The sequence below is a fragment of the Cervus elaphus genome, chromosome 31 (genome assembly GCF_910594005.1).
Source record: "Cervus elaphus chromosome 31, mCerEla1.1, whole genome shotgun sequence".
Lineage (NCBI taxonomy): Eukaryota > Metazoa > Chordata > Mammalia > Artiodactyla > Cervidae > Cervus > Cervus elaphus.
Genome location: NC_057845.1, coordinates 2,686,948 through 2,831,001, shown reverse-complemented (window position 1 = coordinate 2,831,001; position 144,054 = coordinate 2,686,948). Strand labels below are relative to the sequence as shown.

At 42.8% G+C, this 144,054-nt stretch overlaps 1 long non-coding RNA gene and 1 pseudogene across 1 annotated transcript; both read left to right on the top strand.

The window, feature by feature from the left end:
* The first annotated feature begins 23,918 nt into the window (after positions 1-23,918).
* LOC122687347 lies at positions 23,919-45,752 on the top strand. The gene is made up of 4 exons (XR_006339127.1): positions 23,919-24,489; positions 35,213-35,287; positions 42,429-42,529; positions 45,717-45,752. It is a non-coding gene; the product is annotated as an uncharacterized LOC122687347 (long non-coding RNA).
* Positions 45,753-46,838: 1,086 nt separating this feature from the next.
* On the top strand, positions 46,839-82,390 carry LOC122687346 (annotated as a pseudogene).
* The last annotated feature ends 61,664 nt before the right edge of the window (positions 82,391-144,054 follow it).

Genomic DNA, 144,054 nt, shown 5'->3' with positions numbered 1-144,054 from the left:
TAGGAAAGGGTGGACATGCATCCGAGCTTACCCGGGCTCCGGCCGCAGGATGGCTGGTCTCCCCTGGCCACTGAGGCCTCCCGCCTGGAGCCCGAGGCACCTGGGTCTGTGATGGGCCAGCTTCCCTGGAAGGGGCCTGTGTCCTCTGACCCCAGCCCGGTCATCAGTCCCTGGCCACACTGGCCTCCTCTGGTTCCCAGGCCCGAGAGCGCTGGAGAAAGCCCCCAGGAACACCCTCCTTCCGTTCCACACGCGTTTGTCACAAATCCATGAATATGCCATCTTTGCCCACCCCCTCCAGTGAACTTCCTCCACTTCTGCAGCGAGTTCTACGTTAATCATCGCTAATTGCTAGCGGGAGTCGTTTATGTCAAGAGCCATTATTCCTGGGAATAAAGAGGAAGAAAAGATGTTGCCTTTCAGGAACCCTGGTGTTGGCTCCGGGGGAACAATGCCAGGCCCGGACGAGGGCCCCGGCCCGCCCGGCCCACTTCCAGCGGTTCCAAACCGCATGTGACAAACGTGGGCCTCTGGCCTTGATGCATATTCAGGGGAATGAACGCATCCATCATGTTCAGGCGGTCTTCTAAAGTTGTTGTGAGTTTCCTTGAAACCAAGGAGAGTTTTTTCTTTTTTTTCCCTTTTTGGCGACAACAGCTGGGAATAAGTTGACACTTTCTAAAAACTGCCACTTCTTGCTTGGGGAGGGAGCAGAGGAGAGAGACCCCTGCTCACCGACACCCAGGCCCAGCCCAGAGCTTGCCCGCCAGGACTGGTCTGTTTCGGGTTCACCACTGGGAGGTCAGGCTGGGCAGTGTACCTGCGAGGTGAGGGGCGGGCCGCAGCTGTGGGCTCCGGGACCCAGAGGAGGCCCTGAGGGCTTTCTGCACGTCTCACGTGCTGAACGTTGCTTCTGTGTTTTCATTTTTTGGGGGTCTGAATTCAGCTTATTAACTGGAATATTTGATCGGTATTTTCTTATAACCAGAGTACGGCGTCTGATGTCTGTTAATCCTGCCCGAGGCCACACCTGCGAATACCGGGGCATGAGAACAGGTGGGCACAGGCCGAACACGCGTGTGCCCGTGTGTGGGTGTGCAGATGTGGGCCCGTGTGTGTGCTCGTGTATGCGTGTGTGCACATGCATCCGTGCGTATGCTTTTGTCTGAGTGTGTCTGTGGTCATTGTACACAAACAACACAAAGGTCTTCAAAGTTCCTGAAGCCCCCCTCCTCCCTCTCCCCCCAACTCTCTAAGCTCTGTGATTTTAGGCCCATTTTATTGATGAGGACACTGAGGCTGTGAGGGCTTAAAGGGCTCTCCTGAGGCTCCTGAGCGGAGAACCAGCCCAGCTGGGACTGTGTCCACAAGGCCCCCTTGAAGGTACGGAAGTTGCTGCTTGGAGGGGCTGGGGCCTGGGGCCAGGACACTGCGTCCTGCGTCCTCCCCTCCCCCGTCTCCCCCTTTCCTCCTGGCTGGTCCCGGGCCCTCTCACCAGCCCCGCCTTGTCTGTCTTTCCCCCTCTGAGCCTGTGCCCCTGGGTGAGCAAGTCGGAGCCCACCGAGGCTCAAAGGCAAAGGGCAGCTGCTGTCCTCCTGGGCCCCATCTGCCGATGGCCCTGGGGGGTCAGTGAGTCATCTCTCACCCCCACGCCCCCCACTGGGCACCCGGCACCTCTGTCCTGTCCACCTCTCTGGCACAGGTGGTCTCCCCGTCACACTCGCTCACTTTGCACACCTCCTCCAGGAAGCCTCCACGGATCCTCCTGAAGTCTGGGCTGGGATCCCCGGGACTGCCCTCACTCTGAGCGATCTGCTCCGCCACGTGCTGTCTGCTCCTGGCAAGGCTGAGTGCTGTGTGTCCGCGTGCGTGGGGCCAAGGCAAATGCTCTGAGGTCTCCCGCATTGGACTGGAACCTCAGGCCCAGGTCGGCTCTGCCCTCAACGCTGACCCCTGCCCCGTCCCTGGGGGGATTGCAGGCAGGTTCCTCACTGCGGCTGATGCTGCCCATGGGTCCAGGCCTGCTCTGCTGATGTGTCGAGATCCTGAAGCGAGTGCTCAGCGCAGCCAGACGTGCTCCCTGGCGGCTTGGCGATGTCTGCTGTGGGTGAGCCCCCCTGACACCACCTGAAGGCTAAGTCCTGGGGGCAAGGTCGGGAGGGGCTCTCACGTCTGTAAGTGTGGCACGGGGCCTGGAGCCGGGAGCTCGCCTGGTGGCTGACAGAGGCTGGAGGGGCAGGCCGGGCAGGGCAGAGGGAGGAGGGAGCCGGCCGAGGAGGGGCCGCAGGGGCCCCAAGGGTGAGGAGGGCGGGCAGCTGGCCCTGCTCCTCCCCGCGCTGGTTTCACCTGGCTCCCCGCTCCTCCTCCAGCCGACGTGCTGGGACGTGGGCGGCCCTGAGTGGGCCCTGCAATGCTCGGCTCTCCTGGCAACGGTGCCCCGGCCCCAGCCATTCTGGAGCCAGAGAGCCAGCAGGTAGGATGAGAGCGCAAAACCTCCTGCCTGGGTGCCCAGCAGAGCCTGCCAGGCATGGCGCAGCTCCCAGACCCCGAGGGCCACTCAGGAGGCCCGACAGCCCTCTCAGTCTTGGGGTACCCAGTGTGGACAGTCAGCTCAGGAGCAAGTGGCCTCGGGCCCCAGGCGGTCGTGTCCCTTCTTAAATGCCTCGCAGCCTGACGATGACGGCCCAGCTTCTCCGCCTCCATCTTCCCCTCCCCCTGGTCCAGGCGCTGCTTGGGCGGTCAGCTCCTTCCTCACCTCCTGCCTCCCGCACGGAGCCCTGGCCTCAGAGAGACTCAGGCTCACACCCAGCTATGTCCCTTACTAGCTGCGCCGTCTGGACGAGGGTCTCCTGGCCGCCGAGCCTCTGTGAGACGAGGGTGGTGCAGCACCAAGAGAGGCAGGGAGTCTGAGATTGCTGACTGGGACCCCAGGGACGAGTTCCCTGGAGCTGGGTGGCAGAACCGGTCCTGCCTCCATCCCTGCTGGGAATCTCCAGGTCTCCAGGCATGTGGGGCCACCTCCGCAACGCTTTGGAGTCTCAGTGAAGGACCAGATGGTGTTTTGAGCATTTTAATAAGAGCTATTTGCAGTGTTGTCGCCATAAAAAAAATTCCTGCTTAATGAGCAAATGCATGTCGGTAGCGAGTTACAGGCTCTTGGATGTTTTAAATATTATGTACGTCGTGTTCGTGTTAACAAACCTGATTTTTAATTACACCTTCTCTGCTGCCTGGCTGGGGTGAGGGTAAGGGAAGGGAGAAAAAAAAATCAGGCAAAACAAGCATGGTTTGCCGTGAGAAGCGACAGCCAGACTCTGTGGATCCCCCCTTTGCAGACACGGCTGTGAAGGCTGACAGATGCCAGAGCTCGGCAGGGATTTGGTACTGGGCCGCCCTCGCTGACCTTCACTTCCAAGCCCTGACCTGGGCAGAGAATGAGCGCTGATCCCTGGCTGAACACTGAGCTGAATCCTGGCCACACACTGAACCCTGCTCCCCGACCACAGGCTTAGCCCTGATCCTAGCCACACATTGAACACCCACTGTGATCTCAGGCTGAGTCCACTTCCTGGGCACTAACTGAGCTTTGACCTTGATCGTGATCTGAGCCCTGATCCCAGACATGAGTGGAACGCAGAGCGTGTTCACAGACTGAGCCCTTAGACACCAACGACCTCACTCCCTTTGCTGGTGTCTCCAGTGGAAGGCTTAAGGCTTCAGGAAGTCCCCTCCTTCTCTTTCTCCCTCCCTCGATATGTCCTCAGCGCTGCCAGGCAGGGGGCCTTGTTCCCACCTCAAAGACCTCCTCCTCTTGGGTCTGTGAATCCCACACCTGAGCTCGTCACCTGCTCACCTCTGCCTTCTCCAAGCCTGCTCTCCTACCGGCCCTGCTGGTTAACGGGATGGGAATCCAGGGCGCACTGCTTGCTTCAGTCTGTCCTCATCGGTCCCTGAACCCCTGAAGAAGGGACAGTGGCTGTTGTCCATTTGTAGTTCTGGCTCTGGGCTCTGAGCCTGGAAGGCAGAAGACTTTTATCACAAGTTTTCTGAATGTATGAGCAAGCTGGTCCAGAGTCTCAAGGCTGGGTCCCTGCTCAGGTCAGCCAGGCCCATGAAGAACTAAACCAAGGAGCATTGGGGAGGCCAGCCAGGGGTCATACTGAGGGTCCTGTCCAGGCAGGCCAGAGTCTAATCTGGTGCAGGGTGGTGGGCTTGGGCCTTCCGTGGGCGTTCACTGAGACCTGCTGTGAGCCGATGGGTTCTGGGTCCTGGCGACGCACCGTGGACGAGAAGCTGACCCGCCTTCCAGTAGCCCAGGTCCCTGGGGGACACACGGGCAGATGCTCCTGGGTGGTGATGGGGGCTGCCAGGGTGAGGGGGCAGCTCCGACTCTTTGAAGACACAGTGATGCCACATTGCCGCCGAGCCTGAGGGCAGGAGAGGCGCTGGGGAAGCGGCCCTGGGGCATAGGGCCTCACGGGGCGAGTGTCCGAGGGAGCCCGGAGACCTGGCCCAGGCTGGTGAGCAGCGGAGCCCTGTGCCACCATCTCCGGGCTTCGAGTGTGCGGTGGGCTGGTAATTCACTCCGCGAGCCCAGCCTATGAGCCGGGAGCTGTTCCAGGAGGACAAACAGACAGTCTGCCTGCCCTTTTGGGGAACTTCCACCTTAGCGCCCCAGTTCTGAAAGTGGGGGTCGCTGGAACCCTGAGAGGGGTCCCCAAGATGCTGTCAGGGGAGCCACAGGGGAGCCACAAAGCCGCGTTCACAGTAGCACTCAGATGCTGTTGTTTGCCACTTCTGTGTTGGTGTTTGCACAGATGGTGTAAAAGCAGTGACAGGCAAAGAGGCTGATGCTCGGGCACGGATCGGAGCGGCAGCGCCAAGGCCTGCCACTGAGACGGGCGTCTCCGGGACCGCACACCTGAGCCCCGCCCCGCCGCGGGCAGGCAAAGCCAGCTTCCCCAAGGCTCGGGGCTCTCCTTCCAGTGCAAGCACCAGCTGTGCAAGCGCTCTGTGAGTGGTGGGAGGCACCACCGTGGTGGTCTCGGGAAGAGCCCCGGGCCTCTGTTTTGAGTTACAAGCTCGGCCAGCTGCCTTTCCCCAGGAGAACTCAGCCCTGATGGCCATCCCCAAGTGTGGCCTCAGCATCCCGGTGTCAGCCCCAGCTCTGTGACTCTCCGAGGGCCCTCCCGGGCCTGGGTCCTGGTGACCGCAGAGGACAGACCCACCGGGAATAGGAACAGCCCGGGGCAAGGCTGCGGCATCAGGGGCTGCGGACACAGACCCTACTCCACCCACGAAGCCCAGTGGCCCTGGGGGTCGTGACCTCCCGGGATGTGCCCTCTCATTGGGAACACGGGGTAGTTACATCCTCCGCGAGGTCTTCTCCCAAGTCCAAGTGTTTGTAAAGTGCCGGCATAGGTAGAAGTTCTAAAAATGGCCCAGTCATCACTGGGAAGAAGAATCTTCCAGCAAACGTTAGGAGATGGGCCCCAGTAGTCTATTTTCAAGAGGAGGAATCTGAGGCTCAGAGCAGGAGCTGACCTATCCAGGGGTGCCCAGGCTGGCCACCCCACTCCTTGGGGCCACATGGGCCTCTTCCCTGCCTGCTCTCTCAGACCCTCAGGGCCCTCCCAGGCCTGCACCCAACCCTGGTTTGTAGCTCAGGCCCTGCAGGGCCCACTTCTCAGAGTGGCTTCCCGTCCAGAGCTGGCTTCCTGGGCTCTGTGCTGGGCACTGCCCTCTCATCCCCACGTCCTGCTGACGGGGGGCCAGGTTGGGTGCACGGAGGGAAAGGGGCGCTGAATGAGCGGGGGTGAGGGGCGGCAGGGGCGAGGAGAGACAGCTTCCGGGTGGCTGAGAACCTCTGTCCCATGGATGGGTGTGTGTCTTCTCTGTGCCAGGCAGGAGTAGGGGGCCAGAGGAGCTGCAGGGAAACTGGGGAACCGGCAGGCCCCGGGGATCACAGTGGGGCTTAGGGGCTCTTGTGCTGCTGTTTGATTTCGGCCGGGGAGCCAGGCGTGCCAGTGCTCCTGGCAGTTCCTCACCCCTGCTCTCTGCACGCAGCGCAGCACCAGGCAAGCTGGACGCAAACATGAGAGCAGGGTGACGACCAAGGGGCCGCCTGCCGGCAGCTGCCCGAGTGGCCTGGGCCCAGGCAGGGTTTCAGTTAAGGCCGAGTGGGGGGCTGGAGGCTTGGACATGAGCCCAGGGGGCACAGAGAGTGCCCTTCCCTGCATGGCCGGGAAGCCTGGGAGTGCTGGGGTGGAAGCTGTGTGTCAGAGGCGGTCTCGGGAAGGTGCAGGAGTAGCCTTCCGTCAGGGAGCGTCCTGTGCAAAGGTCCTGGGGTGGGAATGATCTGGTGTGTTCTGGGAGAGGAGGCGTCTTAGGGCCGGATGAGGAGTGGGGGTTTGGGGGAGATCAAGGGAGGTCTTTGCCATGCTGGGGACCTAGGTTTTCCCATGAGCAGGATGGGGGCCCCCGTAACTTCGGGTGGATATTCTTAGAGGATTTTCTGGCTTCTCGTGGGCCACAGAGCAGGGCAAAGGGAGGCGTGGAGGCAAAGAGGCCCAGGCCTGCGACAGGACGCTCCTGAGAGGGAGTGACCGGGCCCCTGGAGGGCGTGGGGGAGGCAGATGCCCCAGCTGGGGTCCCTCAGGGCAGGTGCGGCACAGGCGTCGGACAGAGTCCCAGCCTCGAGCTGGGGGCCCGCCGGGTGCTTTTTCCATGGAGGCTGCAGCCCTCTCCCAGCAGCCCTGCTGGTGACTTGGCCCCGGTGGGACCCACTGGGATGGACAGACGGATGCGTCAGGATCCGTGGACAGGCAGACGGTTGAGAGTGGGCTCACTGGGAGGCGAGGGCAGGCCTCGGTGGTGGGGGGGGCATCGCAGGGGGCTCAGGGGGCAGCAGGGTGGAAGCGCACCCACAATCCTAGGGGAGCCCTGGATCCCAGGTTCCTCACATGCTGTCCCGTGAGAGGTCCCTCTCTCCCACTCCCAACCCCTGGGGAACCTGTGAGCCCCAGGCACCTCTGCCCTCATCAGGGGTCTGGGCCGCTCTCAGAGCTTGGTGAGCCCACCTGACCCCAGACTCGTTGGAAGGTGGGGGTCCTCCTCCTCGCCGCCCCAGGCCCCGCACGCCCAGGTTCTGCGTGGCTGTGGAGTGAGGCCGCCTGGCCGGGACATGGGCTCGAGGGCAGACTGCATGGCATGAATTCACTGGGTTCCCAGACTGGCCTTGTCCTTGACTTTTGAGGGACCTTGAACCCTCACTGCCTTCTCTGAGCGGCCACTTGCTAGTGAAGGGCCAGAGGATTCCCTCAGCCCCTCCAGCCTCTGTCTCCTGGGATTCCGAGACCCTCCCCCCTGGCAGTGATGGGCAGGGCTGGCTTGCCCCCGGGCATCAGAGCTGCTGGAACGTTCACTCTGGGAAAGAACACGCTGCACAGAAATAGCAGCCTGGTGCCGACGAACACATGCTGCTTCCCAGAGGGTGGCAGGGAGGGGCGAGGGCCCCGACAGGCTCAGGCTGGAGGTTTCGCCACTCCCCAGGAGGGCGTCTGCGTCGCCAGCACCGACTGGGCATGGCAGACGGGCTTATGAGGCACCTACTGTGTGCCAGTTACTGCTGTCTGTGGTCTGCGGCTTCCCGAGGGCCTGCGGGCAGGTGGTGCTGCTGTCCTTCTTCCGGGTGAGGAGACCGAAGGGAGAGCGGCCGAGTGACGGCGAGGTCACACAGGGGAAGGGCAGAGCCGAGCTGTCGGCCTGACCTCGAGGGAGGGGGCGCTGCTGTTGGTGCGGGTGGAACAGACTCCCCACCCATACACCCACCCACCCACTTCCTCATTCATCCACACATCCACCCACCTGCCCACCCTCCCTCCCACCCACTTCCTCATTCATCCACACATCCGCCCACCCACCCACACAGCCACCCACTTAACCCATCCATCCATTCACCCGTCCATCCTTCTCTCTTCCTTTCTCTTTCTTTTTTTTCAAGTCTTGTTGATTTACAGTGTTGTGTTAGTTTCTGGTGTACAGAAAAGTGGTTCAGGTACATATATATACACACACACACATATTCTTTTTCATATTCTTTTCCATTATGGTTTAGTACAGGATGTTAAATATAGTTCACTGTACTATACGGTAGGACATTGTTGTTTGTCTATTTTATATATAGTAATTTGTACCTGCCAATCCCCAATCCCTAATTTACCCCTCCCCCACTCCCTTTTCTCTTGGGTAATCATTGTTTCCTGTGTCTGTGAGTCTGTTTTGTAAACAAGTTCATTGTGTCATATTTTAGATTCCACATGTATGCGATATCATATGATATCTCTCTTTCTGACTTACTTCATTTACTATGATAATCTCTAGGTGCATCCATATTGTTGCATATGGCATCATTTTATTCTTTTCTAATGGCTGAGTAGTATTTCATTGCCTATATGTACCACGTCTTCTTTATCCACTCCTCTGTCCATCCATCCATCTTCCCATCCATCAGTCATTAGACTGAAGTGAAAGTGAAAGTTGCTCAGTTGTATCCGACTCTTTGCAACCCCATGGACTACATAGTTCATGGAATTCTCTAGGTTTGAATATTGGAGTGGGTAGACTTTCCCTTCTCCAGGGGATCTTCCCAACCCGGGGATGAAACCCAGGTCTCCCCCATTGCAGGCATATTCTTTACCAACTGAGTCATCAGGGAAGCCTCAAAATGTCCTCACTCACTTGTACCCTAGGCTGTAGCAGGGAGCCCTCTGGGCCTCAGTTCCCTCTATGGTACAGAGGGGGCCCACTTGAGGCCCCCAACTCTCAGGCTGAGAGTGAAAGTCACCTCCCCAGCTCTGCCCGCTGCCAGGGCCACTCAGCTCCCTAGTGTGCATGCAGACTCTCAATCCAAGCAGCCTGCTCCTCCCCTCCTCCGGTCGTCCCGAGTCTGCCTCCATCACTCCCCATTCGGGCTCCTCCTTGGTGCTCCCAGCCCCCTCCTGTGTGATGTGGGCCCTGATCGGATGGAACGCCATGTGAGGCCGAGGCCACAGGGCTCCGTGGTCAGGGATGTGACTATATCTCTGAGGTCCGAACAGGGCTGGACACCGCACCGGGCTGGGGGCGCTCCTGGAATCGTCACCCTGGGGTTCCGGAGTCCTTCCTCGTGTGAGTCCCGGCTTCCACCTGCTGCAGCTCCGGTCAGCTTCCTCTTGGGAGCCTCAGGGCGGCAGTCAGGAGGGTCAGGGGAGCGCAGGGAAGGGCTCCTGGCCCAGCTGAGGGGGCTGCACGCGCTCCTACAAAGCTTCTTCCCGTTGTTTCGGGCGGCTGAACTGTTGATGGAGAAGCTGGAAGCAGCCTGGCAGGGAGTGGAGAGGCGCCCCTTGGAAGAGAGGAAGGAGCCGCACGTGAGCACTGGGGTGGCTCAGCCGCCGTCTCCCCGGAGCAGGATGAGGAGGGACGGAGGCAGGATGCCTCTCTTGACTCTCTGTCACAGGAGGCTTGTGGTTGGACGGGGAGCTCAGAGAGGACCACCCGAACCGCCGCTCTCCCTGGGGAACCCCTGCCCCACTGGGTGAGATGGGCCATCCCCATTTGTGGGGTGAGGTGCCTTCGGGAGCCCCAGAAAGTCTCCCTCACTCAAACACCCCGAGACTGCCCTCCTAGGGCTTCCAAGTGACCTGAAAACAGCATTTCCCTTGGGAGGTCAGGAGCAGCGTGTCAGGGTGGAAGGGGTCTCGGAGCCACTGGGATCAAGCCCTGATGCCTAGGTCTCACCCTCTGTGCTCTCAACTGTGGAGAATGGGAGGGTCCCCAGGCCCCACCGGCTGACTCCAGGTGGGCCCGGAGCGGTGCCCTCTTTGTGAGCAGAGTCTGAGGGGGCCCCCCGCCCCATGCAGGTGCGGTCAGGCCAACACCCCCCGCATACCTTCTTCCTCGCCTTGTTCATCACCGACAGACGCCTTCCTGGAGGGGCAGGGCACCTGGGTGGGGTCCTCTCCACGTGACCCTCCCCATGGCGGGGTCTTGCCTAATCGCTTCACCGTCCCACCCAGTGGCAGCTCAGGCCTGGACCCGGGGACCCGTCTGCTGGAGGTGGGATGCCAGGGTGCTGACCCCCAAAGGAGCCAGCCCCACCCAGGACGCTTCTCACGCTTTGATCAGCCGACTCCATGCTGGCTGGGGAACTGAAGTGAAGCCCCCTTGAAAGGCGGATGGGTCCCTTGCCCTTTTGGAAGCCAACACGTTTGAAGGGACTTGGAATCTGATTGTTCGCCAATGGAGGCCAAGCTGCCGCACATGTAAATTTCCAATTAAAACAGAAATTAATCCTCTCCCCCAACTACCTGCTATCTCCAGCCGGATGAGCAAAAGTTTTATTCTGCTAATTAATGTTGTCACCCGTTAGCTTTATTTACATAAGCAGATATAATTCACATGGCTTTGTAGAAGCTGATGGAGAAACTTAAAAAAAATTTTTTTTAAGTTAAAAAAATTAATTACCTTGATCCTCCCTCTTGCATTCTAATCACAGACTTGCAGGGTTCCTCTTTGGTGCTCCCCGAAACCCCCGGGTTGGCGCCTTCTTTGATGAGTGGGAGCTTGTTCCAAACAGAGAGAGGAAAAAGTTGAAAATTGAGCAGCTTGGAGGGGAAGTACCAGTCTTCATATGAAAGGCCTGATGGATGTGATAATTATTTACGGTTTTTGGTGTTGGGTATTTTTGTTACCCAGTTAAATAGACTCCAAATACCACATTAAAATCTTGCAAAGATTCTGGCAGACTAATAAATCACAGCACCTGCTCGGCGTTTGGCATGGTTTGGGGGGAAGTTTGAGTCTGTTTGATGACTGCATCTTCAGTCGCCTCCCTGCAGGATCCACGTCTGAGGGTCCCCCGAGGGGAGGAGCAGCCAAGAGGCATGGGACAGGACGTCCCGGCCCCTGGGCTGGAGATTTCGTCCCTCCAGGGCTGTGTCGAGGACCCCGCTCAACTGTCGCTTTACCCTGAGGAAACGGAGACTCAGATGGTCCAACAGGCTGCCTGTTGACTGGAGACTGGCATAAAATATTATGCGTTGTCCTGGGTGGGAGCCGTGAAGTTGGTGTGACAGTCAGTCCTCAGACACTTGGAGAACTGTGCTCTGGATCAGTGGTCCCGGCCTTTTTGGCCCCAGGGACTGGCTTCGTGGAGGACAACATTTTCACGGCTGGGGTGGGGGGCGGGGTATGGTTAAGGTGGTAATGTGAGGGTGCGGAGCGATGGGGAGCAGCTGGTGAAGCTTTGCTTGCCTGCAGCTCACTTCCTGCCGTGTGGCCCGGTTCCGAACAGGCCACTGATGGATCGGTCTGCGGCCCTGGGGTTTGGGGACCCCTGCTCCATATGACCTGTGGGTGTGAACTTTTTAGTCTCGGCAGATGGAATCAAGACGAGGTCATAGCGGAGTGGGGTGACCACCGATTGATGGGCTGCGTCCTCTCAGAAGAGGGAGGGCTGGAGACAGACACCGAGGAGGGTCGGCGCCCCTTGGAGACACAGAGTCTGTGGGAAGAGGCAGAGACTCAAGCCAGGACCTCATGCCAAGGAGGCTGGAAGAAGGAACGGGCCCTCCCTACCCCAGGGCTTCAGAGGTCCACCTTCTAACACCAAGTTTCCAGATTTGTGTCTCCAGCCCGGGTGGGGATGAGTTTCTGTTACATGAACTCACCCAGACTGTCCTAGGAAAGCAACACAGCTCTGCAGAGTTCCCTGTCTGGAGCGGGAGACAGACAGACAGATCGTCAATACTCCGGGAAGCATCAGGAGTCTCCTGGGGTGGGCGGAGGAGTGCAGGCTGCCTGCTCCAGCCCGGGGGTCAAGGAAGGCTTCCTAGAGGAGGGGAGGCTGGGCTGAGGCTGGGTGCTAGCAGTCAGCTGGGGGCTCAGGCTGGCTGTCTCTGCACAGTGCCCCAGCCCCACACCTTTGCCTCTGCCACCCTGTGACCTGGCTGCACTTCCACTGATTCCCCCCTTGGACGTCCGAGTCCACCTGGGGACCCCGCCCGTGGCCCTGCCTGTGGCCCTGGCCGTGGTCCTGGGAGGCCCTCTAGGCACCCAGCCCTCCACTCCACCCTTCAGCGGCCTCCCACTCCAGCCACGGGGCTGGTGCTCCTGCTTCCTTCCCCCACCAGACCTGAAGCTCCTCGGGGCCTCACTCCACACCGTGTCCCTTGCCTGTCCCCTGCCTATCCCCCTCCCACAAGTGCCTGGAAAAGGTTGGAGACTCTCCGACGGGGCCCCTCTACCTGGGGGGTGCGGGAGCCCAGGGAACCCTTGGGTGCCAGCCTGGCTCTCCCCAAGTCTGAGCCCTGGGCTTTGTGGAATCCGCCTCCCCTCCAGGGCCTCACGTGCCTCAGGGCTGACGTGGCCATGGGGAGGCCTTGGGCAGTGCTGAGCAGCCGTGGGGCCTGGGTTGTGCGCCCGTCCCCTATCCCAGGTCAGTTCATTTCAGTCGCTCAGTCGTGTCTGACTGCGACCCCTTGGACTGCAGCACGCCAGGCCTCCCTGTCCGTCATCTACTGCCTGGGGGAGGAGGCCTGACCGTGACCATCCCCTCCCACCAGCCAGCCTGCATCTGGGATCAGACCTCACTCTGATCTGAGGCTGGGGCTTCTGAAGAGCTCCGGACAGGTGAGAAGGGACAGGGCTTCTTTCAGGGGACATGAAAATCAGCCTAACTTTGAAGAACCCCCCTCCCCACCACCCCCACCGGTGTGGAGAGCAGGTGCCAGAGTCTGAAAGAGCGTCCTGCCCCCAGAGAGATTTGGGTGTGTTTTTTTTCCCTCCTTGAATGAAGGAAAGAAATGATGCTGAGTGGAGACTAATTACCCAAATTGAGGCGGAAGTTAATCGTGAAAGGGGGAGGAAAGGAGATCAGCTAGGAAGTGCCCCTACCCCCAACCGCCGCTCTGCCTTCTCCTCCGGGTCGGGCCCCGGGATGCTGTCATCAAAGTGGTTCTGGCTCTGATGGCCTGGCCCCTCCCTGCCCCCAGTGAGGGCCCCAGGGGTTCTCATCCCCCACCTAGGGTCTGCCAAAAAACAAAATTCTACAAATTTTGCCTCCTAGCCTCACAAGGGTTTCCCAGGTGTCCCTAATGGTGAAGAACTCGACTGCCAAAGCAGGAGACCTCAGAGACATGGGCTTGATCCCTGGGTGGGGAAGATCCCCAGAAGGAGGGCATGGCAACCCACTCCAGTATTCTTGCTAGAGGATCCCATGGACAGAGGAGCCTGGTGAGCTACAGTCCATGGGGTCACAAAGAGTTGGACACAACTGAAGCGACTTAGCATGCTTAGCACTAGCATCATAAAATGGTAAAAATATCTTAAAGGGGCAGAGCCATAGAGTTCTTTTTCTTTCCTCTTTTAAAATTATACTATTTTATTTTTTGGACTAATTCAACCAGGAAAGACTGAATGACACCTGTGAGCAAGTGAAAGCAAATGCAGCTCACCCATCACTGTCTTCAAGAAGACCTTGTCGACACGCGGGGCGTCTGGAAATTCTCTTCTTTTTGGTGGAAGCTGTGGCAGGGATGTGGCTGTTTGCACGCTGACCCCATACCCCATGAGGGCCTTGGTACCTCCCTGAGGGGGCTGTTCTCAGGGGCAGACCCACTGAGTTGTCTGAGGAGCCTGGAGCCCATTTCTGAGCTTCGGGAAGTGGTTCTATATATGCCTGGGTGTGGAAGGGGCAGGTCAAATGTGAGGGGCCCACTGGGTCGCCACTTCAGAGTCACAGTGGGTCACGTAGACAGCCAGAGGGATCCCCCCTCCCCGCCCCCCGTGAGGAAAACCAGTTAACTCTGAAGAAAACTTTTAGCCCCAAAATAATTTATGGAGATATAGTTCACAATGATATATAGTTTATGGGCTTCCCTGGTGGCTGAGCTGGTAAAGAATCCATCTGCAATGTGGGAGACCCTGGTTCGATTCCTGGGTTGGGAAGATCCCCTGGAGAAGGGAAAAGCTACCCACTCCAGTATTCTGGCCTGGAGAATTCCATGGACTGTATAGTCCATGGGATTGCAAAGAGTTGGACACGACTGAGCGACTTTCACTTTCATAATTCACATATGATACAATCTGTCCACTTGCAATGTACAATTCATGGTTTTAAGTATATTCACAGGTGTGCTGTCATTTTTAGAACATTTTCATCACTTCACAAAGAAACCTCCACACCGCCACCCCTCAGTGCGCACCCCATTCCCTTCGCAGCCACGAGTCTGCCCTCGGCTCTGAGCATTTCCTGTTCTGGGCGTTTCCTACAAATGGAATCACACACGTGTGGTCTCCTGTGGACGCTCCTCTTACTGAACCTCTTGTTGTCAAGGCCCATCCATGTGGGAGCCGTGGACATCTGTGTACACGTGTTTGTGTGGATGTGTGCGTTCGTTTCTCTTGGGTACACACCTCAGAGCGGCACTGCTGGTCGCATGGTGACCCCACTTTACCTTTCAGAGGACTCACCAGGCTTTCCCAAAGCGGCTGCACCATTTTCCGCCCCCACCAGCTGTGTGAGGGTCCACTTTCACCTCCTGCCGAGCCCTTAGCATCTGTTGTTTGATTCTGGCCATCCTAAAGGGTGTCATGTGGCATCCCACTGCATATTTAACAATTAAGCCAAACTTTCACAAACCTGCTTGAGCCCTGGGCCCCACTCTGAGGAGCCAGGGTGTAGGACAGGGTGTAGCCCCCCTGTCGCCTCTCGGGACATGCTGGCCTGGCACAGGGATGCTGGGGGTGGGTGTGACCTTGCGAGTTGGCACCCAGGCCCTCGTGGGGCATTGCTTAGTGTCAAGTAAACCCTGATGCTTCTGGGGAAGGGCACACAGACCTTGGCATATACCCTGTTTCAGAAACAGGCAATAGCAAACAGCGTGTTCATTCCACCTACTTCCCTGGAGAAGGGAAGATCCTCGTGAGATGGGATCAGATGGGCCATTGGTCCCAAGTGGAGAGTTTCCCTGAAGGGCTTTCATATTACTGTATTATGGGGGTGGTTTGTGGATATTTCTTCTGCACATCAAACACTTCACAGCATACATTCACATGGAAATCGCTAGTTAAATGTAGCAGCTGGAGAGCTTCCCCGGTGGCTCATTGGTAAAGAATCCACCTGCCAAAGCAAGAGACAGGAGTTTGATCCCTGGCCCCAGAGGATATCACATGCCATGGGGCAACTAGGCCTGCGTGCCCCAGCTATTGAGCCTGTACCCTACAGCAGGGGAGCCGCAACTACTGAAGCCCGTGTGCCTGGAGGCTGTGCTCCACGACAAGAGAAGCCACCACAAGGAGAAGCCCATGCACCACAATGAAGAGTAGCCCTCTTAGCCACAATTATAGAATAGCCTGTGCAGCAATAAAGATCCAACACAGTCAGAAGTAAATAAAGGGGAAAAAAGTAGCAGCAATAATAATGTTTGGAGTTTTGTTTTCATCAGTGGTTTCGTTTTACAGGACACTTTTTTTTTTTGGTGCTGAAACCATAGATTCTAAGTTGCTCTGTCAAGGTAATCGCTAGAAAAATAAGCTATTCTTAGCATATAAACTTTAGGAAATTTCTCCTACTACTCTTCTCCATTTAATGTATTATATGTTCTTTTTCAAGACACAATCTGCCTGCAGTGCAGGAGATCCAGATTCGATTCCTGGGAGGGAAAGATCCCCTGGAGAAGGAAATGGGCACCCACTCCAGTATTCTTTCCTGAAGAATCCCATGGACAGAGGAGCCTGGCAGGCTACAGTCCATGGGGGTTGCAAGAGTTGGACACGACCGAGCAACTAACAACTATCATCATGTTGTTTTCAAACACATAAGTGGAGACATCACAAAATGAACATAACCTATGGCAAATTTGTTTCTGCACAAATCTGTGTCTTTTTCTAGCTACCAAAAAACTCAGAGACAAGCGGGGAAAGGAATTGTTTGAATGGCAGATAGTGCATAAGAGTTAGATTTGGTTACAGTATACATTTAGCATAATACATTATAAGGTGATGGCCTGGATGATCTTCAGAGGTTGATGAACTTCGGTGAATAAGTTAACTTTGAGGTTTTTTTGTTTTTGTTTTTTTTTTTTTCTGATTTAAGGAATGTTGCTCACCATACCTCTCCCTTCCTCCTCTGTATTTTTAGATTAATACACTTACTAGGGAAGCAAAATACAGCGGGATTACATACCTGCATCCAGTAAGGAGTCTGACTCTCCTGAGACCACCACGCGCTGATGGCTGTCTGGCTAGTCCCAGATGTCCCAGCCTTCAGAGACGAGGCATCTGACGGGAGAGTGAGGAACTCAGCTGACAGCCAGAACAGACCCTCCAGCTGCGTGGCCCTGCATGAACTGTGTCCAGCAGCTAGATCCATTCCAAAGGAGGCCCGAACTCTTCTGGGTCAGAGAAGGGTGGTCCCCACCATGCCCTGCCGGTGAGGACCCACAAAATTGTGAGCATTAGAAAATGACTGTTGTTTACATAGATTTTCATTGGTGTACAGTTGCTTTACAATCTCATGTTAGTTTCTATTGTACAGCAAAGTGAATCAGTTATATGCATACATATGTCCCCTCACCTTTGGGCTGCTGTCCCAGTTAGGCTCCACAGAGCACTGAGTGGGTTCCCTGTGCTACACAGTCAGTTCTCATTAGCTATCTATTTATACACAGTAGTGTATATATATCAACCCCAATCTCCCAACCCATCCCACCACCTCCCCTTCCCCCTTGGCGTCCCCATATCTGTTCTCTATGTCTGTGTCTCTATTTTTGCCTTGTAAATATAGTCATCTATACCATTAGAAAATGACGATTGCTTTTAAAAAATGCTCTAGAGGAACAGAAACTAGAAGGAGAGGCACACACACACACACACACACACACAAAAAAAAAAAAAAAAAATAGAGAAGGCTGAAAAGTAAAGAATAATTGTATCAGTTCTCAAACTGTGATTGCTGGTACACTTAGTCCAACTTTTTCATTTTTCCAACTTTTATCATTCATTTAGTCATTCAAGAAAAAACATATTGAGCCTGCTGCAAGCCAGGCAGTATACTTTGTGCTGGGGATCCCAAAAAGCTGAATAAAATAGCTCTGTCCTCAGGGGAATGGCTAGTTTAATGAGGATGTCAAGCTATTACCATGCAATGGGATACAAGGCTGCTTTAGAGAAGGAACTAATTGCCCTGAAGATGCAAAGGTTTCCTAGCTTTAATAGAGGAAAGAGCACTGCAGAGAAGGTTCTGCTTGAGATAAGCCTCAAAAGAATGAGTAGAGGTTTACCAGATGGCCAAGGTGGGACAGGGCAAATTCTATCACTACAAAGAACAGTGAATTCATTTTTGGGACAGTAGCTTCAGCTGTTCCTGTGGTCTCGATTTTTCCTTGTGTCTCCTGGGCAAAGCATTGATTGCATAACCAGAGAATTACTTTCAGATGAGTATTTGGTTTTTTCTGCATGATAAGTATGACTGGAAAAACATAGGTCATGGGGTGTACGGCCTTACTCAACCCGGGCTTGTCAAACAAGTGCCCTACATGAGCTAAACTTACTCAACACAGGGGACAAGGCCTTAGCCCTCCCCACCCCCTACACCCCCACCCCCAATGTAACCTGTGTTATTGGCTTGTTTGTTTTTTCTCCAAGTGTGCTGTCTATTCAAATCTGACTCTTCAGACAAGTTCCCTGGCCCCTACCTCCTTCCAGTTTGCTGTCTTAATCCCTTTTGATAGAAAAGTTCTAGAAGTCTTTCAGGGTGAATGCCATGCTATGAGAATAAAAATTGATTTGTCTCCAGAAAAGGGCAATAGATTCATATGAGAAACATTTCATGTCCTAAAAATCCATGAGCTTTGTTTCTAGGAGACAAACTTGGTGAAAAAGACATCTTCAGACTTTTCCCTACTGCCAAGTTTAATGAAACTCCTTTTTCTGCAGTGTTTCTAACATCAACTTTGTTTCAGGAGGCCGTTGTCAAAAAGGCTAGGAGAAACTGAGGGGGACATGGTGAACCACTGCAAGAAAATGGTTCTAACTTCAATAAGGCAACTTGGCCAAGGATTCCGTTTTAAGTGTATAAAATTAAATGGAAGTGCAGAGAATAAACGTCTTAAAACATCCCAAGATAACATACAAGGGAAACAAGTGGAAATAGTGAAATTTGGAAATGCTGGGGGAAAAGAGCGTTGGCATGATTAAGAACAAACAACTGAAAGCATCCACTGTGAGTGTTTTTAAAAATCTCTCTGCCTTGTTCTAAGTGGATTTGGCAGTGAATTATTTCCTGGGTAAGTATAGAGGGGAGGAGCTCTCTTATGAGACCAGTTAAGTACAGACCACATACTGTTACAGTCTTTGGAGCTAAGAGCAGCTGGCATCTGCTTTAGGAAACCAGCAGCCTGAACAAGGCACTTCCAGAAGAGAACGGCTCCTCTACCTTCGCTTGGAGGTGATCAGAGGAAGCACTGGTGGGCTGAGAAAGATTTGAGATTTCCTATCATACTTAGACAAATGGAACTAGAAGTAAATAAACCATTAAATGGCAGAGGAAAGTGATGGCCCCAAGAAGGCAAAAGGAAACCCCTTGACTCTTCTAGAACTGCAGACTTTTCCTAGAACTTGTCTGAGAAAATGCTTCAATATTTGGGACAGTGACTTGTCCAGTGAGCATTCATTGCCCTGATGGTATGGTAAACTAACGACTTTTTCATTTTTTTAGAGCATCATTTCAGCTAAATTTGCATTCTTATCTCAACAGACTCACTTGGCAGAAGGAAACCTAGATGGTGTGAGAAGAGAAAGAAGATGGGAGAACGGTTCAGAAGGAGTAGGGAAGGAAGAAAGCTGGAACAGACATGGGGTAGTTTATTACAATATGACTCCCAGTATTGTCTAATGCCCCCACTTACTCCAAAATCTGGATTATAATGTTCTGAAGTCGGGAATGAGAGAAGTCAAGTTGTTCTACATGAAATCAGGTATAATAGTAATTCTCAACTTTTTTGTTCACACATGCCACTGAGAATATGATGATAAGGGTAGACTCTACATTCAGAAAAAAAATGTACCTATTACACACAAAATCCTCTTTTATAAGACCAACAAGTTGTAATACTCAGGATAGAATCCAATTACTCACAACACACACATATAATATATAATCCTGTTTACTTGATCATTGTGGACTCTTTCTTGCATCTGACCTAGTTTCATTCTACAGTTTGTCTTTCTCCATTTTTTTGTGCTTTTAACTTAAGAGAAGATCATTATAGAACTCCTGGTATAACGTTTTCAAATATGCTTGCAAAAGGCTATGAAATTTTATCATGATCATTCTTGCTTTAAGTTGAAATTTCTCTAATCTTTCCTTACAGATATTTCCTTACAAAGCGTGCTTTCAATATCTAGTTTCAATGTCTAGTTCTCCCTTCTGCATTAGTTATTCAGCTATATAATTACATTTTCTGAGCCTCCCTTGCAGCTATGTATGCCCATGGGACTAAGCTTTAAGCCAATGATATGTAAGCACTGTGCTATGTGGATTTCTGAAAAAATCTCCCTTCTACTCCTCCACCCTACCGTCTAGAATGAAGACACAATAGCTGGAGATAAATAGACATCCTGGGCCATGAGCTTGAGGGGTGATGGATAAGACTGGTTTGTGGACTCCCTTATCAGAAGATAAATTTCATGAGAACAGGGACCTTGTTTTTCTTGGTCAAAGCAACCTAAACCTGAACCTAAAAAGTGTGGCTTATAGTAAGAGCTCGGGAGCGTGCATGCTATCTCTTCAGTTGTATCCCACTCTGTGGGACGATATGGACTGTAGCCTGCCAGGCTCCTCTGTCCATGGGATTCTCCAGGCAAGAAGACTGGAGCGGGTTGTCATGCCCTCCTCCAGGGGATCTTCCTGACCCAGGGATTGAACCTGCATCTCCTGCATTGGCAGGCAGGTTTTCACCTCTAGCGCCACCTGGGAAGCCCAAGAGTTCAGATGCTGTGCTTAATTGCTCAGTCATGCGTGACTCTGCCACTCCATGGACTATAGCTTGCCAGGCTCTTCTGTCCATGAGGATTCTCCAGGCAAGAATACTGGAATGGGTTCTTTGCCCCACCCCAGGGATCAAGCCTAGGTCTCCCACATTGCAGGCAGATTCTTTACCTTCGGAGTCATCAGGGTATTGAACAGCCATTAAATGAATAAGTTGAATTAATGAATGCGTTTACTCCAGATCCATGTAAAACACGGAATGTTCATACATCAGTTGGCATATGCAAATATCAGGTTCTATCACAGAATCAGACTCTAGCTTAATTCAAACGTCATTACTGCTCTGCTTCCCTTTTCTCTCCCAGATTTGCCACAGTCATAACAGGATAAGGTTTTTTCTCACTGCCCTCCAATGTTCTTCTAAAACAAAATATTTTCAAATCTATTAATACTTTCATAATGGTGCTTCTGAATAATTTTTCTGCTTAGCAAGTTTAAAATTCTTTAATTTTCAAGGTCATGCCTATCTATTTTTGTATGTGCCTGATGTTAAACGCAGGCAGTGTTTTGAAACTTAATCTTAGGCATTGTCCCAAGTCTATAAGAATCATCCAAAATGGTAGCTAATGACATTCCTAGGACTTCAGACAGTATTATTATTGTCATGGAATGTAGTCACTAGGTCCTAAGGATTTAACGAGAAGTTGTTCACTGAAACTGAACTTCCTTGAATCCTTTCCCATTCTACCATGGTTTCCCACATTTCAATATATTGCCTGTTTTTGTATCCAAACCTTACTTATATCTTTTAAACAATTAAATATTAATCATCTTTGCTTCCTTGATTTTTGAGGTGACCTTTCCATCCTGGTATCCTTTTAACAAAGGAGAGTACTCCCTCTGGGTTTTTTTCCTTTCCTTTTGGTCTTATGTGTGATGAAAGGGTTTGTAAAAGGTCACATTTTTGGCAATTACATGTAATTCCTTAATTTTTTAAAAAACTCTTCCCCCTTGAACGTTGTTGCTATTTCTTTTTACTATTTGGAGGAACAAATGTTCCCATCATTCACTTTTGTGACATACCTGTTTTATACCCTAGCTCCTTGGTTTTTTGCTCAAATTTATTTTCAACTTTTCTGATTTTGAGGGAAGCTATCATTTTCTTTTTATTAGGTATATCAAGCTTTTCTAGTGTTTAAACTTCTTTACACATTATCCTCACTTTCCTGGAGTAGCTTTCCAAACAGAAGCCTATTATAACAGAGAAAAATAGAGGTCATCAGATGAGCTCTTCTTAAACATCTTCTCTATCAGAAATGTCTCTATTCTGACAGACCCAGAACAGGCATCTGTCACCCAGGTCCTGTTTCCTTCCTTGCTTTTCTCTCAATCCAAAGCTAATCTATGTCTGCCCTGGAGGACATCCACTTCTGCCTTCTTGAGGACCTTGCTCTGTCAATTTTCCCATCTCCTCTAACCTCAAACTCGTTTTTTCTCCATCGGCTCATACCCTTTAACATATAAATATACTCACATTTTTTTTCCATCTTAAAAAATCATTAACTGCACATTTCCTTCTAATGACTGGCACACCTCTCTTCTCAGTCAAATGTTTGGGAAGAAAATCCTTGTCTCCACTTTATCACCTCCTATTTCTTTCTTTTACTCACTGCTTGCCTTCCAGTTTGCACCCATCCTCAGTTACCCATGTACCACGGTCAGTGGTATTTGTAACTTTCCTGCCCTCTGGACAACACTGGACTCTGTTTGGGGAATTACAAATTAGAGCTTCTACTGGCCAGGTACTGTGCTAGGTGCTCTGTTCCAGAAAAGAGCAGATGTGATTTCTACCCTCATGGAACTCAGCTGATCAGCCACTTCTGGTTAATACACAGGTCCCTTGATTTCCACTTCTCCCTTTGGCAGGTTTACTTGAACGCCATTTAAATTTCCCTATTTGTGAAGTTCCCTCTCTTCCTCCCTTCATCCCTTTCCTTATTATACATGTCTTCTCGAGGCAATTACCTCTACACCCATGGCTTCAACTACTTTGTACGTACTCCAATGACAATTTTAATATTGTTCTCATTTAACAGTTTTAGTTTACACAGGACATGTCATTTACTAAAACCATAGATTCCAATTTGCTCCATGAAAAATATCATAGTCTTAACTGTCAGCACAGCATTAGGGGATTTCCCCAACTACATTTTAAAATTGATTTAGTATGTGTTATTTTCAAAAACATAAGATGGGATATCACAAAATGGACTTGGCCTACAGAAGTTTACATCTAACTTTCAACTGGAGAGCTCTAATTCCATGCTCTCATTAACAGAGCCCCAGATGATCTTCCTCCTCAAACCTCTTCCTCTTTCTGCACTGTCTAGGGAAAAGTCACTGTGCTCTCCCTAGTTCCCTCAGTCAGAACCCTAGCAGCCATTTTTGCCTCTCTTTCCCCCTCTTGCTCCGTATCTAGTCACCAAATGACCTCAAATCCTTTCCCACCACACCAGTCTCTGCCACTTCCTTCAGTTTAAACTCTCACTCCGCTCTTAGATGAATAAAAAGTCTCTTCATTGCTCTTGTTTCTTTCATCAATCCTCCTTATTGTCCATAGTGTCCTCACTAGAAACCACCTGATTGTGACTCCTTAACGTCACAACATTCAAAGGCTTTCATGTTTCTGGGGGGAAAAAAAATCAAGCTCTTTACCCCAGAACCTACTTTGGGGTTAGACAGATCTAGGTTTGAATTTCAGGTTCAAGTACTTGGCAGCAGTGTGAGTGACATCAGACAACTGGACTTTCTAAGCCTTTGTTTTCTCATGTGCCTGACGGAGCTCATCGAGGGCAGGGCTATTGCAGGAACACAGTGCCTAGAAAGTAGGAGGGAATAACCAATGTTGAACGAAGGGAAAGAATTTTAAAATCCACTTCAAAACATTGTTCTCCCTTAGAGAAAATCCTGTGCCACTTCCAATCAAATTTGACTTCTACCTTTATTTTCTTATAATCACAATAAGGTGCCTTTGCGGATCCAAACAATCGGAGACCAAATCCTGGCCATACCCCTGAGCAATCATGTGACCTTGGGAACCTGTCTTTACCATCACCTTCATTAAATCAAAACCGCGGTACTTCACTTTGCGGCTCTTCAGTTTTGTATGAGAAAATCGTGCTTTATGCTTTATGTGACCGGTGAAAGTAGGGAAACCTGGAGACTCGTGCCGTGGAAGAGAGAAACAGCGAGAAAATCGAGTTGCTGAATCCCAGCGTTTCAGAGTTGGGAGGGAGGTGTTCGGTCCCTAATTTACCGAGGAGGAAGCGGAGGGGTGACGCGTCCTCGAGTCTCATTCAAGACACGGACACAGCTCTTTATTGAGGACCCGGGGGGTTGCTATGGTTACACTGAAGGCGGAAACTAACACTCTTTCGAAATCAATTTGAGAGGAGCATTTAGTTACAAAAACTGTCAACAATTCGGGTGTAACTAAGTTCCTTGAGGAATGCATCAAACGAGTCAGCTGTCAGACCCGGTGAAACCGAGTTGCTTAACGGAACTGACTCTTTACTAACAAGCCTTCTATAGGGTCCACTGACTCTCTAGCTTCGATTCACAAACTCCCGCAATGCTTCCCGAAGGACACGGAAAGCTCCGAGTGCCGCACGAGGAATGGAAACAGGAGTCCGGGGCGCGCCACTCGAGGGGCGGGGCAGTCGCGGGGTGGGGGCGGGGCATTGTGAGTCACGTGCCTGCTCTCTGAGGCGGGCGCGGGGAGGAAACTCTGTGTGTGATTGGTCCGTCGTAACCAGGTGACCGAAGGACGCGTTCCGGTTGGCAAGGGCCAGCCAGGTGAGCGGCTTTCAGTCGGGAGGCGGTGGCGGAAGGAGGAGGAGCTCCGAGCGTGCTCTCTCCCGGCAGTGGCTGAGCGTCTCAGCGCTTGTCGGGTCCCCACCCCTTTTAAATAAGCCGGGCTGGTCGCCGCCTTCACAGCCTAGTTGACTCCGGGGAGGCGGCGGCGGCGAGACAGCGGGGGTGCGGCCGGGCCCGGAGCCCTGCCCCGGGCCCGGCGGCGTGGCGGACAGGAGAGAGGCAGGCGAGGCCGCGTCTACCTGTGCGGCGCAGCCCCGGCATAGCCCGGGTCTGCCGGTGCCCGCCGCTCCATTGTTGGGGGAGGGGGCGGTCTCTGAGCTTGGCGGAGTCCGGGGCCGAGCGGAGGCGACGGCGGCGAGGAGCGGAGGCGCCCCATGGGGAACACGTTGAGTTGTTGAGTGTGCCTCAATGCCAACCGGCGCGTGGGGCCTGCGCCAGACTCCGAGTCTGAGGTCTCCGAGGCGGCGGCCGGAGACCCGGTGGCCGCAGCACCGGCGCCGGCTGCCGTGGAACCCACCGAGTTGGATTTCCGAGCGGGTGAAGGCCACCACCTGCAGCACATCACGACCGGGAGATGCCCGAAGGTAAGGAAGCGGCCGGCGCGCCTCGCCCCTCGCGGGGCCGGCCCCGTCTGCTCTCGGGCTTACCTCTGGCCTCCGCCGACCCCCAGGTCCCCCGGGAGGAAGCCGCCGCCTAGGGCTCCTTCCTGCCTGGAGTTGGCTCTCTCGGGGCTGGGCACCAAGGACGGAGGCTGGCCCTGCCTGGCGTCCCCACCCCTTATTCTTTCTCCGTCGCGTCCGGCCAGTCTTTCTGCCTCTTCTCTACCCGAACGCCCAATTCTTCCCCATTCCCTTTTCACAACCCGACCCAAGACCCTCAAGTCTGTGGCTCCTGTTCGTGATTCTATTTAACATCTCGTGGGACTTTGTAAAGACTTTCTGATGTATTCTCTCTTTTCTCAATGAAATCTTAAATCCTCCCAACTTCGGCGATATCCATCCCATCTTCCTATCCTTACCTATTCAGATGGTACCTAAGAGAAGGAACGAGGTAAGGATCTAGATACACTTCCACTCGTTAGGATAGTTGATACTGGGGACAATTAAGACAGATTTTAGGGTTTGTTATTTAAAATCAAAACTGCTATCGACAGAGTTAGTGTGGCGTTAAGTAATATTCTGTCTAGAGTTGTCCTGATTGAAGCGACCTTATTCTAACTATAATCTGAAAACGATAAGAAAGAAAAAGGTTAGAGGGGGTCTTAAAATAACTGAACGGTGTGAAACGTTACTGCAACGGCTGCAGGGAAGAGTTTTGTTGTTGTTGTTGTTGTTTTTACCCAAAGACGGTCCCACGGAGCTCTGATTAAGATTCCCACTTTGACACAAAAATGTCTTCAGCTCCCCAGCTTTAACCAACTTCACTTGCATGTTGCCTCTTCTAAGGGAGGATTGGGGGTGGTTCCTGAGACTGTTGGTCAAAAGTTTCAAAGGAGAAAAGAGAAATTCAGACTGTAATTTGTAATGCAAAGATTTGGCAGTTGAGATGGCAGATCCTGCAGGAAAGTTGTCTCCATGGCTACCTCTCCTTCCAACCCCCTCCTGCCCGTGGAATCCTGTTCAACTTTATAACGTTCAGGGAAAATTCTGAAGACGAAGTGGCTGGGGGTGGGGGTGGGTTGTCATGGAGAAGAGGAGAGAGAGGAGAGGAAACGTTTGATTTTTTTTTTCCTCTAGAATTTTGAAACTGGATGGCTCTAGGTTCTAAAAAAAAAGATTCTGGATAACACTGTGGCTCATTAATCAAGACTGTGTTCTTTAAAGTAGAAAACATTGTGCCGTGAAGATGTTAAAGCCCCACTGGCCCACTTGTTTCATTTAAATGCCAGAGAGTATTTCTTTATTTCTTTATTTCATAGAGGAAATGTCTTATAGCTCTTCTATTTAAATTTTATTTGGGTTTACTTAATTTCTTTCAAAGTTAGAATAGGTAAGCCTGTGAACTCACCCATATGATGGACATGGCTTTGTAAGTGGAAAGTACTCCCTTTTCAGAATAGTCAGATACTGTGAAAGAACAAATTATGTAAATTAATTGTAGCTTTAAAAACAAAGCTTGTGCATACCTGTGAAAACTGCTCAGCTTGTTGCTATAAGGTAAGCCTCTAAGTGATTTTAAAAAACAGTAGTAGGCTAGTGTAGGGAGACCAAAATTGGACTTCTGTATGATTCTTTTACGATTTACAACATATTTTCGGGTGTATTTCACCTGACCCTTCCATCTATAAATAAGGCCTGTGAATATTCTCCCTGTGATGCCAGTGAAGAAGCCAAGACTTAGAGCTCTGAAATAACTGTGTAACATAGCTACTGAACAGAAGAGACAGACTTGAGAATGGTAGATACACCAAATTCAGTTGTTGGGTGCTTAAAAAAAAGTTTGGAATGCACTTTTTATTTTATAATTTATCCATAAGATAGGCCTAACTCAACTTCAGTTTGGTTATTTCCATTTGAGTTTATTGTTCACAACTCAGAAGCAACACATACCTCTCCATTCTGTGTCTGTACATTTCTTACAATGGATAGGAATAAAAGAAGTCGTGAAATAGCCTCAATTTACCAGTCAGGTAAACATGTTGGTATATTTTAAAGAGTTTGTTCTGCTGACTCAAATTGAAGCCGAGAATGCCCTGGACAGAGGGACATTAGGAGAAACCGGTAAGGGGGCAGGTAAGGTACGAAGCATTTAGTGAGGGGGAGTGCTGAGTCGGGAACTAGAAAAAGAGGGTTCATGAGCACAGAATTTACCTTTTTATGTTTGACATGATTGTTAAAATTTTACTTAATTTTGTCTCTCTTTTTTGGCATTCATTAAAGTGATGAGAGAAACCTCAATTTCAGCATTTGCCTATTATTAAGTTTCCATAGATACGAGGTCAGAACACGAATGTAAAGTGCAAGCACATTGGAGGTTTGCTCTTAATGTTTTTATTTCAGACAATTTTGTATCAGTTTCCCTGGAAACTGAGAAATACCTGCATTGATATAAAACATTTTGGCTTTTCAAAACCAAACATAAATGATGCTGTGTGTTTTTCTTCAGAAACCTTTGAGAAGAACATGATTTCTTCAAGCTGTTTCAGTTAACTCCTAAGAACCTAGTATAAATATCAGATAGACTCAAAAGAATTTTGTTGCTATCTTGCCTTTAACAGTGTATCTAATGTAACTGATGTTAGTGTCAATAATAGAAAATAAGATGCTAAGGTCCTATTATCTGATTTTATTATTATGCATCAGCTTTTCAAACAGCCTTTATATTCTCCTCTTGGGAACTTTGCTCATTCTCTGGTGCAAGCTGCTCTCTCAAGTGATTCCTTCCTTCCATCCTCCAAGGAGTGGGTAGGGAAGGAATTGACAACGTAATGGGGGAAAACCTCTGAGCAACAGGTCTTTCCTCCTTTCAGTAGCTATTATAAACACTTTTTTTTTTTTTTACTTTTTTGATACCAGTAAACATTTGAGGTAAAAGATTTGCAAAATACTAAAAAGTCATTCACTCATACTCAGAATATCCAGAATTTTCATTAATATTTTGGTGTTGGTTCTTCCTGAACCTTTTGTATACGAATAAACAGAATGTTGTGTTTATTGTATGACATTGTTCTTTGTGTGCCACGTTGTGACTTTCTCTTGTAAAGTGAAGACGGGAAGCTCCTGGAGCCGCACTGACACCTGAAGCGTGCCCCAGGATGTATTTCCCCGCAGCTGCATGTAGCTGTGCAGTCTGCTTTTTACCACCTGTTTAATGGTTGGAGCATCATTCATTTACCCACCCTTTATGGTTGTCTTTTATAATCTCATCATATTGCTTTAATCTGGGCACAGACATAAAAAGTGATGTATCGTACTTCCCTGTAGAATTCTGGTCTTGTGGCTTTGTCTTACGACTTAATTAAATTCATAGGGTGAGTCATTTTGTAGTTAAGGTATTTAAACATTAAATGTTCTTTCCCCAAATTGAAGTTACCATTGATTTTTCACTGAACAGTAGATTTCCTCTCTTAGGTTTTTGTGGGTCTGGGTAACCTGTCGGTGTCTTTGAGTCTGAGTAACTAAACTACCACTCGAAGAGATCTGAAATTAATGCTGGTCTTGGGTGACAGACCCATCAAAGGACAGCATTAGAAGAAATCTTAGATGATGAAGGAAAATTGGGAGAAGCATAAATGATTTGGGGTACACTGAAATGGATGATTATCGGGCACGATTTAGGGGCAGGACAAACAGAGGTTATACTGACAAAACCCAAACCCTAACTCTGGTCTTTACTTCCTAGAGGTCCCTGGGGCCTGTTGACACAGGAATAATGTCAAGTAGCGAGACACTGAGAAGAAAGAAAATGATGGTCATGGACTGGGGAGGGGGCAGTGTTACTGGGGGTGGTCTCCTTAAGTGACAGCATCCTAGGAGTGAGGGGGAGCCGTGTGAGGTCCTCAGAAGTGAATACGCTCGGTGTAGGCAGAGGACAGAAAGAGGGTGGCTGCAGCTGAGTGAAAGAATGCCAGGAGGAATATCAGGGGGTTAAGGCCTTTGTGTCTAGTAGACCTTGACAAGAAAAAATACGGATTTTAGTCTAATTGTAATGGGAAACCATTGAAAGGTTATATGCAAGGGAATGGTGATAATTCTCAAAGAAGGGGAAGGAGGCGTGGGCAGAGGGGAGGGAGATCAGACGAGCTACTCGCTACTCTAACGTGGGCAGGGGCAGAATGAAGCAGGGAGACAAGCTAGGAGGCTGGTGTAGTCACTCAGCTGAGAGCCAACAGTGGTTTGAACAAAAAAGCAACATTACGAAGGGCCTAAAATAGGCTGACTTGAAGAAACTGAGTGAATCTAAAAGTAGGCTAACAACAATATGAATGGGATAAGTCACAGAAAAAGAAATGCAGATGGCTTTTAAGCGTATCCTCACACATAAGAGAAATGAAAATACAACTACTGTAGCTTGTGTTGGGAGAAAATTCAGAAACTCGGCACTGCATTCTTTGGTGATACTGAGGAAAGTTCCATTCATATATTGCTGGTAAAAATGGGAAATTGGTCAACCCTTGAAGGGGAAGTTGGCACAGTCTCACTTAATCCAGAGATCCTACTAAAGGAATTTATTCTGAAGGTATAGGCTGCATATGTTGCATTATCTTCAGTAGCAAAATACTGGAAATAATTCAGATGTCCAGTAAGGGACTGGTAAACTAGCACATCCAGACACTGAAGAATTAGGGAGCTGTGAAGGAGCTCTCTCCACTGTTAATGACTTCATCTGCAGGGGATGTTAACCTGAAAAAAAATGGGGAGAAAATATACACCAATCTCCATGACAGAAGCAGGAGAAATGATATGTATTTGCTTATTAAAGAAGAAAAAGGAAGAACACTAGGAGAAATGCTTGCCCTTGGGTACTCTTATCCTCTTTCCTTTAGTGGGTGGCCTGACTCAATGACATGAGTTTGCACAAACAGAATCGTGTAGAACTGGGAAGCCTGGCGTGCTGCAGTCCATGGAGTTGCAAAGTCAGACACAACTTAGTGACTGAACAACAACAAAGCACTATCTATTTAAGATGTTATTTGGCTGAGGGTGATAAGTGGACATCAGTTTTCCTATGAAATGCTAAATGTTCACTTTTGGCTTTTGAGTTAATTTGTGAAAGCTGTGATGTGTCATTTATTATGCTTTATATAGTCTATCCCCTCATGGATTGCAGCCTTGTCATGGTGAAGGGGCTTGTGTAACTCAGTGAAGCTATAGTGTATGGATTGCTCTTGAATTTCATTTGATTCTTATCATGTTCTGAGTTAGGCAGTGTAGGGATTCTTCTCTGAGGTATAGAATTGTCCAAGGTTTTACTTATTTTTAAAACCTTGATAGATCAGGACTGTAAATTCCATGTACATGACATATAGGGATAAAATTTATTGATGTCATTTTGTGCTCTGCTTTGAAATACTACCTTTTTTCTCGCCCCTTTTAGAAAAATTGTTTATTTTTAGGGTATTAAAGTAATAAAACTTGAAGAGTTAAAACAGTAACATTGTATGATGTGAAATGAAATCACCATAGCTTGCAACCCAGAAAGGTTCCTAAAAGTCCAAGAAGCCCGAGCTAAGTACTCTTTGGAAATACATAAAGCCAGGTATACTTACCTGTATATCATCTCTTGGTCATCATCATTACGGCGTTTGATTGAGGATTAAGGTAAGGCAGGACTGAGAACCAAGTTAGAGGCAAGTTGAGAAGCAGTTTGGAAGCCAGGTTGGTCAGAAACTGGGGAAGCAGGTCAGTTGAGGGGGTTGCAGGAGCATGCTGTATGCCCTCCGGTGAGACAGCCCAGGTCAGCATCTGCTGGCAAGAACCGCTTGGCTAGGGTGTAAAGTGTGGACTCAGATGAAATCACCGGCTGACTGTAAGACATGAAATGTATTATTAGCCATAAAAGTAATATACTGTACTACTCGGGGTGATAGGGCAGTTCAGTAAATGGAGTAAACCTTTAAGTAAACTGGAGCCCAGAAGTTGGCCCAGAAAATGCTGACAGTCCTGTTTAGTTGCAATATATGAAGTGAAGAAGAACTAAAGAGCCTCTTGATGAAGGTGAAAGTGAAAGAGGAGAGTGAAAAAGTTGGCTTAAAGCTCAACATTCAGAAAACTAAGATCATTGCATACAGTCCCATCACTTCATGGCAAATAGATGTGGAAACAGTGGCTGACTTTATTTTTCTGGGCTCCAAAATCACTGCGGATGGTGATTGCAGCCATGAAATTAAAAGACGCTTGCTCCTTAGAAGAAAAGTTAGGACCAACCTAGACAGCATACTAAAAAGCAGAGATATTACTTTGCCAACAAAGGTCCATCTAGTCAAGGCCATGGTTTTTCAGTGGTCATGTATGAATGTGAGAGTTGGACTATACAGAAAGCTGAGCACCAAAGAATTGATGCTTTTGAACTGTGGTGTTGGAGAAGGCTCCTGAGAGTCCCTTGAACTGCAAGGAGATCCAACCAGTCCATCCTAAAGGAGATGAGTCCTGGGTGTTCATTGGAAGGACTGATGTTGAAGGTGAAACTCCAATACTCTGGCCACCTGATGCAGAGAGCTGACTCATTTGAAAAGACCCTGATGCTGGGAAAGATTGAGGGCAGGCAGAGAAGGGGACGACAGAGGATGAGATGGTTGGATGGAATCACCGGCACAATGGACGTGGGTTTGGGTGGACTCTGGGAGTTGGTGATGGACAGGGAGGCCTGGCATGCTGCGATTCATGGGGTTGCAAAGAGTCGGACTCGACTGAACTGAACTGAACTGAAGTCAGTATGTTGGCATTAGTCTCCTCCTGTCAGGTGATTTCTTGGTCACTACCCTCTCTCTGATATTTTGACAGGGAAAAATCATTTATTGACAGTTTGACAGCATAATTTTAACACTTTTAGGCTTCAGTAATGCATCTTGTTTGTCCTCAGTTGCCTTTATTTTCATATTTTTAACATCTGCAATTGAGATGAATCTCACGATTGATAGAATGTTAGGTTGGAGGAAAAGTAATGTTTAGTGACCTGGTATTTTACAGGTTTCCTCCTGGGAGTGTTTTATATTAAGACCCGAACTTAAATTTTATTTTTTAGTCATCTTTTTTCCACATAAGTCTATCATGCTGTCAAATAAGTTGCAATTTAAATTGGTAATATAAAAGTGATGGGTCTTAAAATATAACTTTTATGATAACCCCTAATCATAAGCTCAAGAATATTTCTCCTGGGTTAAAACATTCTTAAAGATTGCTAGAGAAGTAATTTTAGGAAGAATTCACATACAAAATGCACAGTAATTTCTCAAAATACCTCTAACATTACCGTGTGTGCTTGTGGGAGAGGGGATGAGGGGAAGTGTGGGTGGTAATGCTTTGCCTCAAGAGTTGACAGTCTTACCTTTGTGACAGTGATGAGTACGATAGGTTTTTTTCATCGTCTCCTTAGACTCTTGGCAAAACAGTTAATGGAGTGTGCAGAAATATTGTGTGTATGTGTGAGTTTACTGTCTAATGGCTTACCTGTCAAGTCTATTATAAAATAGTGATGTAGTTTTCACTGGCAAAAAGTGCAAGCTGTATAGAAAATTGTTATATAGGCTGTAAACAGAAGATTAATATTTTCTGAAAACCTCATGCAAATTGACAGCAGTAAGGCCCTGGTATGTTTAGTATGTATGAATGATAGGCAGCTCACCAAAGTGGAAATGATGCTGATAATTATGGGAAAGTAGTAAAAACTGTGTAATCGAAACAAATACAGATTAGATCTACAGTGCTGTTCCTTATTTATATTAGTAGGACTTCCCCCCCAGCCTGTCAACTGTACAGAGCAGGGGTCGGAACTAAAACTGTCATGATTGGTTGTATTTACATTAATGTGGCCCCACCTTCTTCAGGAAGCAGTTTAGCATGTACCTTGAGCCATGAAAATGATCTAACCTTTTGGCTTGGACATCCCACTTTTGAAGATCTTTGCTAAGGAAATAAAACCATTATTTATTTAAAAAGCTGTATAACAATAGATGAAAAGTTTCCTCATCAAAGAATAGAACGTTGTAAGTACCTAAACCCCAGCAATAGGAGATTGGCTAAGTCCAGCACAGGAATAACGCTTGATGGGCTGTTGTGTATTCATTAAACAGTAAATATGCAACAGTCAGATGGGTTGTTAGTAACAAGAAGACATAAATTATACACTAATTAGAGCTTTTTCTAATGTATAAGGAAAACAACTAAAAGTAAGGGTTGTAAGTCTGTGGGTTAATTTTTAAATAGGGTCATTTTGGCTCATGCAAATTTTTGTTCATGACATTTGTTAAAGGAATGAGCAAGTGACTTTTACCTTTCCCCACCTTCATGGTGATCATCAGTACTGCTGGTTAACCAGGTCTCTTTCAGTTGCAAGTTTGAGAAAATGTCTCAGAATAGCTTAAATTAAAAAATATATATATTGACTTTTATATAACTGGAGTTGAATGAGTAAATGAAGCAGTACTTGACCCAGGAGTTCAATGACCTCACAGCCTATCTCAGTTCTGCTGTCCTCTATTGATCTCTCCTGAAAAGCCTTTCCCCTCATGATGGCAAGAGGAGGGTCCAGCAGCCCCAGACTAGCTAAGGGTCCTAGGGCACCGCTCTGCCTTCTTCTGCTTCTTGGGAAGTTCCAGGAAAGCTGTGACCTATCAGTCAGTTCTGGGTCATGTGCCCACCCTTGAAACCTCTAGGGTAGGGTAGGGGGAGTGCCAGCTCTTTTCTGATCACTTGGGCAAGTTTACTGTTTTCCTGCATGTTGTCATTTCTTTTATCCCAGCCTTCTTGATTTCTGTATATAGATCCGTAGTAGCACATCATAGCATACCTGTAACACACCCTGGTTTGGCAGGGGGTGGGTGTGTGTGTGTGTGTGTGTGAAAGGTGTGTGTGTGTGTGTGTGTGTGTGTGTTAAAGCTTGCTTCTCTTTGATCCTGACACTTATTTTTCCTGGACTTCCATTGACTCTTGTTAAATTTTACCATTCCATAAACCCTGATGAAAAATATGGCTACTTTGCAAGCATTTCTGCTTATTTTTTAGATTCCAGTGTAGTCTGTTTACTTCCTGGTACAGGTAAGTAGTCATGAATCCTTTCAGAAGCCTTAGGTCGAAAGTCTGTGCCTGTCAACTTTGTGTATAGCTGAAATAATTTATTTTCCCAGTGTCCCACTTTTCAAATCTGTAGGGGGGAAAAAACTTTAAAATAATTTTATGGGTCTTTTACATAAAACTGTTGAGTAGCATATTTTCTCCAAAAACAGCTTAATAAACTCCAAATGCAGTGAAGGAATTTTCACGAAGAACAAAGCAGTCGGTTTAGCTATGTAAATTTCTAGTGCTGGCAGTAACAATGAAATTCCCATTAAACCAGGAAGTCCCAAATTACTGTTCATGCAAAATTCTTTCTTTGGGGATGAAAAGGATTCTAGGTAGATAACATTTGTGAAATGCTGGGTCAGACAGAATTCACTATGGGACTGGTGAGTTTTTATTTATTTATTTTTTCATTTATTTTTATTAGTTGGAGGCTAATTACTTTACAATAGTGTAGTAGGTTTTGCCATACGGGATGGGGAACACATGGTTAGTTTTTAATATATCAATGTATATATTCTTTTGATTCTCAGCGATAATGTGTAAATCACGTTGACCACCAAAGTCCCCTTTAAAAATAGGCCAATTATTACGTGGTTTGGGAAATACTGCCTTAACTGTTGCTCTTTAAAAATCTTGGTCCAGTTTCTTAAAAGATTGTTTAATTGGTTTGAGGTGAACTGCACTAAGTAACTGCCCATACGGCTTTTAGGTTTGTTTTAAACAACAATCTTACTGTCCAGCATGGCAGCTTGTGCTTGCTTGATATTTCTGCCTAAATAGAAGACTGTCCCACCTTGGTGCAAGGTGAGCTGCCAGCAGACCCAGCTTTCTTATGTAGGTATGGGCAAAATTTTTTTCAAGCAGCCCTTTGATGTGCTCCAGGAAGTACTCTTACTGAAGCCCTCTATTAATCATGCAGCATGAAAGGAAGAAGTGAGAGTTTAGCTTTGGAAATAGAGGGCAAAGTTAAAACTCACTATCCTGGAAGTGTTCCTGTGGATCAGAACATTGAACTCTTACGTAATCCTCTTAAATCTGCCATGATGAATAGCCCCTAGATAAACGGCAGCCAACTAAATGAGTTGGTTTGTTGAGTGTAGTTGGAATTAGCCATTAGATTGTCTGAAGAACGTTTGCCAAAGCAGCTCATTTGGTTATAGCATATTTGATTGATTGAGCTGGTATCTGATAGTAATTGACTACAGCATAACTTGCTTCTTGAGACTTCCTGAAATGTGCTAGTAATATCAGCTTAAAGAGAGGTGACTGAATTTTTAATCAATACGTAGGAGGGGAATCACATACATAATTCGCCTAGAAGTGGCATAGATTAGGTGCAAGTTAAAAAAAAAAAAGCCTAAGACATAGCTCTGGTTTTATTCCACATATATGGAGAATTTCTACAATTTTTCTGTTTCCCAATAGAATTTTTGTATTGTTGCCTTTACTACAGTTTCCTTCCTGTCATTACTAAACGCTCTTCTTAAGACTATTAAACTTGATTAAAATCAGCATGTAGCTGTTTTAAAAGTCATGTCTTTTTCTACTCAACTAAATTGTCACACCTTTTTCTCTTTTTCCTGTGCAGACTTAGCTTTGGAATCAAACCCTTCTGACCACCCAAGGGCAAGCACAATTTTCCTGAGCAAATCTCAAACGGACGGTAAGACAGTGTTTTCCCCCCCTGAGAAAAAGATTGAAAACTGTTTTTGTTTTGTGTATTATAGGAAGATACAGAAAAGCACTTAGAATGGTTTAAATATTTTTTTTCATATGTGATAATACTTTAATATGTGATGTTTTATTTTAATATGTGATGATACATTTTTCATTTAGGTGTCACTGTTTTAATGAGGAGAAACACTTAGACCATCTGTTTATACACTTTGCTATTTCTTTATCGACAGTCAGCTTGGCACATGATTTAGTTGTGGTCTGTTTTTCCATGCTGCTTTGTCCTTTTCCTTTCGCTCCAAGAGCACATGAGTTAAAGATGAATGATATGGTTTAGGTCACAGTTAGGTCTTCATAATCAGTTATGTATGGGAGTCGAGGCTTGTGATTTCGGCACCATTTTGCACAGTGCTCAACCGGGTGAACCTCTCTCACATCCAGATTCATGTGAATTTTTAAGTTCTTTTAAAAGTTCCTTCATCCTGATGTAGTGCTGGGTCAGGGTAATCAGACCAATGTGCCTGCCATATGGGATTTTCCAGAAGGTTATCCTCAGTGTGGGAAACCTTGTGTGAATCTCCAGTGTCCTGCTTGTTTTAAGATGAGAATCAGCAGTTTTTGCACTCCTGCTTGTCTTGCCTGCTTGTCTCCCTTAATATATGTTAAATCCTAGTTTATTTGCTAAAAAGCCATATATGATCAGGTTTTTCGGTTGTTCATGAGAGCAGGAATACCAGAAGTGAACGTTCTATAATATTTGAAGTAATGCAGCACAGTAAAAAATAGAGGGTTCTTTTCCTCTTTTATTTTCATTAGATTACTGGTTTTTATCAAAGGGTCTGTCTCAGGAACAGCCAGACGGAAGAGGGCCAGGCATGGGGGCAGGGCCCAGAGTGTACCACATGTTCTCCAACCTGGGAGCTCCTGGGGTTTCTAGTTTGCATGTTCTTAAAGTGTGTGTACTTTGCCTTGAGGCAATTATTTTTAGTTAGGATTACTGTATTTCTCAGTCTTTTCCAGACTCGTGAGCTGCTCACACTGTAGAGAGACGGTGGAGAGAGGAAAAGAAACACTGTCCCATGCCCCTGTCTCTCCTCAGTCTGAAGGACTTCGTGCTTGTGATGCCGTGGGAAAGCGTGTGGCCTGAGACCCTCTTTGAGCTTATATTCTTCCGGCCTTTGTTGGAGCAAAACAGTTCTGTGTGCTGTCGATGTATGTTCAGTGAGGTCAGCACGTATGTTAAAATTTATAGATTACTTTCCAGTGTGTAAAGAACCTGTATTTTTTAAGTTGGGTGTTTGAGTAGGTGACCAATAAGTGGTTCGGGATGCTTCCAGAGACCCGGGTGCTTGACCAGAAACTGGAACTTGGAGTTGTCATCTGTTAATCCTGGTGACTGAAGTACATGTAGAACTAGAAAATACTACATACTGTGCAGCTGGTAAATTTTTTGATTCGCTAAATATCTCACCTGGCCTAATTTGCTTAGTCCTTTTCTTTTGTAAATGGAGAGTCTTTGATTTGTACCTAATACAGAGTATCTGTTAGTATTAGTCAAATAGTAAAACTAAGTTTTTAGATATTATTTATAGGATTCATTTTGCTGGGTGGTTTAAATTATATATTTTGTTGGAAATTATTTTAAAAACCAGAATGAAATTTTAACTCATTGTGTATATTGGTACTCCATCAGATAATTAGTGACTTATTTTTCTATGGTAGTTTTATCAGAATTCATCAGTTAATTTTTTTTTATTCTTAGTGCAAGAAAAGAGGAAGAGCAGCCATTTAAACCATGTAAGTAAATAGTTGAAAAGTTAAGAAATCAATAGTTTGATTAATTAAAAGCATGTCTGCCATGATTCCTAAAAAGTATGATGGATCCAATACTGTTAGCATTAACCTCTTATTTATAAAATTTCTGAATCTCTAGTTCCTAGTTATCAAGTATATTCAGAAAGGTTTTTGACTTAGTAGTACCCTTTTTTTTTAAGGGTCCTGACATTTAAGTTAAATTTCAATAATATGGTTATAGCATGAAGATCTACCTTCAATTCTTTTGCCTTAAATTTTTCATCTTAGTTTTTAACCAAAGTAATAAAAGTGTAATAGGTAATTTAATTTTCAGCGCCGCCCATTGACGTCTTGGCACAACAGGTGAGAGCGTAACCTCCTCGTCCACCGGGATTTTATTTCCCTCCTTCTGGTCCCTTTACATGCATCAGTTTTTGTTAAATCGGAATCACTGTTTACTTTATTATGACTAAGCAAGTATTGTTCATTGCTGAGCCATATAGTTCTCTGTGCCACCTCCTTATACACCTTTCATTCTTTTTCTTCAATATTAATGAAATCTGAGCACTTCTACACTTCTCAGGATAATCCAGTTCTGCTTTTTCTAGCAAACATGATCTCACACAGCCCAACATAGTTGAGTAACTCCCTGGCCAGTCTCCCTGTTTTCACATTCTTCATTTTTTTTCTGTGGAATTAATTTCCTGACTATATTCACTTGCCTGTTTTCTAACAGCTACTTTTCCCCCCAAATGTTGTAACATTTGTCACATGCCTATCAAAAATATTTCCCATCCACAAAACCACATCTGTTCCATTTCTTCTTGGAGACACTCTTCGCCAACCTTTTGTCTTCCTACCCCCTACATACTAATGATTCCTGGACTGGCTCTGTGCCTGTTTTCCTGGGATATCTGTGTGAAGTCACCTGGGATCTCACATCACTGCTCTCTCGTGTTGGATCCCCTATGTCCTAGATTCGGTTTCCCTCTGTCTTGTTTTACTGGAGCACATTTTCCTGGAAAAAGGCACATGAGCAAAAATTTTATAAAGACCTAGCCTCTGTGAAACTCCTTCTGTTTGATAAAGTGTAGAATTCTAGGTGGAAACTAATTTTTGCAGTTTTAGAGACATTTCCCTCTTGCCTTCTCATTTACAGTGTTGCTCTTAAATCTGTTGAATTTGCTACATTGTATATTACCAAGTTAGTCTTTTCTCATTCCTTCCTCCTGTGGAACCTTGTAGTACCCTCTGTCTTTGTGGGGTTTTGAAATTTCATAACATGGTTTGGTATAGACCTTGTCACGCTATTGGGGCATTTAAACATGCAGAACATCTTTTCTTCTAGTGAATTTTTTTGTGTGCTGCTTTGGTATTTTCTATTTTTTTCTTTTGGATTCCTGTTAGATGTTGAAAATTTTAGAGCAATATTTCTGCCTAGATTTTTTTCCCCTTCTGTTTTCCATTTTGTCTTCTTGTCCTTCTTCATGGAGGTTTCCTTGACTCTGCTCTAATCCTTCTATTGAATATATTGTTTTGTCTACCTTATTTTTTAGAGTTCTCTTCCATCCTTTCATTCTTTTTTTCACTGATGCAATTTCTCATCTTTCTGTAGATGTTGAAGATTTTTTTTTAAGTTTTTATTTGCTCCTGGATTTTTATCATTCCCATCAGTTCCTTCTCCCTGCTTTGATCTGTGACTTCTTGGAGGTTTCCCTCAAACATGTGATGGTCCCTTGCTGTATGTTAAGATGTAATTGGAAGCACCACTTTGCTAACTGATAGACCTCACTGCACGGATTTGGCGACCACGTCTCTGAATTTTGAACCTGCCTTGGGTTCTGTAAGCCAGATTGGTTTTGTTGTTCCTGGCCCAGTCACTCTGTAGTTCCAAGGGTGTGCTTCCTCTGTTATGCCATGTCAGTTACTACTCCTTTATCTCATTTTTTCATCTTTCAAACATCAAAAATCATCTGCAGTTTATCCTGTCTTGGGTATAGCTTTTTTAAAAAAATACTTTTAATTCTAATGAGATGATATCTCTGAAAGAAGGTGGGAAAAGAAGTAGATTTGTGGTTGGTCCACTCAAAGTTGGATTTATACTCTGAATGTAAATTCTCAGTTTAAAAGTTTTAATTCAGTATAGTTAATGATGCTGATTCAGACAATACTTTCTATTATACCTGTAATTAGAATACTGCACATTTCTACTAAGGCCTTGATAAGAATCCTGTTCAGACTACTCATCCTGCCAAGTTGGCCATTAATGTGCAGTAATGTGGATGGAGTGGTTTACACTCAGGCACTTCTTGTTATTGTTGCTAAGTCAGACATGACTCTTCTGCAACCCCAGGGACTGTATCCCACCAGGCTCCCCTGTTCATGGACTTTCCAGGCAAGAATACTGGAGTGGGTTGCTATTTCCTTCTTCAGGGGATCTTCCTGATTGAGGGATCAAACCTGCGTCTCCTGCATTGGCAGGTGGATTCTTCACCCACTGAGCCACCAGGGAAGCCCCAGTCTAATGCATAGAATATTACAAAATTTTAAGTTAAAGTCTTAATAATTATTAAGAAACACATCTAAAGCTTGTGGAAAGGGGAAGAAAAAAGTGAATTTCAGCTTAATTTTTTTGATGGGTTAAACTCAGAGGCAGTAGGCAGGATGGGAAGATTCACTTGGGTGGAGGCAGAATTTCAACAGGTGCTTGACTTTTAATGATAAGTTTTGGGGGGGATTGTTACTTATTAGTCTTCCAGTATGATGATTTTCTAGTCTTTGCCATTAAACCTGAAGTCTACTAAATAAGCCTTTTCCCTTCTTGTAAAGATTGTAGAAGTCCATCTGTTCTGTCCTTAGCTCTGAATGAAGGTAGATACTCTTCTTCATTGAACATTAAACTATCAGTGAGTGGGTTCTGCTGTTTGATTTTTGTATTTGCATTTTATATCATTAATCTTTGTCAGTGTAGTTTATTGAGGTTTTGAGCCAGTGATGATAAGGCTTTAATCATAAAGGACAGTTACCTTAAATTTTAAAGTGAGATGAGGGGAAAGTAACCTGTTGGCAGCTAGTACATCCAGGCTTTGCTCAGAGGCTTTAATTCTGCCATCCTTTAGTGAATAGTAGATGCCAAAAGTTTGAATCGCTTTAGGAGTAGACCTGGAGAAGTGTTCACTATTTCTTTGGTAGGATCTAGCCAGTAGTCTGTAGGTTACTGATAGACCAAATGAGCACCCATAGTCTGTAGGGCTACGTCTGATTAAACTTCTTAAACGTTTCAGCACTAATATTTCCAAAGATAAACAGATATAATTCATAATAAAGAAAAAGTTTTAATAGAGAAAAACGGGATAAATGTTACCCAAAGCCAAAGCTCTACAAACTAGTCTATGTTTTGATGCATTTTCTTACTATTTTTATTCCCCTCATAGGAAGATTTTATAGTCAGAACTGACTTTTACTGTGTGTAATGTGTCATACTCTTAATAGTGGTGACCTTTTAAAAGATAACTTCATTTAGAATATAACTATTTGAATGAACAGTTTTCATGCTGTGTCTCTTTTGAGATTCTAAAATTACACATTAACCAGATGGCTTAAGGAATATATGAGTTTCAGTTGAAATCATTTCTAGCTTGAAGGAGAAATTCTTCCAAATAGTGGTACTTTTCAGGTATGTTATGTGTAGAACTTTTTGTTAATAAGGAGTAAGTGGCCTTGCCATAAAACACCTGAAACAAGCAAAACGGTGGCTTATACACCCATTTGGATAGTTCTTATTATTGGCTACTGGCAATGTTTATTTAAATGCTCTGTATTTTAAAAAAACATTGACTAGATTTTCTCCTTGTTTCACCTTTGATGCGTTTGTGGAGGACACGGATAGAGTGTGACAGCGTGGTGAAAACTACTTTATTTTAATAGAAGGAAGGAAGGCTCATCTGAATTAGTAAACAAAACCCAAGAAAACCAAGTGTTAAAACTGCTTGTGTTCTGTGGTATTAAAGAATGCTATTACTCAGAGCTACTGACAGTGACTGGGATTTGATTACTGGCCTTTACTTAAAGGAAGAGAATTGTCCTCACATAGTTCAGGCTGTTTTAGTATTTGACTATGGCTGTGTTTTGGGCTCTTCACAAATAAATGGATACTTCTAAAATGTTTTAAAGATAGCTCATTCTCTAGAGGGTCTGACAAAGCTCTTTGTCACCTACCCAGCACCACTGCAGATAGTTTGAATGTGTATCATTAGCATGATTTACCTTCCAGTTGTAATCGATCTTAAATAATTGGTCAAATGCTTCTTGATTCCTAATTTGTCCCAGATTCTGTTCTCAGCAGCTGGAGGAGGAGCAGTAAGAATCTGTCACCTGGAGGAGCTTGCTTGCTTACTTAGGAGGGGGACACCAGGCAAGCAGTTGAGACCATGTAACAGGTGGTGAAACAGAGGTGTAAGTGTGCAGAAAGGTAGAAGTTTGGTGGTGTGGCTGCTGGCTGAGGTTTGCTGGAGGTCGATGGGGTCAAGCTTGCTGGGACAAGGAGGAGGAAGAAGCCACTGCAGGCAGAGAGCAGCATGTGCAAGGCAGCAGAGTGCCATGATGAGTGGCAGATAACATGTAGAGTAGAATTAATAAAACTGTGAGATGAGTGGAAAGTATTCTCTGAGGCTCTCCCTTGTGTAATATAATGGCAGTCTTACTTAACCGTGAAATTCTCAGAGCTGCTTTGTCTGTTTCTTGGCTGTGAGAGAATCTTACGGCCATACCCTTTCATCCTCCAGATAAGGAAACTGAGGCTCAAAGAGATCTATGGCCTTCAGGTCACTAGTGATTGAGCAGCCCTGGCATGCAGCCTCTGATTCAAAGACGCTTGGTTCCTCAAACTGTCTCCCAAACTAATACATTTATGATTGGCGTTCATTGAGTGCAATGAAATGCTCTCACATCGATATTATATAAAGCATTGCATTTTATTGTAGTAAATGAATAGAAATAGAAATCTCCGCTGCATTTCATTGCTTAAGGAAGAAACACTGAAGTCTTACTAAAAGCTTTCTCATTACTATAAAGGCAATTTATAACAGGTGCTTTCCAGGTGCATTTGTGGGTCCTTTTTCAAGAGCAGCAGTTTATACCACATTTCTCAGATCTTGCCTGTGGAAGTGAGAGTACAGAGGTTTTCCATGGAGCTGCCCGTGATGCAACACTCAGCAGTTCATGGAGTATAAGGAAAATCTTAATGCTTTATCGTTTGACATTTTAACCAAGGAAAAAACACACTTTTATAGGTTTAACTTACTGTGACATTTTCTTCTATCTCCCTTCCCCTTCAGGTATCTCCAGGGCAACTTACTAAAAAGTGTAGCTCATGCCCAGCCATATTTCTAGATGACAGCACAGTCAGCCAGCCTACTCTTAGAACCACAATAAAATGGTGAGTACAACTAGGTTGCCAAGGCTGAGTGGCAGACCCCCTTCATGCTGAAAGCATCCTCGCCATACATAATTTCATTCATTTGGTTTGTCCTTTTCAGTGATCAGGTTAAGAAACTGGTGTCAACTCTATGTTGGTTTCAAGGACCTCTCAATATGAGTCTTCAGGTTCCATGTTAATCATAGAGTACATGATAGAAGGGAAAGTCAGTTAGCAAGTGAGAAATCCCAGGAAAAATGTAAACCTGATTTGATTCATTTCTATTGTTAAGACAATGTTGAACATAATGAGAAACAGAGGTACCTGTGTATTGTATGTTTCTAGAAAAAAATTATTTCTGTATGAGTTGGGAGAGTCCTGCAACTATGTATACTAGTTTGGAAGCTACCATTAGAAGAAGGAACAGCTTGTCCCCTACTGGCACCGAAGTGAATCTGCAGTTAAATTTAACTGGACTTGGTCAGATTCATCCCACCGTGCATTTTTTTCCTGCAATATTTCTGTAGGAAATTTTACTTCTCCTTCCTCTCCCCCAAAGAGGGGGAAAATATATCAAAAGCGTTTTAAGGGGCGTACTCTCAAACTTAATTTCTCCATAGATGAAATTTGTTCAACTGAGATTTTAACTTAATAGACACATTTAATTTTTGTTTTTGTTTTTTTAAAATTTTTGTTTATATATGGGTATCTCTAACACTGTATCAATCAAAGCAGAGAGGAAAAAAAGAGATGAAGTTTCAGAAACAAGGCTGTGGCCAGGCTTATATTTAAGAAGACACGAACAGTGTTACGATGACGAAAACTATTCCTCAACTTCTGGAAGCCCCTCATAGTCCACAATTGGAGATGCACAGTTCAAAACGCCCTAATCATGGGAATGTTCAAGTTTATTTAAGAGAGAGAATTAAAAACCAAACAGGATGCAGACCTTCCTACCTCCCTTGGGGTTGTCCATGGAACATTAACTAATGTCTTCTTAGCATATGAATGTTGACTTTCCAGGACAGTTTGGGAAATGCTACTTGAAAATATTAGTATCCTTATCATTAATTTTACTTTCCTGTCTTAAAAATATAATTAGCTTATAAATTTAATTTAATTTTTAATGTGCAAGGCTTTTTATTTTTTAGCTTATTTAAATGATCTAACTTTAATTAAAAACAACCAGTTCACAATCATAATAATGTAACTTTCTTATAATATTAGTTTCGGTCAAATCGTATTTCAGCAAAAGCTGAGCCCCATTGCTCTTTAAAGTCCTGAGCTTTGGCACTTCTCTCGTAATCACTGACTGTTTTTATTCAGCCAAGACTCTAAATCTGTGGGTTAAAAACTACTCTCACTGTGGCTAGACTCAAGCTTCTTTTGAATTCAAAAGAGCCTGATGTTCCAGTATATAATTCAGAAGTAGTTTTAAAGATTAACCTTGCTCAGACAAGTAGGTTTCATGCTTTTTATTCTCAACCTAGTCTTAGTGTTTGGAAATACAGTAAATTTTTTTCTCATTAAGTTTTGAAAATGACCATTCGCATTCATTATTGATGAAATAAAGGTTTACTGAGAAAATTAATAGGGCAAATTGGCTTTTAGGAATGATTTTGAAAAATACGATGGGATTAGTTTTCATTTGGGGTAGGTGAGCCTTATTAGAATCACTTATGCAGCTTTTTCAAGATGTATGTCTCTGAACACATACATGAAGTCCACCTTTCCTCCCTGCCCTCAAGACACAGTCTGTGGGTCTATCTGCCTCTCTGTCCCTGTGTCTCTCTCTCTCACACACACTCCCCTTTTGACAAGCTGAGGAATGATGTGTGAGGCATGATTTCATAGACAAAAGCATCCTGAGAGATTCTGATCTTAACCCTGCCTCATTCATTCCTAGACTTGGCTGCACGTTGCAGTCACCTGGGGAGCTTTAAATACAATCCTGTTGCCCAGGTCGTCCCTAATGCAGTTACATCAGAACATTTTGAAGCAGAAGCCAGGCAGTGTTTAAAGCGTCCCGGGTAATCCAGTGTGCAGCTGACCTTGGGAACCACTCTCTGCTTTGAGGGTAGGAGAAAGAGAACTACTTCTGATAATTGGTGGGACCTTGAGTAAGTCAGTTTTAAGCCTTGATTCTCTTATTTGTAAAATGGGTTAAGTATCATATTAGGTTCAGTTGCCCTTTTTATCAGGTAACTTTTAATTCTGTGACTTTAAAATCAATTTGAAGAAACTTGGAAGCACTGTAGAAGTATCCATCTTTGATGCTAACAGTGTTACAGGCCTTTCTGCAAATGCTAAGATTCTATAGAGGAGTTACAAAATTCAGATTTGCCTTCTCTCTATTATTTTGAGTTTCATTTTAGATACTGAGAACAAAGGGAAGCAAATAACTTAAGCAGAGAACCCCTTAATTGCCTAATACACAGCATCTGTGAATAACTTAGGGCTATAGTAATGTAAAAACTAACTGAGGACTTGTACCTGTTGGTTAGTTAATACTTTATTTAAAATAATGTGGAAATACCTGTCATTAATAGTGTACTGTGCTGTATTGTGCTGCCTTATTAGCAGTGCTTATTTCAGGATAACTAGGCCTATCACCAAATTTGTGACTATAAAATTTTGCTATTAAATTTTCTAATACTTATGTGTGAAAGTCATTTTAAATCCATTTTATTTGATATGGAGCACTTGTATTACTTACTTTTAGAGAAATAATGGAAAATAGATGTGTTGGGGGAATACCGGTACTTTTAGAGAAATAATGGAAAATAGATGTGTTAGGGGGAATACCGAACGGAATCAACTGAAATGCAGTGCCTAACAAAAAGCCACACACACAAAATCTGTATGGCTGAAATTTAACCATGTGGATAGATGATGTAACTTGTATGGGATGAAAGATTCTGTGCATAGAAGGACAAATGACCGGGGAAATATATAATAATTTATATATTATAATAATCAACCCAAACATGTCTTCTAAGAGCACATCTATATTTTGGGTCTCCTAATTTTGCTAAAAGCCAAAGAACCTAAAACATGGGGGATACCACCTATGGGTACTGCTCTGAATTAGGGGATGTGGGGGCCACCGGGCATCTGGATGGTCTTACCTCTCTGCCAACCCTTTAAAATGTCTTCAGGCCTAATGTGATAAAATCCAATTATTACAATATTATTTTTTCCTCCACAGTGAGATCTTAGAAATATATTACCACATAAAGAACAGGTGAGCTCTTTTAAAACCTGTCTTGTTATTCCAGCTAATTAATTTACACAGTATCAAGTTTAGTGTTAATAACAATGGACAGTATTAGAGTAAGCTTTTACTGTTAGAGTGCTTTCATTACAGTATTGAAGTGAATCATTTATTTTCATTTTGGGACTCTTAATTCTTTAAGTTTTATGTGGTTTACATGGATATTTACTGTATTAGAAATTGAAATTTAAAATTAAAAAAATTAAATCCACTGTATGTGAAAACAGGCTTTCCTTAGCACTGCTGAAGTTCTGAGCTGGCTGAGGCTTTGGTGTGGGGTGCCACCCTGTGTGTCGCAGAGTATTTAGCAGCACCCTGGCCTGTGCTCTGTAGGTGCAAGTAAGGTGTTCTGCTTCTCTCCACATTAGGACAGGAAAACTGTCTCCTGAGGGATGAGATCACCATCTGACTGGGGACCCCAGTGTTGAACATAAGTCATTTTTTTAATGAAAAATAACCATTTTCCACAACAAAATAGTGGAGAGGATAGTATCTCATTAATAGGAGACAGTTGATTCTCTTGTCAACATTGTCTTCAGTCATTTGCTTTGAATAAGCAATATGAAGATCCAGCTACATGCAGACATATAGTTGGGAAAAGGTGAATTTTTAAAGCCTTGAGATAATTGGACATATTCTTTGATACTGTCCCCAAAATCCACGTGTGCCAGTTTATTAAATTAGTTAAGATGGAGTTCCAAGTCATTATCAGTGAACTTGAGGTAGATACTATGTTAAATTAATGCCCATTGATCTGTCATGCATACTGAGTGGATCTTTTTATCTGTACATGATTTTATAATATTATACATTGTCATTTGCAAAGTGTTGGTTCACATGTCTTCAGACAGTGTCAAAAACTCACTCGAGGGGCGGAGCAGTCGCGGGGTGGGGGCGGGGCATTGTGAGTCACGTGCCTGCTCTCTGAGGCGGGCGCGGGGAGGAAACTCTGTGTGTGATTGGTCCGTCGTAACCAGGAGACCGAAGGACGCGTTCCGGTTGGCAAGGGCCAGCCAGTCGGGAGGCGGCGGCGGAAGGAGGAGGAGCTCCGACCGCGCTCTCTCCCGGCAGTGGCTGTTCGTCTCAGCGCTTGTCGGGTCCCCACCCTTTTTTAAATAAGCCGGGCTGGTCGCCGCCTTCACAGACTAGTTGAGTCCGGGGAGGCGGCGGCGGTGAGACAGCGGGGGTGCGGCCGGGCCCGGAGCCCTGCCCCGGGCCCGGCGGCGTGGCGGACAGGAGAGAGGCAGGCGAGGCCGCGTCTACATGTGCGGCGCAGCCCCGGCATAGCCCGGGTCTGCCGGTGCCCGCCGCTCCATTGTTGGGGGAGGGGGCGGTCTCTGAGCTTGGCGGAGTCCGGGGCCGAGCGGAGGCGACGGCGGCGAGGAGCGGAGGCGCCCCATGGGGAACACGCTGACTTGTTGCGTGTCCCCCAATGCCAGCCCCAAGTTGGGCCGGCGCGCGGGGTCGGCGGAGCCAGACTCCGAGTCTGAGGTCTACGAGGCGGTGGCCGTAGCACCGGCGCCGGCTGCCGTGGAACCCACCGAGTTGGATTTCCGAGCGGGTGAAGGCCACCACCTGCAGCACATCACGACCGGGAGATGCCCGAAGGTAAGGAAGCGGCCGGCGCGCCTCGCCCCTCGCGGGGCCGGCCCCGTCTGCTCTCGGGCTTACCTCTGGCCTCCGCCGACCCCCAGGTCCCCCGGGAGGAAGCCGCTGCCTAGGGCTCCTTCCTGCCTGGAGTTGGCTCTCTCGGGGCTGGGCACCAAGGACGGAGGCTGGCCCTGCCTGGCGTCCCCACCCCTTATTCTTTCTCCGTCGCGTCCGGCCAGTCTTTCTCCCTCTTCTCTACCCGAACGCCCAATTCTTCCCCATTCCCTTTTCGCAACCCGACCCAAGACCCTCAAGTCTGTGGCTCCTGTTCGTGATTCTATTTAACATCTCGTGGGACTTTGTAAAGACTTTCTGATGTATTCTCTCTTTTCTCAATGAAAACTTAAATCCTCCCAACTCCGGCGATATCCATCCCATCTTCCTATCCTTACCTATTCAGATGGTACCTAAGAGAAGGAACGAGGTAAGGATCTAGATACACTTCCACTCGTTAGGATAGTTGATACTGGGGACAATTAAGACAGATTTTAGGGTTTGTTATTTAAAATCAAAACTGCTATCGACAGAGTTAGTGTGGCGTTAAGTAATATTCTGTCTAGAGTTGTCCTGATTGAAGCGACCTTATTCTAACTATAATCTGAAAACGATAAGAAAGAAAAAGGTTAGAGGGGGTCTTAAAATAACTGAACGGTGTGAAACGTTACTGCAACGGCTGCAGGGAAGAGTTTTGTTGTTGTTGTTGTTGTTTTTACCCAAAGACGATCCCACGGAGCTCTGATTAAGATTCCCACTTTGACACAAAAATGCCTTCAGCTCCCCAGCTTTAACCAACTTCACTTGCATGTTGCCTCTTCTAAGGGAGGATTGGGGGTGGTTCCTGAGACTGTTGGTCAAAAGTTTCAAAGGAGAAAAGAGAAATTCAGACTGTAATTTGTAATACAAAGATTTGGCAGTTGAGATGGCAGATCCTGCAGGAAAGTTGTCTCCATGGCTACCTCTCCTTCCAACCCCCTCCTGCCCGTGGAATCCTATTCAACTTTTATAACGTTCAGGGAAAATTCTGAAGACGAAGTGGCTGGGGGTGGGGGTGGGTTGTCATGGAGAAGAGGAGAGAGAGGAGAGGAAATGTTTGATTTTTTTTTTTCCTCTAGAATTTTGAGACTGGACGGCTCTAGGTTCTAAAAAAAAAAGATTCTGGATAACACTGTGGCTCATTAATCAAGACTGTGTTCTTTAAAGTAGAAAACATTGTGCTGTGAAGATGTTAAAGCCCCACTGGCCCACTTGTTTCATTTAAATGCCAGAGAGTATTTCTTTATTTCTTTATTTCATAGAGGAAATGTCTTATAGCTCTTCTATTTAAATTTTATTTGGGTTTACTTAATTTCTTTCAAAGTTAGAATAGGTAAGCCTGTGAACTCACCCATATGATGGACATGGCTTTGTAAGTGGAAAGTACTCCCTTTTCAGAATACTCAGATACTGTGAAAGAACAAATTAATGTAAATTAATTGTAGCTTTAAAAACAAAGCTTGTGCATACCTTCGAAAACTGCTCAGCTTGTTGCTATAAGGTAAGCCTCTAAGTGATTTTAAAAAACAGTAGTAGGCTAGTGTAGGGAGACCAAAATTGGACTTCTGTATGATTCTTTTACGATTTACAACGTATTTTCGGGTGTATTTCACCTGACCCTTCCATCTATAAATAAGGCCTGTGAATATTCTCCCTGTGATGCCAATGAAGAAGCCAAGACTTAGAGCTCTGAAATAACTGTGTAACATAGCTACTGAACAGAAGAGACTGACTTGAGAATGGTAGATACACCAAATTCAGTTGTTGGGTGCTTAAAAAAAAGTTTGGAATGCACTTTTTGTTTTATAATTTATCCATAAGATAGGCCTAACTCAACTTCAGTTTGGTTATTTCCATTTGAGTTTATTGTTCACAACTCAGAAGCAACACATACCTCTCCATTCTGTGTCTGTACATTTCTTACAATGGATAGGAATAAAAGAAGTCGTGAAATAGCCTCAATTTACCAGTCAGGTAAACATGTTGGTATATTTTAAAGAGTTTGTTCTGCTGACTCGAATTGAAGCCGAGAATGCCCTGGACAGAGGGACATTAGGAGAAACCGGTAAGCGGGCAGGTAAGGTACGAAGCATTTAGTGAGGGGGAGTGCTGAGTCGGGAACTAGAAAAAGAGAGTTCATGAGCACAGAATTTACCTTTTTATGTTTGACATGATTGTTAAAATTTTACTTAAATTTGTCTCTCTTTTTTGGCATTCAATAAAGTGATGAGAGAAACCTCAATTTCAGCATTTGCCTATTATTAAGTTTCCATAGATACGAGGTCAGAACACGAATGTAAAGTGCAAGCACATTGGAAGTTTGCTCTTAATGTTTTTATTTCAGACAATTTTATATCAGTTTCCCTGGAAACTGAGAAATACCTGCATTGATATAAAACATTTTGGCTTTTCAAAACCAAACATAAATGATGCTGTGTGTTTTTCTTCAGAAACCTTTGAGAAGAACATGATTTCTTCAAGCTGTTTCAGTTAACTCCTAAGAACCTAGTATAAATATCAGATAGACTCAAAAGAATTTTGTTGCTATCTTGCCTTTAACAGTGTATCTAATGTAACTGATGTTAGTGTCAATAATAGAAAATAAGATGCTAAGGTCCTATTATCTGATTTTATTATTATGCATCAGCTTTTCAAACAGCCTTTATATTCTCCTCTTGGGAACTTTGCTCATTCTCTGGTGCAAGCTGCTCTCTCAAGTGATTCCTTCCTTCCATCCTCCAAGGAGTGGGTAGGGAAGGAATTGACAACGTAATGGGGGAAAACCTCTGAGCAACAGGTTTTTCCTCCTTTCAGTAGCTATTATAAACACTTTTTTTTTTTTTTTTACTTTTTTGATACCAGTAAACATTTGAGGTAAAAGATTTGCAAAATACTAAAGAGTCATTCACTCATACTCAGAATATCCAGAATTTTCATTAATATTTTGGTGTTGGTTCTTCCTGAACCTTTTGTATATGAATAAACAGAATGTTGTGTTTATTGTATGAGATTGTTCTTTGTGTGCCACGTTGTGACTTTCTCTTGTAAAGTGAAGACGGGAAGCTCCTGGAACCGCGCTGACACCTGAAGCGTGCCCCAGGATGTATTTCCCCGCAGCTGCATGTAGCTGTGCAGTCTGCTTTTTACCACCTGTTTAATGGTTGGAGCATCATTCATTTACCCACCCTTTATGGTTGTCTTTTATAATCTCATCATATTGCTTTAATCTGGGCACAGACATAAAAAGTGATGTATCGTACTTCCCTGTAGAATTCTGGTCTTGTGGCTTTGTCTTATGACTTAATTAAATTCATAGGGTGAGTCATTTTGTAGTTAAGGTATTTAAACATTAAATGTTCTTTCCCCAAATTGAAGTTACCATTGATTTTTCACTGAACAGTAGATTTCCTCTCTTAGGTTTTTGTGGGTCTGGGTAACCTGTCGGTGTCTTTGAGTCTGAGTAACTAAACTACTGCTCGAAGAGATCTGAAATTAATGCTGGTCTTGGGTGACAGACCCATCAAAGGACAGCATTAGAAGAAATCTTAGATGATGAAGGAAAATTGGGAGAAGCATAAATGATTTGGGGTACACTGAAATGGATGATTATCGGGCACGATTTAGGGGCAGGACAAACAGAGGTTATACTGACAAAACCCAAACCCTAACTCTGGTCTTTACTTCCTAGAGGTACCTGGGGCCTGTTGACACAGGAATAATGTCAAGTAGCGAGACACTGAGAAGAAAGAAAAGGATGGTCATGGACTGGGGAGTGGGCAGTGTTACTGCGGGTGGTCACCTTAAGTGACAGCATCCTAGGAGTGAGGGGGAGCCGTGTGAGGTCCTCAGAAGGAAATATGCTCGGTGTAGGCAGAGGACAGAAAGAGGGTGGCTGCAGCTGAGTGAAAGAATGCCAGGAGGAATATCAGGGGGTTAAGGCCTTGTGTCTAGTAGACCTTGACAAGAAAAAATACGGATTTTAGTCTAATTGTAATGGGAAACCATTGAAAGGTTATATGCAAGGGAATGGTGATAATTCTCAAAGAAGGGGAAGGAGACGTGGGGAGAGGGGAGGGAGATCAGAGGAGCTACTCTCACGTGGGCAGGGGCAGAATGAAGCAGGGAGACAAGCTAGGAGGCTGGTGTAGTCACTCAGCTGAGAGCCAGCGGTGGTTTGAACAAAAAAGCAACATTACGAAGGGCCTAAAATAGGCTGACTTGAAGAAACTGAGCGAATCTAAAAGTAGGCTAACAACAATATGAATGGGATAAGTCACAGAAAAAGAAATGCAGATGGCTTTTAAGCGTATCCTCACACATAAGAGAAATGAAAATACAGCTACTGTAGCTTGTGTTGGGAGAAAATTCAGAAACTCGGCACTGCATTCTTTGGTGATACTGAGGAAAGTTCCATTCATATATTGCTGGTAAAAATGGGAAATTGGTCAACCCTTGAAGGGGAAGTTGGCACAGTCTCACTTAATCCAGAGATCCTACTAAAGGAATTTATTCTGAAGGTATAGGCTGCATATGTTACATTATCTTCAGTAGCAAAATACTGGAAATAATTCAGATGTCCAGTAAGGGACTGGTAAACTAGCACATCCAGACACTGAAGAATTAGGGAGCTGTGAAGGAGCTCTCTCCACTGTTAATGACTTCATCTGCAGGGGATGTTAACCTAAAAAAAAATGGGGAGAAAATATACACTAATCTCCATGACAGAAGCAGGAGAAATGATATGTATTTGCTTATTAAAGAAGAAAAAGGAAGAACACTAGGAGAAATGCTTGCCCTTGGGTACTCTTATCCTCTTTCCTTTAGTGGGTGGCCTGACTCAATGACATGAGTTTGCACAAACAGAATCGTGTAGAACTGGGAAGCCTGGCGTGCTGCAGTCCATGGAGTTGCAAAGTCAGACACAACTTAGTGACTGAACAACAACAAAGCACTATCTATTTAAGATGTTATTTGGCTGAGGGTGATAAGTGGACATCAATTTTCCTATGAAATGCTAAATGTTCACTTTTGGCTTTTGAGTTAATTTGTGAAAGCTGTGATGTGTCATTTATTATGCTTTATATAGTCTATCCCCTCATGGATTGCAGCCTTGTCATGGTGAAGGGGCTTGTGTAACTCAGTGAAGCTATAGTGTATGGATTGCTCTTGAATTTCATTTGATTCTTATCATGTTCTGAGTTAGGCAGTGTAGGGATTCTTCTCTGAGGTATAGAATTGTCCAAGGTTTTACTTATTTTTAAAACCTTGATAGATCAGGACTGTAAATTCCATATACATGACATATAGGGATAAAATTTATTGATGTCATTTTGTGCTCTGCTTTGAAATACTACCTTTTTTCTCGCCCCTTTTAGAAAAATTGTTTATTTTTAGGGTATTAAAGTAATAAAACTTGAAGAGTTAAAACAGTAACATTGTATGATGTGAAATGAAATCACCATAGCTTGCAACCCAGAAAGGTTCTTAAAAGTCCAAGAAGCCCGAGCTAAGTACTCTTTAGAAATACATAAAGTCAGGTATACTTACCTGTATATCATCTCTTGGTCATCATCATTACAGCATTTGATTGAGGATTAAGGTAAGGCAGGACTGAGAACCAAGTTAGAGGCAAGTTGAGAAGCAGTTTGGAAGCCAGGTTGGTCAGAAACTGGGGAAGCAGGTCAGTTGAGGGGGTTGCAGGAGCATGGTGTGTGCCCTCCGGTGAGACAGCCCAGGTCAGCATCTGCTGGCAAGAACCGCTTGGCTAGGGTGTAAAGTGTGGACTCAGATGAAATCACCGGCTGACTGTAAGACATGAAATGTGTTATTAGCCGTAAAACTAATATACTGTACTACTCGGGGTGATAGGGCAGTTCAGTAAATGGAGTAAACCTTTAAGTAAACTGGAGCCCAGAAGTTGGCCCAGAAAGTGCTGACAGTCCTGTTTAATTGCAATATATGAAGTGAAGAAGAACTAAAGAGCCTCTTGATGAAGGTGAAAGTGAAAGAGGAGAGTGAAAAAGTTGGCTTAAAGCTCAACATTCAGAAAACTAAGATCATTGCATACAGTCCCATCACTTCATGGCAAATAGATGTGGAAACAGTGGCTGACTTTATTTTTCTGGGCTCCAAAATCACTGCGGATGGTGATTGCAGCCATGAAATTAAAAGACGCTTGCTCCTTAGAAGAAACCTAGACAACATAGACAACCTAGACAGCATACTAAAAAGCAGAGATATTACTTTGCCAACAAAGGTCCATCTAGTCAAGGCCATGTTTTTTCAGTGGTCATGTATGAATGTGAGAGTTGGACTATACAGAAAGCTGAGCACCAAAGAATTGATGCTTTTGAACTGTGGTGTTGGAGAAGCCTCCTGAGAGTCCCTTGAACTGCAAGGAGATCCAGCCAGTCCTTCCTAAAGGAGATGAGTCCTGGGTGTTCATTGGAAGGACTGATGTTGAAGGTGAAACTCCAATACTCTGGCCACCTGATACAGAGAGCTGACTCATTTGAAAAGACCCTGATGCTGGGAAAGATTGAGGGCAGGCAGAGAAGGGGACGACAGAGGATGAGATGGTTGGATGGAATCACCGGCACAATGGACATGGGTTTGGGTGGACTCCGGGAGTTGGTGATGGACAGGGAGGCCTGGCATGCTGCGATTCATGGGGTCGCAAAGAGTCAGACTTGACTGAACTGAACTGAACTGAAGTCAGTATGTTGGCATTAGTCTCCTCCTGTCAGATGATTTCTTGGTCACTACCCTCTCTCTGATATTTTGACAGGGAAAAATCATTTATTGACAGTTTGACAGCATAATTTTAACACTTTTAGGCTTCAGTAATGCATCTTGTTTGTCCTAAGTTGCCTTTATTTTCATATTTTTAACATCTGCAATTGAGATGGATCTCATGATTGATAGAATGTTAGGTTGGAGGAAAAGTAATGTTCAGTGACCTGGTATTTTACAGGTTTCCTCCTGGGAGTGTTTATATTAAGACCCAAACTTAAATTTTTTTAGTCATCCTTTTTCCACATAAGTCTATCATGCTGTCAAATAAGTTGCAATTTAAATTGGTAATATAAAAGTGATGGGTCTTAAAATATAACTTTAATGATAACCCCTAATCATAAGCTCAAGAATATTTCTCCTAGGTTAAAACATTCTTAAAGATTGCTAGAGAAGTAATTTTAGGAAGAATTCACATATAAAATGCACAGTAATTACTCAAAATACCTCTAACATTACTGTGTGTGCTTGTGGGAGAGGGGATGAGGGGAAGTGTGGGTGGTAATGCTTTGCTTCAGAGTTGACAGTCTTACCTTTGTTATAGTGAAGAGTACGGTAGATTTTTTTCATCGTCTCCTTAGACTCTTGGCGAAACAGTTAATGGAGTGTGCAGAAATATTGTGTGTATGTATGAGTTTACTGTCTAATGGCTTACCTGTCAAGTCTATTATAAAATAGTGATGTAGTTTTCACTGGCAAAAAGTGCAAGTTGTATAGAAAATTGTTATATAGGCTGTAAACAGAAGATTAATATTTTCTGAAAACCTCATGCAAATTGACAGCAGTAAGGCCCTGGTATGTTTAGTATGTATGAATGATAGGCAGCTCACCAAAGTGGAAATGATGCTGATAATTATGGGAGTAGTAAAATCTGTGTAATCGAAAGAAATACAGATTAGATCTACAGTGCTGTTCCTTATTTATATTAGTACGACTTGCCCCCCGCCTGTCAACTGTACAGAGCAGGGGTTGGAACTAAAACTGTCATGATTGGTAATATTATACATTAATGTGGCCCCACCTTCTTCAGGAAGCAGTTTAGCACTGTACCTTGAGCCATGAAAATGATCTAACCTTTTGGCTTAGACATCCCACTTTTGAAGATCTTTGCTAAGGAGATAAAACCATTATTTATTTAAAAAGCTGTATAACAATAGATGAAAAGTTTCCTCATCAAAGAATAGAACGTTGTAAGTACCTAAACCCCAGCAATAGGGGATTGGCTAAGTCCAGCACAGGAATAACGCTTGATGGGCTGTTGTGTATTCATTAAACAGTAAATATGCAACAGTCAGATGTAGAAGGGTTGTTAGTAACAAGAAGACATAAATTATACACTAATTAGAGCTTTTTCTAATGTATAAGGAAAACAACTAAAAGTAAGGGTTGTAAGTCTGTGGGTTAATTTTTAAATAGGGTCATTTTGGCTCATGCAAATTTTTGTTCATGACATTTGTTAAAGGAATGAGCAAGTGACTTTTACCTTTCCCCACCTTCATTGTGATCATCAGTACTGCTGGTTAACCAGGTCTCTTTCAGTTGCAAGTTTGAGAAAATGTCTCAGAATAGCTTAAATTAAAAAATATATATATTGACTTTTATATAACTGGAGTTGAATGAGTAAATGAAGCAGTACTTGACCCAGGAGTTCAATGACCTCACAGCCTATCTCAGTTCTGCTGTCCTCTATTGATCTCTCCTGAAAAGCCTTTCCCCTCATGATGGCAAGAGGAGGGTCCAGCAGCCCCAGACTAGCTAAGGGTCCTAGGGCACCGCTCTGCCTTCTTCTGCTTCTTGGGAAGTTCCAGGAAAGCTGTGATCTGTCAGTCAGTTCTGGGTCATGTGCCCACCCTTGAAACCTCTAGGGTAGGGTAGGGGGAGTGCCAGCTCTTTTCTGATCACTTGGGCAAGTTTACTTTTTTCCTGCATGTTGTCATTTCTTTTATCCCAGCCTTCTTGCTTTCTGTATATAGATCCGTAGTAGCACATCATAGCATACCTGTAACACACCCTGGTTTGTTGTGTGTGTGTGTGTGTGTGTGTGTGTGTTAAAGCTTGCTTCTCTTTGATCTCGACACTTATTTTTCCTGGACTTCCATTGACTCTTGTTAAATTTTACCATTCCATATGGCTACTTTGCAAGCATTTCTGCTTATTTTTTAGATTCCAGTGTAGTCTGTTTACTTTCTGGTACAGGTAAGTAGTCATGAATCCTTTCAGAAGCCTTAGGTCGAAAGTCTGTGCCTGTCAACTTTGTGTATAGCTGAAATAATTTATTTTCCCAGTGTCCCACTTTTCAAATATGTAGGGGGGAAAAAACTTTAAAATAATTTTATGGGTCTTTTACATAAAACTGTTGAGTAGCATATTTTCTCCAAAAACAGCTTAATAAACTCCAAATGCAGTGAAGGAATTTTCACGAAGAACAAAGCAGTCGGTTTAGCTATGTAAATTTCTAGTGCTGGCAGTAACAATTAAATTCCCATTAAACCAGGAAGTCCCAAATTACTGTTCATGCAAAATTCTTTCTTTGGGGAAGAAAAGGATTCTAGGTAGATAACATTTGTGAAATGCTGGGTCAGACAGAATTCACTATGGGACTGGTTAGTTTTTATTTTTTTATTTTTTTCATTTATTTTTATTAGTTGGAGGCTAATTACTTTACAATATTGTAGTAGTTTTTGCCATACGGGATGGGGAACACATGGTTAGTTTTTAATATATCAATGTATATATTCATTTGATTCTCAGCGATAATGTGTAAATCACGTTGACCACCAAAGTCCCCTTTAAAAATAGGCCAATTATTATGTGATTTGGGAAATGCTGCCTTAACTGTTGCTCTTTAAAAATCTTGGTCCAGTTTCTTAAAAGATTGTTTAATTAGTTTGAGGTGGACTTCACTAAGTAACTGCCCATAGGGCTTTTACGTTTGTTTTAAACAACAACCTTACTGTCCAGCATGGCAGCTTGTGCTTGCTTGATATTTCTGCCTAAATAGAAGACTGTCCCACCTTGGTGCAAGGTGAACTGCCAGCAGACCCACCTTTCTTATGTAGGTATGGGCAAAATTTTTTTCAAGCAGCCCTTTGATGTGCTCCAGGAAGTACTGTTACTGAAGCCCTGTATTAATCATGCAGCATGAAAGGAAGAAGTGAGAGTTTAGCTTTGGAAATAGAGGGCAAAGTTAAAACTCACTATCCTGGAAGTGTTCCTGTGGATCAGAACATTGAACTCTTACGTAATCCTCTTAAATCTGCCATGATGAATAGCCCCTAGATAAACGGCAGCCAACTAAGTGAGTTCGTTTGTTGAGTGTAGTTGGAATTAGCCATTAGATTGTCTGAAGAACGTTTGCCAAAAGCAGCTCATTTGGTTATAGCATATTTGATTGATCTGGTATCTGATAGTAATTGACTACAGCATAACTTGCTTCTTGAGACTTCCTGAAATGTGCTAGTAATATCAGCTTAAAGAGAGGTGACTGAATTTTTAATCAATACGTAGGAGGGGAATCACATACATGATTTGCCTAAAAGTGGTATAGATTAGGTGCAAGTTAAAAAAAAAAAAGGCCTAAGACATAGCCCTGTTTTTATTCCACATATATGGAGAATTTCTACAATTTTTCTGTTTCCCAATAGAATTTTTGTCTTGTTGCCTTTACTACAGTTTCCTTCTTGTCATTACTAAACGCTCTTCTTAAGACTATTAAACTTGATTAAAATCAGCGTGTAGCTGTTTTAAAAGTCATGTCTTTTTCTACTCAACTAAATTGTCACACCTTTTTCTTTTTCCTGTGCAGACTTAGCTTTGGAATCAAACCCTTCTGACCACCCAAGGGCAAGCACAATTTTCCTGAGCAAATCTCAAACGGACGGTAAGACAGTGTTTTCCCCCCCTGAGAAAAAGATTGAAAACTGTTTTTGTTTTGTGTATTATAGGAAGATACAGAAAAGCACTTAGAATGGTTTAAATATTTTTTTTTCATATGTGATAATATTTTAATATGAGATGTTTTATTTTAATATGTGATGATACATTTTTCATTTAGGTGTCACTGTTTTAATGAGGGAAAACACCCAGACCATCTGTTTATACACTTTGCTATTTCTTTATCAGCAGTCAGCTTGGCACATGATTTAGTTGTGGTCTGTTTTTCCATGCTGCTTTGTCCTTTTCCTTTCGCTCCAAGAACACATGAGTTAAAGATGAATGACACGGTTTAGGTCACAGTTAGGTTTTCATAATCAGTTGTTATGTACGGGAGTCGAGGCTTGTGATTTCGGCACCATTTTGCACAGTGCTCAACCGGGTGAACCTCTCTCACATCCAGATTCATGTGAATTTTTAAGTTCTTTTAAAAGTTCTTATAAGAACTTTTAGCTCTTCAAAGTTCTTTCATCCTGATGTAGTGCTGGGTCAGGGTAATCAGACCAATGTGCCTGCCATATGGGATTTTCCAGAAGGTCATCCTCAGTGTGGGAAACCTTGTGTAAATTTCCAGTGTCCTGCTTGTTTTAAGATGAGAATCAGCAGTTTTTGCACTCCTGCTTGTCTTGCCTGCTTGTCTTCCTTAATATATGTTAAATCCTAGTTTATTTGCTAAAAAGCCATATATGATCAGGTTTTTCGGTTGTTCATGAGAGCAGGAATACCAGAAGTGAATGTTCTATAATATTTGAAGTAATGCAGCACAGTAAAAAATAGAGGGTTCTTTTCCTCTTTTATTTTCATTAGATTACTGGTTTTTATCAAAGGGTCTGTCTCAGGAACAGCCAGACGGAAGAGGGCCAGGCATGGGGGCAGGGCCCAGAGTGTACCACATGTTCTCCAACCTGGGAGCTCCTGGGGTTTCTAGTTTGCATGTTCTTAAAGTGTGTGTACTTTGCCTTGAGGCAATTATTTTTAGTTAGGATTACTGTATTTCTCAGTCTTTTCCAGACTCTGAGCTGCTCACACTGTAGAGAGACGGTGGAGAGAGGAGAAGAAACACTCTCCCGTGCCCCTGTCTCTCCTCAGTCTGAAGGACTTCGTGCTTGTGATGCCGTGGGAAAGTGTGTGGCCTAAGACCCTCTTTGAGCTTATATTCTTCCGGCCTTTGTTGGAGCAAAACAGTTCTCTGTGCTGTCGATGTACGTTCAGTGAGGTCCGCACGTATGTTAAAATTTATAGATTACTTTCCAGTGTGTAAAGAACCTGTATTTTTTAAGTTGGGTGTTTGAGTAGGTGACCAATAAGGGGTTCAGGATGCTTCCAGAGACACGGGTGCTTGACCAGAAACTGGAACTTGGAGTTGTCATCTGTTAAACCTGGTGACTGAAGTACATGTAGAACTAGAAAATACTACATACTGTGCAGCTGGTAAATTTTTTTATCAGCTAAATATCTCACCTGGCCTAATTTGCTTTGTCCTTTTCTTTTGTAAATGGAGAGTCTTTGATTTGTACCTAATACAGAGTATCTGTTAGTATTAGTCAAATAGTAAAACTAAGTTTTTAGATATTATTTATAGGATTCATTTTGCTGGGTGGTTTAAATTATATATTTTGTTGGAAATTATTTTAAAAACCAGAATGAAATTTTAACTCATTGTGTATATTGGTACTCCATCAGATAATTAGTGACTTATTTTTCTATGGTAGTTTTATCAGAATTCATCAGTTAATTTTTTTTTATTCTTAGTGCAAGAAAAGAGGAAGAGCAGCCATTTAAACCATGTAAGTAAATAGTTGAAAAGTTAAGAAATCAATAGTTTGATTAATTAAAAGCATGTCTGCCATGATTCCTAAAAAGTATGATGGATCCAATACTGTTAGCATTAACCTCTTATTTATAAAATTTATGAATCTCTAGTTCCTAATTATCAAGTATGTTCAGAAAGGTTTTTGACTTAGTAGTACCCTTTTTTTTTAAGGGTCCTGACATTTAAGTTAAATTTCAATAATATGGTTATAGCATGAAGATCTACCTTAAATTCTTTTGCCTTAAATTTTTCATCTTAGTTTTTAACCAAAGCAACAAAAGTGTAATAGGTAATTTAATCTTTAGCGCCGCCCATTGACGTCTTGGCACAACAGGTGAGAGCGTAACCTCCTCGTCCACCGGGATTTTATTTCCCTCCTTCTGTTCCCTTTGCATGCATCAGTTTTTATTAAATCGGAATCACTGTTCACATTATTATGACTAAGCAAGTATTGTTCATTGCTGAGCCATATAGTTCTCTGTGCCACCTCCTTATACACCTTTCATTCTTTTTCTTCAATATTAATGAAATCTGAGCACTTCTACACTTCTCAGGATAATCCAGTTCTGCTTTCTCTAGCAAACATGATCTCACACAGCCCAACATAGTTGATTAGCTCCCTGGCCAGTCTCCCTGTTTTCACATTCTTCATTTTTGTTCTGTGGAATTAATTTCCTGACTATATTCACTTGCCTGTTTTCTAACAGCTATTTTTTCCCCCAAATGTTGTAACATTTGTCACATGCCTATCAAAAATATTTACCATCCACAAAACCACATCTGTTCCATTTCTTCTTGGAGACACTCTTCGCCAACCTTTTGTCTTCCTACCCCCTACATACTAATGATTCCTGGACTGGCTCTGTGCCTGTTTTCGTGGGATATCTGTGTGAAGTTACCTGGGATCTCACATCACTGCTCTCTCGTGTTGGATCCCCTATGTCCTAGATTCGGTTTCCCTCTGTCTTGTTTTACTGGAGCACATTTTCCTGGAAAAAGGCACATGAGCAAAAATTTTATAAAGACCTAGCCTCTGTGAAACTCCTTCTATTTGATAAAGTGTAGAATTCTAGGTCGAAACTAATTTTTGCAGTTTTAGAGACATTTCCCTCTTGTCTTCTCATTTACAGTGTTGCTCTTAAATGTGTTGAATTTGATGCATTGTATATTACCAAGTTAGTCTTTTCTCCATTCCTTCCTCCTGTGGAACCTTGTAGTACCCTCTGTCTTTGTGGGGTTTTGAAATTTCATAACATGGTTTGGTATAGACCTTGTCACGCTATTGGGGCATTTAAACATGCAGAACATCTTTTCTTCTAGTGAATTTTTTTGTGTGCTGCTTTGGTATTTTCTATTTTTTTCTTTTGGATTCCTGTTAGATGTTGAAAATTTTAGAGCAATATTTCTGCACAAATTTTTTTCCCCTTCTGTTTTCCATTTTGTCTTCTTGTCCTACTTCATGGAGGTTTCCTTGACTCTGCTCTAATCCTTCTATTGAATATATTGTTTTGTCTACCTTATTTTTTAGAGTTCTCTTCCATCCTTTCATTCTTTTTTCCAGTGATGCAATTTCTCATCTTTCTGTAGATGTTGAAGATTTTTTTTTGCGTTTTTATTTGCTCCTGGATTTTTATCATTCCCATCAGTTCCTTCTCCCTGCTTTGATCTGTGACTTCTTGGAGGTTTCCCTCAAACATGTGATGGTCCCTCGCTGTATGTTAAGATGTAATTGGAAGCATCACTTTGCTAACTGATAGACCTCACTGCACGGATTTGGCGACCACGTCTCTGAATTTTGAACCTGCCTTGGGTTCTGTAAGCCAGATTGGTTTTGTTGTTCCTGGCCCAGTCACTCTGTAGTTCCAAGGGTGTGCTTCCTCTGTTATGCCATGTCAGTTACTACTCCTTTATCTCATTTTTTCATCTTTCAAACATCAAAAATCATCTGCAGTTTATCCTGTCTTGGGTATAGCTTTTTTAAAAAAATACTTTTAATTCTAATGAGATGATATCTCTGAAAGAAGGTGGGAAAAGAAGTAGATTTGTGGTTGGTCCACTCAAAGTTGGATTTATACTCTGAATGTAAATTCTCAGTTTAAAAGTTTTAATTCAAAAAAAAAAAAAAAAAAAAAAAAGTTTTAATTCAGTATAGTTAATGATGCTGATTCAGACAATATTTTCTATTATACCTGTAATTAGAATACTGCACATTTCTACTAAGGCCTTGATAAGAATCCTGTTCAGACTACTCATCCTGCCACGTTGGCCATTAATGTGCAGTAATGTGGATGGAGTGGTTTACACTCAGGCACTTCTTGTTATTGTTGCTAAGTCAGACATGACTCTTCTGCAACCCCAGGGACTGTATCCCACCAGGCTCCCCTGTTGATGGACTTTTCCAGGCAAGAATACTGGAGTGGGTTGCTATTTCCTTCTTCAGGGGATCTTCCTGATTGAGGGATCAAACCTGCGTCTCCTGCATTGGCAGGTGGATTCTTCACCCACTGAGCCACCAGGGAAGCCCCAGGCTAATGCATAGAATATTACAAAATTTTAAGTTAAAGTCTTAATAATTATTAAGAAACACATCTAAAGCTTGTGGAAAGGGGAAGAAAAAAGTGAATTTCAGCTTAATTTTTTTGAGGGGTTAACCTCAGAGGCAGTAGGCAGGATGGGAAGATTCACTTGGGTGGAGGCAGAATTTCAACAGGTGCTTGACTTTTAATGATAACTTTTGGGGGGGATTGTTACTTATTAGTCTTCCAGTATGGTGATTTTCTAGTCTTTGCCATTAAACCTGAAGTCTACTAAATAAGCCTTTTCCCTTCTTGTAAAGATTGTAGAAGTCCATCTGTTCTGTCCTTAGCTCTGAATGAAGGTAGATACTCTTCTTCATTGAACATTAAACTATCAGTGAGTGGGTTCTGCTGTTTGATTTTTGTATTTGCATTTTATATCATTAATCTTTGTCAGTGTAGTTTATTGAGGTTTTGAGCCAGTGATGATAAGGCTTTAATCATAAAGGACAGTTACCTTAAATTTTAAAGTGAGATGAGGGGAAAGTAACCTGTTGGCAGCTAATACATCCAGGCTTTGCTCAGGGGCTTTAATTCTGCCATCCTTTAGTGAATAGTAGATGCCAAAAGTTTGAATCGCTTCAGGAGTAGGCCTGGAGAAGTGTTCACTATTTCTTTGGTAGGATCTAGCCAGTAGTCTGTAGGTTACTGATAGACCAAATGAGCACCCATAGTCTGTAGGGCTACGTCTGATTAAACTTCTTAAACGTTGCAGCACTAATATTTCCAAAGATAAACAGATATAATTCATAATAAAGAAAAAGTTTTAATAGAGAAAAACGGGATAAATGTTACCCAAAGCCAAAGCTCTACAAACTAGTCTATGTTTTGGTGCATTTTCTTACTATTTTTATTCCCCTCATAGGTAGATTTTATAGTCAGAACTGACTTTTACTGTGTGTAATGTGTCATACTCTTAATAGTGGTGACCTTTTAAAAGATAACTTCATTTAGAATATAACTATTTGAATGAACAGTTTTCATGCTGTGTCTCTTTTGAGATTCTAAAATTACACATTAACCAGATGGCTTAAGGAATATATGAGTTTCAGTTGAAATCATTTCTAGCTTGAAGGAGAAATTCTTCCAAATAGTGGTACTTTTCAGGTATGTTATGTGTAGAACTTTTTGTTAATAAGGAGTAAGTGGCCTTGCCATAAAACACCTGAAACAAGCAAAACGGTGGCTTATACACCCATTTGGATAGTTCTTATTATTGGCTACTGGCAATGTTTATTTAAATGCTCTGTATTTTAAAAAAACTTTGACTAGATTTTCTCCTTGTTTCACCTTTGATGCGTTTGTGGAGGACACGGATAGAGTGTGACAGCGTGGTGAAAACGAGTTTATTTTAATAGAAGGAAGGAAGGCTCATCTGAATTAGTAAACAAAACCCAAGAAAACCAAGTGTTAAAACTGCTTGTGTTCTGTGGTATTAAAGAATGCTATTACTCAGAGCTACTGACAGTGACTGGGATTTGATTATTGGCCTTTACTTAAAGGAAGAGAATTGTCCTCACATAGTTCAGGCTGTTTTAGTATTTGACTATGGCTGTGTTTTGGGCTCTTCACAAATAAATGGATACTTCTAAAGTGTTTTAAAGATAGCTTATTCTCTAGAGGGTCTGACAAAGCTCTTTGTCACCTACCCAGCACCACTGCAGATAGTCTGACTGTGTATCATTAGCATGATTTACCTTCCAGTTGTAATCGATCTTAAATAATTGGTCAAATGCTTCTTGATTCCTAATTTGTCCCAGATTCTGTTCTCAGCAGCTGGAGGAGGAGCAGTAAGAATCTGTCACCTGGAGGAGCTTGCTTGCTTACTTAGGAGGGGGACACCAGGCAAGCAGTTGAGACCATGTAACAGGTGGTGAAACAGAGGTGTAAGTGTGCAGAAAGGTAGAAGTTTGGTTGTGTGGCTGCTGGCTGAGGTTTGCTGGAGGTCGATGGGGTCAAGCTTGCTGGGACAAGGAGGAGGAAGAAGCCACTGCAGGCAGAGAGCAGCATGCGCAAGGCAGCAGAGTGCCATGATGAGTGGCAGATAACATGTAGAGTAGAATTAATAAAACTGTGAGATGAGTGGAAAGTATTCTCTGAGGCTCTCCCTTGTGTAATATAATGGCAGTCTTACTTAACCGTGAAATTCTCAGAGCTGCTTTGTCTGTTTCTTGGCTGTGAGAGAATCTTAAAGCTATACCCTTTCATCCTCCAGATAAGGAAACTGAGGCTCAAAGAGATCTATGGCCTTCAGGTCACTAGTGATAGAGCAGCCCTGGCATGCCCAGCCTCTGATTCAAAAACGCTTGTTTCCTCACACCGTCTCCCAAACGGATACATTTATGATGGGCGTTCATTTACTGCAATGAAATGCTCTCACATCGATATTATATAAAGCATTGCATTTTATTGTAGTAAATGAATAGAAATAGAAATCTCCGCTGCATTTCATTGCTTAAGGAAGAAACACTGAAGTCTTACTAAAAGCTTTCTCATTACTATAAAGGCAGTTTATAATAGGTGCTTTCCAGGTTCACTTGTGGGTCCTTTTTCAAGAGCAGCAGTTTATACCACATTTCTCAGGTCTTGCCTATGGAAGTTAGAGTACAGAGGTTTCCCATGGAGCTACACGTGATGCAACACTCAGCAGTTCATGGAGTATAAGGAAAATCTTAATGCTTCATCGTTTGACATTTTAACCAAGGAAAAAACGCACTTTTATAGGTTTAACTTACTGTGACATTTTCTTCTATCTCCCTTCCCCTTCAGGTATCTCCAGGGCAGCTTACTAAAGAGTATAGCTCATGCCCAGCCATATTTCTAGATGACAGCACAGTCAGCCAGCCTAATCTTAGAACCACAATAAAACGGTGAGTACAACTAGGTTGCCAAGGCTGAGTGGCAGACCCCCTTCATGCTGAAAGCATCCTCGCCATACATAATTTCATTCGTTTGGTTTGCCCTTTTCAGTGATCAGGTTAAGAAACTGGTGTCAACTCTATGTTGGTTTCAAGGACCTCAATATGAGTTTTCAGTTTCCATGTTAATCATAGAGTACATGATAGAAGGGAAAGTCAGTTAGCAAGTGAGAAATCCCAGGAAAAATGTAAACCTCATTTGATTCATTTCTATTGTTAAGACAATGTTGAACATAATGAGAAACAGAGGTACCTATTTATTGTATGTTTCTAGAAAAAAATTATTTCTGTATGAGTTGGGAGAGTCCTACAACTATGTATACTAGTTTGGAAGCTACCATTAGAAGAAGGAGCAGCTTGTCCCCTACTGGCACTGAAGTGAATCTGCAGTTAAATTTAACTGGACTTGGTCAGATTTATCCCACCGTGCATTTTTTTCCTGCAATATTTCTGTAGGAAATTTTACTTCTCCTTCCTCTCCCCCAAAGAGGGGGAAAATATATCAAAACCGTTTTAAGGGGCATACTCTCAAGCTTAATTTCTCCATAGATGAAATTTGTTCAACTGAGATTTTAACTTAATAGACACATTTAATTTTTGTTTTTGTTTTTTTTTAAATTTTTGTTTATATATGTGTATCTCTAACACACTGTATCAATCAAAGCAGAGAACAAAAAAAGAGATGAAGTTTCAGAAACAAGGCTGTGGCCAGGCTTATACTTAAGAAGACACGAACAGTGTTACGATGACAAAAACTATTCCTCAACTTCTGGACGCCCCTAGTCCACAATTGGAGATGCACAGTTCAAAACGCCCTAATCATGGGAGTGTTCAAGTTTATTTAAGAGAGAGAATTAAAAACCAAACAGGATGCAGACCTTCCTACCTCCCTTGGGGTTGTCCATGGAACATTAACTAATGTCTTCTTAGCATATGAGTGTTGACTTTCCAGGACAGTTTGGGAAATGCTACTTGAAAATATTAGTATCCTTATCATTAATTTTACTTTTCTGTCTTAAAAATATAATTAGCTTATAAATTTAATTTAATTTTTAATGTGCAAGGCTTTTTATTTTTTAGCTATTTAAATGATCAGTAACTTCTAACTTTAATTAAAAACAACCAGTTCACAATCATAATAATGTAACTTTCTTATAATATTAGTTTTGGTCAAATTGTATTTCAACAAAAACTGAGCCCCATTGCTCTTTAAAGTCCTGAGCTTTGGCACTTCTCTCGTAATCACTGAATGTTTTTATTCAGCCAAGACTCTAAATCTGTGGGTTAAAAACTACTCTCACTGTGGCTAGACTCAAGCTTCTTTTGAATTCAAAAGAGCCTGATGTTCCAGTATATAATTCAGAAGTAGTTTTAAAGATTAACCTTGCTCAGACAAGTAGGTTTCATGCTTTTTATTCTCAACCTAGTCTTAGTGTTTGGAAATACAGTAAATTTTTTTCTCATTAAGTTTTAAAAATGACCATTCACATTCATTATTGATGAAATAAAGGTTTACTGAGAAAATTAATAGGGCAAATTGGCTTTTAGGAATGATTTTGAAAAATACGATGGGATTAGTTTTCATTTGGGGTAGGTGAGCCTTATTAGAATCACTTATGCAGCTTTTTCAAGATGTATGTCTCTGGACACATACATGAATTCCACCTTTCCTCCCTGCCCTCAAGACACAGTCTGTGAGTCTATCTGCCTCTCTGTCCCTGTGTCTCTTTCTCTCACACACACTCCCCTTTTGACAAGCTGAGGAATGATGTGTGAGGCATGATTTCATAGAAAAAACCATCCTGAGAGATTCTGATCTTAACCCTGACTCATTCATTCCTAGACTTGGCTGCACGTTGCAGTCACCTGGGGAGCTTTAAACACAATCCTGTTGCCCAGGTCGTCCCTAATGCAGTTAAATCAGAACATTTTGAAGCAGAAGCCAGGCAGTGTTTAAAGCGTCCCGGGTAATCCAGTGTGCAGCTGACCTTGGGAACCACTCTCTGCTTTGAGGGTAGGAGAAAGAGAACTACTTCTGATAATTGGTGGGACCTTGAGTAAGTCAATTTTAAGCCTTGATTCTCTTATTTGTAAAATGGGTTAAGTATCATATTAGGTTCAGTTGCCCTTTTTATCAGGTAACTTTTAATTCTGTGACTTTAAGATCAATTTGAAGGAACTTTGAAGCACTATGGAAGTATCCATCTTTGATGCTAACAGTGTTACAGGCCTTTCTGCAAATGCTAAGATTCTATAGAGGAGTTACAAAATTCAGATTTGCCTTCTATTATTTTGAGTTTCATTTTAGATACTGAGAACAAAGGGAAGCAAATAACTTAAGCAGAGAACCCCTTAATTGCCTAATACACAGCATCTGTGAATAACTTAGGGCTATAGTAATGTAAAAACTATCTGAGGACTTGTACCTGTTGGTTAGTTAATACTTTATTTAAAATAATGTGGAAATACCTGTCATTAATAGTGTACTGTGCTGTATGGTGCTGCCTTATTAGCAGTGCTTATTTCAGGATAACTAGGCCTATCATCAATTTTGTGACTATAAAATTTTGCTATTAAATTTTCTAATAATTATGTGTGAAAGTGATTTTAAATCCATTTTACTTGATATGGAGCACTGGTATTACTTACTTTTAGAGAAATAATGGAAAATAGATGTGTTAGGGGGAATACCGAACGGAATCAACTGAAATGCAGTGCCTAACAAAAAGCCACACACACAAAATCTGTATGGCTTAAATTTAACCATGTGGATAGATGATGTAACTTGTATGGGATGAAAGATTCTGTGCATAGAAGGACAAATGACCGGGGAAATATATAAGAATTTATATATTATAATAATCAACCTAAACATGTCTTCTAAGAGCACATCTATATTTTGGGTCTCCTAATTTTGCTAAAAGCCAAAGAACCTAAAACATGGGGGGTACCACCTATGGGTACTGCTCTGAATTAGGGGGTGTGGGGGCCACCGGGCATCTGGATGGTCTTACCTCTCTGCCAACCCATTAAAATGTCTTCAGGCCTAATGTGATAAAAACCAATTATTACAATATTTTTTTTTCCTCCACAGTGTGATCTTAGCAACATATTACCACATAAAGAACAGGTGAGCTCCTCTTTTAAAACCTGTCTTGTTATTCCAGCTAATTAATTTACGCGGTATCAAGTTTAGTGTTAATAACAATAGACAGTATTAGAGTAAGCTTTTACTGTTAGAGTGCTTTCATTACAGTATTGTAGTGAATCATTTATTTTTATTTTGGGACTCTTAATTCTTTAAGTTTTGTGTGGTTTACATGGATATTTACTGTATTAGAAATTGAAATTTAAAATTAAAAAAATTAAATCCACTGTATGTTAAAACAGGCTTTCCTTAGCACTGCTGAAGTTCTGAGCTGGCTGAGGCTTTGGTGTGGGGTGCCACCCTGTGTGTCGCAGAGTATTTAGCAGCACCCCGGCCTCTGCTCTGTAGGTGCAAGTAAGGTGTTGTGCTTCTCTCCACATTAGGACAGGAAAACTGTCTCCTGAGGGATGAGATCACCATCTGACTGGGGACCCCAGTGTTGAACATAAGTCATTTTTTTAATGAAAAATAACCATTTTCCACAACAAAATAGTGGAGAGGATAGTATCTCATTAATAGGAGACAGTTGATTCTCATGTCAACATTGTCTTCAGTCATTTGCTTTGAAGAAGCAATATGAAGATCCAGCTACATGCAGACGTATAGCTGGGAAAAGGTGAATTTTTAAAGCCTTGAGATAATTGGACATATTCTTTGATACTGTCCCCAAAATCCACGTGTGCCAGTTTATTAAATTAGTTAAGATGGAGTTCCAAGTCATTATCAGTGAACTTGAGGTAGATACTATGTTAAATTAATGCCCATTGATCTGTCATGCATACTGAGTGGATCTTTTTATCTGTACATGATTTTATCATATTATACATTGTCATTTGCAAAGTATTGGTTCACATGTCTTCAGACAGTGTCAAAAACTCACTCTTGTTAGTATCACTACCAGTCTTATCGGGAAAGTCTTTAAGTATTGATAAATCAAGCTCACCATAAATAACACACTGGAAGGTACAAATTTTCCAAAAATCCTAATATTTTTAGCTTGATGGTTTGAATTTTATCATTGGCAACAAATAGTTTAGAGTTTTCTTTGAAGTGACAGGCTCACTTTGTTCATTTTTGAAGAAATGACTGTCAATTGGTGTTTCATGAAAAAAGTGGTTTAAATATGATGTTCTAGGGGGAGAAAAGTGACTTGGTTACCAGTAAGTTACAAGTGCTCTTCCTTAGCACAGCCATATTTCAGTACATACAAGTGCTTAATGCATACTGTCCGCTTACTCAGAATATGAAGAAGAGTAAAGGTTTAAGAACACTTAATTTTTACTCTTTCATCATGGATGTTCTTAAGTGAAGCAGATTTTTTACATTGATTTGGCCAGGAATAAGTGAATGACTTCGAATTTAGTTTCATACCACTGCCTTGATTCACACTCAGAAATGAGCAATTTTACCCACTTTTGCTTTTATACAATCATAGTTAAGTGTCAAACAGGGTAAAGGCAGGTGATGTCTTGGTATTCTTATAAAAAACGTTTTGACCTCTTGGACTTACAGGATTTCTGAAGAGGGGCCAGGGGAGATTCCTATAGAGGTCTATAGACCACATTTGCAGAACTGCTGTTTAAATGGGCACAGTGTAGTAGTGTGGTGGAATTTAAAAGAAAAAGCCTGGTCTCTCTTAAAAGACAATTAAAATTTTTAACTCAAACTGTTTAAAAGAGAGAAGAAGAAATAAACAATAAGAATATAATATGAAGAACAAAAGGGGGTGGAGACAAGAAAAAATCATGAATCTCATATTTACATTCATTGAAGTTAGAAGACTTTATTGCCTGCTACTACCACTTTATAAAATGTTCTTGTATATTCCATTGTGAGCTTAGTGAAGTGGAAATGTATTGGTCTACGAACATTGCCTGTTAGAAGGGGTCTGTGTGGGTAAAGGCAGCTCTGACTGGTTGTAGAAGAGATTTCATGCAACTTGGTGTGCTGAGTATAAAATAGGTCAGAAAACCTTTCTAAGGGCAGAATCCAGGAGAATATGTAAAACTGTTTGCTTTATTAAGGTTAGGCTTCCTCTACTCCTCTCTCTACTTTTAGCAGATATTTTACTAAGCTAGTAACTCCTGAATTAATTTTTAAAATACACATTCTTATTTTATAGAGATGCCAATAGGTCCTTGGACATTTTTGATGAGAGATCACATCCACTCACAGTAAGTGTCACTTTTATTGAAGGTGTATTTTTCTCTTATTACAGTTGTGTTTATTTCATGCTGATTTGCTTTGAAATTAATTACTAGAAGAAAATTACTGCCTCCAGCTCAAAGCCAAGATTGTCTTCCTTTAAGTCTTCTTCCCCCACCCCATATTATGTCAAGTAATTTTACCAAAAGCATGTTGTGTCAGGGGTGTGACTGATAAGAACCAAGTTACGCTTTGTATGACGAACGAGCAGGTAAGTAAACATACCCAAGTAACAGAAAATGTAGGTTTTTAAAGGATGATTTTCCATAGCATCACACAATATAAACATTTCCTAACACATATGTAAGACCTCTAAGGAGAAAATTTAAAAACTGTATAAATTTTAAACTAATTAAAATGACAGGGTTTAAAAACTCACTTCTTCAGGTGCTCAGTAGACACATGTGACTGGTGACCGCTGTGTAAGAGAGCACACTCTTAGAGCCTCTGGTTACAGGACTCTGGAAAGGTGTTTTCATAGTTGACTGCAGAAAAGTATGATGACGTACAATGATCAGCAAGACTTTGAGCCTAAAAAGAGTTTGCATTTGGTTAGAATTCTTTGGGGAAGAAGGTGAAAATACATTTTCTGAGGTTGTGCTTGCATTTTTCTTTAATGAATGGTAGTGAGTATTGAATCACTATGGTACTTTAGGATCCAATTGTTTATATTTAAAAGACTACAAGATATGTCACCTAGTCAAAATTATTTTAAGTAGCACGTGGGCCCACGTGTGAAGATTGCTATCTTGAGGGTACTTTTAAGTATTTTTCTTCAGTGGATACTTAACATTGTGTTTTTTCTTCTTTCAGCGAGAAAGGGTTCCGGAGGAGTACTTTCAGCATGATCCTGAACACAAATTCATTTACAGATTTGTTCATACTCTTTTCAGTGCCGCCCAGCTGACTGCTGAATGTGCAATAGTGACTTTGGTAATATATTTTTCTCTTAATAGAAGCATCTCTAGAAATTTTTTTCTTGTACAGAAGGTATGGGCCTGTTTTTCAAATGAAAGTAGGTTCCTGAAATGATCATCAGAACTTTATTAAAGAGAAATGTATCAAAAAGAATTAAAACATGCAGATTTGAGCTTTAGTAATCATCATGATTTAAAATGTTGCCATTGCTCTTCTCATCACAAAACAGTTGATGTTAAAGGCAGCAGGAGAGACTTCTGGTTTCTCCTTCCACACCTCAGGATGCATGCACACACAGGGCACACAGGTACACACCGGCAAAGTGTGTTGGGTGGTAGGATGGAGGCGATCACTGAACTTCCTGGCCCATGGCAGGTGTAGATTCAGTGTGTTTCTGAGTCTCAGGCTGTGTTGCCTAGGCAGTTGTGATGTGTGTCTTGATTGAGACCGACTGCCTTCACCTCCCTGACCTTGGACGACAGTGTTAACCGTCTCTACTGTCCCCTGGTGCCTGCGTGTGAAGGTACCCAGGACTGGGGTGTCAGCAGTGCTTGGAAAGGCTTTACTCAAGTTAGCCTGCCGAGCTCCAGCTATGTGAGGACCTTTCTGTCATCCATACTGAATTCCCATGGTGAGATTTTATCATTTGACTAATACATCATATTCAGCTGAGAGGTAGTTGGGATTGCCTAACTCCTCCCTATAGCAAACCTATAGGGGAAGGTCAGCTGCATGGTCTGAAGGGAGGGCCTGCGTCACCGCTGCCCGCGCCCCTGCAGGCAGAGTGTAGGAGAGGAGGCTTCCCCTCAGTGGGCCCCGGGTCAGACGCAGGCCTTTTCTTGGAGCTGCGAGCCAGGTACAGGGCTCAGTTAGCATGTGCTTGAGAGAGGCAGGAGTGGCGCTGGCACGTGGAGAGCTGGGAAATGCAGGCAGGAGAGAGTATGTGGGTTGGAAGAGGGGCATTTCTTTGTAGACAAGTTAAGCCCGATGGACCTGTGAGACAGCAGAGTGACAGTGTCTAGCAGTCATTTGACTGTATGGGATTGGAGCCCGAAGCTGAGCAAGAGGCAGGGAATTACGTGTAGCTGTTCAAATGCAGAGAGAGTACGTTAAATAAAAGTTGAGGAGAAGATAGATCTGTGGGGACTGTCCGCACTTACAGGACACATCCCCAGAGGAGTGGCCACTCGGAGTGGTAGGAAACCCAGGAGAGAATCAGAAGGTGCCAGGAGAGCTTGAAGAAGGAGAGCGTGGTGCACGTGCTGAGTGCTGCCAAAGAGCTCCTTAGGGCATACATAGGCACCAAATGCCTGCCCGTGTCACGGTTCTAGGTGCTGGGCATAGAGGAGAGTTCTTGCCTTTCTGAGGGAAGTATAGCAGACATAAGGGTTTTGTTTTTCTCTAGTTTTTATGGAGTATGGTTCATTTACAGTGTGTGTAAGTATCGGGTGTACCACAGAGTGTAAGACTTTTTAAAATGAGTATTTTTAAAAAGATGACTGTTTGAAGTAGTAGTGAAAGCTAGAAAGAGAAAGCAAGGTAAAGGGATGGAGAGATTCGAGGGGCTTCCCTGGTGGCTCAGACAGGAAGCAGTCTGCCTGCAGTGCAGGAGACCTGGGTTCCATCCCTGGTTTGGGAAGATCCCCTGGAGAAGGGAGTGGCAACCCACTGCAGTATTGTTGCCTGGAGAATTCCCCATGGACAGAGGAGCCAGACGGGTCCATGGGGTCACAGAGTCAGACACGACTGAGCGACTTAATGCATGCACACTAGAAAGCCCAGGAAGGGCCTCTTTACAGAGGTGAGATCTGAACCAGGACCTGGCTGGACTGAGGAAGATGAGGGGCCTGAGAGCACAGGCAGGGGGCAGAGCACGAGGCGCAGACAGGAGCGGGTTCTGTGCTGAGGGGTCAGCAGGGCGCCGCTGTGATCAGAGAGGGAATGAGGGAAGGCACAGGCGATGAGGGCACAGAAGGACGATGGCATCTCACACAGGGCCTCGTAACTAGCAGGCCACAGAAGTGACCTGTTTGATGGGAGAGCCCTGGCAGACGTTGAGCAGGCCCGTGAAGTGCACTGAATCTGAGAGGCTCTCCTGGCTGCTCTGGGGAGAACAGACTGTGGTTGGCGGTCAGTGGAAGCAGAGAAGTTAGGAGGCAATGGCAGTGATAGAAGCCAGAAGTGACGGACAGAAGAGCAGAGCCGGCAGGTGACCAGTGAAAGTGGAGATAAGAATTCCCGACAGATGGTAGTGAGAGAACTCAAGTGGAGGTCTTTGGTCCCGGCAGCCAGGCGTGTGGCAGTGCCTCTCAGCTCTGAGGGCAGGCCTGGGGAGTGGGGCGCTGTGATGAAGAGTGCTGGCTGTTTGTCATGAAGGCGCAGTGAGCATGCCTCAGTAGTTTCAGCGGGGCAGTGGCGGCCAGGGGCAGGCTAAATGGGCTAAGGAGAGGATGGGTCATGAGGAGCCAGTGTCAGAACATTTCCTGAAGGAAGTGTTCTAAGGGGTGGTGACGGATGGGCTGAGAACATGTAAGAGAACATTGGAGAAAATCTCTGACAGAGAAGGGGGGTTGTTCAAGAAGAGATGAATTGTGGGAACAGTGTTGTGCAGAAATGAGAGGTGGGACTGACTTCATTCATAGAAGAGTTAGCTTCCGGGAAGAGAAAGAGGTGTAACTTCCACTGAGACAGGAGGGCAAGTGGTGTAAATGAGACCAGGTTTGCCTTTAGTGACGCTGAGAGGAAGCTGAGGGACTGCCCCTGAGGCTGAACTGCCTCTGTCAGTGCCATAGTACAGCAGAGGGGCGGACCCTGCGGGAGACTCGTTCTTGGAGAGTACTGGCGCGTGCGGAGTTCTCTGGGGAGTGGGGGGCAGAAGTTCACTAGGGTATATAATCTCAGTAACCGTGTTTGAAACACAGTTGAGTTTGGAGAGCTTTGGCAGATCGGAGCTGTCAGTCTGATAACGGGACATTTTTCTTTTTGTCCAATGGCATATATTTTCTTCTGCAGAGGTAACACCATCACAACTTAGGTCTTTAATCTTTACTCAGCTGTTAACTTGGTCTGGTTCTTTATAGAATAGCCATTTGACACATATAAAAGAAGCCATGAAGTCATCCCACAAACTACCTGGCAGATTTAGAGGAGCCCCAGGGATTGAGACACCGGCAGCTCTTAACCACCTTAGAACCAAACAAATTGACTAAGTTGCAGAATATGTAAGACCAATGAGTTGTGAAATAGTGGAGATGTGAAAAATCGGGGTATGAACAAAGAGCTCTCTTTGTGCGTGAATCTTCCCTAAAGGCCCTAGATGGAAAGCACAGCTGCTCTGTGCTCCCTGTCCTGCTGTGCCTCGCAGCAGCCCCGGGACGCTCTCTTGACCACCAGTTATCATCTTCAGGTTCACCCTCTGAAGAGAAGATAAAGAACTGCTCAGTCTTAGCAGAGTTTTACATACTCAAGCTTTATGTAAAATTGCCACGTACCCACCACCAGTATGGTAGGTACATTGCACACGGTAGGCACTCAAGCATTTACTGAACGGTTGAATCAATGCTGGGGTATACGTGCTGCCTTTTACAAGTGGGAAGGTAATGACACAATGCCTGTCTTTAGAATGCTGAGATGTCCTTTCATTCCTGCGACCAAAATTGGGTTGGAAATTCACATGGGCAGAGTAGAAATACCAGACTGACAGAAATATTTGCCTTACAACTGTGACCTGGCCTTTGGCCTCGGCTGGCCGAGCAAAAGTCTCTGTAGAACCAAAGAATAAAAGACATGTTAAAAACAGATGAAACCTATCATTCCTAACAATTCTATCACAGCCCTTAAACTGAACTAAAATCAAAGGTCAGTCCTCTACTTTTGCAGGTTTACTTAGAAAGGCTTTTAATTTATGCTGAGATCGACATTTGCCCCACTAACTGGAAAAGAATTGTTTTGGGAGCCATTCTTCTTGCCTCCAAGGTTTGCGACGATCAGACTGTTTGGAATGTGGACTACTGCCAGATCCTAAAGGACATTACAGTTGAGGACATGTGAGTTTGTAAGGTTACGGTGAACTGTCTAACCATTTTCCAATACCTTATTTGCTCCCATAAAGTTTACAGCTTAAGAAATGTTACATTTTAAGAAAGGTTACATTGCGCAGAGCTGAATTAGGTATAAATATAAAATTAGACTTCTTTCTGTCTAGCTGTAGTATAACCATTTGTATTTTCCATCATTAATTAGTTAAATCTTGGTGTGTTACTGTTGTAATAGTCTGCTTGATAAATTACTTTTCTGGTGGTTTTTGCCATTTTACAAGCTCCCTACCAGAACAACATGATGCAGTAAATAACTTCACGTCTTTCTTAAAGCTGTCTACCAGGTCCAGTCTGTTTTTAAGAGACACATGTCTGGCCTTGGAAGTTAAGTGGTCACTGCTGAGGTCTTAGCACCTCCAGACTACTGAGGTTATAACTTCAACTTGAGTCACACATTGTATGTTTGTTTTTGCAGGTCTTTTCTTTTGTAATCTGAGGTTGTCTCTAAGGTTCTGTTGTTACGGAAACCATGATGTACAGATGACCAAATAGGAAGGTTTCAGATCTCTGTGTTCTGTCTCCTCCACTGTCAGGAGTGTTCCCCATGTTTAGAAGTAGGTCTGCTGAGTTAGGAAACTCCTTTGTCTCAGGTAGCCCAGGAAGTGTCAGTGGGGCCTCACCCGGGGCACTCAGCAACCACAGCGGTACTTGGTGGGGCCTCGAGTTAACTTGGCGGGTTCCTCACAGATGGCATGCTCCCATGGGCGTGAAACATCAGGCTTGCTGTCTGGCTGCAGGGAAGGGCCCCGAGGGTGGGAGGCAGCAGGAACCAGAGAGGTATTTGCAGCAGACTCTAGAAGTGCTCACTTGACAGGAAAAATGTCCTTGTGGGTGGCATTTAGGAAAACGTAAAGGGGCACCTCTTTATTACAGTGAACAGCAGAGGATGATCAAGGTCATGGCAGGCAGTGGCAAGAGTTTGTTTTTGTTCCCTTTGCCCCTGACTCTTAATTCAGATTTACCAGAGTGCATATTTACAACTGAAGCAAAGAAGCTTGTGACTAAGAGAAGGGACCAGTGATTGTTGGTAGCTGTCCAAGTGGCTTTTGGTGAAAATGTCCACTTTGATGATAGAAAGTGTCATGGTGATATTGCTGGTAGCCACCTTAGTGTTACAGCAGATAATTCGAGATAAGTAGAAGTACTTTTGGAATTTGTAGAAACTAAGGTGACATTGAGCACCACTGTCATCCATCTTTAAACTGGTTCCTGGAAGGAAGGAAAATGTGTAATCATAAACACGAGGTCTGCCATGATGGCAGCTGAAATTTTCTCAGAACCTGCAGCTAAGCTGACGGGGGCTCTGGGTCCAGTTACAGCATCAGAGAACATGCAGGGAAGTGTGTGGGTGTTCATAGATGTGAGCCCAATAGCACTGATGGCAGTGTCTAGCTACAGGAAGAAGCTCATTGTAAACAGCCCTTTTCTGTGTACAACAGAATCACCAGGAGCTATGTTCGTAATAGGTTGCTTTTGTTTATGATCTTTGGAAACTGGAAAGCATTACAGCCAAGTGTTCAAGTCACATTGTCTCATCCCCCTGCTGTTGGCTGCTATTTGTAATGGTCTCATTTTGAGTCTAAATTGAAAAATTGGCATCTATCAGCTTTTCCTTAAAAGTTTTCTAACATCCATGTATCTTGTTTGAATATATTGAGCAGCTGCTGTTCAGAAAATTTGCTGCACCTATAAATGGCATGCTCTTCAGTCATCTAGTCATTTAAAAAAAAAAAAAAAAAAACGCAGAGGCGTATTCTGTAGTCCTAATGCTTTTTTCTTCAGTAAGTAAAGCTCTGTTAATAGACATGTTAATCCTATGAAGTACTGTATTTCCACACAATTACAATGTATTAGTGGAAGAGAATATAAAAGGGATAGTGAAGTGCATTTATTCCCGTAGTAAATTAAGTCCTGATTAGCTGATTATCAAAACATTATCTGATTTACATTTCTATAGACTTATGGCCATATGAACAGGAAATTAATTTTGGAGGTAGGTTCAGTTAGGTTTAAAGTTCAACAAATGAGAAACCTCATTTCTGCTCACACTCTGCTGTCCACGCAGGAGAACGTCAAACATTTGATGACTTACCAGTGGATAAAATATTAACACTTTAAAACCAGGAAACAAATATTTTGAAAAATAAGTCACTTTCATTTGTCTGGGTATTTATCATTTTTATATAATTAACTCTTTAAAGTGATTGCTGTGAAAGTGGTAAGACTTACTCTGATTTTATTTACTTAAACATTAGACAAGCTAATGACTGTGCATGGTCCCACAGGAAAGACCTGCTCCCAGGACCCTACTTTCCCACTTCATTGAATTCGCCCCCTGCGTGCCTATGCACCTTCTGTCCTAGTCAGGGCCGGTGGACGGAGCACAGAGGGAACTGCTCCATCGGGGTCATTGCTCAGGTGCATTTAGTCTAGCCAAGACGTCTCCCCTTAATCCTACTGGCTCCCATAGCTTAAAAAGTGTATCCCATCCTGTCCCAGGAACACCTTCTGGTCCTACTGGGATTAAGAGGAACAGAAACTTGCATTCTGCCCTTTGCCACAGTCCCCTGCACTGGAGTGGGGGGAGGGGATTCCCTTTCGCATCGAGTGTAGCTTATTTATTTATTTATCTGAGATGAATCCTTGCTGCCTCAAGAGTCTTCTCCCCTCAGAGATAATAGCAGTGGCTCTCCATGGCCCCATTTGTTGCCGTGGTGATGTGCCTACTGCTTTTGTTGGCGTGTCTCTACTTCAATAAGCCCCTTCCTGTTATCGGTGAAAATGTCTGCAAGTTCTCCAGAGCTAATAAACAGCACACATCATTCCTTTCATCTGATGACTGTAGCGGGGCCTTGTGAGTGAGCGTGGAGCATGAATGCACAGCTGCACTGATGGAACTCTGAAGAATGAGCCCCCGAGTCAGCAGCATGGGTGCATAAGAGGGCCGTAACCTCCCCGCCTTGTCCTAGACTCCAAGTGCCAGGACGCAGGAAGAACCACCAAGAGCTGTACCTTGTTTGAACATGAGTGTATTAATCCAGCTGGGGAGCCGTTGTTTGTTTCCAAGCTGTATTTAGAGCTGTTGTGGCACAGAATGGGGTTTCTGAAGATAGCCCAGTTGACTAAAATTGTCCTATGTTGGTTTTGTCTTCTCCTCCCCCAGGAATGAGATGGAAAGGCACTTTCTGGAGCTCCTTCAGTTTAATATTAATGTTTCCGCCAGTATTTATGCCAAATACTACTTTGACCTTTGCTCCTTAGCAGATGACAACAAGCTGAGTTTTCTAATTGCTCCTCTTAGCAAAGAAAGAGCACAGAGCCTAGAGGTAAGACTGGGGCTTCGCTAACTCGGTTTTCTGTCAGTCACCAAAGCCAGCATCTGTGGCTGACTTACACTACGCAATGACTAACAGTTTGCAGAGCTTATTAACCCACTGGCATCTTATTCCCTGTGTCTTTGTTAGACAGAGATATCACATTATTTTTTTTAAAAAAGTTACAGATATCTCTTATGTAACCATAATTCAGAATATTTTAAATCAGATTTAATTGTTCTTAATGGTTTTCCATTTGAACCTCCACACTTACATATAACCATACAGGAATAATTTCTTATAATTGTGTCCCTAATCATATGTACATTGATAATTACTTAGTACTCTTAACTGCCGGAGCTTGTAGTGTGTGTTTGTGTGTATCACAGTTCAGCCCCATGAGTTTATTAGACCAGAAGCATCAGGGGCTAACCTGTGAGACCTATACTTGGAAATTATAATGTGGGTTCAGAAACTGGATGTAGAAAGTAGGTGGGTTTTTAATGGAAGTGGTAACATACATGGGATGAAGGAATTTGTAGTAGTGATTTGAAGAGTAATTTGAAGTAGTTTGTGATTTCTGGTGGGTATACAGCAAAATTTACAACTGAAATGAATACATATAAAGTTGACACTTTTTTGGTACCTTGATACTTTAGAAATAAGACATTTTTCTACAATAATTTACATGCATGTGAAATAGCACCTTGTAGTGCTTCATCACTAGACCTTTCTTGCCTTCAACAGACACCTACCCTCATTAAAATGTTCTTAGTGTGTAGTAAATAATGAAGACTGAATAGAAGTTGAATAGCTGGGTAAACACTGGTTTTGCTCAGGTGTGTTCATTATGCTTAAGGATCTAGTATGTAGGTAACATCATATTGCTGTTAGATGGGGCCTATTTTGGCAACCTGGTTTTTAAATATGTTCCTCCCTGCCCCAGCAATCTCATCATAGCCCTTGAAGAATATTATCTTAGGGAATCAGCAGTGTAGATATGAGCTATCCAAAGTAGCAGCAACTGTCAGCCTAAATGAATGCAGATGTGTGGCTTATCAATGCTGCTTTCTTTAAGGTTGGAACTTTTTTCCCCCAATTATATTTACGTTCTATCTGATTGACTTTCTTAGGCCATCTCCAGACTGTGTGAAGACAAATACAAAGACTTGGGCAGAGTTGCTGTGAGAAGGTCTTTCAGCGCTGATAATTTCTTTGGTGTTCAGGGCTCCAATGCCATCCTCTCATGAACAGAGAGAGGTGAGGGGTTGTAACATCATGAACCCCTCGTAACAAGGACTGGAGAAATACCATCTCTCCTGCTAAGAAACCAGCAAAGTTAGTATTTTCACCTAGAAGAAAGACACTGAATTCAAGAGACTTGCAGACAGCAAAGGTTATGGTCATAGGAAAACTGGACCTTGTCAAGGCAACACACTCTTCTGTCCTTTTTAATGTAAACAGAGTTACAAAAACCACTCCAAAGCTAAAAGCTCCCAACCCACCCACAGATATTTGCTTACTGTGTAGGCCGATAACTGTGAACTATGTGAGGTTTTTTTAATAGTTTAAATTTTTAGACTTTAAAGACACTAACTGTATAACTTTTACTTTTTCCTATTTTTCTCGCCCATATTGCTGCATATTCCTTTAGAATCAATGCAGTATTGCCGTTCAAACACGGGACTCCTGACGACTCATAAAGCCACTTAGGAACAGACTGCTGTAGCATTGTTAGGTTTTGAAGGATTCTTCCTCCCTATTTCATTGAAGCTGCTAGTCATTTTTGGCAATCAGTTTAAACCCAAAAGCTGCTGAATAACACTTGTCATTCAGTTTTTTTGCAAGCACTACTTACTAGCATGTTAGCATGTTTGGGATCATAAGCAGAGAAGGTATGTTGTCACCTACTCCTGTTGGGTCCGTGCTGCGTTTCTTGTTAACTCTAATGGTGCTTCTCATTTTCTGATGATTTTCCTCTTTGTTAAATACTTGTATTAAAGGATATTTTCATAATTGCAGCCAACCTGTTAGTCCAGGAATAAGCAGATAGTGAAACAGAAGGTGTCCCAAAAGTCTTGGTGCAATTTTAAGCTTTAATACAGTGTGCTTGGACACTCCAGGACACTGCCGCAGAAGTATAAATGCTACAGACGCAAAATGTGACTTGAAAGTTTACTTGAATTTCTTCTAAACTCATTTGGTTTTGTAAATCTTAGATGTTAAGCTTTTAATTTGAATTTGTTGTTTCAGTCCCTCTTGAAGATGGCAAACAATAGGCTGAAACAAAAGATTAAAATTAAGAGCTTAATGTTTAAAATTTACAAAACTAAATGAGTTTAGAAGAAATTCAAGTAAACTCTCAGGTGATGTTTTGTAAGTTTGTAGCATTTATATTTCTACAAGTATCAAAGCTTCCAATTGCACAAAGACTTCAGGAGGATATCTTGTATCTTTATAGACCTGGCCTCCTCTTTTTAAAATAGTCCTTTGCCTGGCTGGGCTGTTGATCTGCTTGAGCACGGAAGTTTCTTTTTTATAGGTTTGGTAAAGGAATTAGGAACAATAGCATTAGTTCTCGGTAATAAACTGAAAGGAACTGGACCCTAGTAGTAGTGACAGGAAAGTAAGGGACATGAAACAGCTTTTCTGTTCTGCCTGTTAACCTGGCTGTAGGTGTGTCACTTCAAGTTGTTACTTGAGGAAAGATAAATCTTAGGAACCCTTACCTCAGGCTTTTTAAAACACAGGGTACCACTTAGCCACCAGGAAGCCCATTAAAAGACAGGGAGGTCCAGTAATCAGTCTTTTAGGAAATTGGTAATGATGTCACCTAAACTTGAAACATTAAAAAAAAAAAGTGTTCTCAACTATGTAAAATCTTTCTCCTACCTTCTCAAACATAATCCTAGGAATTTTGCCTGTAAACAAAGCATTTCTGGGCTAGAAATACTTTCTCTCTTTATAGCAAGGCTTCACATTATATTGAGTGCCACAGGTTCCATCATTTTTAAAGGACAGAGACATCAATGATAAATAATGGATATAAAATACTACAGTCTACCACCTCAAAAAATATTATTTATGGAGCTTGGAGATTCAAGTATCGATTGCAGTTTTATTTTGAAAAGAATGCTACAACTTGTGTGGTTTTTCTTCCTCATGTTTATATTAAAAGAAAAGCTAATAAACTCTATTTTAATTAGAATACGTGGCTGTTGTGCACCTTCTCACTGCTCCCGTAACATCACGGCTCTGCTTAGCGCAAACGTTCTCAGTCCGCTCTGATAGGCAGGCCTGAAAGCATTTTCCGACTACCCATTCAAAAGTTTCTTTGACCGTTGCCTTTAGTTAAGAGGCATTTATTTCTTCAGCTTATGTTCTTTTCAACCAGAAGATAATTTAGTACACTTAAAATCACTGGCCGTGGTGCTCAGTGGCATAGTGCGTTAGATGGCACTTTGGAATTGTGTGTTATTGCACCAACAGGGGAAAAAAGCACATTGGAACATAAAAGGTAAAACACAGAAAGGAGTTCCAGAAATACTGTTGAATCAGAACATGAGTTACTTGAGGATTTCAAGCCACTGAACAGGAGAGAAAATGGAATAAGAGGAAGTAGAACTGCGGTTGTTACAAAGAGGGTGATGTTAAACAAGCCATGTGATGTACCAGATCACCATCAGGTTTCTCTAAGACCCTAGTCACTGCACTCACGCAATATTCCATCACTCCTGATAGTACTGTTGTGTCTTCATCCACCTTAATTCTCTACCTAAGCTCAGATCTTTTAACTTCGTTCTTGGTAAGTTGTTGATTAGGAGAAATAATCTGAATTAGTGCAGAAGGAGAGAAAAACTATGACAAATCACTAAGATAGTTTGTACCATGTAATAATATGCCAGTTACTAAGCAGAAATGCTGTCACATCTTGAGTGGTCAAAGGTTAAAAAAAAGTGGGGGTAGGAACACTGCTTGGACACGACTGTGGTTTGAAGACAAGTTAGAATCACTAAACATTGCTCTTTCAGTGTTAATTCTAGAGACAATTACAGCCCTTTTGATAAATGGAAATCTTAAAGGTTCTCATAAGTACTATAGGGCATGAAAACTAGCTCCTAGTAGGGGCAATAGGGTAGTGTTGAGATTTTATACCTGGGAAGAGTTTATTCCCTAAAGTACTAAGACTATAAAAGAATACCTCAACTCAAATTTATTTTCATTTTTAGTTTTTGGAATATACTGACGGTGCAATTTTAACTGGAATACTGTGAACTGAACTTGATAAGGACAAGACAAAGGTTTCAAATCTATGTTTGAACCAAATGAAATTGTCATTTTTCTACATTAAATTCACATGGTTCACCCTAAGACAACTTAGGGCCCAGTGTTTCTGAGAAGTTTTTTCCATTCTGTATCAGATTCTATCATGACCCTATTCTATCACATCTAAAGTACCCTGTATGCCCATTATTGAAATTCAACATTACTAAATCCTGGTTTTATAACAACTCATGTTTCACTTGTTAGTTTTCCCATTTTATAAGATATACCATTACTTGATTTTTTAAAAGTGTTTCTTTTTTATAGGTTTGGTAAAGGTCAGTCAGTATTGACAGGAAAATCATTCCCTCTATATTTCAGGTTATGCAATGTTTTGGGAAGTGTTTCCACACAGCATGTAGGTTACCTGAACTCTTTGATCACACAAGCCTTCTAACCACGTGTAGAGTGACTAGGACTGTTCCTCGCCCAGAAGCTGTGGTCTGTGAGTTCAGAGCTACTAGGTAAAGCACCTGATGGCTGGCAGAGCCTCTCTCAGGCAAGCGCTAGTTTCTGTGCAGAATCTGTCGATTATCCCTAGCATCTACCAAGGATTAGATCACCTAAGATCTCAACTGTTGGCCACTTACCACCCTGACCAGCCTGACACTGCCAGCAAAAATAAAATCCAGGAGCCTTTCAGCAAAGTCTGGTCCCTTGTACACAGGTGCAGTCTGGTTTCTGAGGCAATTTAGTCTATTTTAAATGGGTTTGGCAGATGAGAGAACAGTTTACTTAATGTGAAACAAATTTTAAGAATACCAGTTTGTGGTTTAGGGAACTCTAGGATGCAGAAAGAACTAGGAAAGTGAAATAGAAATTAAGAGGAATCCAGAGTCAAATGAAAAGTGGTTAATATTCTTTAAAAAAGGCCCAGGTAAATGTGAAGGGAGCTAGTGATTTGAATATTAGAAAAATTCAGCGACAGCCTCAGAACCTTAGGTACTCAAGAATGTGTCCATATCTACTCAGATTGTTCTCCTAACTTTTTCTTAAAACATCTATTCCTTCATCCTAGCATTCTCATTTCCAACCTTTACTTCTGGCTCCCCAGACGGTGGCCCTGTATTTCCTCCCTGTGGGAACTGACTCTTCCAAGGGGTCACCTCCCACTGGCCTCTCTCAAAAGGATCATCTCAGCTTCACCCTCTGACTTTCTGCTGGTGCCAAATGTGGCAGTGCTCGATGCTGGTTACTACTGTGATCCACTTCCAAAGGCTTAGCAGGTTCCAGGAAGTACAGGATTTATATGGCTCACAGGCTAACTGGTCCCTGTGATCCCCGTTAATCAACTACTTGGGCCCTCCTCAAGGTGCTTGTTCCCCATCTGCTGCACTCAGTCCCCTGACCTGCCCACAATTCTAGACGTATCACCTCAGGCTAAGCAGCAACCCCACGTTCCAGACTCCACAACTTGTCTCACCTGGCGTTAGGAACAGATGCCTCACTCTTAAGGTAACCCCTCTCATCCAACGGAGGCAATTCCATCCCAAGGCTTAAAATCAAACTGCTATATCCACCCCCATCCCCTCCAGAGCCTCACCAGTTTATTCCCTTCTGCTTCAAAATTGCATTCATCTTCCCAACATGAGGATAGGGCAGTTTGACCTTGCTTGGTCCTTTACGTGTCCCAGTATTTCACAAGATGTGGTCCCTAGACCATCTGCCTCTCATGGGCTGAAAACCTGTAAGAAATGAGTGGAATCCTGGAACAGATAAAGAAACATTAGTAGAAAATCTGGTGAGATCCAAATGAAGTCTGGAGTTAATAGTAATATGATAATCTTGACTTCAGTTTAACAAAAGTGCTATGATAATATGTTAATATTAGGGCAAGATGTATATATTTTTGCAACTTCTGTGTAAACCTAAAATAATTCTAAAAGTTTAAACAAACAAAACAAAAAGAACCACTTCCTGGACCCTAGACTAAAGGAATCTCAGTTCCTGGAGCGAAGCCAGGAAATCTACATTTCTAATAGGAACCCCCAATGATTCTTACACAGACACAAACTTGAAAACTAGCCTTTCAATTCTCTCCCATCCCATGCCTGAATGGCTGCTTCCTCCTCATTTTATTGATACTTACCTTAGCCTGGTTTAATCCTTCAGATCTCTCAACTCTAAAATATAAATACTATCATTATCGCCCTTTCACAGATGAGAAAGTACTAAGATGAGAGTACTAAAAGGTTAAGCCATCTGTCTAGGATCAAGCAGCCCACGATTGATGGAGCTGGAATCTGAGTCCCTAGTCAGTCTAGCTCCCAAATCTATGCATAGAACAGTTATACTGCCTCTCCTTCTGCTGGATGTGACCAATTAAAGGCTGTGCAACTAAGCCACTAAAAATGCATTATGACCTACTTCTCTAGCCACCCAAGTCTAACAGGCCCCTTTTCTACTGGTGGGGAATAAGCAATGAGAAAGCATCAGGAAGATGTGTCAACTGTGGAGACCTGTATGGGGAAGGCACAGTGGCTCTTCTACCAGGATCCAGCTCAGCTGCTGTGTTTTCTATTCTCTCAAATGCCCTAATGTGTACCAGTCTAACAATGCTCATCTTACTTTGACACTACATTCTCTCAGGTTTGCTAAGCATCTGTCCATATTGTCAGGGAAGTGGCAACTCTAAATCAACTTACAATAGGTCCTCTTTATCCACAGGTTCTGATCAGTGGATTCAATCACCATGGGTTGGAAATACTTGGGGAAAAATTTTAAGAAAGTTCTGAAAAACAAAACTTTAATTTGCTGCATACCACCAACCATTTGCATTATACTTACAACAACTCCTTACTGAGGATTTGTATTAGACATTAGAAGTAATCTAGACATGATTTACAGTATATGGGAGGATGCAGGGGGAAGACGGAAGGACTGTGTGTAGGTTATATGGAAATATTGCACCATTTTACATAAAGGACTTGAGCATCTGTGGATTTTGGTATTTGCAGGAGGGAAAGTTCCTGGAGCCAGTTCTCCACAAATATAGAGGGAGAATATATATCTCCTTATCTGGGCTCCTTGACTGGTGTTTAGACCTTAATGAAAGTGAAGGTGTTAGTTGCTCAGTCATGTCCAACTCTCTGTGACCCCATGGACTATAGCCCACCAGGCTCCTCTGTCCATGGAATTCTCCAGGCAAGAATACTGGAGTAGGTTGCCATTTCCTTCTCCAGGGGATCTTCCAGACCCAGGGATTGAACCCAGGTCTCCAGCATTGCTGGCACATAATTTACCGTCTGAGCCACCTGGGAGGCCTTAATACCAAGTTGTAAATTGAATGATCAAGTTTGGGGAGTTCATGACTGCCAAGCAGACACACAGAACAGCACCGCTTCCATCCAAATTGCTTCAGCAGTCTAGACAGAGCTGACGAAACAACACAATGTCAGGCAGTGCCTCTGTTCTTCTGTGTTTCCCTTCTTCAAATGAATCATAAAACAATCACAGGATTGGCAGGAGAAGCCTAAGAAGTATATTCAAGTAAAACATGTTTTCATTAGTTCTGCTTCTGTGATTGGAGTTTGCTTAATTTCATTATCAATAAAAAGGTTGCCACTCATATCTGAAAAATCTGATAATTAAGTTAGAATCCACATAGGGCCTTCAGCCAGTGCATGCTCATTCATGTCCAACTCTGTGAGGTGCCGTGAACTGTAGCCCACCAGGCTCCTCTGTCCTTGGAATTTTTCAGGCAAGAATACTGGAGTGGTTTGCCATTTCCTACTCCAGGGAATCACTTAGAAAGCAGTGTGTCTCTTTGTAAAAGCATGAGGAGAAAAATACTTGTGTAGCATCTTTTTACTTACTTTACCATTGCTTTAATGCACTTTAAAATTTATCTATGTTAATTGGGAACAAAGAAACAAAAACAGACATTTCCTTTTTTTTCATAAATAGCTACTCTCCGTATTCGATAAAAATCTCAAACCATTATTTTAGCTTCCCACAAATATAATACATACAGATTTTTTATCTGAAATAGTGTCAGCAAATTAAGTACCTTGAAACTAACATAACCACATACAACTGCTGTTCTACTAACTTCCAGGAACAAAACAAAAAACTTTTTATCAAGATGCTCTGGATTTCCTTTTGTTAGTGTTAGGAGATTCAATATTATAATCATCTGGTGGTAATAATTTATAGATTTGAGTTGATTGTCTACAAATAAAATACCACTGGCATTGCTTTATGAGTTCTGGATTTGACATGACATCGACAATACCTCATGGGACAGGCAATACACATATGTGGAAATCAGAAAAAGTAGTGAATGCCCTGGGCTCAAACTCCTGACTCGGTATGTGCCTCATTTGGCTCAGTAATAAATTCACCTGCACCAAACCCGTATCAAAAGTCACTAAATCTCCCATATATATAAATTATTTGTATACACCCACAACACATACATACTATACACACAGTTTTTAACAACATGAAGTAATATTGTCTTCAAATGATGTACCACAGACATTATCCTGGCTGAAATAAATCCTGTAATTGTCATCAAGCTGCTAGAAGCTTTTGAGAGTTCTGAGTCGGGTTACTTAGTTACTTTCATCCTGCCTACCCTTCACCCTGCTTTCATGTCCTGGTAGCTTTTTCTTTCAGAACCACCCTCCTCAACCCAGGCAGATTTCTTTCCCAGGATCACTTGATTGGACTTTGGAGGCAAGAAAGGGCACGCAGAGGGAGCAGGCAATTCTCAGCCACTGTACCTCACACCTGCCTAGATTTGTGATGTTCTCTGTCCTGTTGGCCCCATTCGGTGTTAGAAAGCAGTGATTCAAAGCTTTGTCCCTCCTACCCCCCTTGGTCTTTCTGTAGAGCACAAAAGTGAAAGAAGCCTCTTTAGCAGGGGTGGCAGTTCATTAAAATACACAAGTATGTCTCCTAGCTCTGGGGTTCCCATTCTGTACTTGAGACTGCGGGTCACGGATGCTGTTACCAAGGTTCCGTGTGGGATCCGTGAGGTTTTCTCCTGGCAGCCGGTGTCAGGATTAGTGCAGCCCTCGCCCAGGAGGAAAGGGCCTAATGAAAACCAACTTGGAAACAGGGCTGCTGGCACATTATTTAAGCCTGTACATGCGCACAGTGACACACAACACACACACGGGCCCGTCGTTGGAAGTGACGGCAAGAAAGTATGACAAAGGTTTGCAAGGACACACCAATAAGGCACCAAGAGAACTTTCTTCCAGTCAATTTAGACAGCTTCAGAATGTGAGGTTAACAATACATAGTAAAAAGACTTCCTAAGGCTCTTGTCAGCTGATTCACTGATAGGTCGCATATTAGTTCCTTCTAAATCTTCACCCTCCTGTCTATGCTGAGAGACATTGCTTAAAATTGAACCACGAAAGGGACAGCCCAAAAGCTGTGTATGAGACTAAACGGCCTTAAATCCTCACTAAAATCAGAGCTAGCTGTAAAGAAGTTGCTAAACTACCTCACAACCTTTCATTTTATAATTGCTTTCATGACTATGGATGGTCTGCCTCATGAAAATAAAAATCAGGAGAGAATTGAGTATGAGATGGAAACAGGGGGTGAGTATAAATAGATGGGTTTCTCTGCCTGGGTAGGGGGAGGGCTGGTTGATGCAAGACTTCAGGAAGCAGTGGGCTTAATCTTTGAGGGAAGGGAGAGCAGGGGTGAGAGAGAGAGAGACTGAAAACAGGCAACGCTAAGAACTGGGATGAACCTAAAAAACCTCCAGTGCATTACCTCTATTACTGCTCTTTGCCTTAGTATCCTTTCTCTTAACTGTCTTAAATTGTTTTTAAAGTAAATTGGTTGTTCTTTTTAGGTTTGGCATGTTGCCGAAATAAAAAAATAATTGTTTGAAAAGTAAGAATTAAATCACTTCAACCACATCCTCTCACAACTTTTAGATAAATTCTGCATCATCTTTACACTCTTCCACAAAAAAAAAAAAGAGGAAAAGGAACAACCCAAATTAGACACAATGACTGAAGGCAGCAGGATAATCTATGTACTTTCTGGGAAGAGGTCAAGGTGATCAGAAAAGGTCCTCATTTAAAAAACAGGAGAGGAACTGGCCCTCAGGCAGGGGATCTATTTCAAGGTTCTAAGCAGCTGCAGAAAAAGCAGACGAATTAGATGTGCAGAAAGTTCTGTAGCTCGGTGTACCAGGTTTTGTCAAATATACTGAAATTTAATTTTGATTTAGATGAATGTTTAAGAGCAGCGCATTTTTATAAACATGAACAGCCTTTGAAAGTTCATGAAAACTATTAACATCATGCTTCTTTCCATCAGCATAGTGCTTAAATCCATTGTGGAAAATACACACTTGTTTACTTAATATCCATAAAGTAAAAGCTGACCTGGGCTTAAATCTTACTTTTTCAACTTTGGTATAAATGAAGTGCAAATCGTTATACTTGTCATTTTTCTAGAGAGGCCTTCCCAAATTTTAATTGCATTTGCCATTATAGCTTCTTAAATCTAGTCCCCAGTATTTTACCGGAAAATGCACTGTCACTCCCTTCCCCAACTATAGCCTCACACTCTTCTTGAATGAATGGTTAAACAGATTAGAAAAGCAAACAGCATTTTCAATAGTAAAGTGTGTGTGTGTAGTGTGTGTACGTGTGTATTCAACAATACGCAGGCTTTCATATAAGAATGAGGGAATGGTTCAACAGATTAGAAAAGCAAACAGAATTCTCCAACAGTAAAGTGTGTGAGGGTGTGCTCAGCAATATACAGGCTTTCTCAGAAGAGGAGGAAAAGAAAAATATATTGAGGTGGGGTGGGGAAAACGGCTTTCGTTTTGCTACACTGATTCACGTTTCAAAAGCTTAAGCAAGTGTGTTATGGGTCTCATTTGTTGTCAGAGGCTGCAGAGAGCAGTGTCTCGCTGCTTTTGAAATATCTGGCTGTAATCTAGTCCAATGTCCAGGGACAGTCATTTTCCCTCATTGCTGCCAATGTTTGTTCACAGGTAGCCAGCCTCCCTTTCAAGCACCTCATTCAAGGATGGGTGTGGTTTCTAATCACAGCTCTCTAGGAGAGGAGGAATAAGAAAAGCAAAAGGACTGTTTAACATGATAAAGGAGGTGGGATGGGGGAGGAGCAGATAAGAGAAGTGTTGGAAATTTACTTAATTACAGGAGGTATATCCAGTTCAGTCCTTAAATGTAAAAAGGAGACCCCTTCAGCTCTATCACTAAGTACTTTCAGAAGAAGGAAGTGGGCTCATTTTTACCAAAATATAACACAAGTTTTTTTTTTTTTTTTTTTTTTAAGTAAGATCACTAGAGTCTGTTAAGAACCACCCACTCCTCCAGCACAAAGCTGCCATCTTAACAGTCTGGAATTGAAGTTCAACCAATCGCCATCCCTTAGGTTAGCACTATTCCAAACATTTATTCTGGACACTTACAATGCTACCTCTAAGTCATTCAAGCAAAGCTGGCACCGTTAAGAATGAGAATGATTACAAGGACTACAGAAAAGAAACTCAAGCTTGCTAAACAAAGCTAGGACGCACACAGAAACTCTCAACACTTCCTAACCTTGTCACTTTCCGGAGGCGTAAACCCATTATGCTCCCCCTCCTCAGTATGACTTAGGGTGTCCCCAAAGTTAGGGAGAGGGCCAAGCAGCTCATCTTAAAGCATCTGGGACACTTTAAGCAGTGGAAGGAGAAGTAAGCTGGAGAAGTCCACGGGAAACTTCCCGCTCACAGCAACCTAAACTTTCACTGTTCACATTATTTTTAAAGACACAAGTATAGGAAATACATTTTCCCAATTGAGACCACACAGTTCACAGAACCCTGAACCAAGTGGACCTTCATTATAATGCCAACCTCAGGATTGTAACCGCCCCCCCAAAGCAAAGGTAAATTTTGTTGCCAAAATGCAACAAAGTTAAAAATTAAGAAAACGACATATAAATTAAAAACATGGTTCCCCTCCAAAAGGCAGGAAGATAGAGCAGACGTCAGCTGAGCCCCTCTGAGAAGTCCTGGGACAGGTGCCCCCCTGGAAACAGCCCCTTCCCCTCCTCTCCAAGTTGCCCCAGGAGCGGGCGTCAGCACCATTAAGGTAAAACGGAAGTGACCTTGGCAAAGCTACCAAAGGAAAACAACCTGGCTCCCTCAACTCCCGCCCGGCTCCTGGTCCCTTGGCTGCCTCCTCCTACACGTGCGACAGGGACACCTGCTTGTGGTAGGCGGCGGCGGCGGCGGCTGGGCCGGGGGGCCGGTCCTGCCCGTGAGCGCAGCGCTTGCCTCGGCGTGGTCCCCCGCGGCCGTGGCGCCGCACGTGTCGTGGCGGTCACCGGCGTGATCGGTGGCTCGGGCGCTGCTGTCCTCACGGGTGTCGTGAGTGGAGGGGGCTGAGCTGGGGGTGACGGTCCTCGCCTCCGGGCAGGGTGAGGGAGTGGCAGGCTCTCTGGTCTTCTCCTTGACTCCTGGTTCTCCTGCTCCATGGTCTCCCAAAGCCAGTCGGGAATAAGCATGGACACTTCAGGGCCGGCGGGAGGCGTGTGTTCTTGGCTGCTGAGGTCGCAGGAAATGGCCGGCCTCACCATGATGGTGCGGGCCCCCACCTTGGGTTCGTTGGTGTCACTGCCACTGCTAGTAAGCCAGCCCTGGATCCACCAGCCCAGTATCATCCCCACTGTCACCCCAGGGTGCTCTTCACAGATTCTATATCTGTATCGTCTCCATCTATTCTACATCTACATCTATATGAACTACATCTATCCTATGTCTCTATTATTTCCATCTATTCTATATCTATATCAACTACACTTATTCTACTGTTAGCACACATTCCTGTGCATGCACACTGGGGTCAAACAAACTGAAACATCAGAGTTTGAAGCAGAGAAAGGTTTCTTGCAGGGCTATGCAAGGAGACAGGTGGCTCGCACCCTAAAAGCCCAAACTCCCTTAAGAGTTTAGCAAAGCACTTTTAAAAGCCAGGTGAAGGGGGAGGGGTGAGCTGGTATACAATTCTCTGATTTGGGGAGGGAACAGGGTGGTGTCACATTATCAATCCTTAGGCTCCAGGAGGCCTGAGGCTGTGTGCTTTTAGTTGTCAAGTAATTAGTGTCTTCTATTCTGTGGAGCCATGAAATTAAAAGATGTTTATTCCTTAGAAGGAAAGTTATGACCAACCTAGATAGCATATTAAAAAGCAGAGACATTACTTTGCCAACAAAGGTCCATCTAGTCAACGCTATGATTTTACCAGTGGTCATGTATGGATGTGAGAATTGGACTGTGAAGAAAGCTGAGCACTGAATAATTGCTTTTAAACTGTGGTGCTGGAGAAGACTCTTGAGAGTCCCTTGGACTGTAAGGAGATTGAACCAGTCCATCCTAAAGGAAATCAGTCCTGGGTGTTCATTGGAAGGACTGATGCTGAAGCTGAAACTCCAATACTTTGGCCACCTCATGCGAAGAGTTGACTCATTGGAAAAGACCCTGATCCTGGGAGGGATCGGGAGCAGGAAGAGAAGGGGACGACAGAAGATGAGATGGCTGGATGGCATCACTGACTCAACGGGCATGAGTTTGAGTAAACTCCGGGAGTCGGTGATAGACAGCGAGGCCTGGCGTGTTGCGATTCATGGAGTCACAAAGAGTCAGACATGACTGAGCGACTGAACTGAACTGCACTGAATCTGTGGAGGGATTTTCACATCTGCAAAACAACTCGGGAAATGTGCATCAAATCTAGGTACTTTAGAGAGAAGCATACGGCATCGAGGAAGGCTTGTCTGCAAAAGCCCCCTAGAATCCTACTCAGTTGCACTATATTTATACCATCTATTAATAAGTCTATTCTACATCTATATCATCTATGTCATGGTCTGTGTGCGGGTTGGAAAAGGATTTCCAGACATGAGACAGAATGAGAGGGAAATAAAGTTTATTAGAGTGGAAGAGGCTGTTAGAACAGCTGGCCAGCCCAAGAGAGAAGGGATGTTGAAAAGGGGTCCTTAGCTCACTTTTATACCCAGGGTACAATGAGTGTGATAGGGGTCTTGCGGGTCACTTGCTGATTGGACTAGGCACATATATGGTGTGGGAGGAAGAGTAAGGCAAATACCTTCTCACTATTGGGTAGGAGGGAGACAGGTTATACTTCTCAGGAGAACCTGAAATCCATTAATAGTTACAATGTGGGGGAAGGAAGGACAATAAGGGTCTGGTTTTCTGTTCCTGAATTCCAGGACCCTCCTTGGTTTCATCTGCTCATTCGTCCTTGAGTCACCACATTCCTCCCTCTCTTTACTTTTAGGACCAAATTTTTGGCCCCTGTTGATACTCTGCTCACGTCTAACTATCTACCTATTTTCCTTCTCAAGCATTTGGGAACCCAGTCTCAAAGGAAAAGGGGCGATGACCACTCTGGTTTCTTCAGGCTGTAGGGGCATACTGGGGTGCTGGGTTTCAGTTCCCTTTGCCTGCTCTCTGTCAGGGTGCATTTATGGAGGGAGATGAGAGTCCATGGAATAATAAAGTGGCTTGTTTCAGCATTGTCTAGGTGTTGGTCGGGAATATTCTTGTCAAACTATCACTCGGAGATTTTTTGTTTTCTAGAAGAAATCAGCTTAATGAGAAATTTAAAGATATATGGCCTAAAGACTAATAGAAGTAGAAAAGATTCTGAGGAGCTAGCCAGGAGAATCAGGACTAGACTTTGGTTTGTGACATTAGTGTTTTTCCAGGTAAGAGAAGATGCAAGAATTTGGGCTCATAAAAACCTTTACCTGAAAGCATCTGACCCTCTGAAGGCCAGTTCTTCTGGGTTTTTCCCAGAGCACAGAGTGCCTTATTTCTGATCTCCACCCTGAATTTCTTCCAAGGGGTGTTGAAGGTCAACAGCTTGCAATGGTCATGATGTAATCTTTGTAGAGATAGCTGGGAGGCACCAATTTCCAGTCAGCAGGATCCCTTCATAGTCACATATTTGACCATGTTTGGGGGGCATTTCATGGCCATTGTGTCCCACGGTGCTGGGAAGGCTCATTCCCAGGTCTGGGGAAGATCCCATTGAGAGGCCACTCGTTGTGCTGTTATTGGACCAGACCTTGAGAGTAGCAAAAGTCTCTGGACCATACCTGTCTTACTAGCCTCTTGGTCCAGGAAAGTATTCCCTCTTGTTGCTTCTTCCCAATTCTAGAGTTCCATTATTACAATCATTGATCTTATATGGAACTGCATATCAGCATTTTATCACAGGCTCAGGCACACATTTAGTAACATAAGAAACAGTTCTGAAACAAGTGACACAGAAAATAATATAGCTAGCAGGTATTAGTAAGGTCATAAGCAAGAATTTTGGAGAAGGAAATGGCAACCCACTCCAGTATTCTTGCCTGGAAAATCCCATGGACGGAGAAGCCTGGTAGGCTACAGTCCATGGGGTCATAGAGTCGGACACGACTGAGCGACTTCACTTAAACAAGAATTTAAGTCAAGAACTTTCATTGGGTATAGCCCAATATACCCCAGGTCATCTGACTTAGTTAAATGACTATAGCCATGTGTTAATCTCCTGGTGTACATCATGGAGCCTCTGACCTTTATCCAAAGATTAGTCGTTGAGATAAGCTTTAGAAACAAACTTAGAATGTCCTTTCTAATAACTTAATTAATTAAACCTTTTAGCAATATAACATAACAACAAGGAACTATCTCAGAAATGAATCGTACTAAACCAGGCCTTAATTAGCAAAACTAGAACTTAATATTAAGTGAAATATAATTTTTTGTCATTGTGAGGACATTAACCCTGTAGCCAGGGAAGGCTTTAACTCATCAAATAAAAATGAGGTTTGTCAGGGAGCAAGGAAAGCCAAGCGGCCACCTTGGATTTCCCACAGCCCTGACTCTTTGATTTACAGCTATTGTTCACCTATTTTTAATTCCCCGATTTAGGAGTAGACTGTTGCCATGTTTTAAGGACATCAGGATAGCAAAGGTCTAACAGTGAGGACTTATTTTTTGTAGAAGCAGAATGAGCTTTGCCTATATGTACCATAATCTTAAATAATACTTATTTACTTTATCAAAGTAACAAAAGATTTTAAAAACAAATATAAATCACTTAAAGGCAAAGAAATTCATAATCCATTAACAAAAGTTGCATTCTAAGAAAACTTTGTTCTCTTAACAGAGTAGAATAAATTCCAGTCTGTTACCAGTTTACCAGATAAGAAACAAACAAAATTTGTTTATTGGTTAATCTTAGATAAGTCTTTTCCATAAATCTTGAAGTAGCAGTATTCTTGCAGTCGTCAGAGTGAAACCATAGAAGGCATGTTTAAAATCTGATTAAATTGCAATTGACAAAATAGCCTGGTCATTGCTGTGAGATGTAACACTTCAATATGATAACGAGCATTATAGTTAACCACATTTTCTCAGGGTATATCAGATCTATATGAATTCCACATAACTTTAGGATATCTATATTAATAACATCAACCATTCAGTATAACCTGAGAAGATTTATCACCCCTTCAATAGTACTTCCCATGTACTTTAACATGTCCAATGAACCCAGGTAGTTTAATAGCTCCTTGGGATGTCTCAGGGGCCCTCAGAAGCACCCCAAAGTTGGCTAGAAGTTAAGTTATTTAAGAAGTTTTGTCAATAAATATCAAAAGGGCTTATAACAGTCAGATAGAATCATATAGATCACTGTGAAACAATATATTCATTTAACCAAAGTATTAAGGAAGATTTCAAAGGTAAACATAGAACATATCACTTCAGAGGTAAAGAAACTTAAAATCTATTATCAAAGGCAGTTCAACATCTCAAGAAAACTTGTATTTATGCAAAAAACTCTTCCCTTGGGGTCCACTTTCCATAAAATCTTCTTATCACTATCTGTACCCATTACTTTCCTCACCCATCCTGAAACAGCCACCTATAAGTCAGACCTACTTATGTTTCCATTTATAAAATGTAATTTCATTCCTCATACCTTCTTTACTAAAAACACGCATCCTACCTCCCTCAAGCAACCAAGAAGTGACTTTTATATTAGCATTCTATAGATTGGTGAACATAGACAATTTCTAAAAAAAAAAATTCTATAGAACATCTCAGGATGGCATCAAACATTATTCATTAATAGTCCAAAATCTCTAGTTTCTCTGTAAGAGGAAGTTAGTATTCAGTAATGAATGTTTCAGAATCTTATTTTATTTGGAAATGACCTAGCTATTCAATAAACTTCTGTTACTTAGTTTAGCACAACCCTAGAAATTCAGGTTACCAAAATCTAGAGAGACTGTTTTAGACAGACATTTCTAAAGTATGATTGTTCTTAACAGAGTTTATCTAAAAGCTCATATCTCATTTACATATTTTTTTGAAGTTTCTTCTCTTGAGGTTCTTTCCTTGTGGATAAACTTGTAATAGATAATAACAATATAATAACATATAACTTATAATAAACCTAGGGACAGTGAAAATAGTATGCTTAATGTTAATAACTCTTGGACATGCCTATATTAGATTAACAAGCAAACATTAATACTAGATATCTAATACTGAATATTTCCCAGTTCATGTGAATCTTAAATTCATTTAGGTTAATTTCTCTTGTATTTAGAATTATCTCATTTGTAAGTGCTTACTTTTCTTTAGGTCAATTTAGAACTCATTTACAACTTCAGCAATATTATCAAAAAAACAAAACACAAAAGACACACACTGAGACATGCATAAATCCAGACAGACAGACAGACAGACAGACAGAGATCTCAGTTTTCTGTGAGATCTCATAGTTTTCTGCTTGACCTTTAAAATATCACTTTGACACCACCTCCCTGGCCCCCACCCTCTTTTTTGGCTTGCAGTTCTAATTTGGCCAAGGTTGAGGTCTCAAAGTTGGTTGTGTTTCAAGGACATGGAAGGGGTTAACTTCAAGCTTTTCCCTAGGCAGGCCTTTTGACAAGCTAGTTTTTTTTAAGTTGCATACGCAAAAAGAATTGGTCTTGCAATTTCCAAGAAAAAAAAAATTTCATTTTAACCAGATTTCTCCAGAGTCTAAAGAATATCATGGCCATCCTGTGTCAAAAAGTCATCTTTCCTTTCTGTAGTCATAGTTCTATAGCTAAAATATAGACCAAATAGTGCTCAAACTGACTCTGATATCAGGCGATATCAGCTGATAAAAATCTCTGGTGGGAAGGGAGGTCTTTGTCCCATCAGAAGAATCGGAAGGGTTAAGGGAGTTTGCAGGAGTGGGGGAGCTTGGTCTTTCTCTTCCCTGAGAAACAGGAGTAGTTAGAAGGGAATTCTTTAGGATGTTCAGGAGTGGGGAAAGCTTGGTTCCCTCCACACCCGTGAGATGAGTGTAGTTAGAACATTCTTTAGAATGTTAGGAGAGGTTTTAATCCTTCAGGCTTTTGAATATAGGAGAAAGACCTGGACCAAAGGGAACCTCAGAATCCTTCCCTAGAAGTCATGCGGATATGAAAGGTCGAGTAGGGGTCGTCTAGGAAATCTGGTGGAAAGAGTCAGAGGGGGACAGGAGATAAGGAGGCAACAGAAAGACACGTGAGGCATGAGTCCTGAAATCCAGATTCTGACTGAGGGCGATGAAGGACTGAATGTGAGGAGATTCTGAGTCGTTTCCCTGTTCTTGGCAAGAGCTAGTGTGCCATTCAGAGGCCATTTTGGGGGCATCCCCCAGTTTGTATTGAGACCAGACCTTTCACAAGGTCAGAATTTCCCCGTCTCTGAGAATGTAGCCAAGGGGTGAGTCTGAGAGGGCTCCCAGGACACCCAGAACCCACTCTTAGCCTACCTGCCATAGAACGTGGGTCCTGAGAGTCACCGGCTGACAGAAAGGCATCCCTTTGTCCCAGGGATCTCTCCGTGCCACTAACGGCATAAAAATGGCTGCCCTTCCCCACAGCCGTGTCTGACAGTGAGAGGCGACCCCCGAGAGCCGTGCAGCTAGGGCACCGTGTGACCCGGGCAGAGAAAGACAGCTTCCCGGGAGCAACAGGGTGACGCACGGTTGGGAGATTCCCTGAAACGCGGAGGGCACTCTTGGCATGGCCCAGAGGCAACACCGAGGCTCCTGTAACCGAATCCGGACTGAAAGGGAAAGAAGGGAGAGCGACAGGGAAGAAGGCTGAGGCATCTGCCTTCCGAGCCTCCTGGGGAGGCGGTGGTCAGGGGACAGTGGGCTCTGCTTTGCATTAACCACTGTGAGCCTGACACGGTGCATGGAAGTTGTGGGTGCAGGCCCTTGTGGCCTGATCTGTTCCGTGTCCCCCTTATCCTCACACAGGAGTCTTCATGTGGCTTTTAAGTGCCTAACCTGTGCTCACACGATATTGGTTGGCCTAGTCCTCAGCTGGAAAGAAGACAAAGGAAAGACCCTCACCTGTTCTGGCGGCAGCTACTGGGGCGCAGCGGGCAGTGGGCCCTTTGGAACACACCAGAGGATAACCCTGGCCAGAGTGCCTCAGTTGCTCCACAGCACTTGTGTGTTCGCAGAGGGTCCCTTTGAGAAAGGAGAATTGAGGCGGTGGGGAAGAGACCCCAAGTCCCCATACAGGCCCCTAAAAAGGTCGTGGTCCCGGCACGAGTAGGAAAAAAATTTCCAGACATGAGACAGAATGAGAGGGAAATACAGTTTATTAGAGTGGGAGGCGCTGTTAGAACAGCTGGCCAGCTCAAGAGAGAAGGTACGTTGAACAGGGGTCCTTAGTCCACTTTTATACCCAGGGTACAAGGAGTGGGATAGGGGTCTTGCGGGTCATTTGCTGATTGGATAAGGCACATATAGTGGGTGGGGGGAAGAGTAAGGCAAATACCTTCTCCCTGTGGGGTAGGAGGGCAGACAGGTTACACTGCCCAGGAGGACCTGAAATCCATTAATAGTTACAACATGGGGGAGGGAAGGACAATAAGGGTCTGGCTTTTCTGTTCCTGCATTCCAAGCCCCTCCTTGGTTTCATCTGCTATTTCAATCTTGAGTCACCACAGTTCCCACTCTGGCTACCAATTGCATTGAGATTATTTTCCTCTAGGGAGAAGAACTATTACTTATTGGCCACTTGCTATTAGACTAGCTTGTTCTATCTTGTGTATTGCCTCAACCTTCACATCTTTTGGAGGTGGACATAATGGTCCTTTATAGATGGAGAAATTGAGGCTCAGAGAAATGAAGAAATTGAGAGAACTCAACCGTAGAAATGAGAGTGTGACAGATTGTATCAGATAATTAAGGATATGATTTTGCTCAGGCTATTGCAACAAGGACAACATTCATTAATGAAGAGCATCTCATAAAAAGGAAGAGAACCTGGGTTTTGTAGAGCAGATAAATAAGGAAGTAATCTACAAGTCTTATGGAAGTCAGGAGAAAGGATGGGAATGGATCTTGGAGTATACAAAGGAAGGATTGGGGGAAGGTTTCTTTTTTGTTTGGTTGGTTGGTTTTGGATTTTTGACTTTTGGCATTCATTTTTACTTTACTTTTTGAAGTATAGTTGGCTTACAGTGCTGTGTTATTTTCTGGTGTACAGCAAAGTTATACACACACACACATATGCACAACTAATTTTCTTTTCAAATTCTTTTCCATTATAGGCTATCACAAGGTGTTGAATATAGTTCTCTATGCTACACAGTAGGACCTTGTTTATTTTATATACAGTAGTGTAGGGATTTCTTAACTGTTGCAACTTTCTGAGAGCACAAGTTTCAGAAAATAATTCAACATTGTCAGAACCCCTTTTTCCCAGACAAGCATCATTCATTGCTGAGCAACTCAGAGGTAATTATAAGCCTCTTCAGAGGGCAAAGTAGAATCTAAGAAGTAGTCTCCCAGGTGTTGCAGGAAGGTAGTTGTTAGAGAAAACACTGACTGAAACTGCCTATCCTGGCCAGCCACCACAGTAAAAATTTGTGTGAGTTATTTGATGACAAGTGATCCTGGTAAGGAACATGAAACTAACAAGCCACCAACAATAATTAATAGAAGAACTTGGGAAAGTCAAAAGGAGGTACCAATTCACTTCCAAGTGTTAGACAAGAATCCACTCTCAGGGTCCCTCTTCCTGCAATGCAAGGATTCTTGTTAATGCTATTCCCGTAAAACCAGCTGAACCATCTGTTGAGAAGTGGTAGCAAAGATCAGTCATTTTAGGGTTCTGGAGATCAGGCATCTTGAAAGAGGGATACCTAAAGTTAGAAAGGTAAATATTAGCACTGAATGTTATATTAAGGTAAAGAGCCAGAAGCTGAATTCTAAGGGCAGCTAGTCCAATGGACTCCAAGAGGTTGGAGAAGGTTGTTCGGCAGTACTCTATTTCTTAAAGTTCTCCAGCTGGAACGTTGTTGTTCTTGGTGATGTTGTCCACTGTCTTGGTTACATCTTGTAAAAGAGCATGTATGACCTGAACTTTTCACTGCACTCACTTAGTGATCCAAACACAGCTTGTACAGGGAGAATTCTGCTGCAGTGGTGAGCCCTTGGAAGTTTATGGCAAGTTCTTGGGCTTCAGCTTGCAGGGCCTCTTCAGATCTTGGGAAATAGGACCAGCTACAAGGCAATCTAGTATCCTAATAGGGATCTAGGCAGTCAGGTTTCAGTTCTAGAAGTTACCAGATTTAAAGTAAAGAAATAAAGTTGCAACAAAGTTAAATTTTTTTTAAATACTGAAAATATGACTAATACTACACTGATGTTATCTAATATAAGGTAATGAAGAACCAGGAATCTGATAAATAGAAACATACTGTAGAAAGCAAGGGCACCGACAGATCTCTAGGAACTTCCTCTATGACATACAATTTAAAATATTTGTATTAATAATATCACCCATACAAATTTACCTAGGGAAGGCTAAGCATCTCTTCTGATTTGAAAACTCTTTGCTTTTCATCAATAGTAACATAGGAAATAAATTTTATTATTTCTAGCACCTCTCTTTTTACAAGGTGAAAGAACAAATTCTCTGTGAGTTTCTAGGGGCCCTCTGGGAAATCTCAAAGGCAGTTTTAGGTGTAAAGATATCATTTATAACTGTATTTTGGAAATACAAAACTCAAAAGTTGTTAGGAAATTTGAACATCTAAGACAGAATTGCATCATGAGTGCCTGAGACATTTTGCTTCTTGTTTCAAAGTGACAATGAAACATCCAAAAATAAACACCGAAGGTAATGTGCTTTTTCCTAAGTGATAAGCTTTTATTTTCTTAAATCTTCAAAGATACATTAAAACCAACATTAAACCATAGAGGGTTATTCTGTTAAGACACAAAATCTTTGTAAACTAAAACATTATGCAGAAGGCAAAGAATAATATTTTAAAACTTCATGCTAAATAGACAGAAAATTTTGCCATTTTAACAGAGATAAAAACAATCTCAATTTTGCATCAGCATAATATTTAACACTAGGCCTTCTCTGGTGGCTTGGATGGTATAGAATCTGCCTTCAATGCAGGATACTGAGGTTTGATCCCTGATCCAGGAAGATCATGATCCCTTCTCCTGATCCTGGAGAAGGAAATGGCAACTGCCTCCAGTATTCTGGAAATCCCAGGCACAGAGGAGCCTGGCAGTTTACAGTCCTTGGGGTTGCAAGAGTCAAACATGACTTAGTAACTAAACCACTACCACCAATATTTGACACTAAAAGCCCTTTTTGAAATCTTATAAGAAACCTATCAAACTTCAGATAGCACTGACCACAACAAATAAAATTTCCTTTTCACAAATTTTCTATTAGGTTTTACATCCATTTAGGTTCGGCCTTCCTCTTTTCTCTTTCTCATTCTGCAGCAACCAGTGATAGCTTAGAACCAAACCACTCTCTTGCTTCATTAACAAAAGCACATCCTACCTACCTTGCATATGGAGTTAGTCCTCTCTGGCATCTCCTTCACATATATTGATTATAACTTTTAACCACAGCAACTTCTATTCCACAGGGAAAATTAAGAGGCTGATAACTGAACAATCTGCCACACACCAGCATTTTGCAGCAGATTAGCAGAGCTCACAACTTCCTGTAACCATACATGTCCCTTATAATACAATGTCTCAAAGTGGCAAAAATTAAACATGCTCATTAACAACCCAAAGTAGAAAACCTCTAGGCAGCGTCTAAAAATAAGAGGCAAGTGTATTCAAACTTTAAATTATGATTAGTAATTAATGTGTTAGTACTCTATCTTACTTGGAGGGGATGTATGTAAACTCAATTTAGTAGAAGTCTAAAGTTTTAAATCACCTAATATTCTGGGAAATTACCTTCAAGCTTACATATTACAAAAGATAATTACTGTTGAAATAAAGTTTTCAGAATAGTGATTCAATTTGGGAAAATATAAATGTATGTCTTTCATAACCTTAAGCATTAAGTAAAAGTAATGTTAATTATCTAATAAGTGAACATGTGTATGTTTTGAAAACCCATAAAGTACAACAAAATATATGCTATTTTTATACTTACTGTCAATAACTCAGAAAAACAGCTGTTTTTATTAAACCAAAATTATACAAGTCTTCTTTGTGAAAGATTTACCTAAATTATGTTAACTTGAATTCTTAAATCATTTCTGAGTTCATTTACATAGGAATATCTCTTTTTCACATTGAAAATATTTGGGGTTTAATTTCCTTAATTTCTTGGAATTTTAGGAATATTCCATTTACATAAGCACTTATTTATCTCTAAGATAATCAGAATAGAGCTCCTGTAAAGAGATTTATAATCTAATTTAGTAATACAATTCAGAAACAGGAAAACATTACACAGTCACACAAAGGAAAGGTGAAGGTCTTTCTGAATCATATATATATAAACACACAAACACATACAGAGAGAAATAGCTTCAAGTTTAAAATTTCAGCTATGGGTCAAGCATAAAAACAGAAATACAAGACTCGCTGGTCTGTATCAAGGAATTTTTCCCTTTCTCATGGTTACAAATTCTTAGTTAATTCAAATTCAAAACAAACAAAAGACAAACAGGAAAGACTAACAATTCTGATTCTGTGCTATCTTCCATCCAATAGAGAAAAGAACTTTTTCATGATGTTACATCTGTTACATTTACATTAGTCTATTTACAGAGAACACCAATTTGTCAGACAATAAAACCAAGAAAAGCCAGGACTGGAAGTCAAGTGAGTACGCAGAATCAGCACCAAACCTTACTCAGCTACTAACAGACAAGAGCCCAGAATACCAGCCAGGAGTCAGGGGCACCATGGGGGTCCCAAGTTAGAAGTCAAGGAGGGAGCACAGCTGACTCTGAGAAGCTTCAGTATGTAGATAGAGTAAATGTGGATTCAAAGATGAGGTCCAATCTTATTTAAGTCACAGCACCGAAACTGTGAAAGACAAAATGCATTGGACAATTAAGGATATGATTTTACTTATATTATTGCAATAAGGAAAATGGTAATTAATGAGGAATGTCTCACAGAAAAATAAGGGGACCTGGGATTTATAGAGGCAGGTAAGCAAACAACTTATTAGGAGTCTCATGGGAGTCCTGGATAAGGATGGAGACAGATCTTATCTCAGAATATACAAGGACCTCCTTTGTTGTTAGCAAGTCCAGGAACACAAAAGCTTCCAGGAGTGCAGGGCTCATATAAAATGCAACACTGTCCAAAGATTTGTTCTTTCAAAGATGAACTCCTGGACTTCCCTGGTGGTCCAGTGGTTGAGAATCCACCTGTCAATGCAGGGGACACAGATGCCATTCCTGGTCAGGGAAGATTCCACATGCTGCGGGGCAACAAAGCCCCTGCACCACAACTATTCAACCCACATTCTAGAGCCCGCAAGTCACAACTGCTGCAGAGCCTGTGCTGGACGACGAGAGAAGCCACTGCAGTGAGAAACACTCTCACCACAACCAGAGGCTAGCCCCAACTCGCCACAGCTAGAGAAAGCCCGTGAGTAGCAACAAAGACCCCATAGCCAAAAAGTGAAGAAAAAAAAAAAAATGAAACAGTTTTCAGGCCTTTTACTACATTCCTTTATATTTCCTGGTTTTGGCTGCAGGCAGATAGAAGGTGCATAGTAAATGCTTGCTGAGCTAACTTTAACAGAATATGATGATGAGGGCTCTGCCTGCCAGAGAGGACTTGGGGAGAAAGCTGCTTGCTGTGCTGCCCAAGGAGGGGACTCAGGTCAGTCTGTGAATGTCAGCAAGGAGTAAATCCAGGATGGAAGTGGACACTTTTCAAAGGTTCATCTCTGCTACAGGGAAAGTTCAATAATTTTTTGGAGACTCATTTTTTTCTCCCTAAAATGGAAATGCAACATATTTCATAGATGTCTCTGAAACTTCAGCCACATAATAACACTAAAATGCCTGCCATATGTTAGGCACTCAGTGTTTCTTCCCTTCTCCCCAGTCATCCCCATGCTGTTTACAGAGCACATTTTTTTTTTTTTTTTTTATAATTAGGTTATAGCTCAATCTACAGTACTGGGATACTCTCTCACACCACACTGCAAACTCTCTCTAGGCAATGAATATAGGTATACACCTCTGAATCATCTTTGTACATCAAGCAGAGCAAGTGCCTTGTGAAAGCCAAGTTTATTGCTCTTAGATAGGCATAGGCTGAGATGCTACCAAAGAGCCTGTAAAAGAAAGTGATTTAAATAAGACAAGTTTATTTCTTTGTCAGGAATTAATCTAGAGGGTAGCAATCCAGGCTGATGGAATGGTTCCATGTGACTTCAGAGATCCCATTCCTGCTGTGTGTGGTTTTGTGTTAATATAGACTCCTAAAGGAGAGTCAGCAAACTGAAGTTCATGAGCAGACCACCTGCTTTTCAAAATGAATTTTATGTAAACACAGCCATGCCTACTTGACTGCATACTGTCACAGCTGCTTCCGTGACAACAGCTGCTTTCCTTACAACAGCAGAGTTGAAGAGCATGTGTGGAGACCGTAAGGCCCACAAGCCCAAACTGTCTGTCCCTCAACAAAAAGTCTGCCCATCTGGCCCTAAGGCACAGTTTTCATATTCATGGCTGAAGCTGGGTAGTTGCAAGAGCATGTTGCGTGAAGAGGGAGAAGATGGAAATTCAGAACACACAGGTTTTGTTTTCCTTGGAGATGATTCAGGCATAACATGTAGGATTTCTGCTTTTATCTCATTGCTCTGAACTTTGCCAGATGGCCACACCTAGCTGCAAGAGAGGTTGGGAAAAGTAGCCAGATGCCCAGCTTAAACCCCAGAAGTTTAGTACTAAGAGAAAGGACTGCAAACCACATATGTAATAGAGGATCAGTATCTGGAACATACAAAGGACTCTCAAAACTTAAGTAATGTTTAATTATTCTCAAATGAGCAATCTAATTAGAAAATGAGCCAAAGATATGAACAGACATTTCAGTGAAGAAGATATACAGATGGCAAACAAGCCCACAAAAATATTCCACGTCATTAACCTTTAGAAAAATGCAAATTAAAACCTCAAGGAGATACTACATATCTATCAAAATGACTAAAACAAAAATAGTGACACCAAATGCTGGTGAGGATGTGGAGAAATTGGATCATTCATACACAGTTGGTAGGAATGTAAAAATGGTACAAGGCACTTGGGAGTTTCTTATAAAACTAAACATGCCACTACCATACATCCTAACAATTGCACTCTTGAACATTTATCCCAGAGGAGTGACACTGTTGATTAAAAAACTGTTATCAGATGTTCATAGCCAAAAACTGAAAACAATTACATATTCCTAAATGGCTGAATGGTTAGAAAACTGATGCACCCACACCTTGAATATTACTCGACAATAGAAAAATAATTTTTAACTAATTTTCATTTATGTATAGTTGTTTTACGATGTTGTGTTAGTCTCTACTGTATAGCAAAGTGAATCAGCTCCCCTTTCTTTTTTGCATTCCCTTCCCATTTGTTGTTCAGTCACTCAGTCATGTCCAGCTCTTTGCGACTCCACGGACTGCAGCACTCCAGGCTTCCCTGTCCCATTTAGGTCACTACAGAGCACTGAGGAGAGTTCCCTGTGTATGTATCATTGTTGATATTATGTAAAAAATAGATAATAATGAGAGCCTACTGTATAGCTCAGGTCCAGTTCAGTTCAGTTCAGTCGCTCAGTTGTGTCTGACTCTTTGTGACCCCATGGACTGTAGCACGCCAGGCCTCCCTGTCCATCACCAACTCCCAGAGTTTACCCAAACCCATGTCCATTGAGTCAGTGATGCCATCCAACCATCTCATCCTCTGTCATCCCCTTCTCCTCCTGCCTTCAATCTTTCCCAGCATCAGGGTCTTTTCAAATGAGTCAGCTCTTTGCATCAGGTGTCTTGCCCAATTTATCCCACTTTCCCCTTTTCCCCTTGGTGTTTATACATTTATTCTCTACATCTGTGTCTCTATGTCTTTTAAAAACCAATTACTGATAACATGAAACAACTTGTATGAATCTCAAGGGAATTATGCTGGGGGGGGGGGGGAAAGTCAATCCCAACATGGTGTATACTGTAGGATTCCATTACACATCTTTGAAGTGCCAAAATTATAGAAATGGAATAGATCATGGTTTCCAGGGATAAAGACACAAGTGGAGGGCCAGGGGTTGGTCAGGTGAGGAGGGGAGAAACAGAAGGAAGATAGATGTGTTTATAAAAAGGCAACACTAGGGACCACTGTGATGACAGAATCACTCTCCACCTTGACTGTGATGATGGCCACAAAGACCTACACAGGTGATAAAATAACAAGCCCACCAGCAAGGACAAGTGAAACTCCATCTGTGAAAAGGAAGGAGGAGACGACTGCCAGGGGACGGTAAGCAGTCTCCATAACTGTTAGTGCTCTGGTGCAAGGACCAGAGACAGAGGGATACTCATCACTCTGACCTCGCTTCTGCCCATCTCTTCTTCTGAAATTTGCCACATGGCATGAGAATATTAGCATGTAGCCAACAGTATCGCTCTTCCACCCTCCCCAAAAAAGGAGAAAAGATGAGAGCAGTAGCTATTTCTCTGCTAGTTAAGTAAGGGATTTTTATTATGCTGTTAAGAATTTCCCATGGAAAAGATTAGAGAATTAAACTCCCCCTTTTTACTAGATAACAAAATAATAAGATGAACCCTTGAGGGCTTTAATAGAGCAAATAACAATGAGATTGTTTTCCTCTTTGTAAAACTTAGATGCATGAATCATTTAAATTGCAAGAGGAGTTCTTGGAAGTGGCAAATATAAACTCTTTTAATCACCTGAGCTTTCCAAGGCAATAGGAATCACATAATAATACATGGTCCAGAAGGAATTAAAGTCTGGTAAGGAGTATGTCAAGGCTGTATATTGTCACCCTGCTTATTTAACTTGTATGCAGAGTACATCATGAGAAATGATGGGCTGGATGAAGCACAAGCTGGGATCAAGATTGCTGGGAGAAATATCAATAACCTCAGATATGCAGATGACACCACCCTTATGGCAGAAAGTGAAGAACTAAAGAGCCTCTTGGTGAAAGTGAAAGAGGAGAGTGAAAAAGTTGGCTTAAAGCTCAACATTCAGAAAACTAAGATCATGGCATCTGGTCCCATCACCTCATGGGAAATAGATGGGGTGACAGTGGAAACAGTGTCAGACTTTATTTTTTTGGGCTCCAAAATCACTGCAGATGGTGATTGGAGCCATGAAATTAAAAGACGCTCACTCCTTGGAAGGAAAGTTATGAGCAACCTAGATAGATATTAAAAAGCAGAGACATTACTTTGCCAACAAAGGTCCATCTAGTCAAGGCTATGGTTTTTCCAGTGGTCATGTATGGATGTGAGTTGGACTATAAAGAAAACTGAGTGCCGAAGAATTGACTGCAAGGAGATCCAACCAGTCCATCCTAAAACAGATCAGTCCCGAGTGTTCATTGATGTTGAAATTGAAACTCCAATACTTTGGCCACCTAATGCAAAGAGCTGACTCATTTGACAAGACCCTGATGCTGGGAAAGACTGAGGGCAGGAGGAGAAGGGGACGACAGAGGGTGAGATGGTTAGATGGCATCACAAGCTCAATGGACATGAGCTTGGGTAAACTCTGGGAGTTGGCGATGGACAGGGAGGCCTGGCGTGCTGTGGTCCATGGGGTCACAAAGAGTCAGACACGACTGAGTGACTGAACTGAACTGACCAAACTAAAAAAATACCTTCTGCTCTTGAATGTCCTGGGAACACCTTTGCTACCCAGAGAGAGTCATTCAATTTCCCATCTATTAGTTGTGTACATTAATGCAAATTGGTTTCTTCTTCATTTCAATATGACAAGAAGAGGTGCAGGATTTTCTGTCTAAGGCACCCTGTGAAGGAACAGCAGTCAAGGGCTTTGACTGTGAGCACACGTGCTGGTCCCACTCCAATAACCTGAACTGGAGGTCAAACGGGGCAGAGGTGGGCTCTGCAGGCTCTTGAATGGTACTTCCTTCTGCTCTTTGGCTTCTTTCTGAATGCCAAGGCACTATTCACCATGTACCACACTCCTGGTTTTCCAGAAAGATTCTAAAAGGAGGCCAGGTTAGGGGACTGTCTTCTCTCTTAATGAGGGTGAATTTATCCCTGAGTTAACTGGGAGGAGGACTCCAACCCCAGGGCCTAAGTAAGGGATTTGGTCTCTCTGTTCCCACCAGAAAGGATTGTTTTATTTATGCATCTTACATCTGTTTATTGAACATCAACTATGTGGCAGGCTTCATGAGGACAAAGATTAAATTGCAGACAGGGGTTAAATCCTAAGCTGATCCTGACACCTAACATCACAGATTCTCTCTCTGTCCTGTTATCAGAGTCTATGAGAAACTGAGACTGGATGGTCACTTTGTGGCCAGTGTGGGCATGTTTGAGCCTTGGCCACCCTCTACATCTTTTGTTACTCTGGTAGTCTTTAGAGGGGGTTTCTTAAAAAATGCTGCTATAGACAAATATCATATGATATCGCTTACATGTGGAATCTTAAAAAATGCTACAAATGAACCTATTTACAAAACAGAAATAGAGGCACAGATGTAGAAGGCAAACTTATGGTTACCAGAGGATAAAGATGGGGAGGGATATCATGGGAAATTGAAATGACATACACACATTACTAACATATAAAATAAATAACTAATAACCTACTATACAGCACAGGGAACTCTACTCAGTACTCTGAATGGCCTATATAGGAAAAGAATCTAAGAAAAGGAGTGAATATATTTATATACATGACTGAATCATTTTGTTGTACAACAGAAACTAATATAACATTGTAAATCAACTGTACTCTGATAAAAATTGACTTAAAAAAAGGAAATGCTGCTATATGTCATTAAAGCAATCAAGAATGACTTATCTAAGCAAGTGGTTCAGTTTACTGTGCGTCAGAATCACCTGGAGGGCTTGCTAAAATAGTTTCTGATTCAGAAGATCTGGATGAGGCCTGAGAATTCACATTTCTAGCAAGTTCCCAGACGCTGCTTCTGGTGCTGCTTTAAGGGCCACGCTGGGCAAACCACTTACACCATCTCCTTAGAACGCCTCCTTCTACTCCTTTCCTCACTCTTAGCCATGCATGATACAGTCCCAAGCGGACAGCTCAGCATTGCTTCTCTGTGTAGGTAGAGCCAGCAAGTCCTTTGAACACAGAACTTTATTAGAGAAGAATCTTTGTGATAACACTCTCGGCTATGTAACTCTAAAACCAGAAGGCATCCAGGAGAGAAAGATGGAAAAGGACTTTGTGGCCTGATGTCTTCCTGGGTCCTCTTGCTGTGCAGAGCCCTGGGAAGGGAATGAATGCTTTTGTGTAAGGAGTCTGGGGGGTCTGCTGGGTGGGAAGGGACTCAAATTTAGTGACAAACAACATCCACTGATTATCTGGTTTCTGCAGAGAAATCTGCGCTCTGCTGAGCAAGATTTTCTACCTGAGGGGCTGAAGTCAAGGAGTTCACCAGGCTGTGTTCCTTCTTAGAGCTCCGAGTCCTCTTCCAAACACAGGCAGTTGTAGGAAGAATTCAATTTGTTGAGATTCTAGGACTGAGGCCCCTATCCTCTTGCTGGTTGGTGACTTGGGCTGCTCTCAGCTTCCAGAATTTTACTGCAGTCCTTGCCATAGCACCCCCCACCTGCACTCAGCTCCACTGACCCTCTCACATTTAGTATATCTTCCTCTTCCCTAAGGTCAGCAGGACCACAGGTTTCTAACTTCTTTTAAAGGCTCTTCTGATGAGGTCAGACCCACTCAGGGAAATCTGTCTTTTGTTGAACTTTCGATCACTAGTCATGAAAGTGATACCCTATCACATCCACAGATTCCCCTCCCCCCCACAAAGGAGAGAGGATTATTCAAGGCATCTACCCAGGGTTGGGCATGAGGTGGGTGAGACTCAGAAAGGTGAAGCTTGAGAGACACCTTGGGATTCTTCCTAGAACTCCATCCTTCCTAGAATCTCCACCCTGAGATTCAAATTTATTAAATCATATTGAAGAAGATTCAAGTGATTCTGATCAAGGTCAAACTGACAAGCAAGGATGCCTAGGGACTCAAAGGCACTCCCACAAGAAGAAGAGGTTGGGAACGGTGACATGAAGGTTTAAAGGCTCCTGGGAGAGCTGTTCTTGGCCCAGTAATTAGCTGAGGCTGCACTGGGATTTACTTGGGAACAGCGACCAAGCAAAGTGTATGAGAAAAGTGGAAAGGCGAGAAGAACCCAGATGCTGAAGGATTGTGTGCCCCAAAGGCAACTGGATGCCATTTTAACTAGGTGAACAGTGGTGTGGTCAGCCTTATGTTCTAGAAGATCACTCTGACTGTTGCTGCTGCTGCTAAGTCGCTTCAGTCGTGTCCGACTCTGTGCGACCCCATAGATGGCAGCCCACCAGGCTACCCCATCCTTGGGATTCTTCAGGCAAGAACACTGGAGTGGGTTGCCATTTCCTTCTCCAATGCATGAAAGTAAAAAGTGAAAGTGAACTCGCTCAGTCGTGTCCGACTCTTAGCGACCCCATGGACTGCAGCCTACCAGGCTCCTCCGTCCATGGGATTTTCCAGGCAAGAGTACTGGAGTGGGGTGCCATTGCCTTCTCCTCACTCTGACTACAGACTGAGAAATTGATTAGATAGTGATAGCAGCAAAATTGGGGGATCTAGGAGGCTTTCATAATAGTCCAAGTGAGAGATGGCAGGGCTAAACCAGAACATAGTACTGGGGACAGAAGTTAAGAATATTCAGCATTCCTACCCACCTCCAGCAGGAACAGCTTTGTTATTTAGTAGTTGATGAACGCAGTGTCTGCCTTCATTCAGAACTCATCATCTTTGCACTTGATTGTGTCAACAGCCCATTCCATCTGTTGTTTAACAGCTCTGTTTTTAGGAAGGCCAGATCCAAACTTCTTGGTTTAGTATTCAAGGCTCTTTGTGAGTTGGCCTTGTTCTCCTCACCATCTTCAACTTCTGTCTTCCTTCATCATACAGCTTATATTCTAGTTACTTGAAAGATTTTTGTATTTCCTAAGCAGGTGAGGCTTTCCATATTATATCCCTTCAGCTAGAATAATGCCAGACTCATTCATTCCTCAAGGTCCAATGCCCTTTTCTTCATTCTGTAATTGTAGTAGACTTTATAATGACTCCCAATGATATCCAAGTTATAATTCCTGGAATCTTTTACCGTGTTACCTTAAAAACCTCTAGCTTCCCTGGTGGCTCAGAGGGTAAAGGATCTGCCTGCAATGCAGGAGACTTGGGTTCTATCCCTGCTTCAGGAAGGTCCCCTGGAGAAGGAAATGGCAACCCACTTCAGTATTCTTGCCTGGAGAATCCCATAGATGGAGGAGCCTGGTAGGCTACAGTCCATGGGATTGCAAAGAGCTGGACACAACTGAGCGACTTCACTTCACTTTCACTTTATATGGCGAAAAAGGGGACTTTGTGGATATGACTGAGTTAAGGATCTTGAAATGGGGAGACTATTCTAGATGAGGTGAACCTTAAATGTCATCACAAGACTTCTTATAAAAGAAAGGCAGAGACAATTTGACTACAAAAGAAGAATGAGGAGATGTGCAACAAAAGCCAGAGGTAAGAGTGATGCAAGGAAGAGGTCATGAATCAAGAAGTGCAAGTGGCCTCCAGAGGCTAGGAAAGGCAAAGAAATGGATCCTATTCTAGAGTCTCTGGAATAAACCACCCTCTTGGCACCTTGATGTTGACCCAGTGAAACTGATTTCAGACTTCTTGTCTCCAAAACTAGAGCAGGGAAATGTGTACCATTTTTTTAAAAAGATTTATTTATCTTTGGCTGCATTCTTTGTATCACTTTTGTACCCACCCCCATCACCCTTTATTCATTCCTTGCTAAAGGTTTTGTTGTTTCTTTCTGACCATGGCACTCCAACAACACAAATGGAGGGGTCAGGAACTTAGGAAGTTTAAGAGGAAATGTGCCAAGAATATGTTCTACTCTTTCTCAGGTCAAAATGCACTCTTCCAGAACACTGGACTGGATACTGTATAGTGATTCTGATCAAGGTCAAACTGACAAGCAAGGATGCCTAGGGACTCAAAAGCACTCCCACAAGAAGAAGAGGTTGGGAACGGTGACATGAAGGTTTAAAGGCTCCTGGGAGAGCTGTTTTCAGCCCAGTAATTAGCTGAGGCTGCACTGGGATTTACTTGGGAACAGTGACCAAGCAAAGTGTATGAGAAGAGTGGAAAGGAGTTTGAAGTCCTTAACTTCTGTCCCCAGTACTATATTCTGGTTTAGCCCTGCCATCTCTCACTTGGACTATTATGAAAGCCTCCTAGATCCCCCAATTTTGCTGCTATCACTATACTGGATAGTATCCACTGACTGGATACTAGAGAAGATTGAAAAGTATTTCCTGGGGAAAAAATCACCCCCACATGAGAACCATTCAAGATTCTCAAGTGAGGGAATGCTCTTGTTGGGCTATGAGGAATCCGTATCAAAGTAAAACCCTTCTGAGGACCCACATTCTCATGGCTATAAGGTTGGTTTTGGTGAGATTGGACAGCCCAATTCCTTCTTCCCAGATCCAATGGCAGCCTGGTCATTTTGCCAAACCACTGTTCCAAAGGATTATTCAACAAATATTTCCTGCAGTGAAATCCAAGCCTGAGGTCATATCCTCAGCTGCACTTGAATATTTCCTAAGTTTCCATCAGCAGCATGTTTACAAAGCTCTTCTCAGGGTAGACTCCGCCTGACATGGCCAAGTGTATCCACTGTTTGCTGAGTCTTCCTGGTTTGTCTCTTGGATGATGACCTCATCTGCCACATTCTTGAAGCAACTCATTGCATACTCCAACTTTCTATTCCTGAGCTGAACCTGAACAGAGCAGGATTCAGAATGACAAATGCACTCAACTCTGCCAGGCACAATTTATGCAGACTGTCTTGTGTCCACTTTTGGATGTGGGGGTGGGAGGTCTTACATTAAGTGTGCTCAATTATTGTTGTTGTCATTCAGTCACTCAGTCATGTCCAGCTCTTTGCAACCTCATGGACTGAAGCATGCCAGGCTTCCCTGTCCTTCACCAACCCCTGGAGCTTACTCAAACTGTTGTCCATTGAGTCAGTGATGCCATACAACCATCTTGTCCTCTGTCATTCCCTTCTTCTGCTGTCCTCAATCTTTCCCAGCATCAGGGTCTTTTCTAATGAGTCAGCTCTTCACATCAGGTGGCCAAAGTATTAGAGATTCAGCTGCAGCATCAGTTCTTCCAATGAATATTCAGGATTGATTTCCTTTAGCATTGACTGGTTTGATCTTGCAGGCCAAGAGACTCCCAAGATGCTTCTCCAACACCACAGCTCAAAAGCATCAATCTTCAGCATTCAGCCTCCTTTATGGTCCAACTGTCACATCCATACCTGACTATTGGAAAAACCATAGATTTGACTAGGTGGACATTTGCTGTCAAAGTAATGTCTCTGCTTTTTAATATGCTGTCTAGGTTTGTCATAGCTTTTCTTCCAAGAAGCAAGTGTCTTCTAACTTCATGGCTACAGTGATTTTGGAGCCCAAGAAAATAGTCTGTCACTGTATCCATGGTTTCCCCATCTATTTGCCATGAAGTGATGGGACTGTATACCATGATCTTAGTTTTTTGAGTGTTGAGTTTTAAGCGAACTTTTTCACTCTCCTCTTTCACTTTCATGAAGAGGCTCTTTAGTTCCTCTTTGCTGTCTTGCTTAAGGGTGGTGTCATCTGATATCTGAAGTTATTGATATTTCTCCTGGCAATCTTGATTCTAGCTTGTGCTTCATCCAGTCTGGCATTTCACATGATGTATTCTGCATATAAGTTAAACAGCAGGGTGACAATATACAGCTTTGACATACTCCTTTCCCAGTTTTGGACCAATCCATTGTTTCATGTCTGGTTCTAACTGTTGCTTCTTGACATACATGGAGGTTTCTCAGGAGGTAGGTAAGGTGGTCTGTTGTTCCCATCTCTTTAAGAATTTTGCACAGTTTGTTGTGACCCACACAGTCAAAGTCTTTAGTGTAATCAATGAAGGAGAAGCAGATGCTTTTCTGGGATTCTCTTGCTTTTTCTATGATCCAGTAGATGTTGGCAATTTGATCTCTGGTTCCTCTACCTTTTCTAAATCCAGCTTGAACATCTGGAAGTTTTTGGTTCACATACTGTTGAAGCCTGGCTTGGAGAATTTTGACCATTACTTTGTTAGCTTGTGAAATGAGTGCAGTTGTGTGGTAGTTTGAAAATTCTTTGGCATTGCCCTTCTTTGGGACTGCAATGAAAACTGACCTTTTCCAGTCTTGTGGCCACTGCTGAGTTTTCCAGATTTGCTAGCATATTAAATGCAGCACTTTCACAGCATCATCTTTGAGGATTTTAAATAGCTCAGCTGGAATTCCTTCACCTCCACTACTTTGTTCATAGTGATGCTTCCTAAGGCCCACTTGACTTCACACTCCAAGATATCTGGGTCTAGGTGAGTGATCACACCGTCATGGTTATCTGGGTCATTGAGGTATTTTCTGCATAATTCTTCTGTGTATTCTTGCCACCTCTTCTAAATATCTTCTGCTTCTGTTAGGTCCATACCATTTCTGTCCTTTTTTGTGCCCATCTGTGCATTAAATTTTCCCTTGGTATCTCTAATTTTCTTGAAGAGGTCTCTAGTCTTCCCCATTCTATTGTTTTCCTCTATTTTTTGCATTATTCATTTAGGAAGGCTTTCTTATCACTCCTTGCTATTCTTTGGAACTCTGGATTCAGATGGGTATATCTTTTCTTTTCTCCTTTGCCTTTTACTTCAATTATAAGCATTACTTATTTTATACTGGTTACCACTGAGATGTTGGGAAGACACTCTTTTGGTGTTGGCTTTCTTTAAAGGTAAAGGAAGTACAAATGAGGTGAATCATGGAATTAATGGGGAAAAGGATCCCTGAGCATTTGAGTCAGAACGGGTCTATAGGTGGAAAGTGGCAAAGTCTGCTGAAGGATGCTGTACTAAATGAAACTAGAGTTGTTTTGTAACTAAATAGATTAGATAGACTACTGGACCAACAGAAAGATGCAGTCAGCTGAGCAGTAGGCAAGGACATGAGGAAATTAAACAAAAAACTCGGAATTTAGGAGCCAAAGCAGAAGGTATGAGATGTCTCAACTGATTTTGCAGGGCAGAAATGATTCCAGTACAAGATCTGATAGTTTGCAACCTGTCTCCTGAAGCACACAGCTCTCCACTCTCCACAAACACCCCCATCAAGACAAGCATCATTATATATCTTTTATATTACTCCTGTCTATTTGCATACTGCTTGGCACAGAGATAGTCCATAAATGTTGATAGGTATTTTTTAATTCAATCATGATGCAAATATAAGAAAGTAGTTATTTATAGATGAGGAAACTGAGACTCAGATTCCTTTGCAGATTGAGGGCAGAGCCAGGACTCAACTGAAACTCTGGCCTGATGATTTTAAGTCCATTTTTCATTTCTGCACAAATTAACAGCGATCACATATATTCCTACAGCTACATTTTGGCTGTTCCTTTCAAATTATGCCATCCTAAATCATTTTACTTGAGCTAATATCAAGTTATAAAATGAGCATATTTCACTTTTCGCTCTTTTTCTCTCCCCAAGGAGAAGCAAAATCATAGGTTAAAAAGGAATTAGGTAATAAACCACTGTATGATGAAAAGCTGGATTTCCCTAGAAGACCCACACATTTGCAAAACCAGGTCAAAATACTCAAGTTCTAATTTAAAGAGCTTCAAGGTAAGCACCAGAACAAATCTGGCCAAATGAAGTATAAACCTGTGATGCTTTGTATGAGCAGAGACAATAGGCACTGTGGAAGGATAATGGTCACCCTAGGGCAGGGAGATCTGAGTTTGATTCCGGTTCTGCCACTTCAAGCGGTGTGGCTTACACAGGTCCCTTAACTTTTCTCATGTTTTCCTTTATCTTTGAAACTGAGTTAGTCATGTATATATTGTAGCGTTGTGGTGAGGATTACATGAAAAAGTCATAGGGACTTCCAGTTTCTGGTGCAGCCAGTAAAGAGCTTGGAAGTTGTCACTTAGGAAGTTTCCTAACAACAAACAAATGCTGAACAACCTGTATATATATATATAGGGACTGCAATGAATATATATATACGAATATGGCACAGAGATAGTCATACACACACACACACACACACACACACACACACATATGTATATATATAATATATATATACACACACATATATATATATATATATATATATATATATACATGTTATATGCTGTGCTGAGTTGCTCAGTCATGTCCAACTCTTTGTGACCCCATGGACCTCCTCTGTCCATGGGGATCCTCCAGGCAAGAATACTGCAGTGGATTGCCATGCCCTTATCTAGGGGATCTTCCCAACCCAGGGATCAAACCCAGGTCTCCCACATTGCAAGTGGATTCTTTGCCAGCTGAGCCATGAGGGAAGCCCCAAAGATGTATCTATAGATAGATAGATATTTTCTGGTCTAGCATGCAAATATATTTATATATATATAAAATATATATATGTATACATTTTACCATATATTTGCTGACCAGAAACAGGAGCAGAACCTGGAAGTCCTTAGATTTATCAGAGAAGTGAGTCTGTCCTATATTCAAGGCCAATCCCTCCTATTCACCAATGGCTACACCAAGAGAGGGTCATTCCTTTCATCTCTTTCCCTTCCCTCACCCACCCCACTGATCTTCCTATTTCCTAGAGAAAACAGAAGCCACCAGAAGAGCACATCTATACCTTCCACCTACCTGTATCTTTGCCAGTATGTTCTGCCTTGCCTTCTGTTACCAAGAACATGTTGTCTTTCCTGTATTCAAGGCCAAACCCTTCTCAAGACTCTACACCCTCTCACTCAAGGAAATGACCCTTCTCTCTCCTATGTCATCAATTTTTTCCCTCTCTACTTCCTCATCCTCACCAGCATACAAACATGCAATCTGTTTTGTTTTTTAATCTCTTGATCCCACATGCCGTGTCTGATATTTGCCCACTTTCTTGCCCCTCTTCAGAACTCCCAAGTGGTCTGCGCTACTTATTGCTTTCTCTGAGTCCTCTCCTCTCATTTTCTACTGAGATTCTTCAATCAGGATGTTGTTCCCAAGACACAGAAACCAGGGACCTCCAAGTTGTTAACTCTGTCAATTGTTCATTCTCATCTTACATGACCCATCCATAAATTTGACAGAGATAAACAAGCCCTTCACCTCAAAACTCTTTCTTAGAACATTATCCTCATCTGATCACCCCCGTGCCTCACCAGCTGCTCACTCTCACATCCATTGCTTGTTCCTCCTCATCTTCTTGACCTCTAACAGTGGAGTGCTCCAGGATGCATTCCTCAGCTCTCTTCTGTCCTCTGTCTACATTTACTCCTACAGAGAACTCATTTAGCTTCATGACTCAAAAAAAAAAAAAAAAAAATCCACAAGCTGTGTAAGAACACACACACAATTCCCACATTTCTAAACCCCCTTGGCGTTTTCTTCTGCACTTCTACATGCTCCTGCAAGTATCTGCTCAAATGTCACCTTCCCAGTGAGGCCTCACCCAACCACCTTTATTTAAATCTGGAACCTACCCTCATCTCACGAGACTGCTCCCCATTCCTCTCCCTTACTTTCCTTTTTCTTTATAATTTTTTTACCTTCTAGTACCTCATATACTTTATTTACTGGGTTTATTTTGTGCTCTTCAATACTGGAACATAGGTTTCCTGAGTGCAGGGGTTTTTATCAGTCTGTACAGCTGGATTCTCCAAACCTGGAATTGAACCAAGCACATAGTAAGTGCTCAAGGAAGACTCGTGAAAATGAATGCATGAATGTCCTTACAGGAGCTACCATAAAATTAAGGGGCAGAAAATCATAATTGGAAATATCTATTTTCACACAAATAGGTGAACTTGATTTTTAGTTGCACATCTGTTTATTTGCACCCCTGAGGCCTCAAGCCTCAAAGCTGTATGGTACAGTCAGCTCCCAAAGCACTTTCACTGTGCCGCCTCCAGGATCCTCTAAGCCAGGTATTTGAGTCCCACAGAAGTCAAGGGGATACCTTGTATGACAAATAAAATGTACCACTGAAGAAGTCCACATCCTAATCCCCCAAACCTGTGAATATGTTACAATGTTCAGCAAAAGGGACTTTGCAGGTGTAATTAAGGGAGGTTAGCCTAATTATTCAACTAGACCCAATCTAATCACAGGAGCACTTAAAAACAGAGGACTTCCTCCAGCTAGAAGCAGAAGAGATTTGGCAGAAGGATCACAAGATTTGAAATGTGAGAAAGACTCTCAACCTGCCTTTGTTGGCTTTCACCCAAGTTTTACTGATATGACTGACACAAAAATTTGTGTAAGTTTAAGGTGCACAACGTGTTGATTTGTTATACCTTGAAAATAATCACCACCTTAGCAGTAGCTAACACCTCCATCATGTCATATACTTACTACTGCATTATGTGATAGGAACATTGAAGATATACTCTCTTAACTACTTCAAGTATTTAATTCAGTGCTGTTAACTATAATCACCATGCTATGCATTAGATGCCCAGAACTTATTCATCTTATACCTTGAAGTTCGTATTCTTTGACCAACACCTCCCCATTTCTCCCATCCTCCCCCTGGGCCCTGGTAGCCATTCTTCTACTCTCTGTCACTATGTATTCAACTTTTTAAAAAGCTGCATGTAAGTGGGGCTTCCTTGGTGGCTCAGCAGTAAAGAATCTGCCTGTAATGCAGGAGATATGGGTTTGACCCCTGGGTGGGGAAGATCCCCTGGAGAAGGGAATGGCAACCCACTTCAGTATTCTTTCCTGGGAAATCCCATGGACAGAGGAGCCTGGTAAAGGGTTGCAAAGAATTGGACATGACTTAGTAACTAAACAACAACAACATGTAAATGAGATCACCCCATATTTCTTTATTGTGTGACTTGTTTCACTGAGTATAACACCCTCTAGATCCATCCATATTGTTGCAAATGGCAAGATTTTTTTACCTGGCTGAGTAATATTCCATTGTGTATGTCTATGTGTATATGTGTGTGTGTGTGTGTGTGTGTGTGTGTGTATGTGTGTGTATATATATATGTGTGTGTATATATATATCCCCTACCTGTTTATCCACTTGTCTGCTGACAGACACCCAGGCTCTTTCTGTACGTTGGCCACTGTGAGCGATGCTGTGATGAGCATGTGGGGACAGACACCCATGAGTCAGGGCATACAGGTGGTCTCTAGAAGTGAGAGTAACTTCCGTCTATGAGTCAGGAAGAACACTGAGAAACTAAATTCTGCCAATGATCTGAGTAGGCCTGGAAGCAGATTCCCCCTCAGAGTGTCCCACAAGAGCCCAGCCAATACCACCTTGATTTTGGCACTGTGAGCCCTTGAGTAGAGAACCCAGCTGAGCTTCCTTGAGCTGTGAGATAATAAATGGGTGTTATTTTAAGCTGCTAAGTTTGTGATAATTTGTTATGACAGCAATGAAAAACTAATACATGCAGTAGTTATCTATCACTGAATGATCAGGGACCCTGAAATCTTTGGAACAAGTGTGCTTTTCTCCAACCCAAGAATCAGGCCCACTTTGAGAGATCTGGCTTCTCTTGACTTCCCAAAGACAACAAACTGATGCTTTCAACTATGGTTAGAATACCATTTTCAATTCCCCTGGTGTTAGAAATTTAAATTAACCAAAATAATAGAGGTTGTTCTATATCTTTTTTCAGGTTGTGGGGGAAACATTTGAGAGAGATTGTCCCCTTTGCATAAACTGGGCTATGTCTAACTAATAGTTCAATTTTCTATTAAGCTTCAGGGGAAGTGAGAAATGGTGGTTTTCATAGAATTAGTAAATGCCACCAAAACTAAAGGTCAAACTAAGTTGACATTAAATACAGTATTTCCAGTGGGGCAGTGTGGGGTGCTTGAAAGAACAGTTCCAAGTCCCTACAATGCCTATTCTCTGAGCTTGTTATGAGTGCTAATGGAATCCAGTAAAACTCTGTCCATCCCCGGCCTTTCCACTTGTGACATATATTAGCCACAAGTCTGTTTTCACAGACAAAGTGCCCTTGGCGACCAACGTGGAGAAGAACCGTGTGGCTGATTCCACATTGCAGATGTTGCTTTCACCCATGCAGGCTTCTCAGGGCCCCTGGCACTGCCAGCTTTCAGGATCACTGTGAACTCAACACTGATTTATCCCCTCATGTGGCTTTGGAGGACAGAGAAATAAAGGAGCATGGACACAGGGCAGATTACAGCTGAGTTGAGTTTGCACAGGAAACTCAAGCTTGAATTAAGGGCCTGGTATCCTGGGAGCTTTAAGAAGCAGAGGGAGGAAAGCTTATACAGAAAATACACACAGACTTGGGAACCAGACTGCTATAGGTACGAATCCCAGATCCACCACTTAATAGCTGTGTATCCTTAGTCTGGTGTCTCAGACGATAAAGAATCTGCCTGCAATGCAGAAGACACGAGTTCAGTCCCTGGGTTGGGAAGATCCCCTGAAGGAGGGAATGGCAACTCATCCCAGTATTCTTGCCTGGAGAATCCCATGGATAGAGGAGCCTGGTGGGCCACAGTCCATGGGATTGCAAAGAGTTGGACATGAACGAATGACTAACATCCTTAGATGTGGGCTTCCCAGGTGGCACTAGTGGTAAAGAACCCGCCTGCCAATGGAGGAGACCCAAAAGACACAGGTTTGATCACTGGGTTGGGAAGATCCTCTGGAGGAGGACATGGCAACCTACTCTGACATTATTGCCTGGAGAATCCCTCAGACAGAGAATCCTGGGAGGCTCTGGTCTATAATGTCGCAAAGAGTAGGACACAACTGAAGTGACTTGGCACGAATTCATCCTTAGATATGGTTTTAACCACTTTGATCCTCAATTTCCTCATCTGTAAAATAATGAGGAGATACTCCACACCCAAGGCAAAGGTGAAGCCCCAGCAAGATGGTAGGAAGGGTGAAATCACATTTAGAATCAAACCCCATACCCACCAGAGATGCTCAGAGGGCTCAAGGGCCCAGAGACCCTACAGAGACTGAGACAGAACTGTGTTTCAGTACCTCCTGAGGAGGTACAGGTCAACAGTGGACTGCTGCAGGGGCAGGGGCTCTGGATGCAGTAGACCTGGGTATGGCATAAATACTCTTGGAGGAGATTGTCATTAGCCCTACCAAAGAACTGCCAGAACTTATACAGGACTGGGAAAACAGACTCTGGGAGGGCACAAACAGAATCTTGTATGCACCAGGACCCAGGAGAAAGGAGCAGTGACCCCACAAGAGACTGACCCAGACTTGTCCATGAGGGTCCAGGAGTCTTTGGCAGAGGCATGCATCAGTGTGGCCTGCTGCAGGGTTGGGGACACTGAGTGTAGCAGTGCATGCATGGGACCTTTTGAAGGAGGTCGCCATTATCTTCATTAGCTCCTCCATAGTTTGGCCCCAGGTCAAATAACATGGAGGGAACACAGCCCCACCCATCAACAAAAATTGGGGGGAGGAGCCAAGATGGCGGAGGAGTAGGACCGGGAGACCACTTTCTCTCCTACAAATTCATCAAAAGAATAACCGAATGCAGAGCAAACTTCACAAAACAACTTCTGATCGCTAGCTGAGGTCATCAGGCGCCCAGAAAAGCAGACCATTGTCTTCGAAAGGAGGTAGGACAAAATATAAAAGATAAAAAGTGAGACAAAAGAGCTAAGGACGGAGACCCGTCCCGGGAAGGGAGTCTTAGGCGGCCTTGCTTGGGCTAGGGTCCGGGCCTGAGTGCCCTGAGGACAATCGGGGGGAGCTTCTGTGAGGTGCCAACTTGAACTGTGGGAGACCAAAGGAGAGAGAGAAAATTGACCGGCCGGAACACACTGCCGGCCGTTCGCAGAACAAAGGGACGGGGAAAGTCCCGAGAAGAGCTCGCAGGCTGCGGACCGGCCCAGCCCCGCCGGAGGCAGGAGGCAGGGGGGAGGGGAAGGTCGCGGCGAGACACAGGGCGCAGGCACCCGACCGGCGCGGGGCGGGGACTGGGGCTGGGGACGCGGAGGGCGGAAGGCGCGCGCACCCGCCTGGCGCCAGCGGAAACTGAGACTGGGTCCGCGGAAGGGAGTGGGTGCGCCACACCTGGGGATAGCTCGCCCACCAAGCCCCTGGCTGCCTGGACCGCTCTGACGGGGAAGGCACAGAGAGCAGGCGCAGCTTTTCCTTCCGCGCTTTTGTGTAACACCGGAGGGCTGGAACCTCGCGCAGCGCGGGGCGCGCTCCATATAGAACAGCCGGGAGCCTGAGCAGCGCAGACGGAGAAAGCAGCGTCAGCCCCTTCCGGCAGCGCCAGCCCGCCCCCGCAGGGCCAGCCCCTCCCCGCAGCGTCAGCCCCGCCCCCGCAGGGCCAGCCCCTCCCCGCAGCGTCAGCCCCGCCCCGCAGCACCAGCCCCGCCCCGCAGCGTCAGCCCCTCCCAGCAGCGCAAGGGAACTAGCTACCTGAATAAGAGTCCGCCTCCGGCCGCCTGTGTCAGGGCGGAAATGAGCCTCTGAAGAGACCGGCAAACAGAAGCCAAATAAACAAAGGGAACCGCTTCAGAAGGGACTGGTGCAACAGATTAAAATCCCTGAAGAAAACACCGACTTCACCGGAAGGGCCCTGTAGATATCGAGAAGTGCAAGCTGGAACGAGGAGCTATCTGAAACTGAGCCGAACCCACACTGACCGCAACAGCTCCAGAGAAATTCCTAGACATATTTTTACTTTTTTTTTTATTTTTCTGTTTTTTCTAAGTAAGGAAAAAAAAAAAAATTTTTTTTTCTTTTTATATTTTTCTTTTTTATTTTTTCTCTTTTATTTTCCTTTAAAATTCCCTATTACTCCCCCATTACTCCTTAACTTTCATTTTCATAGATTTTTATGATTTTTTTAATTAGGGGAAAAAAAAAATTTTTTTTCTTTTTTTTTTTTTTTTTCCTTTTTCTTTTTTTTTCTTCTCCTTTTTCTTCTTTTTTTTTTCTTTCCTTTTTCTCTTCTATTTTCTATTTTTCTTTTTCTCTTATTTCTTTTAAAGTCCTCTAGTACTCCTCTACTACTCTTCATTTTCATCTTCACTACACTATAACCTTACAAAAAAAAAAAAAAAGAGAAGCCCTATCTTTAAACCGAAGATTATTCCCTTCCAATCTTGACTCTCTGTTTTCTACCTCAGAACACCTCTATTTCCTCTTTTCCCCTTCTCTTCCCCATCCAATTCTGTGAATCCTTGTAGGTGTCTGAGATACGAGAACACTCTGGGAACAGACAGCTGCGTAGATCTGTCTCTCTCCTCTTGAGTCCCCCTTTTTCTCCTCCTACTCATCTCTATCTCCCTCCTCCCTTTTCTCCTGTTCATGTAACTCTGTGAACCTCTCTGGGTGTCCCTAACGGGGGAGAATCTTTTCGCCATTAACCTAGAAGTTTAATTATCAGAGCTGTATAGTTGGAGAAGTCCTGAGACTACAGGAAGAATAAAACTGAAATCCAGAGGCAGGAAACTTAAGCCCAAAACCTGAGAACACCAGAAAACTCCTGACTACATGGAACTTTAAGTGATAAGTGACCGTCCAAAAGCCTCCATACCTACACTGAAACCAACCACCACCCAAGAGCCAATAAGTTTTAGAGCAAGACATACCACGCAAATTCTCCAGCAACACAGGAACATAGCCCTGAATGTCAACATACAGGCTACCCAAGGTCACACCTAACACATAGACCCAACTCAAAACTCATTACTGGGCACCCCATTGCTCTCCAAAGAGAAGAAATCAAGTTCCACGCACCAGTACACTGACACAAGCTTCCCTAACCAGGAAACCTTGACAAGCCAAACGTCCAACCCCACCCACTGGGTAAATCCTCCACAATAAAAAGGAACCACAGACCTCCAGAATACAGAAAGTCCACTCCAGACACAGCAATCTAAACAAGATGAAAAGGCAAAGAAATACCCAACAGGTAAAGGAACATGAAAAATGCCCACCAAGTCAAACAAAAGAGGAGGAGATAGGGAATCTACCTGAAAAAGAATTTAGAATAATGATAATAAAAATGATCCAAAATCTTGAAAACAAAATGGAGTTACAGATAAATAGCCTGGAAACAAAGATTGAAAAGATACAAGAATTGTTTAATAAAGACCTAGAAGAAATAAAAAAGAGTCAATTAAAAATGAATAATGCAATGAATGAGATCAAAAACACTTTGGAGGGAACCAAGAGTAGAATAACGGAGGCAGAAGATAGGATAAGTGAGATAGAAGATAAAATGGTGGAAATAAATGAAGCAGAGAGGAAAAAAGAAAAAAGGATCAAAAGAAATGAGGACAACCTCAGGGACCTCTGGGACAATGTGAAACGCCCCAACATTCAAATCATAGGAGTTCCAGAAGAAGAAGACAAAAAGAAAGGCCATGAGAAAATACTCGAGGAGATAATAGCTGAAAACTTCCCTAAAATGGGGAAGGAAATAGCCACCCAAGTCCAAGAAACCCAGAGAGTTCCAAACAGGATAAACCCAAGGCGAAACACCCCAAGACACATATTAATCAAACTAACAAAGATCAAACACAAAGAACAAATATTAAAAGCAGCAAGGGAAAAACAACAAATAACACACAAAGGGATTCCCATAAGGATAACAGCTGATCTATCAATAGAAACCCTCCAGGCCAGAAGGGAATGGCAGGACGTCCTGAAAGTAATGAAAGAGAAAAACCTACAACCTAGATTACTGTATCCAGCAAGGATCTCATTCAGATATGAAGGAGAACTCAAAAGCTTTACAGATAAGCAAAAGCTGAGAGAATTCAGCACTACCAAACCAGCTCTTCAACAAATGCTAAAGGATCTTCTCTAGACAGGAAATGCAGAAAGGTTGTATAAACGTGAACCCAAAACAACAAAGTAAATGGCAACGGGACCACACCTATCAATAATTACCTTAAATGTAAATGGGTTGAATGCCCCAACCAAAAGACAAAGATTGGCTGAATGGATACAAAAACAAGACCCCTATATATGCTGTCTACAAGAGACCCACCTCAAAACAAGAGACACATACAGACTGAAAGTGAAGGGCTGGAAAAAAATATTTCATGCAAACGGAGACCAAAAGAAAGCAGGAGTCGCAATACTCATATCAGATAAAATAGACTTTCAAATAAAAGCTGTGAAAAGAGACAAAGAAGGACACTACATAATGATCAAAGGATCAATCCAAGAAGAAGATATAACAATTATAAATATATATGCACCCAACATAGGAGCACCGCAATATGTACGGCAAACACTAACGAGTATGAAAGAGGAAATTAATAGTAACACAATAATAGTGGGAGACTTTAATACCCCACTCACAACTATGGATAGATCAACTAAACAGAAAATTAACAAGGAAACACAAACTTTAAATGACACAATGGACCAGCTAGACCTAATTGATATCTATAGGACATTTCACCCCAAAACAATCAACTTCACCTTTTTCTCAAGTGCACACGGAACCTTCTCCAGAATAGATCACATCCTGGGCCATAAATCTGGTCTTGGAAAATTCAAAAAAATTGAAATCATTCCGGTCATCTTTTCTGACCACAGTGCAGTAAGATTAGATCTCAATTACAGGAAAAAAATTGTTAAAAATTCAAACACATGGAGGCTAAATAACACACTTCTGAATAACCAACAAATCATAGAAGAAATCAAAAAAGAAATCAAAATATGTATAGAAATGAATGAAAATGAAAACACAACAACCCAAAACCTATGGGACACTGTAAAAGCAGTGCTAAGGGGAAAGTTCATAGCATTACAGGCTTACATCAAGAAACAAGAAAAAAGCCAAATAAATAACCTAACTCTACACCTAAAGCAATTAGAGAAGGAAGAAATGAAGAACCCCAGGGTTAGCAGAAGGAAAGAACTCTTAAAAATCAGGGCAGAAATAAATGCAAAAGAAACTGAAGAGACCATAGCAAAAATCAACAAAGCTAAAAGCTGGTTTTTTGAAAAAATAAACAAAATTGACAAACCATTAGCAAGACTCATTAAGAAGCAAAGAGAGAAGAACCAAATTAACAAAATTAGAAATGAAAATGGAGAGATCACAACAGACAACACTGAAATACAAAGGATCATAAGAGACTACTACCAGCAGCTCTATGCCAATAAAATGGACAACTTGGATGAAATGGACAAATTCTTAGAAAAGTATAACTTTCCAAAACTGAACCAGGAAGAAATAGAAGATCTTAACAGACCCATCACAGGCAAGGAAATCGAAAGTGTAATCAAAAATCTTCCAGCAAACAAAAGCCCAGGACCAGATGGCTTCACAGCTGAATTCTACCAAAAATTTAGAGAAGAGCTAACACCTACCTTACTCAAACTCTTCCAGAAAATTGCAGAAGAAGGTAAACTTCCAAACTCATTCTATGAGGCCACCATCACCCTAATTCCAAAACCTGACAAAGATGCCACAAAAAAAGAAAACTACAGGCCAATATCACTGATGAACATAGATGCAAAAATCCTTAACAAAATTCTAGCAAACAGAATCCAACAACATATTAAAAAAATCATACACCACGACCAAGTGGGCTTTATCCCAGGAATGCAAGGATTCTTCAATATCCGCAAATCAATCAACGTAATACACCACATTAACAAATTGAAAGATAAAAACCATATGATTATCTCAATAGATGCAGAGAAAGCCTTTGACAAAATTCAACACTCATTTATGATTAAAACTCTCCAAAAAGCAGGAATAGAAGGAACATACCTCAACATTATAAAAGCCATATATGACAAACCCACAGCAAGCATCACCCTCAATGGTGAAAAATTGAAAGCATTCCCCCTGAAATCAGGAACAAGACAAGGGTGCCCACTCTCACCACTACTGTTCAACATAGTGTTGGAAGTTTTGGCCACAGCAATCAGAGCAGAAAAAGAAGTAAAAGGAATCCAGATAGGAAAAGAAGAAGTGAAACTCTCACTGTTTGCAGATGACATGATCCTCTATATAGAAAACCCTAAAGACTCTACCAGAAAATTACTAGAACTAATCAATGAATATAGTAAAGTTGCAGGATATAAAATTAACACACAGAAATCCCTTGCATTCCTATATACTAACAATGAAAAAACAGAAAGAGAAATTAAGGAAACAATACCATTCACCATTGCAACAAAAAGAATAAAATACTTAGGAGTATATCTACCTAAAGAAACAAAAGACCTATACATAGAAAACTATAAAACACTGATGAAAGAAATCAAAGAGGACACAAACAGATGGAGAAACATACCGTGTTCATGGATTGGAAGAATCAATATTGTCAAAATGGCTATTCTACCCAAAGCAATCTATAGATTCAATGCAATCCCTATCAAGCTACCAACGGTATTTTTCACAGAACTAGACCAAAGAATTTCACAATTTGTATGGAAATACAAAAAACCTCGAATAGCCAAAGTAATCTTGAGAAAGAAGAATGGAACTGGAGGAATCAACCTGCCTGACTTCAGACTCTACTACAAAGCCACAGTCATCAAGACAGTATGGTACTGGCACAAAGACAGAAATATAGATCAATGGAACAGAATAGAAAGCCCAGAGATAAATCCACGAACCTATGGACACCTTATCTTTGACAAAGGAGGCAAGGATATACAATGGAAAAAAGACAACCTCTGTAACAAGTGGTGCTGGGAAAACTGGTCAACCACTTGTAAAAGAATGAAACTAGAACACTTTCTAACACCATACACAAAAATAAACTCAAAATGGATTAAAGATCTAAATGTAAGACCAGAAACTATAAAACTCCTAGAGGAGAACATAGGCAAAACACTCTCCGACATAAATCACAGCAAGATCCTCTATGACCCACCTCCCAGAATATTGGAAATAAAAGCAAAACTAAACAAATGGGATCTAATGAAACTTAAAAGCTTTTGCACTACAAAGGAAACTATAAGTAAGGTGAAAAGACAGCCGTCAGATTGGGAGAAAATAATAGCAAATGAAGAAACAGACAAAGGATTAATCTCAAAAATATACAAGCAACTCCTGAAGCTGAATTCCAGAAAAATAAATGACCCAATCAAAAAATGGGCCAAAGAACTAAACAGACATTTCTCCAAAGAAGACATACAGATGGCTAACAAACACATGAAAAGGTGCTCAACATCACTCATTATTAGAGAAATGCAAATCAAAACCACAATGAGGTACCATTACACGCCAGTCAGGATGGCTGCTATCCAAAAGACTACAAGCAATAAATGCTGGAGAGGGTGTGGAGAAAAGGGAACCCTCTTACACTGTTGGTGGGAATGCAAACTAGTACAGCCACTATGGAAAACAGTGTGGAGATTCCTTAAAAAACTGGAAATAGAACTGCCATATGACCCAGCAATCCCACTTTTGGGCATACACACTGAGGAAACCAGATCTGAAAGAGACACATGCACCCCAATGGTCATCACAGCACTGTTTATAATAGCCAGGACATGGAAGCAACCTAGATGCCCATCAGCAGATGAATGGATAAGGAAGCTGTGGTACATATACACCATGGAATATTACTCAGCTGTCAAAAAGAATTCATTTGAATCAGTCCTAATGAGATGGATGAAACTGGAGCCCATTATACAGAGTGAAGTAAGCCAGAAAGATAAAGAACATTACAGCATACTAACACATATATATGGAATTTAGAAAGATGGTAATGATAACCCTATATGCAAAACAGAAAAAGAGACACAGAAATACAGAACAGACTTTTGAACTCTGTGGGAGAATGTGAGGGTGGGATGTTTCAAAAGAACAGCATGTATACTATCTATGGTGAAACAGATCACCAGCCCAGGTGGGATGCATGAGACAAGTGCTCGGGCCTGGTGCACTGGGAAGACCCAGAGGAGTCGGGTGAAGAGGGAGGTGGGAGGGGGGATCGGGATGGGGAATAAGTGTAAATCTATGGCTGATTCATATCAATGTATGACAAAACCCACTGAAATGTTGTGAAGTAATTAGCCTCCAACTAATAAAAAAATTAAAAAAAAACAAAAAACAAAAATTGGATTAAAGATTTATTGAGCTTGGCCCTGCCCATCAGAATAAGACCCAGTTTCCCCCTCAGTCAGTCTCTCCCATCAGGAAGCTTCCATAAGTCTCTTATCCTTCTCCATCAGAGGCCAGACAGACTGAAAATCACAATCACAGAAAACTAACCTATCTGATCACATGGACCACAGCCTTGTCTAACTCAATGAAACTATGAGCCATGCTGTGTAGGGCCACCCAAGATGGATGGGTCATGGTGGAGAGTTCTGACAAAATGTGGTCCACTGGAGAAGGGAATAGCAAATCACTTCAATATACTTGCCCTGAAAAGAAGAGAAGCAAAAGGCAAAGGAGAAAAGGAAAGATACACCCATCTGAATGCAGAGTTCCAAAGAATAGCAAGGAGAGATAAGACAGCCTTCCTCAGTGATAAATGCGAAGAAATAGAGGAAAATAATAGAAGGGGAAAGACTAGAGATCTCTTCAAGAAAATTAGAGATATCAAGGGAATATTTCATGCAAAGATGGGCACAATAAAGGACAGAAATGGTGTGGACCTAACAGAAACAGATATGCAGATGACACCACTCTTATGGCAGAAAGTGAAGAGGAACTAAAAAGCCTCTTGATGAGAGTGGAAAAAGTTGGCTTAAAGCTCAACATTCAGAAAACTAAGATCATGGCATCTGGTCCCATCACTTCGTGGAAAATAGATGGGGAAACAGTGGAAACAGTGTCAGACTTTATTTTTGGGAGCTCGAAAATCACTGCAGATGGTGATTGGAGCCATGAAATTAAAAGACACTTACTCCTTGGAAGGAAAGCTATGACCAACTTAGATAGATATTAAAAAGCAGAGACATTACTTTGCCAACAAAGGTCCATCTGGTCAAGGCTATGGTTTTTCCAGTGGTCATGTATGGATGTGAGAGTTGGACTGTGAAGAAAGCTGAGTGCCAAAAAATTGATGCTTTTGAACTGTGGTGTTGGAGAAGACTCTTGAGAGTCCCTTGGACTGCAAGGAGACCCAACCAGTCCATCGTGAAGGAGATCAGTCCTGGGTGTTCATTGGAAGGACTGATGCTGAAGCTGAAACTCCAATACTTTGGCCACCTGATGTGAAGAGTTGACTCATTGGAAAAGACCCTGATGCTGGGAGGGATTGGGGGCAGGAGGAGAAGGGGACGACAGAGGATGAGATGGCTGGATGGCATCACTGACTCAATGGACATGAGTTTGAGTAAACTCTGGGAGTTGGTGATGGACAGGGAGGCCTGGCATGTTGTGATTCATGGGGTCGCAAAGAGTCAGACATGACTGAGCGACTGAACTGAACTGAACAGAAGCAGAAGATATTAAGAAGAGGTGGCAAGAATACACGGAAGAACTATACCAAAAAGATCTTCACGACCCAGAAAATCACAATGATGTGATCACTCACCTAGAGCCAGACATCCTGGAATGTGAAGTCAAGTGGGCCTTAGGAAGCATCACTATGAAAGAAGCTGGTGGAGGTGATGGAATTCCAACTGAGCTATTTCAAGTCCTCAGAGATGATGCTGTCAAGAGTGCTGCACTCAATATGCCAGCAAATCTGGAAAACTCAGCAGTGGCCACAGGACTGGAAAAGATCAGTTTTCATTCCAATCCCAAAGAAAGGCAGTGCCAAAGAATGCTCAAACTACCACACAATTGCACTCGTCTCACATGCTAGCAAAGTAATGCCCAAAATTTTTCATGTCAGGCTTCAACAGTACCTGAACCATGAACTTCCAGATGTTCAAGCAGGTTTTAGAAAAGGCCGAGAACCCAGAGATCAAATTGCCAACATCCATTGGATCATCAAAAAAGTGACACAGTTCCAGAAAAACATCTACTTCTCTTTCATTGACTACTTTGGCTTTGACTGTGTGGATCACGACAAACTTTGGAAAATTCTTAAAGAGATGGGAATACCAGACCACCTGACCTGCCTCCTGAGATATCTGTATGCAGGTCAAGAAGCAACAGTTAGAACCGAACATGGAACAACTGAGTGGTTCCAAATTGGTAAAGGAGTACGTCAAGGCTGTATATTGTCACCCTGCTTATTTAACTTATCTGTAGAGTCCATCATGAGAAATGCTGGACTGGATGAAGCACAAGCTGGAATCAAGATTGCTGGGAGAAATATCAATAACCTCAGATATGCAGATGACACCAACCTTATGGCAGAAAGCAAAAGAACTAAAGAGCCTCTTGATGAAAGTGAAAGAGGAGAGTGGAAAAAGTTGGCTTAAAACTCAACATTCAGAAAACTAAGATCATGGCATCTGGTCCCATCACTTCATGGCAAATAGATGGGGAAACAGTGGAAACAGTCAGAGACTTTATTTTCAGGGGCTCAAAAATCACTGCAGATAGTGACTGAAGCCATGAAATTAAAAGATGCTTACTCCTTGAAAGAAAAGCTATGACCAACCTAGACAACATATTAAAAAGCAGAGACATTACTTTGCAAACAAAGGTCCATCTAGTCAAAGCTATGGTTTTTCCAGTAGTCATGTTTGGATGTGAGAGTGGACTATAAAGAAAGCTGAACACCGAAGAATTGATGCTTTTGAACTGCAGTGTTGGAGAAGACTCTTGAGAGTCCCTTGGACTGCAAGGAGATCCAACCAGTCCATCTTAAAGGAAATCAGTCCTGAATATTCATTGGAAGGACTGATGATGAAGCTGAAAGTCCAATACTTTGGCCATCTGATGTGAAGAACTGATTCATTTGAAAAGACTGGGAAAGATTGAAGGCAGGAGGAGAAGGGGACAACAGATGATGAGATGGTTGGATGGCATCACCAACTCAATGGACAAGAGTTTGAGTAAACTCCGGGAGTTGGTGATGGACAGGGAAGCCTGGCCTGCTGCAATACATGGGGTCACAAAGAGTTTAACACGACTGAGTGACTGAACTGAACTGAACTGAAAATGAGATAGTATTAGATTAAAAGTAAGATAATTGAAGAAATGAACACTCCCCTACTTCATTGTTTTCTATTATTCTTACTTTTTATTTGTACATTTTACTTGTTACTCTTTTTTTCCCCCCATTTATTTTTATTAGTTGGAGGCTAATTAGCCTACTTTACAATATTGTAGTGGTTTTTGCCATACGTTGACATGAATCAGCCATGGATTTACATGTGTTCCCCATCCCGATCCCCCCTCCCACCTCCCTCTCCACCCGCTCCCTCTGGGTCTTCCCAGTGCACCAGCCCCGAGCACTTGTCTCATGCATCCACCCTGGGCTGGTGATCTGTTTCACCCTTGATAATATACATGTTTCGACGCTCTTGTTTATTATTTAGTATCTATCTCCCTATCAAGCAGAATGTAAGTTCCATGATGTCAGGAACTTTGCTTGTTTACTTTGGTTGGCCTAGAGGCAACAAGGCAATAATCTTCCCGGGTGACTCAGTCGATAAAGTGTTCGCCCAGAATGTGGGAGACCTGGGTTCGATCCCTGGGTCAGGAAGATCCGGTGGAGAAGGAAATGACAACCCACTCCCATATTCTTGCCTGGAGAATTCCATGGATGGGCCTGGTAGGCTACAGTCCACTGGGTCACTAAGTGTCGGACATGGCTAAGTGACTAACTTAGAGGCAACAAGAGGCAGGAGAGCTTAGTGGTTAAGAGCAACGGCTCCAGAACCAGGTTTCTGAGGTTTCAATATGGACTGCTGTGTGAACCTGGGACAATTACTCAACTTCTCAATTCCTCAGTTTTCCTATATTTAAAATGACAGTAATAAAACTTTCCAAGGGAATTTTACTGCCTTGTTGGTGGGAATGTAAATTGATACAGCTGCTATGGATAACAGTGTGGAGATTCCTTAAAAAACTAGGAATAAACTACCTTGCTTGCATGTATGCCAAGTTGCTTCAGTCATGTCCCACTCTTTGTGATCCTATGGACTGCATCCCACCAGGTTCCTCTGTCCATGGGATTCTCCAGGCAAGAATACTGGAGTAGGTTGCCGTGCCCTCCTCCAGGGGATCTCCCTGACCCAGGGATTGGACCTATGTCTCTTATGTCTCCTGCATTGGCAGGCAGGTTCTTTACCACTAGTGCCAGCTGGGAAGCCCCTAAAATTACCATATGACCCAGCAATCCCACTACTGGGCATACTCTGAGAAAACCACAAATCTAAAAGACATATATACACTAATGTCCATTGCAGCACTATTTACAATAGCAAGGATGTGGAAGCAAGCTAGATATTCATTGACAAGTGAATGGATAAAGAATACATAGCACATTTATACAATAGAATATTACTCAGCCATAAAAAGGAATGAATTTGAGTCAGTTGTAGTGAGATGGATGAACCTAGAACCTGTTATACAGAGTGAAGTACAACTTCACTTATTTTTCTGACTGATGAGAAAAGAGAAAAATAAATATCATATATTAACTCATGTATATGGAATCTAGAAAAATATACTGATGAACCTATTTACATGGAAGGTATGGAGATGCAAATATAAAGAATGAACTTGTGCACACAGTGGGGGAAGGAGAGGGTAGGATGAACTGATAAAGCAGCATTAACCTATATACACAGTCATGTGTATAATAGAAAACTAGTAGGAAGCTGCTGTGTAACACAGGGAACCCAGCTTGGTGCTCTGTGACAACCTAAAGGGGTGGGACGGGAGAGGGAAGGGAGACTCAAGAGGAAAGGGATGTGTGTGTATATATATATATATATATATATAATTATGACTGATTCATGTTGTTGTGAAGCAGAAATCAACACAGCATCGTAGAGAAATTTTCCTCCAATTAAAAAAAAATAATAATAGAGAGGACTTCCAGTTCAAGATGGCAGAGTAGAAGGACATACGCTCATCTTCTCCTGTGAGAACACCAAAATTGCAACTATTGAACAACCATTAACAGGAGGATGCTGGAACCCACCAAAAAAAAAAAAAAAAAAAAGAGACCCCACGTCCAAAAACAAAGAAACTGCAGTGAGACAGTAAGAGGGGCTTAACCACGGTAAAATCAAATCCCATACCTGCTGGGTGGGTGACCCACAAACTTGACAACAATAACACCACAGAAATTCTCATACTGTTGTGAAGGTCCTGAACCCACATCAGGCCTCCCAGCCTGGGGATCCAACAAAGGGTGGGAATCCCCAGGGAATCTGACCTTGAAAGCCGGCTGGATTTGATTAAGGATTTCCACAGGACCAGGGGAAACAGAGACTCCGGTCTTGGAGGCACAAACTAAACCTTTGTGCACCAAGACCCAGAGGAAGGAGCAGTGACCTCACAGGATACTGAACATTACCGCCTGCTGGTGTTGGGGGGCCTCCTGTGGAGGCGTTGGTTGGCAGGGGCTCACCACAGGGACAGGGCACTGGCAACAGCAGGCCAGGAAGGTCCCCCTTGGCATAAATCCTCTTGGGGTTCACCATTAACCCTACCAGAGAGCCTGTAAACCCCAGGGATGGGTCTCCTCATACCATACAATGAACCCAAACCAGGAGGAAATTCAACCCCACACACCAGCAGAAAATTGGATTAAAGTTTTACTGAGCAAGGTCCTGCCCACCAGTCCCGCCCACCAGGAAACTTACACAAGCCTCTTAGCCTTCTCCATCAGAGGGCAGACAGAGAAAGCAAGAAGAAGCACAACGGCAAAGTGCTAAAACAAAAACCGTATTACAGAAAGTTAATCAGGTTGAAAAAGCAGAAAGTTGTGTCCCAGATGAAGAGACAAGATAAAACCCGAGAAAAACAATGAAATGAAGTGGAGATAGGCAAACTTCCAGAAAAAGAATTCAGAATAATGATAGTGAAAATAATCCAGGATCTTGGAAAAACAATGAAGAAAATGCAAGAAATGTTTAGCAACGACCTAGAAGAACTAAGGAACAAACAAACAGAGATGAACAATACACTAGAAGGAATCAATAGCAGAATAATTGAGGCAGAAGAACAGATAAATGACCTGGAGAACAGAATGGTGGAAATCACTGCCACAGAACAGGATACAGAAAAAAGAATGAAAAGAAATGAAGTCACCCTGAGAGATCTCTGGGACAGTATTAAAAGCACTAACATTTGCATTATAGGGGTCCCAGAAGGAAAAGAGAGAGGAAAAAGGACCTTAGAAAATATTTGAAGAGATAACTGAAAACTTCCCTAACATGAGAAAGGAAATAGCCAACCAAGTCCAGGAAGCACAGAAAGTCCCAGGCAGGATAAATTCAAGGAGGAACACACCAAGACACATAGTAATCAAACTGACAAAAATTAAAGACAAAGATAAAATATTAAAAACAGCAAGAGAAAAATAAATAACTTACCAGGAAACTCCCATCAGGCTATCAGAATCATTTCTCAACTGAAACTCTACAAGCCAGAAGGGAATGGCACCATGTATTTAAAGTGATGAAAGGGAAGAACATACAACCAAGAATACTCTGCCCAGCAAGACTCTCATTCAGATTTGATGGAGAAATCAAAAGCTCTCTAGACAAGGAAAAGTTAAGAGAATTCAGCACCACCAAACCAGCTTTACAACAAATGCTAAAGGAACTTCTCTAAGCAGGAAACACAAGAGAGTGAAAAGACCTACAGAAAATAAACCAAAAACAATTAAGAAAATGGTAATAGAACCACACATACCAATAATTACCTTAAAGTAAATGGATTAAATTCACCAAAGGAAAGACACAGACTGGCTGGGTGGGTGAAAACATGTGCATGTATGCTCTGCCACTTAACACTGCTTGACCCCTCAAACTGTATGTAACTATTTTATATTGTTACATTAATAATGTTCCAATTATAGCTTGCAATTGTAATTATCTTTTGTTTTTTTGTCTGGCTATTTTCTGTAAAAATCAATAAACATCTTTTACTATTGTGATTATGTAACTATTATTCCCTTAATACTATTGTATCACGATTGGTCAACAGAAGAATAATAGAACTGTATATCACCAAAACTATGATTTAATAGAAAAGGCTACAATCACTTTTTAAAATCCAGATGCACATCAGAATTATCTTGAAATATTTTGAAAAATGTAAATGCCCAGGTACTGCTTTCTTTTTCTCCAGAGCTCCAGATAAATTTCTAATGAGCAGTAGTGTTTAAAAACAAGTGAACTATATGATGATCCTTTACTTTTAACTAGTTTGTTTCACTTTTTTTATTTCATATTCAGTGCTCCCATTACATTTATTTTATGTTTTCCAATTTCTCCATCTTTTTTTTTTTGATGTTATTTCTCAAGCCTTTCTCAAGTATAGTAGAAAAGCTTTTGTATACTTATGTATAAATAATATGCATAATGTGTGTATTTTAGAAAACTTATGAATCTTTGACCAACTAAAAAATTTATGAAATTTATTTTGATTCCACTTGTTTGACTTAGATTTCTATTTTAAAAAAATAAATTTGCAACAAGCAGCAAAGGTTTATTGTATAGCCAGGGAACTACAGTCAATATCTTGTAACAACCTTTCAGTTCAGTTCGGTTCAGTTGCTCAGTCATGTCCAAATCCTTGTGATCCCATGAACCGCAGCATGCCAGGCCTCCCTGTCCATCACCAACTCCTGGAGTCCACCCAAACCCATGTCCATTGAGTCGGTGATGCCATCCAACCATCTCATCCTCTCTTGACCCCTTCTCCTCCTGCCCTCAATCTTTCCCAGCATCAGGGTCTTTCCCAGTGAGTCAACTCTTTGTATCAGGTGGCCAAAGTTTTGGAATTTCAGCTTCAACATCAGTCCTTCCAATGAACACACAGGACTGATCTCCTTTAGGATGGACTGGTTGGGTCTCCTTGCAGTCCAAGGGACTCTCAAGATTCTTCTCCAACACCACAGTTCAAAAGCATCAATTCTTTGGCACTCAGCTTTCTTTATAGTCCAACTCTCACATCCATACATGACCACTGGAAAAACCATAGCCTTGACTAGAGAGACCTTTGTTGGCAAAGTAATGTCTCTGCTGTTTCATATGCTGTCTAGGTTGGTAATAGCTTTTCTTCCAAGAAGTAAGCATCTTTTAATTTCATGGCTGCAATCACCATCTGCAGTGATTTTGGAGCCCAGAAAAATAAAGTCAGTCACTGTTTCCACTGTTTCCCCATCTATTTGCCATGAAGTGATGGGACCAGATGCCATGATCTTAGTTTTCTGAATGTTGAACTTTAAGCTAACTTTTTCACTCTCGTCTTCCACTTTCATCAGGAGGCTCTTTAGTTCTTCTTCACTTTCTGCCATAAGGGTGGTGTCATCTGCATATCTGAGGCTATTGATATTTCTCCCGGCAATCTTGATTCCAGCTTGTGCTTCTTCTAGCCCAGTGTTTCTCATGATGTACTCTGCATATAAGTTAAATAAGCAGGGTGACAATATACAGCTTTGACGTACTCCTTTTCCTATTTGGAACCAGTCTGTTGTTCCATGTCCAGTTCTAACTGTTGCTTCCTGACCTACATACAGGTTTCTCAAGAGGCAGGTCAGGTGGTCTGGTATTCCCATCTCTTTCAGAATTTCCCACAGTTTATTGTGATCCACACAGTCAAAGGCTTTGGCATAGTCAATAAAGCAGAAATAGATGTTGATGATCCAGCTGATGTTGGCAATTTGATCTCTGGTTTCTTTGCCTTTTCTAAAACCAGCTTGAACATCTGGAAGTTCATGGTTCACATATTGCTGAAGCCTGGCTTGGAGAATTTTGAGCATTACTTTACTAGTGTGTGAGATGAGTGCAATTGTGTGGGAGTTCAAGCATTCTTTGGCATTGACTTTCTTTGGGATTGGAATGAAAACTGACCTTTTCCAGTCCTGTGGCCACTGCTGAGTTTTCCAAATTTGCTGGCATATTAAATGCAGCACTTTCACAGCATCATCTTTCAGGTTTTGAAATAAGCTCAGCTGGAATTCCATCACCTCCACTAGCTTTGTTCATAGTGATGCTTCCTAAGGCTCACTTGACTTCACATTCCAGGATGTCTGGCTCTAGGTGAGTGATCACACCATTGTGATTATCTGGGTCATGAAGATCTTTTTTTGTATAGTTCTTCCATGTATTCTTGCCACCTCTTCTTAATATCTTCTGCTTCTGTTATATCCATACCATTTCTGTCCTTTATTGTGCCCATCTTTGCATGAAATGTTCCCTTGATATCTCTAATTTTCTTGAAGAGATCTCTAGTCTTTCCCATTCTATTGTTTTCCTTTATTTCTTTGCATTTATCGCTGAGGAAGGCTTCCTTATCTCTCCTGGCTTTTCTTTGGAACTCTGCATTTAGATGGGTATATCTTTCCTTTTCTCCTTTGCTTTTCACTTCCCTTCTTTTCACAGCTGTTTGTAAGGCCTCCTCAGACAACCATTTTGCTTTTTCGCATTTCTTTTTCTTGGGTGTGGTCTTGATCCCTGTCTCCTGTACAATGTCATGAACCTCTGTCCATAGTTCATCAGACACTCTGTCTATCAGGACCAGTCCCTTAAATCTATTTCTCACTTCCACTGTTTAGTCATAAGGGATTTGATTTAGGTCATACCTGAATGGTCTAGTGGTTTTCTCCACTTTCTTCAATTTCAGTCTGAATTTGGCAATAAAGAGTTCATGATCTGAGCCACAGTCAGCTCCCAGTCTTGTTTTTGCTGACTGTATAGAGCTTCTCCATCTTTGGCTGCAAAGAATATAATCAATCTGATTTCAGTGTTGACCATCTGGTGATGTCCATGTGTAGAGTCTTCTCTTGTGTTGTTGGAAGAGGGTGTTTGCTATGACCAGTGTGTTCTCTTGGCAAAACTCTATTAGCCTTTGTCCTGCTTCATTCTGTACTCCAAGGCCATAATAGAAAATAATTTCAAAAAATAATGTGTGTGTATATGTATAACTGAATCACACTGCTGTGCACTTGAAGCATTGTAAGTTAACTATTCTTCAATAAAATATATATATTGAGAAAAAAATAATAGAGCCTCCCTCCTTGAATTATTACACTTAGAAGAATGCAAGGTACACAGTAGATATTCAATAAAAACTACTACTACTAATAATGGAGCCTGGTATACTGCAGGCAATGACTCAGTATTGGCTGAATAAATAATAAATATTTACAAAATTCTTGGAATTACGCCTAGCACATAGCAAGCCTTCAATGAATGACAACTTTACTGAGAGGCACACTGGTATATGTTTAATGACTGGTTCTCAGAAGGCGGGAGATGGATGTGTCATGTGTTGTGGTATCTCCATCATGGCTGATTTCAGCCACCAACCTGACAGCAGTGAAGACAGATTTGGGAAGAGGTACCCAGGAACATTCTAGTAAAGAGAATTAGAAGGCTTTGTCTGAATACAGGCATAGGCTGCCATACAGATATGATAAATACATATAATCTTGAGAATATAGGTAATAGGAAAATAATTAGGAAGTGATGAGTTTTAAGTATTTGCTGAAGCCTAAGTTGAAGATACCTTCGTTTTAAGGTAACATAATTATAAATATGCATAATGTAGTTTTACTAATTGCTGGATTTAACTTTCAACAATAGGCTCTCAAGTCTCCTGGAAATTTACAAATTTGCTCTTTTGAGGCAGTACAAGCTAACTCCAGTACATATCAGGCCTATATACCTGTAATTCTTCCTTCCACTATTAGGTACTCTTTCCTGGTCCCAAAGAAAGAAAGAATGGCATAAAAGCTTCTCCAGCAATTACAGCGGATTTCTCCCCCAGGCAAAGCACGAAATCATCCCCAAGAAGGAAATAAATTGATCTTGGCTGAACTTGGTGAAACAGGTCAAGTCCTAGGCCATTTCCTCCTAAGGGACAGCACAGATTTGCTGATTATGTTAGAATTTCATTGTCTCAAGTACTGCTGGAAATAAATGAGTTGATAGCCTACACTTGGATATCTCTGGATTATATGCGTTCATTTAAGAGACTAGACTTTAGGAATTTGTGTAGAGGAATGAATAGAGAGGGCACTTGTGAGGCTCACAGCTGTGTCAATAATCATTTCAGCTTTCTTACCTTCCGCTCTACATTCAAGAAACGAAAACATGAGATCCAGGGAAAACTCAGTTTAGCCTGGTAATCTCCCTTTGCTCCTGTGATTATAATTCCCCAGAATAATTTCTTCAATTACCCTGGGCCATTTCTTGGAGCAGGAACATTATGGTTCTGCACATGTCCTGTCAGTAGCATGACTGACTGTCCTAATTATCTAGGACACTCCCAGGATTAGCACGAGGATCCAAAGCCTCAGGAAACCCCTCGGTCCTGGGAAAGCCAGGACAGTTATTCACTAACACTTGGCCCCCAGGCCAGGATTCCTGTGACCCTCAGTCTATCAGAAAAGCCTCAGACGGTGATTCTAGAGGGCTCTTCAGACAAAGGCTGTGAAGTAGGAACATGCAGAGATCCAAGAGGCCAAGAATTAGGAGTCAGAGTGTCTTAGTCAATTTGGGCTGCTATAACAGAATTTCACAGACTGAGGGCCTGTAAAATAAATAAACATTTATTTCTCATGGTTTTGGAGGCTAGAAGTGCAAGATCAAGACAAGGAGACTGGGAAATGTAGAGCAGCTGGGCAGTCATATGCCTCACTTGGCAGGAAGGCAGCCCTCTCCAACACACGTGTATTTGGGAAGAATTGTGATCCCTAGTCCTGCAGATGTGAAGTTCAGATACATAATAGATAAACCAGAATAATTTAATATGTTTTCCAAATCAGTGATTTCCAGTCAGCAAATCACAACTTCTAAGTAGGCAAGTGACTCTGCCCCTCCCTCTCCAAAGTCTACAGAATTCTCCCAGGGCTCCTTCACAATGTGCCTTTACTGCATCCTGTCCAACCCACAGATTCAGCCTCTCAATCCATATACAACTCATGTCATCACTACATATGCTTGGCATCACAGTCCCCATCAGGAAGTAGAAGACTTTGGGAAAAACAAAAGTACCATCTCAGTAGAGAGACCTAGGGATTCTGTACTAGACTCAGAGGCCAGAGCTGCTACCAGTAGTAGAAGCTGACCCCTCACACTGTGTGTTCCAGGAGGTGCTGAGTGTTTCTCTGTTCCCCGAGGTTCCTCTTAGTCCTCTTCTTACAGTTGTAGACAACAGAAGTAGCATGTGAGTAGTTCAGTTGTTCCTGTTACAAAACATTATTGAAGAGACTCCTTGTCTTCCAACCATTGCTGTTCACACAGAACAAACGAAGTGTTGGTCCAGGGCCACCTTTCAGGGGGTCATCACATGTTCTGGTTTCCAGGCCGAGGAGGAGACTGTGCCAAGATGGGCATTATGTTTGTTACTAACTTAGTTGAACAAGTCTGTGTCAGGCCCTGTCCTAAGTGCTGGGAAGAGAGTGATGAACAAGACTTATGTATTTTTTTCTCTGTCTTGTATTGCCCATCTCTAACCCACATAGTGGAAGAGTGCTTTTCCTGAAACATAACCAAGTTTCATCACTCCCCTGCTCAGCCAGATCATCTCCTCAGCATCATCTTTGGGTCATTAAGAAAAGACAAGCCAAGTGGGGAATGATTTGGGGTGTGCAATTTAGAAATGTTGGCTTGCCATGGTCCCAGCTCCAGGAGAGTTTCCCTGAATGCAGCAATAGCTAGCTGCCATATGCAGAAGTCATACAAAGAGAGCTGCCAGTGTGCAAAACCAGGTCCTCAGCCTAGAAAGGCAAAGGGCTCCTCAGGGGCCATTCAAAACATGCTTTCTCTCCAACAATGCTTCACCATAAAGTGGGTCTTCTCATCCCATTCTTTACACTCCTCCCTACCAGCAACATTTTTCCCTGTCAGTTCCCCAGCTGCATCTTTCTAAAGGTGATTACGTACTCTCCATGACAATGCACAGACCTGAAAGCAGTTTGGATTGCTGGGGACATTTGAAAGACAGCCAAGAATCTTATGCATTCTCCCTGGAACTTGCCGCCTCATCACCAAATGCAATTCCTTCATTTCTCCTGGGATCAGGCTCAAAAGACCACTGCCTTCAGGAAGCTCTCCCAAACTTACCTCCCCACTCTCCTAGCTCTAATCATTTATATTACTCTGTCACCTTCTAGCAATATTGTGGGTTATGTGTTTGGTTTTCATTGTGTCATTCTCCACTTGTTGCTATGTTACTGCAACTACAGAGTCTTTGACTTTTATCCAAACCCTGTAAAATCAAATGCATTGTAGAATTCAAAACTTTTCATATTGTAGAAAAATAATAGAGGTTCTGGGTAGCACCTATAATCAAACACATTTTTCAGTGAAACTTATGAAAATTCACACCAAGTGGGATACAAACAGATTATAATCATCTTTATTAGCTCAGGTTTACTGTGCCACAAATGAGTTCAGTATCTTAGAAGCATGGAAGTGAACGACTAATGACAGCTGCCACTACTGAAACCTCCTCTGTGCCGGGCCCTCTGCCTGTGCAGGTCATCTCAGGTACCCACAGGGGGCCATGGGAAGGAGGCACTGTTTTCCACATATGATAGATGAGATTCAGAGAGGTTGAGTAATTTGCCTAAGGTCAAATGTCTAGCAAATAGAGGAGCCAGCATTTAAACCCAAGGCTGTCTGGCCGTGAGCGTGATGCTCAGTGGCCAGGTCCATACCGAGTATGCTTCCTCCCCCTTGACCGTGCTCCATAGGCTAGACAGAACACATAAATGCTTGCCAACAATGCAAACAGAAGAGCACATGATTTTTTATTTGTGGTTCACAAGTTATACTGTCCTTCTTTCAAAAAGATCATACAGGATGGAAAATGTCAGTTAGTTGTATA